The sequence below is a fragment of the Zosterops lateralis genome, assembly GCF_965231275.1.
Source record: "Zosterops lateralis genome assembly, chromosome: 14".
Classification (NCBI taxonomy): domain Eukaryota; kingdom Metazoa; phylum Chordata; class Aves; order Passeriformes; family Zosteropidae; genus Zosterops; species Zosterops lateralis.
This window is the reverse complement of record NC_139774.1, coordinates 3419159-3559024: the sequence shown is the minus strand read 5'-3', so window position 1 is coordinate 3559024 and position 139866 is coordinate 3419159. Positions and strand designations below refer to the sequence as shown.

Genomic DNA, 139866 nt, shown 5'->3' with positions numbered 1-139866 from the left:
CACTGTTTAGTAGTGTCAATAGTTGCTTTGTTGCTTCATGTGAAAGCATTCCCAGGGGGAGAAAATAACAAACTTCTTCCCAGTAGGTTTGCCAATTCCTAACACTTCCAGTTTGTAGCACTTTGCAGTAATCCTTACAACTCTTTCTTAAGGATTTTAGACAGAGCTGCCCTGGACCTGTGTGATTTTTTTTGCCTAAGTACCACACCTCTGGATCTGTGCTGCATGGCGCTATGAACCAAAAGCCTGCTGTACACTTGGAAGCTGTAGCTCTCCCTGCTTTAAGTGCTGACAGCTGCAAGGCTGTGTTGCTGTAGTCCTGGAGGTATTGCTGTTAAACACACCTCAGCTGGTGCTTGCCACGGGCTAGAAATCTGCAGGGCTGTCATGCCCTGGACAGAAAGACACTTTAGTTTTTCCTATTTCTGCTGTAAGTCTAGTTCTTAGGGGGTAAGGATTGTGATCTACCAAAACAACCCTTCCTAAGTGTACTTGCCCAATATCCAATATCCCTGCTCATATTCTGTGCAAATTCATTTTCAGAATACGTCTCTAAAATGAATTTTTACATATCTTGCATTGGCTGAATTGCAATACAAATTGTGCTTTACCTTGGCAATGGTTTTGATTCTTTTTAAATCCTAAAAGCATTCCTCTGCTAATGTCTTTGCACAAAGTGGTTTTACCCTTGTGCAGCATATGATATCCTTTGCTCTATAAGAAGGAAGATGCCAAGTTGAGGCAACTCTAAAAGTAGCCATTCCAGTCTTCTAAAAAGTGTTTTCACTGTGACAGCCAGCTGTATTCTTCATGTTAGGCATACTTTGATTCTGCAACTGCCCTGAACTGCTCCAACTCTTCTCACTCAATCTTTGCAGCTGTCCTGCTGCCTCCTCCTTACCAGTGTTGAGTTCCACTAATTATTTTCCCTTGCTTCTGTTCCTCTGGCAGATTCCACAAGGTAAGTAAGGTAGGCAGGCAGTAACAGGTGTTAACATCAAACTCTGCATGAGGAGCTGTCAGAAGCTCTGCTGTAACTCCATGACACATCAGGAGAGCTTTTTTCCGGGTTTGAAATTGTGTGTAGGTGACCTATGACAGCTGGATTAGTGACACACTTCATCCCTGCAGAGCCCCCAGCTGCAGGAGCAGCAACCTGCCCACAGTGTAATGCTGATGCTTTCATGGCAACACGACGCAGACAAACTAATTGTGCATTGCCCAGTATCTGAGTGATGGAAGCCTCTAGCCATCACATGGAAAACTGACTTCTATCATCAGGGAAACTTTTTTATACATTCTCCATACAGGTTCATCAGGGCCTCAGAAGTTCACTGGAGTCAGGGTGTCCCACAAAGCAGTAGAGACCATTTGGACTGCAGCACAATGACAAACACAAAGCTGCTCAGTTTATCCTTTCTGTTGCCTTTGCAGAGCTGCAGATTTGTGTGGAGAAGTCTCAGTAGCACAGCACAGCAGGGTAATAATACAGCTCAGCAGCCATTTGATGCTGTTGTTTGTACAATGAGTTCTGACATGAGCAGTTTATTGTTTGCTAGTTCATGACAAGAGTTTTGTGTATGCAAACTTGCATGCAAATCAGGCATAATTTATTATGTTTCTCTCCAATGAGAGTGGAAGGAAAAAAACCACTGTTTAACCTCAGCAATACATTTTCCTATGAATAGGGCAGGTATTAAATGATTTATTGAAGGAATGTTAAGAACGTAAGAAGTTCAAAGAAAGTGGAGGGATATATTTTTCCCTTGTCAGCTGGGAACCTGGCTGTTTAATGCTGATAAAGCCATCATCTATCTAACTTGACTCCAACTGTTGTGCCCATATGATGTACCTGCACTTTACTGCATCACAAGCAGGGAGATCTCTAATTAGTCTTACTGTTATTTAAAAAACCCAAATTACTTTAACACGATTCTTACACAGAAGAAGAAATTATGAGGGAGATTATATTTATTCACTTTTGTTGTCTGTTGCTTTGTAGGAGTCCTTCCCTACCCTGGGCCTGCCACAGCTGTGAACAGCCCTTTTTAGCTCAGGTGTGAGGAATTCTCCTGGACCTGCTCCTTAATTTTGCCAGACTGGAGCTACTCATTTGGCATGCTCATACTTCTTTAACTCCACAAACTTGCATGATGATTTCTCCTTCTGCAGTGAAATAGGTAATATTTTCACAGAGGTGAGAATCTTAGATTTTTTTAATGATATTACATATTTTAATAGGAAATATCTTAATGAAAAAAATCTACCCAGATGACTTAGCATTAATATTAATAAGCTGGCCTTATCACACATCTTTCTTTAATATAAATTGAGTAGATATACTTTAATGAGTGGTACAAATACCATAAAATGAATATTATTTTTCATTTAGTTTTATTGAATTCATTCCTATGCAGTCCATCAGGTGGACAATGCAAACATGCATGCTAAAGGAGATATATGTCTCCTCGTGTGGACTAAATACCACTTAGAACAAACATGCATTCTGCATGCAAAGGCAAGTATTGAAAACTCTTGGTTTCTGGGATGCCACATGATCCTTACTAATTCCTATTGAATATTTAATCTCTCTCCATAACAGGAAATTCTAGAGTGAAATTCACCTGACACTTTTCCTGCCACCTATAGAAAAGTTGCTGGGTTGTTACAGGGTGAGTCTTGTGTGCTGTAAAATCACAGGTTCTCAGAAGTTGCACACTCAGGTCATTGTTTTCCTCTTGGCACTGAAAGCCACCCCCATTCCTGCACCACAGCAGACACCACACAGAAGAGCTGTGCTTTGCACTGAGACTGTTTATCATTTGTGCCATCTGACAAATTACCTCCTTAGTGATCAGGTGGTGGTCACCTCTTATTTGGTCTAAGCATTAAATTTCATTCATCCCAGATTTGTTCTGAGGAAAAATGCAAAGCTGAACATTTTTCCAGGCACACAAAGTCATCTCCTGTTCTGTTTGGAAGGGGTACATTTGAGCTAACCCTGGTAGTTATGAAGCAGGATTGTTTTCACATTTGGATTTATCTAACCTTGTCTCCATGCACCCTAAGTAGACATGTGCAAAAAAAATGTGACATGCTCTGCCAGATATGTGCATGCAGAGCAGTCATTGTTTTCCTGTTATGTGTATCCTTCAAGATCTCTAGACCACTTTGATAGAAAATAGATGCAGCCAAACAACATATGATTGCCTGCCCTCAAGCAAGGATTAGACAATGTAAGTCACCTGCAGGTTTGCTTGCAATATGCTATTTCTGGTTTTCATCTAGTGTGTTGTTCAAAGCAAATATTGTCAATTTGATTCATTTTTTGATGTTAGCATTAAATCAAATACTGTAACTTTATGCAATTTCTGAAGACAGTATTTATGCAAATAAATATGCAAAGAGGCCAGGTCTTTTATCCCCTGGCAAGTTGGTAATGCAGCCCTTAAAGGGTGAAAGTCCTCAGACCACTGCCAATCAAGACTTTTTTTCCCCCTCTATCAAGGTATTTAACATTCCTAGCCCTGCACAGAAGGGGAAAAATAAGGTCATAGCTGTGGAAAAAACTTTTGATCATAACTGATAATATGAAAATGAAGCAGTCAAGCAGGCTGTGGATAGCACAGGTCAGGTCTACTTACAAAAAAGCCAAGTTAGAAATGCAGTGATAGAAACATGAAAATTCTGGGACATGAATGAAACAGAAGCCATTAGTTGTGGTCAGATTAATCCTTTAATACTGCTGGTATTTCCTTGTTGTCATGTGGGACAGGTGGTGGCTGTAGTATCCCAAATACAGGGGGAGTAACACCAACAAATGTGACAAAGGGCTGACCTGAACCCTGCAGTATAGAATTTTCCAAGTTTAGGGGGTTTTGACACAAGTGACAGCACAAGTATTAACTACTTCCTGCAAATGTTGGACTTAAGTGTCACAGTGGTTTCTGCACTACTTTGAGAGTTCCTGGGGTGGTTGGGGTATCATTGTTCTTATCTATGTGATCCAACATTGAAGCTGTCTGCTTTATTACACATTTTTACTATATATTTATTGAGATTATTCATCTGCTAACTAGTTTGAAGATTATATTTGTAAAAGAAAATTTCCCCTGAAATTTATTTTAATAAATTATATGTTAGATTTCAGTGAACAGTTGTATGGACAAAACCCACAGGTCTGTGTGTGTGTAAATAATTCTGGAGATATGTACAGGCTGGATTTGAATAATCAGGTGAATCAAGTGCTAACTTTTAAATACTCCTAAAGTTCTATGAAAATTAAATGTTAAGCCACACTCTATTGCTTCCAAATTGTGCTTGTTGAACTCAATGCTTTCCCAGTAAGGAAGAAACAACAACTCAAAACAAAAAGCAAAGGGTGGTATGTTTTTATCCTGAATCCACTGATTTCTTCACATATTCCTATAATAAGCTGGAGAATTTAATGGCAGGAGCAGTACATTGTGGAACAAGCATGAAACTGAACAGACAAGGACTGGGAAATAACTCCAGAACTACTTAAACTAAAATTGCCATCAAGGTTTCCGTCACAAAGCTTCATGCATGGTCTCACACACTTTCAGACTAATTCTGCATTTGGGTAACTGCTCTATGGGACACTTTCATCACATCTTCCAAGAGGAAAAAAAAAAAAGAAAATTTCAAGTAGTTTCCAATCATCAAAAGTTTTAAAAATAGGTGTGTGTTAGGAGAAAGGAGATGGGCTTTGTCATATAAATTTCAATAGTCCTTCTTGCTCACTATTTTTCCCCACAGCTGATGAACAGAGAAGTACAACTGACAGTGAACAGGATTCACACCTGAAATGAGAGCAGTGATCACTCAAGAGTCACTCTGTCCCCTGGGTCTTTGCAAGCTGTAACCACCTACTGCAGATGCACACTCCGGTTGGAAAGGGGACACAGGCACTTTGGACCTGACAGTTATTTTATGAGAATGGGATAATTACATTGATAGAACTGAGAAAATGAGCCATGCACAAATTAACAATGAAAATTAAATGCCTGTGTAATTAAATACAAACAAGGGAACAGCCAAGTTTTAAAGGTTGCTTATGAAACTGTATCAGACTTTGTGTAAAGGGCCAGAATTTACTGCTTTGGCCAATTGCTTAATTGGTAATTAACTCTCAGTGTAGCTAAAGCTGCTTTACAAATTTAAAGTGAAGTGAATGTATCTGCTTGTACCCACACAGTGAAATAATGACATCCACTGCTGCTGGTTAGAGTTTCTGCGGGATTCTAGAGCCTGGGGAGCTGTAGTATTTCACTAATTGTATTTGTTGTAGGTTAAACTCAGGTGGAGAATGTCTGCTCCTGCTGCAATCATTCAAATGGCATTCAGCTGTGTCTCCAGATGGAACCCATTGTCATAACTACAGCACCTAACTGAAATCACCCTCTGATCAATAACGTGATTCCTTTACTTCCACCCTTGAAAACAAAAGAATATCCTCCTTCTTTAAATTACTCCTTAAAAGAAAAATGCACCTGAAAACCAGGTCTTTATCACAGAGTTCTTGAACTACTTTTCCCGAATTTGTTCACACTTACACCATAGGAGTAATTTGTCTGATACTGCAAAGTGACCTCCTGAAAAACCTGCCAGAAGTTCCAGGTTTTTAGATGCTTTTTTCAGTTATTTAATTTTGAAACACTGAAAAAGCCACTATTCACTTTTGAAATCTATCATCAGCCTGTACTTTCCTGCCAGGAGAGAGTGGGAAAAGATACCATGAAAACATAACAGCCATTGCCTGTGCTCTTACAACGCCCTGACCACAAGAGAGGATTTATGCATCCTACATGTCTTGCCCAAGTTTAAAAGCTTATGGATTCAGTCTGAAACAATAAGCAAATAAATGCTAGTAACTCAGGAGAAGATTGAATCCATCTTCCACATAAATTAAAAAAACAAAACAAAAAACCCCCCCGCCATTTTAAAGAGCACAATAGTTGGAGATTTTGCCCATGCACACAAGCTTTTCCCTTAGTATCTTACTAAATTATTTGTTTGCTTGCTTTCTAGGGGAACCTGCCTGGCTGGGACTGAAGGGGACTGAAGCAAGAGATGTTCTGAACTTGGCAGCACAGCTCAACTGAGGTAAAGAAATGCACAGAAGTCCATTTGCCTGGTAATTCTGCAGTGGGGACAATTAATCTCTCAGCAACTACAGTTACAGGAATTGGCTCTACAAGCTTGGTGCTCTGTCTGCTTTATGTTTACTTGAACACTGTGCCAAATGTCACTGTGTGACATGTCACTTGCATTTGTCATGATGTGACAGAGAATAATTCTGTACGCATTAAATGCAGACTGATGTTTTCCTTTGTGTCCAGCATGTGTTTTGCTTCCAAAGGAAGGAAAATGCATTATAAAACTGTCTTCATTATGCTTCCCTGTAAATCATGCATTTATTTGCATTTTGTTAATTTGGAAACTGAGGTTTGGAATGAAGGGACATATCTGAGGTGAGGCAGTAAGTTGGTGTTACATACAGGCATGTTTAAAAAAATCCCTGGCAAGGGTATGAGCAAAAGTCAGATTTGTCCCTTTTAAGAGACTTTAAGATCCCTTCCCCTTTATCCTGCATAGCAGGGTTACCATGACAGCTGACAGTCACAGAGAGGACAAGGACACAGCACACCTGGGTTATTGTGAGCTTGGGTAAAAATTGTAACTCAGTGCAGATCCCTATCCTGCAGTCAAAGGTACTGGTGGAAACAGCACCATCCCTCTTTGCCCTGCACTCCATACCCTGTTCATGTCATTATATCTTACAGCTTGTAATTATCTCCTTGGTGCAGCCCCCTAAGAAACAATAAGCCCTCCTTACCTTTCTGCACAAAGGACTTAACACACACTCCCACTGAACAGACCTAGTTAAGCTGAATTCTGATGACTTTTTAAAGAATTACAATAACAGAATTTGATTATAAAAATATGTGTGTATATATATATTATCCTCATTATCCAGATTTTTGGACTCAGCAGGAGCTGTCTTCTCTTTAACTTTCTGCATCTGCCATTATTTGGGCAGAAAACACTCTCAGAATGGTCTAAAATTTTAAGAGCCCTGATCATTCGGCAGTTTCTTCTGATTAGTGCTGGTAAACAGGTGCACCCTGCACTTGCCATGGTATAAAAGGTGAGCTTTTCAAGAAATGTAGTTCTTAATTCAGCATGCATCACCTAGCAGTTGTAAGGTAAACCCAGAAGAGCTACCCTGCTGTTAGTAACACTTCTGTAACAGATGATCATGTGAGTACCAGCAAGTGATGACAATGTAAATACAAATAAAATAACTTCATATGCAACTACAAAGATAGCACATGCAACCTAAGAATCCAAGCATAAAAAGATAGGATCATGCATATTAATGGTCTTAGAATGTTGACAATTACAGTGAAGCATGCAGAACTCCACTGTATGCATTATTTTAATTTTGAAAACCTCTTTCTAAATCTGTAAAGTTGTGTTCTGGAATATTCTGTTTAGATTATTTTCATCAATTTAATATTGACTGAACTGGAAACCATTCTGAAGTTAGTATTTGTTTTATTTATTCAGTTTTACTTTGTTTCCTTTTATTCTTCAGAAGGCATATTTGAATTTAAATTATTATTAAAACTTCTGACCTACTCAGAACAGTGTGCAAAGATAACCCAATCCCATATATCCTGGTAATGGAATGGGAATGTGTATGGAAAGGGGTTTCATGGTGTCCATAGATATGAACAGAAGAGCAAACTCTTGCACTCCTATCACATATTTTAGATATTCTGTTTCAAGTGTGATGTGACAGTACTGAAATTACCTCATAAAATCCTGAGCATTTGAGACAATGTGGAACAGGAATAGTAGAATGCAGCAGTAGCTGTTCTCTGTGGTGGTAAATTCTGACTCTAGAAGGAAAAACAATGGGAAGAAATATGTGTTAATAGTAATGGAAAAAGACATGACCAAGTACTGTAAAGAATAGAGAAAATCAGATACAGTTATTTTTGTAAAACCACCAGAAAAATGACATGTTCATTAGGAATTAAATAGAAAATTATGGAAATAAATGTATTATTTTAATCATTTGCATTTACATCTTGAGGAAAAATAGCTGAAATGGCTTTTTTTTAAATTGCTCATATTATGTTAAACAGTACCCACAAGTAATGTCAGTGCTGTTGAAAAGCAACCCATAAAGTTTTACTCTAATGTCACGCATGGGTAAATGATTGGTAAATCAGTTAAAAAACTGGCAAAAGTGAGATCAGAATCCAACTCAAACCACAATTCTTGGGGGGAAAAAAATCATAGATCTATGTTTATAATATTTAGCAATAAAATTTACAGCCCTGTTATCTGCTAGTTATGCAAAAACAAACACTTGTGCAGGAGGAGTGTGCCATGTGTTTATATATAAACAAATGGCCTAATCCTGCCCTAGGGCACTGCAGTGCTGCAGCACACGGGGAGATAGCGTGGGCACGGGGAAAGCAGCCAGGCCAGAGAGAGCTGATTTGTCTCCACCACCTACAGGGAACGCAAGGTGAAGTTCCAGGCACAGCTCGAGTTCACATCCATGGGCAGACTGGTGGCTGGGCATGGATCAGAGCCCAGGAGCCAGGAAAGCAGAACTCTGAGCTTGCCCAAGCCAGGGGAGCTGTTTCAGGAGAGCTCCAGGACACCTGCATTGCCCACAGCCAGTGCAGCAGTGCAGGGCATTGCTCTGTGCACCCTCCTCTGCTGCCACTGCTGTGGCAGGGACTTCTTTGTGTCACATTCCAGCAGTGAGGGGAGCTCCCTCATCAGGCATGCTGCTCTAATCCAGGGAATACTGTCTCTGGGATCTCCCAAAAAACCAGAAAGAGGCATAGGGCATATAAGGTTCTCTGTTACTGATACTCCTCTGGAAAATTGTGTCATGTCATTCATTAAATGTGGAACATAATTTATACTCGGCATATTATACTCAAACTGCATTTTTCAACATAATAGATAATTCCTCCAGTTTCCATTTCTGAGTCTAATAATGAAATAAAAATTTAATATTTACTTGCTATCAGGCTGGTTTTCTTTTCTCATCTGGTACAGAGGAAACAGAGTCTGACAAATGTTACAATTCTGTGAAAGCTTGACAGAGCAGTCTGAGTTAGCCTTCATGAGAGAGGAAGCTGCCTCTGAGATGAATTTTGAGATTTTGGGTTGGTCTGGTGACAGTTTTGCTATACAAGGAGCTGTAAGGGGACAGGGCAACAGCAGAGAACTAGGAAGTTGCATCCTTCCTGCAGAGCACATCCACAGATTTGCTTCCTGTGCTGATCAAAGAGGCTGATGGCCTTACCCTGCACACAGGAAGAGGCAGCCAGTAATCCTCGTAAAGATTATATCAGGAGCTTTTTCTGCAGGGTGTTGAAAACTTGCATTAAAAGCCCATCTTTATTGTGAAAATTGGCCTTGGTAGAAGGGCCAATTATCAGACAGGCCAAGGTAATCTAGGCCTTAATCAAAACAGTAGTCCGTTGCATTAAGGCACGTCAAAGATTATTTTCACTGCTATAAAAAAATGACTCATTTGGGTCATTATGTATCTAAGATACGTTGTACCCATACAACAAGATACACTAGTTTGCTGTAAAAAGAGACACACTTTTATTATGTGGCAAAACTCAGTGCATTTTTTTGGTTGGGTTTAGGGTGAGGGTTTGGGAGAGCTTTTTAGTGGTGGTCTTTTCACCTCGTGTCCTTGACATCCTTGATGTGGCAACATTATGGATACACCATCTTTAGCTCTAAAAGGTTTTTTTTTTAGCTAGTACCAGAAGGGATCTTTACCTGAAATCAGGACTGAAGAGGAGAAATGGGTCATGAATTGTACTTGCAAACAAGTTTGTGAAGCTCAGTAGCTCTACTTTAAGTGAGGTCATGATGGCAGTTCCATATTGTGGAATTTAGTGAAAAGACAAAGTGCTTTTATTTACTGCGATTCTGTTTGGAGGATTGATTTTTCTGCTCTTGTTCAGCATGTATGATTTTTTAGTGGATTGACTTTTTCAAGGCAAATCAAAACTGGCCCAATGTATGTCCAATTTCCCAAATTATTGATGACTCCTCTCCAATTAGTTTTAACCCCATCAGTCTTTGGAACTCTGTCTCCTCCACCACCACTTACAGGAGGGCACAGAGGGACAGACCTAAGGCTACAGTCAATAAGAATTTTACTTAGAAAAATTCTAAGATAGAACATAGAAGTGGCAGACATATTCACAGTTGCTAAACAGTTGGGGTTTTTCTAATACATTGTTCAGTTTAGGTAGGACAGAAACAGCTCTGTGTCTCTCTGCAAATGCTTGACTTTTGTGGGGGAATGCTGAAGGAAGACATTAATTTAAAATATAAATAAATCAGTATTTCAGGAAAATATAGTGTGACTTCAAAATGTTTAGACCTAAACAACAGATGGTGAGGCTTCTGCAGATGAGGCATCACAAGAGAAATCACTGACTGATGACTTCCTCCTGCTCCTTTTCATTGATTTGCCTTAAGCCCAAGTGTCTTGCTCTTTTTATTTTAACTCTCATTTCTTTCAATCTTCTAGCCTTCAAACTTCAGTTTTTAACCCATGGTTACAATTCTATTACTGATATTATCATTCATTAAACAATACACAATTGTCTCCTGAACAAAGGAGATTCCCCACTTGCCATTCTGAAGATTTAAAAGTGAATTGCTTCCCACTGAAGCTGAGCAGATACTTGGAAGACAATTCTGCATCAAAAAACTGGAACTGAAAGGTAGAATTAATCTCTTTTTTGTCTTTTCCTAAATATCACTTTAGAAATATATCCAGAGAGTTATTATAGACAGATGCCACCTCTAATCTTCTTTTAGCCAGATTACAAAAATATAAACTTTTCTTCTTTCTGCTATGCATAGGAACAAGTTATGGGAGCTCAAACACTGACTTTGCCTCAATAATGAGCTTGGATAATTTACAAAGCAGTAGAGTAATGACAATAAAATATTAAAATAGTATTTCAACAAAAGGCTCTTAGGTTGGCATCAAGTTTTCAGTAAGTATGTTGTGCTCTGTAGTTTTAAAACAAGACAAAACATAAAATTAAATAAACTAGTGGTGAGATGGGAGCTAGATCATTGTTGAAAAGTAAGTGGTGACTGGGATAGCAAGCAAAGGATGCAGGATGAAGTGTATAACTTCAAGTGCTGCCTACTTAGGAAATAAAATAGGCAGTTAAACCTGTAAAATCCATCTAAGGATGTGTTCATTTGTACTGAGTGTGTCATGTAATGAAAAGCAATACTTTTATTAACCTTTCTTCATTATTAATATTTTTAATCTCTCATTCATACATACTGTACACTTAGTCGTTGTCTGCTAATTATTGTAAACAGCAAAACCCAAGCTGGCTTTAAATAAAAATTGCTTCCTAATTACTGTTTATTGCACAGGAACAAAATGTTACATTTTATGTTATTCTCAACAGGACCTCTAAAGCTCAGTTGGAGATAAGCAGTAAACACTGAAGTGTTCTCATAAATCACATTTCTGCATATAATTACTACATGCCTGTAAAAGTGAAATTTCAGCTATTCCCCTGTTACCCACCAGCTCTGGTCTAGGAATTGATTCAGCTTCCACTGCAGTGTCTTCACACACCATTTGTTCCAGCAGCTCAGATTTCCTTCATTTCCATACCCTGAACAATTCACACCATTTTACATATTAAGTCTGCCTATATTTTCCTGCATTTGACATTATGTGATGAAGAAAGTCCAGTCCCTCCCTTCCAGCCTAGAAAACACTTGCTGTCCTTCATGGTATCCTCTCTGGAAAACCTCACTTTTCCAGTAGGATCCCTGTATTCATTTTTAATCAGTTTGTTCTCCACTCAGTATTTCTACTCCAGCAAGCTGGATTATAGCTGCTGAGTTGATGAATTTTGTTTGCATGAAGCCAAAATTATGACATTGTGCTAAAGAATATGGTGGTATAACAAAACTAGTGGATGTTTATTTATGAAAAGGACATTCATGTACTTATGAAATGGACATGTATCTATTTATGAAACGGACAAGTGTGTGAAAAACACTATCTCCTTGAAGAAGGTTCTGCTTTTCAAAACTTACCAGTCTGGTCTGTGTTTTTGTGATCAAAAACTTAGGGTTTTGTTTTTTTTTTTTTTCCCTCAGGTCAAATATGAGAAACTAAAAAGAGCAACCCAGGTTGTACTAAGATGAATCATTAATTTTATGAAACCTGGCACAATTTGTTCAATTTGTTCTAGGTTATGACAGAAAAAGGATGAAGAATTGCAAAGGCTGGAAGGTACAGGTCTTTTACCTTTTTTCTTTTTTCTTTTTTTTTTTTTTTTTAAGAGAGAGGAAAATAAGAAATCTGTAAAAGTCAGCCAGCTACACTGAATTCCAAGAAAAACCCTTCAACCATGCTAGAAAATATGTATCTTTCAAACGGCAAGAAACTTTAGGGTGAAAGTCACAGTTAACCTGAATTTGTCCAGAAAAAAAGCCGTGCCAAATCAGTCTAACAGCCTTCTCCTTGGCAGGACACCATCACCAGAGCACCAGGACAGGAGTCACAGAGCCAGAACTGTTCGTGTCCCCAGAACAGGCTGTGGGCTGCAGGGCTGGGCAGGGACATCAAACCCGGAGTCTGCAGCTGGAAATGAGGGAGGACAGGTAAGGGCCCACTGCAACACTGCATCGGCCTTCAGGCCCTGCCCTGCACAGAGGGGCTCAACTCTCACAATAACTAACCTCTCATACATGTATATATGTGTATGCGTGTGTATGTGTGTAAAATAACAAGAGTAGCGAACACCTGGAAGAGATTCGCAGGAAGGTTCTGGTATGTGTCAGTGTAGCTTTGAAGCAAAGTCATACCGAGAGCCGGCCGTGACCTGAGCTGTGGCCCTTGCCTGGTGTGTACCCGGCCCAGTGCGGGCACTGGTGTCCCCTGCCATCGCAGGAGCTTGGAGACCCTCCAGGAGCCGGAGCCGAGACAGCCGGAGCCCCCAGAGCCGCCACCGGCCCTGCCCGGCCCTGCCCGGCCCACAGCGCTCCCGCCTTCCCGCCCGCCCGGGCCCCGAGCCAAGGCGGTGCCCTCAGGGTCCCCCGTGCCCTCAGGGTCCCCAGTGCCCTCAGGGTCCCCAGTGCCCTCAGCGTGCCTTCAGGGTGCCCAGTGCCCTCAGGGTCCCCCGTGCCCTCAGGGTGCCCAGTGCCCTCAGGGTCCCCCGTGCCCTCAGGGTGCCCAGTGCCCTCAGGGTCCCCAGTGCCCTCAGGTCCCCGGTGCCCTCAGGGTGCCCAGTGCCCTCAGGGTCCCCCGTGCCCTCAGGGTGCCCAGTGCCCTCAGGGTCCCCCGTGCCCTCAGGGTGCCCAGTGCCCTCAGGGTCCCCAGTGCCCTCAGGGTCCCCAGTGCCCTCAGGTCCCCGGTGCCCCGTGTTCCCCGTCCCGTGTGTGGCAGCAGGAGCGGAGCAGCCCCTGCGTGTGCCCAGGTACAGACCCAGCCGTGCCCCTCAGCAGGTCCTGCTCCCTTGCGCACAGTCAATGGTTCGCTCATGGGACGCAGCCGTTCCTGGCTGGAGGGGAGAAGAGCAGGTTGGGGACGGGGAAGGAAAGGAAGGGATGTCTGTGCCGCTGGGCAAGTGATGGGCAGCCCAACAGCGGGCACATTGTTGTGATATGCCCCAGCTGTCCCTGCCTTGCCCCGCTGCCCCCTCAGTGCCGGTATTTCCCGCAGGTGGGGAGTGCTGTCCTGGCTCCCCTCACAAACCCCAGGCCTGAATTCCCACCCCGGCCGAGCCCTCAGTTCTTCCCCTGCACCGGCCACTTCAGGCTATAGATTCATACTCTTAACATTATCCTGTTCCTACAAAATTAATGAAACGTTTGAATTATTCACTCTTCAATTTTATAGAACAAGAGTGAGCAAAACTGGAGCGTTACTCTGAGGGAGTTTACGTGGAGTTGAGTTGTGCTTTTCAGGTACAGAATTTAATGTTCTTTTTAAGCAAAAGTGTAGCTAATCTTGGCTTTTTAGAGCTTGACTGCATCTCTCTGCTTTCTAGAACCCCTGGTTTGAATTTAGGTCACAAATCTTGTAATGGTACAAAACAGCTTCATAGGCTGCAGAGACAGCTCTCAGACCTGAGAAACCAGAAATAATTGAAACTGAAGTTCATTATCCAAAGCTTTATTTTACAGTAATCTCAGTACTCTCAGTCTGCCAGAGCCAGATAGTTTGAAAACATGGTGACCCAAACCAAACAAGCAAAAAATCTAAATCAAAACAAGCAAAACACAAACCAACCAGAAACCAAAGCAAAAAAAAAAAAAAAAAAAAAAAAAAAAAAAAAAAAAACCTGACAAACAAACAACAAAAATTCAAAATTCCTTATATTTTCCACCTTGTCACCCTTGTGACACCCTTGTCACCACCTTGTCACTGTGGTAAGGGTAAAATAGCAGAGAGAGTTCTGCATTTTACAACATAGGAAAATGAATCCTAAGCTATATTTCCCTCCCTTGTATCTTGTGCTGTTTCAACATTAATTGCTAGCAAGCAAAGAAGTCATTATCTCAGCTATATTGTTAGATTTAATATACCTACTAAAAAGGCATAGCAATGCACTAGACATTTTTTTTCATTTTGATGCAAGAAAGCAAATGGACATATTTTGAAATGCCACACTCCCACAAGGTAAAGCAATTTGTTACATTGGAAGGGTCATGTCAGTGTCTGTGGAAGGGCAGTGCTGCAGACCATTTTCTGCTGAGGTGATGAGCAGCAAGTGTTCTCTGTCTTACCCTGCTCTGAGATATAGTATCTTACATAAAATAACTACTTCAGCCTCCTTTTTCATTACCAGGGCCAATCTCTGAGAGTCTGGAAGAACGATCCTCTGGATTAAAAAAAAAGAAACCAACCCAAACCCTAAAAAACCAGCTTAAATTCCATTAAGCTTTTGTAGAACTTTGCATTGCAAATGAGGAGATGATGTTGCAGCCCTGGAAGTCTGCTGTATTTCATTTAAGAAACTGTTAAATGAGAGCATTTCAAACATTTTTGAAATGAGATGCAGTTTCTGAGCTCCAGGCTTGGTTATTTCACAAGCTCTTTCCCTTCTGTGAAGTCTCAAAGCCAAACAAGCTTGGAGAAGCCTTGTGAATTGAAGCTGCTGTGGCAATCCACTCAAGAATTCTAATATGGCTGTATTTATCAATTTATTTTCCTCTACAGCCAGCCTTTGTATTCAGATAGGCATAAAATTCATGTATTGTGCCCATAAGCAGTGGCAGGTGCTTCAATACCAGACCGAGGGTACAAATGTAGTATTACATATAGTGATAAACAACTGTAAATGTGATTTAATTTCAGTCTTGATGGGCTATTCAGGGAAATTCGTTTGGTGGCTGTTTTCAGGGAAATGGGGTTTTATGATGTATTTAATAAGTTTTTCCCTGTAACATTAATAATGAGGCAAGGCTTAGATTTTTGAATTGAGGAGGCAGTTTCCTGAAATACTTATGTGTAGATGTTGTGCCCACATTTGTTTCTCAGCGTGATGCAGCAGCATTTTCACTGCTGGTATCCAAAAGGCTTTCTTGACTTCCTGCCTGTCCTGGGGTGCTAAACAGAATTCCAGATCAGAGTCTTTGTGTATGACAACTCCCAGAGAACAAATCTGAGCTTCAGTTTTCATCTGTCTGTCCAGAAAAATAGAAAATCGTGGAAAATATGTACATTTCAAGTAGGTGAAGTGTGTGGTAGCTATTCTTGATGGTTTTTCTCCATTTTTTCAGCCACTGACACATCTTCCTTGCCCTTAGATAACATAAATTCCAGCAATTCATTTCATCCACCACTCCCTTTATAATTTCTTCCTTTCTTCCCTTCTCATTTTCTCTCCCTTGTGATAAACACAGGTATAGCCACACTCTAAAAGCAACCCAGCAAGCAGAGAACAAACTCTTGAGACCAAAACTTGGGAATTGGGGTTTGTAAGTTATGAAGGAATAATAATACAGTTTACAGATTACAGATGGAGTAATTATTGGGAGTGATAAAAGAAAAAAAAAAATGGGCTGAGACATCACCTGGGAAACAAAAAGCTGTAATATTTTGGCTTGAAAAGGTGTTTCTGTCTGTAAGACTGGAGATTCGCTACAGAATTCTTTCAGAACAAGTTTTAATTATCAGGGTGGTATCTTGGATAATGGCATTCTTTGAATTCTTCAGTGGCTGTGAAATCCTGAGGCCTTATTAAGGGAGAACATAGAGAAAAAGGAGCCAGGGGGGATGAGCACGCTTTCCCAATTTCCCAAATTAAATGTTCCCAGTGCACACACTGATGGTGTTCAGCTCTGGGATGCCAATTGAAGGAGCACAATGGGTGTTTATGGAGATGCAGTGGCGCATTCAGGGGTGTAGCCCAGCCCTGGGCTTGTGGCTGTGCTGATCCCCCAGCCCTGAGCCTGGCTCCAGCTCCTTGTGCTCAACTCCTGCTGCTCTGGGAGTGCTTCTCATGGCATTGCCTTGCCTGCAACTGCTTTATGCTTTTGTAAGTTTAGCAAAAAAATACACAGAAGATATTTTTAAGCCTATATAAAAGTGCTGTGCTTGGAGAGGCAGCAGTGATTCACTTCATATTTTCAACTAATTTAGCTGTTTAACAATTCTTTTCTAACTACAGTCTTGGTTGGGAGAATGGAGGATATTCAGTGTGAAGCAGAGTCCTGCTAATACAGAGTGTAAATACCTTTTGTCTGCTGTTTCTACATAAAATACATGTGTAATGTCTGATAACCTCCATGGAGTCAGGCTGGGGCTCCATCCAGCTCAGGGTCCTGCCTCCAGCCGTGGCCAGAAGTGGCCAAGGGAAGAGCAGAAAGCCAGCAGCCTCCTTAGAGATGCCAAAGGAGTCTACATTCAATATGCAAAACTAAACCTCCTCTAATAACCCTCCATAAAACTGAACCAGCTACATGCTTAGCTGACTCCAGTTACTGGTAATGCAAATATTGATAGACTACAGTCTTCTGGAATTAGCAGATTCATCTGATTAAGTGAATAATAAATCATCTCGTGTTACTCCTAACAGTAACACATTTAGTATTTGCATATGGTGTGAATGAAAGTTGTCAAAGACATGCAAACTAGAGGTTGAGAAATTAGGTTTCTAAATAAATAAAGATCTTGAAATAGAAAAGCCGATATAGACTTGGTCTTTGCTGAACTGAAACTGCATTTACACATTTCTCTGTTTAGCTCCCCCCACAAAAAAACCTTTGGGCTTTTCAGACAGTTCATGGAGAACTTCCAACATCACATTTCCTCAGTCCTCGGAACAAAGTTGTATCACTCATGAGATCTACTCCTCATGCTATGTATACATTCAAAATACACACTGTAAACTGAATAAATAACTCTATAAAAATCGGTAAGAGGTCACAAATGCCACTATGGTCTTAAAAGGGGTCACATCTAATCTTTTTTTATTTTCATAGATAAATACTGTTTTCCATGGTTTATCATTTTGAGATGGTTCAAAAAAAATGTAGTCATCGTGAATTCCAGTGAGAGATAACAGCCTAAATGCTCAAAATCACCACTCTACATAACTAGATTTTTATTTCCTCCAGTGCTGTTTGTAATTTGGAAGTCTCTGTAATGTGTTCATATTGGAATCTAGTCCTAGGAACAGATTCTTTAAATTAATTTTGATACTTGAAAAATGCCTTGTGCTCTTCTCAGGGAGGAAAACAGAACAATGGAAAGATTTGGAAATTTCTGACAGTTGATAGTAGGGCTATAAAGAGAAGATAAAAAGAGGGAATCAAGTAGGGCTGGACTCTCCAATGACACGGTGTGTAGTCAGAGCAGCCCTGAGAAAGGAGCTGTGCTCTCGTGCTACCAGGTGAATGCATCTCTGCTTTTTCCTTCTATAAGTAGCAGGCTGCACTAGATCTTTATCAACGAGCCTGAACAGAACTCTGCAAGAAAACAGACTCTGTGGACTCTTCAGCTGCATAAAATTGTAACAGGGTTCTGATATTTTGCCAAGCAGCAGCTCGGCTAAAACCTGTGACTAGAGGGAGCCATGCGTGTTGGAGTGCATGCACCCAGCTTGGGGTGGGGTTGGCAACTGATTCTGTCACTCCTGGCACATTCCAACAGGTTGAGTGGGCTCTGGAGTCCTGGAGCACAGGAATAGGCATGAGCCAGTTCAGGTGATGGTCTCTTTTCATGTGTAATTCATGAAGTGCTTGCTAAGGTCCTTGTAGGAAAGGGAGAGATGCAGGGAGAGAAATAAGTCTTTGCTCAGAGCTCAGTAATTAAGACAAAATTGTCAGCTTTGCTTGTCTAAATTTTAAGGGTGCAGCGGGAAGAACTTGTAGAACATCAGGACACATTTGGGAGCCCAGAAGGGTCCAGTGGCTGGGACATTGGCAAAGTCTAAAACTTTGAATTCTGCTCCCTGACTTAGAGATGATTTTCTTTCAGTGAGTTACTTCATGCTTCTGTTTTCTCACATTAATGTGTTAGTGCTGGGGATTTTTTTCACTGTTTTCTTCTATCACAACAGTTTCCTGGTATTTTTAGTGGATTGTGGATTATACTACAATCCATACAAAATAAATTAATAGGTGCAGAACCAGGCCCAGCTTTTGGGCACCAAAGTGTAAAGTCAGATTGTTTGAACTTCTGGGTGCACATTCTTAGGAATTAGGTTTCAGGATGAATGAAGCTATTCATCTTTCACAGCCTTTAAGACTTTACTTACCTACGGAACTTTCCAATATCCTCTGAGACTTGCAGGCTGCTGTTGATTAAGATGAAGTATTTCTTTGTCAATACAGCATATGTTTTTTTAGTGCAGGCTAAATATTGCTATGAAATGAATAGAAATGAGGAACAGGCATGCTGCACCATATTGTTATTTGCTGTGAAGTGATTTAACAAATGTTTGAACAGCTGTGCTGAGTAGGTCCTGTTGATATAAGTAGTGGAATCATGAGAGCTGCTGTTTTGGCAGCTTTACAGTGGAAAAGGATCAATCAAATAATTGTCTGCTGGGGTAAAGGACTCTACATGAATATAATAGAAAGTTAAGGTAATTTATGATGAAGTCTGTCAAATCCAGCTCGGCATGTGGTGAGTTTTATTAAAGATGCACATTTCTGATCTTCCAGAAAAAGTGATAGAGTTTTGGCTACTTCAGCAATCAAGGAAAATTGCCTTGGAGAACAGTCAGGACAGTTGCTGGTCTTTATATTACTTAACAACACTCATTCAGCTTCAGAAATGAACCATCTCTGAGCCACAATTCTAGGTGGACCAGCAAAGTGACTGCTGCACAGGTTGATCATTCGTAGCAGAAAACCAACACTTCTGTGGGCAGCACCCCTTGCCTTGGAGAGGTTCTGCTCTGCACTACCCTTAGCTTGCCAGTTTTTCAGTAATGGGGTAGTGAAAGAAATATCGTCTCTCTACAGCCATGAGAGGAGTTAAATGAACAGCTGGCATTCCTGGCATACCACAAAGTCACCAAACAGGAAAAGAAAATCAGGGTAGAATATTTTAATGGGTTTTACTCCTAAAAATGGAAACCAGCTATCCAGATCACGAAGACCCCACTTGAACTTTCTGCCTGTGGTCTGACTTCTGATAAGAACTAATTTGTAAGGACAGATTTGACAGTGGGCAGCCACTGTGACTGTGGGCAGCCTCTCACATTGGAGCTTGGAATTTTACCTTCCAGCAAAATGCACCAAATGAAGACCCTTCATTTTAGCATGGTGGTAAAACTTTTTAGAAGTCTGAACATGAATTTTGGTGCCAGAATTGATCCTGAGTATCTGATTGCCAGGGCTCAGGTTTACTGGAAAAGGTTTAGTGGTGGAAAGCAGAGTGAATTGTTCAGAGGGCACACTTGCGGTCTGGGAGCCCCAAAGTCCTGGAGGCTGTGCAGGGACAGTGGCAATGAAGTGACTCCACCCTTGTCCCTCTAGTATGTTCCACCCTCCTGCTTGCCTTTTTTCTCTGCAGTGTATTGCACTGCCCAGGCCCCTGGGCACTTCCTTGAGCTTTTTATAAAGAAGAAAACATGTAAGAGAACATAAAAAGGACTTTCTTATACTAAGGGGAAAGGCAAACTGAGATATGCTTATTGCCAGCCTGACCTTACAGGAGAGCAGTCCTTTCCAGGAGCATTCACACTGAGATGCCTTTATTGCAGGGAATGTTGTGTGCCAATAAAACCTTCAGTAAAGTTTATATTGCTGCTGCCGTAACTGAGACATTATATTTGGATAAAATAGCACTCCTTTTATGAGTGCACACTGTAATATGAGTTCTCAACCAAAAGGAAGAGTTAAACTGGAATTTATTTTTTCTGAAGGATAAAAGCTGTCAGATTCTGTGCTGATAGCTGCAGGTAGCTGGGTACTGGAGAGTACCCTCAGTCCCTGGCTGTGGGTGCAGAGACATTGTGCTGCTGTAGCTCCATTATGTGCAATGTGTCTTCATAGTTATTCTGTTTGCAGGGAAGCCCATCAGAACTTCATTCTCTGCATGAATTGTGTTTATCATGGCAGCTGAGAGAGAGACATAACCAAGACATCCCCAAGTCTCCAAGGACTTGGTGCATCTCAGGGTGGGCTTGAACTCAGCCAGTGGGGAAGCTTGTGCTGCAAATCTCCTAACAGTATCCCACTTGGCTACTAAAAATGTCTATGAGTTCTTTTGTTCCTCTTTTCTTGTAGTCTAAGTAAATTCCAAAATGGAAACATAGTGAGATTTGACTTCATGGCTTTGACCACTGGTTTAACACATTTTCAATCTGAGTTAAAGATTTCTGTACTTTAAATTTTGCCAGTACAGCCTTTTCTATTTTAATTTTTTTTCTTTTCAATTAATACTTGGTCTTCCTAATAAGCCACAATTTTTTTCACCTAGACAATCAGGGTAGAAATCAGTAATATCAAGGTAAGTGGTGATGTGCACGTCTTGATGAACATTAATGGTACCAATTTCAATAATCCTTTCACTGTTAGATAAAAGCTGGCCCGAAGATAATGAATCTGCCTTCAGGAAAAGCTAAGACATAATAGACTGGAAAAAGCATTTGTCTTAATTACGGTAATTATGTTAATTTAGGCTTTAAATAATAAGAGGGTGGCACTTTATATATTTAATATTTCAGTTAACTGTGAGCATTAAGGAAAATGAGACATCTCAGAGATCCAGATTCACTCCAGCATTTCATATAAGCAATGCTAAGAAGCTTCCTGGGAAAGGCAGCAGTGTGAGGAAATAAGATGTTACTGGGCTATTCTATGTCCCTCTGACAAACACAGAGTGCCCAGCCAGGCCTCAGATCTGCAGGTGGGGAACTGCAGCCTGTTTGGAGTAGCTGAGGACCTGGCCCACAAATCCACTGGAGACTTTTACTTCCACTGCTTCTGTTGTCTTAGCTGCTTTCCTATCCAGTGGTGTGGTCTGAGATTTATTGTACTGAGTCTCCCTGGCAGGATTAGAGCAACCTCAAGGCTATTTCCTTCAAAATCAGTCTATGAAAAGAGCTTTCTTTGCAGTGAAATGTCACCTTTATGAATTCAGAAAAAGAAAGTCATAATCCCCTGTGACTCTCTATACCCACGTGGGCCTAAGTATCCTGGAAATTATTAGTTTTCCTTCTCTATATGTAGTAATTATATTTGCTTAGCTATTTCTGCATGTTTTCCAAAATTTTGTTCTCAAACCAAGCCAAAGAATCTTCACATCCATGCTGTTTTCCCATGCAGGGCATGTCCTGTCCTGGTGCCATTTGTGCCCATGTTTCCAGTTAGGCTCAGCCCTCCAGCAGACAGGCAGCAGCTTGCATTGCTTCTTCAGTGTCTTGTCTGCAAATGTGTTTTATGTCGCTCTTCTCTGGAGACAAATCAGTTTGGGTCAGGCTCTTTCCATAGTGGAGACAGGAGGAATTACACACTGCAGTGTGTGCAGGCTCTCAGCTGCCTTTGGGCTGGGTGGTTCAGCACTCTCAGCAGTGCAGCTGCACAGCAAACAGCTGGACCTGCCTTCAGATCCATCACCAGAGTGACTGTGATGACCGGGACTCTCCTAGACAAGCTGCAGTTCCTGTAACATGCATGCCCTCACAAAAAAATCTGGAAATGGAGTTGAAGCTCCTGCAAAGGAGGCTCAGATGCAGGATCAACTGTTGGAGGGCAGGAAGGAAGGTTTGTGCAGGGCCTGAGCAGCTGCCCAGCTTTGATGGTAGCAGAGAATGCCACTGCTTTAGTTCTGTACCTGTACTTCAACCTTCAGCTACCACTGTTGCCTGACAGCTCTGTGCACCGACTGTTGCCTGATTCTCTGGCACATTCCTCCCCCAGAGAGTCCTGCACTTCCCCTCAGAGGGCTTCTCCATCCCAGCCAGCTGCTCTCTATCTATCTGTCTATCTCAGTCTCTAATCTGGGCTATAAAGCAGGCCCATTTTGCAGGCAGTGTTTACTGAAAACACAGGAGCGTGCCTGGCTCCCTCGGCCATCCCTCCTCCTGCCCTCCCACTCCTGGCAGGCTGTGGAGGTCAGGCTGCTGCAGGACTCTCCTGCTGCCTTTGGGAGAGTGTGCAGTGAAATCAGCAGCCCGTGAGCCCATTATCCCTGACAGGCTTGCAGTGGCTTCCTCTGGGGTTAAGGGAGTTCATTATGCTCACAGCCGGGCAAGGTGGTTGACAGTAAAGCAAACAGTGATTGAAATCTTCATTAGAGAGAAAACTGGAGTGCCAAAGTAAAGATTTGGGATAGGAGAACACGGTGAAACATCAAGGCTTTCAGTGAGATCAGTAATTTTAAAATGAATTTTCTAAAGAAGCAGAGAAGAGATCATGAAAAGGGTCAACAAGAAATAATAAGGGATAATTATGAGGTTGGTGTCATTCACAATTGGCACTGGAGAGCTGGTAAGAAGAAATTGGAACTTGCTGTAGTGCTTAAATTAGGAAATAATCAAGTCTTTAATGAAAAAATACATTCGAAATGGTAACTTCCTTGAATTTAGTGCTGTAGATTAATTTTGACTAAGACCCATGTATTCTGTAGTTATGCTCCTATTTCTGTACGTATACACTAACTTTTGGGAAGCAGAAACCATCTGGAGCTGCATCTTTGCAGCTGGTTCCTGACAACTGGGACTGTGATGAGATAATTAAGGCCTTTGCTTGAATAAAGTATTTCTAGATTTCTTGGCAGCTTCTTCTGAAGAAATCTATCCATTCATATGCACCTTGAAAAGATCACTTGCCTCATTCTAGGAATGAGGGGAGCTGAATTCTTTGTCTTGCCCTTACTGCATCTTTTTTAATTTTTTTTTTCTTACCTTGGACTTAAAGGAATAGAAGGAAGTGAGGTGGGTGATTTTTTTCTTGATAACAGCTCCTTTTCTTGCCTGGTGTTGTCACTAAAGCTCCACAGGCTGTTGAAACACTGTTGTAACAGGGCAATATTGAGCCTGCAGGATGCAGACTGAGCACTGATGTTTTAATAGAGAGACTTTTAGGAGCCTTCCCCACTCTTGTTAAAGCCAGGACACATCCCTGCATGTCAATGGAAACGAGATAAGTTTTCAAGTCACATCTTGTGTCCTGCACATTTTCCGGTGTGTCCAGAAATTTCAGTTATCTCCACTCGTAGCTGGAGATCAGGGGAGCTGTTTGAATTTTTAGTCAAATAAGCCAAATCCATCTCTATCTTCTCTAGTTATATATTTATTCAGCAAATAACCCAACTTTCAAGCTCACAAACTAGTTGTCTATTTAAATATTTGTCCTAGGGGTTAGGAGTAGTGATCTCCAGGGAAGATGAAGAGTCCCAGGAGGGGTTGGTCTCTGAGGCAGAATGGTCAGGAGCTCCTCCATGGTCCCACACGAATGCCAAGGCTCTTCTGCACTACAGCCCCATCTAATGTCTGGGGTTTTAACATTCTTGGACAGTAGCAGGATATTTTTGCACATGGTAGCGTGTTTGTATTTTCTATCCCTTTTAGCTTCTAGGTAAACAACAAGGAGAGAACATATTTTCCTCTCAGCATTTACTTTTTTTTCCCTTTTTTTTTTTTTTTTTTTTTTTTTTTTTTTTTAGTAGTTTAGGACAAGAAAGAATTCTTGTTCAAAAAATAACCTTAAAAGGAAAAATCTGATTATCTGTTTTGTCATAGATGTTAACAAAAGGCTCAGAGGAATCCCAGCCACAGTGAAAGTTGGTATGAAACTCCAGAATATGGGCCCTTTTAGTAGAGAGTGACTAGAATAATTAAATATTGATGAAAAAATAGATCAGAAGAACTGAGAAGCCTGTTTTTATGTAATTATCTATTTAAAAAGAGATATTTCAAAGTAATATTGAGAAAAAAAGTATAATTTTAAAATGTAATTACCTACAAAACAAGATCAGTGATCTGGAAAGAAACCAGTTTTACTTAACTAGAAAACAGTTGCCAAGAGGTTTATTCCATGAATTAAATTTTATGGATTCTGTATTAAAAACTTCTGCAACGTAGCTGAACAATTTGTTCCTATCCTGACAGGAGCTATGATAATAAATGCCAAGAGGTTGGATGTGTAGGTTTTTCATCCTCACTAGGGGTCTTCATTAATTAAGAAGTTCTGGCAGCCATTCTTTCCTTTCTGTTTGAATTGTTTTTAGCATAATGAAAAGGTAACATTTCACTTGAAGAACAAAATGTCTGGAATTTATTTCACTCTTATTACTGAAATTATCTTAAGCAGAATGTTGGGAGAAATTTCATTTAACATTCCCATCAACTTTGGTGATGTTTGCTTCTCCTGCTGGTCTTTTCTATTTCCTCTTTCTCTGATTTACAGCATAATGAACTGAGTCAGAACTGTATCTTACTTTAGGCAGAAGAAACAATTGGGCAAGCAAAGCTACAAACTGCCTGACACCTCTGAAAGTCAATTAACTCATTAAATGGTCGAGAATTTGGTATTTTGATTTGCTACAACTGAGCATTTGCATGTAATGCCTGTGGAAGCCTTGGGAATGAAAACATATATACAATAAGTTATATTATTTGTGCCCAATCTAATATTTATAAAACATGGGAAAAGATGGTTTGTAGCTTGGCTTTCTGTTGCATTCAAGTTCAGGAATATTTATGGATTTGCTGTGCTCTTTAAGGCACTTCTCACTCTATTTCTCATTCAAGTGTAGCAGGAATCACAGGGTTTGCATGAGATGGAGGATGATGAAAATACTACAAGCTGCTGACAGAAATTGAATGCAAATTGGGAAATGAAGTGTTCTGAGGCATTGCTAACATTAAATATTTTGTTATTTTCTCTTTAGAGATCACTGCACGTTGTGAAACCTTCCTGACACACAAAGGCCTTTGGAAGCTGAGGTGCCCTGAGGGTTCCTGGCTCAGAGCAGGGCTGGCCAAGGGGCCTTCTCTGAAATCCCTTCTTCACACAGGAAGAGAATTCCTCATCTGATGGTGCACCTGAAACAAAGTTGCATGACCTCTTGATATTTATTAGTGCAGGTAAGTGAGGAAGAGTTTAAAGATTTTTTTCATTTCAACTTTTTTGAATTATGCATTAGGGTGAGGATGCTCAGAGCCTTTTGTATATGCATTTTATCGTTCAGTTTGTGTTTTCTCCGGAGATGCTCATTAGTTCAATTTCAGATAAACTCCAAGGAGAGGGTGGATTTATTTTAGAGGAATGAAAAAGACAGAAGAATTTGCTTTATATCTTTGCTGCCCAAAATCACACCTAAATATCCAACTGTGAAAAATGCAGGTAATAGACTCTCTGCGGTGTTAGTCAGAGGTAAAAGATAAAAAATAATCCTGCTGCCAACTAGAAAAGTATTTCAGCTGCTTCTGAAGTGTGCCACAGGCAAGTCTGCAAAGACATTTCATTGTATCACTGATAAAGATTGTGCTGCATTGAACTGATCTGTAAAGATGCAAACAGACTAAACCTGTGTGTGCATTGTGCATAGGTGTGCATCAGGATTTGTGGGCAAGGGGAAGGACAGCTTTTCAAGAGCTTTGTAGTAAAGTAAGAGAAGTCCATTGCTCATTAACTGCTTTCCAATTGTTCTTTAATTTGGAGTCTGTTTAGCATTTTTAGTGCATGGAAATTCTGACTCAGCAGTACAGCTGTGTCATGACAGAGTAGCAAAGAGCATTTCCAGCTTTACGGGCTAAGGCTTTAGAAAGGTAAGGGGATATAAGGCTTTAGAAAGGTAAGGGGATATAAGCCACAGTGCTTGACTTCCTTTTTACTGTCACTGCCTTCTGGAAGTTGTTTTGTTCTGGCTGCTGATTAACTTCTTCTGTGGTTATTTGAAAGCCAGCAAACAAGGATTGTTTCTGAAGCTGAAAACAATTATCAATAATATAGGACTGGAACATTTGAACAGCAGCTCCAGTCTCCCAGAGCACATATTTAATCCTCCTCAATGTTTTTAACATTAGAAACATGGTCAACTTTCCAGTTTTGTTCATATTACCTTGGATGTAAATCTCCTTCCCAAACTGTGGATGTACATGTTTTGACAATGTTTCTCTTTGGTAGGACAGAATAGAGTTTCACAGGGGAGAAAAGTAAGATCATAAAGTTTACAGCAGGGAAATAAATGAGTGGTTTGACAAGAAAATATACATAAAGTTTTAAAGCCTGAAAATAGCACATTCTACTTTTTCTCTTCCTGAGACCCTTGTGAAGGATCATATTCATGATGCCATTTAGTCTGTGACTGGTGGCAAAGTCTGTGCCATCATCCCCAAGAATAACCAAGACGTTGGTCTAGTTTAAATTAAATATATGTGGCAGGTAATGAAGTATAATTGGGATGCTGTTTGTCAGGCAGAATTGGCTAAATCTGACAACACCCAGCTAAGCTTTGTGTAGGAATGTGAATCCTGTTGTCTGCATGGGGTGGTGCTGTGATTTGTGGAAAGAGGGACCCTGGTACAGAATGAATATCTGGGTAGTGCCTTTATTGTGAGGTCAGGAGGGGTTGGTTTTACCAGCCTCTTGCAAAGGTCCCATCTCTTTCATCAGTCCTGGCACCAAATTTAACCACTAGGTCTTTATTCAAAAGTATTAGTGGGACAAATAATAGCTAATTTCCCCTCTTCAAGTCAAATCTGAGATGCTAAATATGTCTGTCAGAACCTTCCTGGAAGAATGGAAATTTACAGTAAATGCAGCACTGAAAGCAGAAGTATTATTCTCTATTACAGTTCTGCACAGCTCAGCAGATAAAGCAGATACTTTGTGCAAGCCTGGCAGCAGAGATAGGTTGTCTCAGAGGCATTTTATTAATTTTTCAAGAGTATAAATCAAGACAATTTCATGTTGAATAAAGAATTAAATACTTTTTGCTCTCATTTCCGGACTCTCAGTAATCATTAAGAAGATAGTAAAAGGACTGCAAGGGAATTAGCTTTTTGACCCAGTATTCACCAACAGTAGATTCTGCTAACAGTGGGAGTAGTCTTAATGAGCAGTTTGCAAGTGAAAGATTTATACACTTTCATTATAGGCAGATTTTGTGAGATTTTTAACTTTGTGGCCTGAATGGAAGCTTTGAGGCAATTAGTAAGAAAATAGTAAGAGTGACTATGGTGCATGAGGAGATATCCTGCCTTGGGAAAAAGGAGATGTGATTAACTTCCAGGTGCTGGTGCTGAGATTCTGCTGAATAGCACATGGTCTTGCACTTCCATTTCACAGGATTCCTTCTCCTCCTGTGAAGTCAGTGCAGAGGAGATGAGCAGCAGGCTTTCAGAGTTGAGACGGGAGGCAGATGGAAATGTAGGTTATTGCATATATTCAACACACTCTAACTCCTCTTCATAGTTCCTCAGTTCCAGACTACTGAGTCCTCATTTGCTGTACAATAGTTGGATTTCTTACCTTGCTGTGGGTGCCAGCAGGAAGTAATCTGTTTAGCTTGATCCCTGATCTGTCTTTGTGTGGGAAAAGTAGAGAAGGGAAGGTAAAAAGAGGATAATACTCTGCTGCTGTTCTGTAGTGTGCCTCTGGCAGGGGCCTAATCCCAAGGGTCAAAAGCTGAGAACATCAAGCAACTTTAAGCTAACAAAAGAAATGCTTGGCAATGCTCCATCAGGAGCCAGATGCCTCAAGATTTAACACATGGATGTGCCTCCTCTGCATAGTCTTGTCCTGTGGCCCAATCCACCACTGGGTGAAAATGTCCCATTCTGGAAAGAATTCTCTGTTCTGCTTCAGCAGGGGGTTCTCCTTGTCCTGGTTAGTGGGAGGAGTAACAGGGTTTATTTCCTTGAGCAGGTGCCCTTGGAGCCATCCCATGCCCCATTTGCTCAGTGTTACCTCAGTGTTGATCATGTTTCCTATGGGGCTATTCCTGTGAGAATTATGGTAAGGCCAGAGAAGTGCCACTTAAAAATGGATAAACTGATCTTCAATAAGGGATATTTTTAAAATTTAATACAATAATACTGGTCTGCAAAGGTAAAATATATTCTGTTGAAGAATCTTCAGTCCACTTCACTGAAATTCCAGGCTGTGCCCATTTTGCAAAACCTGCCTTATACCAGTGCTTTCTTTATCAGGATACTCTGTTAACATTGCCAACATGGGCTCAATAAGGTAATAGGAAATTGTTTCATTCAAATAAAAAAAGCTATGAAATCTAAAGGTAAGCTTTGTAAAGGCCATATTGCCACTGAGTCCTGAGAAGATGGCTGCATCTGCCTGACCTAATAGGAAATTGGAAATGTAGGATTTTCTCCTGAGACCTAGCACAGTGCATTGGGCTTCCTCAATTTGAAGGATACTGCAAGAGAAAATGCAGGAAATGATAGGAATTGAATCAATGACTTGACTAAATCACTTTGACCAACATTCCTCTTTCATGTTAGAGAAAACCAATGCTGCAGCCTGACTTAAAATAAATTGCTGCTTAATAAAGCCAAAAGTCATCTTTTTTTGGCTAATTCCTGTTCAGCTTCCTCAGCTATAAAACCCTTATTAAAGAAGTTTTAGCAGCTGTACTGTTCTATGAGGCATGAAAAAATCTTGATTAAAACCACTATACTGCAGTCAATGAAGCTTAAACCTTGATATACTGGGACACAGGGTGGGCCCAAGCCAGGTTTATGCTCCCCAGTGTCCTGCTGGCCAATCCACAGAGGAGTGCTTGTTTTTGAGTCTGGAAAGCAGCTCGCCAGACCTCCTGCCTGTCAGATAAGGATCGTGTTATCTGTGCCTATCTGCAAGGTTAAGAGCAGCAAGCAGAAAGCCGTGGTCACCAAAGAAAAGACATTTAAGCAACTTGGAGGCTTCTGACATTCCTGCTTTTGACAAAGAGAAGTGTTTCAAGGGAAAAGATCATGGCTTTTACACTTCAGGTGTTGGGTTTGAGGAGAACATTTGAGCTGGTAGTGTACCTTTCTTAATAGCTCTAAGGACAGCTGTGCCTCACAGTGTTATGTAAATCACCACGCGACTGTAACTTCACTAACAGCGTTAATACAAGGTGATTAATGATTGATACAAGTCAATTATGTTGATAAGTCAAGTTCTGCTCTGAATAACATCATGTGACTGCAAGGAATGAAACTTAGCACAGAATTGGAATGCTGGCTACAGATACAATGGTACTGCAGTCACAGAATTAACATTGAACCAATGAGTTTTGATTACTGCATTTTAAATTTTTTTTCCATTTATTCTGAGTATGATGTAAATTACTTTGAATTAGGTCTGAAAAGCATGGAAACAGCTTTATGCAGAATTTGATTTTTGTTTTTGTTCAGTTTTGTTTGCAACAAATGAAATATATTTAATTAGTTTTACATTAGTTTTCATTTTGTATTTACCCCAGAGAGTATTATAAAATATATTTCCACTGGTAATGAACTGCTGAAATATTCTGATGAAAAGTATATAAAAGATATTTTGATTTCTTAATTGGTAAATTGCAAAGATTAAAAAACTCCAGAAACATCGAGATTATACTGCAAGAGATTTCATCTGTAAACTAAGCCTGGAACCTCCAATTCATCAGTTGCTATTGCAAAATATCTTAGCAAGAAAAGGAGGGATAGTAGCTGGACCAAGGCCACCTGAGCAAAACACTGATTGGGAGATTGCAGTTATAGAATCAAGAATCATGTAAAAACATTTTTTATGATTAATGAAGATTGGTTAACGAGTAACTGGCAAAGAACAGATCACACCTCTCTGTGTGGTTATTTAGGTGTCATTGGCTTTAGTGATATCACAGAGCTATTGTGTTTTATTTGAATAACCTTGTCTGATACAGTAAAAATCACTGTTTTTACAAGTTTCTTTCTTTTTTAGCTAAAGCAGAAAGGCTGAGTCATTCCTCTTAACCCATTTGTACATGGGCAGCCTCTGAAGTCCATGCCAGCATCCATGTTTGGGGAAAGGTTCAGGAAAAGTGAGAATTCATGGTTCTGTGGGTGCAAATGGCAGAAATTCAGGCCTTTGGTATCATCCTATGTGTAAAAATAATTCTAGTCTATGTTCTAACTGCAAACTGAGAGTTGTTTGAATTTTTTTTTCTTGGGGTTATGGTATAGAAGGTTCAAGGCACTGTTGCTTTTAAATGTCACTCAGAAGTTGGGTGTTACTGCTGAGGCAACATCAAAGAGGGATATTACAGGAGTAAACACTGAGGATAAATTCTATTGGCTAGAATGGATTTGTTCCCTGTGTGTAAAATGTACCTTCTGTGCTCACAGGCTTACAAACCTTTGTCATGGAAGGTCATTAAATACATTATGGATCATCTTATTTTCCTTTTCCCATTCCATCTTCTTTCTTTATAGTCTATTGTTTCTTCTCTGTCAACAGTTTGTATCTATTTAGGTGAGAAAAACAGGTTATTGCTTAAAAAATGTTATTCTTAGTCCTTTTCCACTAGTATAGTTGAGGCCTTTAGGTAACAATTTAGACAAATTACAGATTTTTTGATTATCTGATTTGAAGGAATTTCTTTAATACACTAAACCAGGAACTTGCTTGAGCAAGAACCAGAAGCTTGGTTTCTGTGGGAATGAGGCAAAATTAGCTTAAAAATTGTTAAGGAATTGGTTTCTAGCTATTCTAACTATTTTCTTGTGCTAGAGACCACAGGAACTAAAAAGAAGGAGAATCATTATTATGTCAGTATTCATCTGGGATATTTTCTTTGCAGTCACACAGATTATAAAACATTAATGTCAAAAGGAGAAATAAAATGAAATCATTCTTATTCTAAGGGCTTGAACTGTCACTATCTTTCATATTATAAATACAGTTCACAATAAGCTTAAACCTTTAGGGTGAACCTACAGGACAGAGGAAAATGAAAAGATAACTTTAAGAATAATGAACTTGGAGATTGCACACAAATTCAGGGAAATACCAAGCTGGATTAGCCTAGTTCTTACTAGGAAACACCAGTTTCAGGCTGAAAAATGCAGTGTCTGCTGGAGAGATATAGACCAAGCACGTCATTAACAAGCACTGCATATTCCATCTGTCAGGAACTCTATTGCCAAGGTGTCTAAGCTGTTCACACTGAAATCTGTGCCTACTGCAGGTGCTGTGGGAACTGCAACTGTCCTGTGCTGTTCTGGGACAGACCACTGCCCTTCTTCAGCCCAGGATATTCTCTGCTATGTACTCGAGTGGGAAAAGACCAAATTGGGAATAAATGAGAATAAAACTGCTCCCAAGTGGGCCAGAGTAAAACTAATTTACCTGTTATAATTATAATTTGCATTGAATTCATTCCAGTGACTAATGAAGACATGCAAGCAAATGATTTCTCCTAAGACTGATTTAAGGAAGCAATTTGCAAGTGAGGCTTAGAGGGGCAAAAAAAGAAGTTATACCTAATTCAAGACACTAAAATATTCTGGTGGTACTTTGTTTTTTGTAGTCTAGCATGTGCAAACCCCCACCAAGGACTGCCCTTCCCCTCTTTTATTATGCTCAACTATTAAAAATAATTGTCCAGAATTCTGCAGCACAATTGATTTGGTCACCAAGCAGGTACATCCTTCTGTGTAAGCTGGAGTGTAAATAATAGAAATAAAAGGATGATTACAGTCATCATCAGTGTCTCCACTGCATTTAATCGACCTCAGGGAATTTTCCATCACAGGAGATAAAGTGAATAATGGGTTATTTGATCAGTGAAATATTTTTTAAGTAGCCTGTACTTGATTACTCCCTCAGCCTTGGATTGGTGCCTCCACAGGTGCATGAACTGCATCTCTGATTTACTCTTCACCCTTGGAAACCTGGTCAAAGCCTTGAATGCAGGGATATCACAATACAAGTGTTGTGATTATCATCTGCAATAATGCAGCTTTGCTGTAGAGTATCGATTGTTGGGAAAGATGGGGCAGGAAGGACTTATGAATATGACAGCATGGCAAAAAATACTGTAGATGTAAAACCTGAGTGAAATAGGAATGAAAGCCAGTTTCGAGATGTGTGCATGGCAGGCAGGAAGATGGTGATTAGCTGACAAAAAGACAAGAATGTTGCCTTTTCACCTTGGCAAAGACATCTGGGAGCAAGGGCATAAGAAAGAAGTCTATAGAGCTTAGAAAGTAAAATGACATGGTAATGTAGTAGTTCTTATAGGCTGCATGCAAAGTCTGTAGGTTTTGTATCTCACGCTGGTTGGTCAATGTAAATTAGAATATTCAACAGCAAAAAAAGATATAATGTATTGTAACAAGAGGATCACCCTCCTCTTCTCCGCTCTTCTCCGCTCTTCTCTGCTCTTCTCCTCTCTTCTCCCCTCTCTTGTCCTGGCTCTCCTACCTTTTGCCCTTACCTCTCTCCTCTGGCCCCCTCACCTTTCTTCCCTTACCTCTTTTGGCCCATCTCCTCTCCTCTCTCACCTCGCTTGCTCCTGTTTTCTCCCCACGTTTTTCCCCTGCTCCAGCCCCGTTTTTACCCCTTAGCTCTCTTCTATCTCTCTCTCTCCCCATTCTCTCTTTAGGGCTTTGCCCCAGCCGAGGCTGGTGGCTGGAAGCAGACCCTCTTTACCCACGACCCTTGTAATAATAAAGCCACGTGTTTCTAGAGCATCTCAGGCGTGCAGAGTTCCTTGTCCCTGCCATCCACAGAAAAAATTGCAACAATCGATGATTTGTTAACACCCATTACCTCAGTGAAATAGTGTCATCCTTCCTTCTGGAGAGGTCCCCACAAGTAGAGTGCCATGTGCTGCATGGCACAAATTAGTAGTGCAATGAAACTAAATTTTTGGAGTTTCAGGTCCAGTATTGAGCTGTCAGCAGTTTCTCTCAGGGCACTGTGTGCAGGGGAGCTTGTTCTCAATGGAGAAAGTTGCCTCGAGAGAACCATTAGTAGTGAAAATGCCATGAACTGGGGATGAGGGGAAGAAAAGGCCTGTTTGAGGGCTAATTCTATCTCTGATAGGCTCTGCTCTTAGACCCCTCTCATGTTACCCTGCAGCAAGATGAAAAGGGACTGTTCTGGAGCCTATGAAGGGCATCTGTGACACGAGGATTCCCTGGTGCCTTACAGGCACTGAGCACACACTGTGAGTGGTGTAGGGTAACTGTAAATGACGGAAATCAGTCGTGTTAAGCTGATGTTGCTCTTACTCTGTTCTGGGAAAATGAGCAGCTGCACCAGGACTGCATTCTTATTTCTTAAAAACATCCAAGCACCCAGCGTTTGTGCTTCTTGCCACAAGTGGAGCTCTGAATCGGGAGCCACATGGATGTTTTCAGATCTTAATTGGCTCCACACCAGGCACCCAGGCTGAGAGCAGAAATCCACCACTGCAAAGAAACCAAATGCTTTAGGGGATCCTACATTGTGTACAGAGTTAACAGGGAAGCAGGAGGCCTTATTTATGTGGAGCACAGGAATTGCCAAAGCTGAGGAAATACTGTTTTCGTTCAATGATTAATATGCTCAGTCGAAGTGTAGCATTTGCTGCCAGCTTTCATTAACAAATCAATGGAAAACAAACCCGCGTGGTTGGGAGTGTGTCTGGGAACAGCCTAAACAGGACTGAGCCGCTTTGGATTTCAGCTGTTTTCTTTAGCACAACAGTGTAGAGCACTTTCTTGTTTATAGGATAAACACAGGGGATTGAAGTGATCTGTGTAGCACACAGGAGAGGCTGCCAACCCATAACATTCTGGAGAATGCAAGAGTTCCATAGCTGCTCCCTTGGGAGTCATAGGTTACAAGCTTCTTGCATGTTGGTTTCAATGTAAATAACAGTTAAATCATCAGAACAGACAGACTGCCAGGAGAACTTTGAATAAAGTGTTAGTTCATTTTCCTTCCTTCATAACACAGGTTCAGCAGACTCAGAGCTCTGCCAGCTATTGGTTCAGAAGTGGCATTTCACACCAAATTAATACAAGTAATGCATAAAAGTAAGGCTGTAAATGTGTGCATTTTTAGCTCTCTCACAACAGAGAAGGCTGAAATACTACAGATAACTTAATTTTTCACCTTATTTTCACTTGAGAATGATCATACAAAGTGATCTCAGACTGACATGAGTTTGATCTGTGACAAGAGCTTCACTGAATCAGCCTCAGGATGTGCAGTAATTGGGGTATTGCTTTCAGCATTTCCAGCTGTTCAAGGGGTTTTTTTTTTTTTTTTTTTTTTTTTTTTTTTTTTTTTTTTTTTTTTTAATATAGAAATTATATTTTTCTAAACAAATGAACAGAGACTATTCCAAGCAGTAATGTGCCTGTTTTTCAGACACATTGAAGCCTAGCAATCTTCAGAGCCATCTGTTTGAAAACTTGCAAAATTATTTGTTCAGGGTGAAAATACCTCACAGAGTGGCAAAAATATTTCAGGAGTAAAAACAATAAATACAAACCCATCAAAACATTTAGGAGTAAAACCAATAGATACAAAACCCGAGGGAGGTAAGGCAGCCATCCCTGCAGGTTACAGATTTAGGACAAGGATGGCTTTGGGAACCTATGATATTTGTTCTAAAGCCAAGTACTCTAAGCTGAATGACAGTACAGAGAAATAAGCTGTACCTTCAACTGTACCTGTGAGCTGTGCTGAAACCAGGGAAACCTTCCCTATAAATGTTAGATAGGAGACCAGCCCGGCTGTTCCCATAAAATCAGCCTCTCCCAATTGTCTTCTCTGCAAAGTACAAAATCCCTCCAGACAGAAGAGAAGATAGATTTCAACAGCTTAGAATAGAATAAACTTGGGTTTCACAAAGGCTAAACTAACATGCATCAAAAAAATGTATATATCAAATAGATGGAATTAAATTTAAAGTTTTCCTGCACAGGATTTTGGTGTTCAATACAGACTTGGTGCTCATGTAACTGACATGGTCACACATGGAAGAGAATTTCATTTTTCTGAGAACAGAACCTGGTCTTCAGTCACAACATACTGTAACTATCTTCACCATGCAAATGTGGTTATTTGCTAATGAACACACATCCTTCTGTATGTAATTGCATCACACTCTTCAGTCTTGTGTTGTCTCTATAGTGATTATGTTCTCTCTGTCTTGTGTGACTCATCAGACTCCTCAGGTATACCCAGTGTGTGCTGAGCACAGTGATGCACTCAGCAGGTGTGGCAGAGGACAGGGCAGTTCAAGTAAAAGGAAATTGAAATGTATTTTTAAAGAGAATGTACAAATAGCTTGGTGTTTGATTTCCAGGGTGGTGATTAATTGCAAACTGTGAGATAAGAACATACAGGACAAATAACAGTGATAGCCGTTAGTTGTATCATGGAGTAGATTCACCTCTGGTTTGAGCTGGCTTTTGGTGGTATGAACTAGAAACAGGGACTCTGGCAGATTAAAGATAAGCAAAAGCCTGATTTCCCTCTCTGTGGTGAATTCTAGGGGCTGAAAAGCTGAACTCAGAGGACGCTGAACTGATGGGCTGAGATTTTCTGGCACTCTGTGAAGACTCCTATCAGATATGATGGTGAAAAGTTAAAAATGGCCTGTCCACACAATCACACAGCTCATGCCCATGCTCTTGATCCTACTCATGTATTTGTACTTTCTTCTGTTAGAAAGCTCATCTTGGCCTCCTTATACATTCAGTTCAGAGAATATGGAGTATTTAAACCCTGAACTCAAATACCATCAGTGTGACCTGCAGAGTCTGGAGGTGCAGTGTGTCATCAGAATGTGTCCAGCTTATACTTGAGTTAGGTGAAAGAGCAAAAGAAATTTGGAGCTTTTACCTCTTTCCCTTGTACTTATAAAATCATTGTATGCTTTGGTACAACTTGCAGTTCCAGCTAAAAGCTGTAAAAGTTGCTGTGTTCCAGATCATAAATTGGGGTGAGATGGCAGTGCTGTGTGATGAGGCTTGCACAATACCCATGCAGCTTATATCTGACTTAAGGCTTTGCTATTAATTCCTCACTTTCATGAACACAAAATTAACTTCCTGTTCTTTTTGTTTCTCTGAAGAACACATCCTGTTGCACATCCTGTTGCAGGAATCTTTTTCTAGACAGAATAAAATTCCTTGAGGTGTAATTCAATGAAGCAAGATCGTCTCTGACATGGCTGTGCATTTCCCCATTACCCAGTGCCTCACACCACTGGAAAATGAAATGAGTCTTGGCCTGAACGTTCCTGCTGTTATCTAACTCCCACTGTACTTCATGTCAATTATTAACATCAGGAATGATAGAAATCTTAACACATGTTAAGAAACAGGACTCCTACAGAATTTTTGTTAATCTGTATTATTTTGCCCTATGATCTTTCTTTCAGAGCCTACTTTTCTCCATCTCCTTTTCCAATATGCTCTCCCAATTGGAGTGTTTGGGCTGACATGTTCCATTCAGTATTTGGAGGACAGAGTGCAAAAACCATTTGTTATCTCTTTCACACTCCAGCCAGAGATCTTTTTCATTGTATATAACCCTTCTGTTTGAGTTATTTTTTTCCGATAATAATACCAAGAACACTTTAACAGAAATCAGGCAGCATCACTAAATTGCTTAGCTGAGCTCTCAGATCAGAACATATATTATATATATATATAAAGAAAGTCATTGTGTATCTGCCTTAAGTGTGGAAAGCTCCTTTTTCTTGCTATTGTTGCTCGCTTACTTACTTAATGTTTTTCAGTGAAGATCCTTTGATTTTTCTCAAGGTAATAAATAATGCAGTGTAAAACTAACTGCCAGGAAAGGGAAGAGTCCAATCATGTCGAACTTGGGGTTGGGAGTAGGAGAGGGCAGATGGATGTAGAGTCCAGGCACTTGGATTGAAGCATGAAAACAAGGAGCTGGTTTGGCTTTGCACTACTTCCAGTGCAGGTTTGGAACAGCACATACTGAGGAGAAGGAACTTTGTATTCTGGAGGAATAGGAGCTTTGTATTCTGGGAAGGCTGAGCACAGCACAGCACTTTTGTTGGGGATGGAGGAAACATGACTAGAGCCCTGTCTTTTTGCCATTTCTTTGCAGAGGATACAGTTTTAAGCTTTGCCCCCTGGCAAGTGGAAAAACAAAAAAGAAAGTGGTTACATGGTGAATCCGACTCAGGAGGAGTCTGGGAAGTGAGACAAGTGCAGGACTAAGCTCACGGTGTGCAGCTTCTCAACAGGATTAATTATGACAGTGCCTGGTGCTGAGTGATGCCACCCTCATGGTTTTTCACTCCCACAGTGTAACTGCACATATGCAAATGGCACAATTTGTGTCTCCTTTGTGTGACTGAATAATGTTGTGTACCTGGGACAGTGAAATACAGAGATCAGCTAGGAAAAAAAAGAACCTTTTCCAGCTGAAGTTACCCTTCCTGCACGGAGCCTTATCAGAAGAGCTGTTCTAGTGTTGCAGGTCTGAGTTAGGAATTTATTCTGAAGAGTCACAGTCTGTCACTTTTTCTCTTTTTCTTTCTCAACTAGATAAAAAAGCTATGAGAACTAATCCATGGATGGGAGTGTGCTCATCCTTCCCTGTAAGGAAACTGATCTCACAATCTGAGAGGAGTCAGCTAAATGTCAACAAGGCTGTGGGTTGTATCTCCACAGTCCATGCATTACCAGAAGCAGGAGCATTAAACAATACCGGGATGAATCAGTGATCCAGGCATGTAGAAGGGCTACCTATAAATTCCTAGAAATTATGTAATTGCAGAGCCCACTTGTATAGATCAGTCATGAAAATACTGTTCCTTTTTCAAGTCAGGTATCTATTGTCTTTTTTCATCTCTAAGGTGATTCATTCTAAAAGCTCTTTAGTGTTTACTTTATTTCTCATCAAATCACTTATTAAATGTGTAGAAACCTTATAAAATTAAGAGTATCTAATCTAATTGGATTATTTTTTGAAATGCACAGGTCTCACAACAGCCTCCCCCAATAAACTTCAGGAGAGTAGGACAAATTCCTACTCAGAGAAGAAGCAGTGATAGATTCTGAGAGATGAAAGGAGCCTGTAAACAGTCTGGTGAACAAGGAACAGGAGAAATGAGCTCGTTACTGCATTTTCCTTTGCATTAACTGTGTTAGCTGCTGAACTGCGCCACAGGCATGAGATAGAATGTCTTTCACCTTGAGTCCTTTCTCAAATTCTGTCTTTTCTGGAGCTTTCTCTGTGTCAAGATAGCTGGGATTGGTGTCCAGCCTCACCGAGCTCCTAGAGCAGGAACTGGATGAAATGTTCCCTGTTTAGGATGCTGTGCAATGCCAGATACTGAGGATGTTGTGTTGTTTCAGAGTGTTATTTCATGTTCTCGAGGAGAGAGAAAATTGATTGCTAGATGTGAGCACAAGGCCAATGAGTGTGGTGTCAGCTCCTCTTCCCTTGTAGCACTGCTTATCTCCCCCAAATCACACACACGTTGTCTGTACAGGATTCAGGCTGGCAGGGCACCAAACCCAGCTCACCCCGGAGCACACAGGAGCAGGGCACTGCTCTCTTGGAGGGGTTTAGCCCAGCTCCTACTGAGCCATCACTGCAGGGTTTGATGCCATCTCTGTCCCCTATCAGGGCTGGCTTGATCCAGCCATAGATAATTCCCTGCAGGGTCAAAACACACCGGGCTGAGCACAGATAGCCTGGGAAGATTTGATACATTTGGGATAGATATCATGTATAAGATCCTGACCATATGAGAAATGTTGCAGATTATTCCATTGTGCAAGCACTGGGCACTTGACTGATGACAGGAATAGTTCTTTAGTTCTTTGTGTTTCAGGTCAAATGCTTGGTCAGAAACAAACCCAAAAAAAAAAAAAAAAACACAAACAAACAAACAAAAAAACAAACAAACAAACAAAAAAACCAAAAAAAAAAAAAAAAAAAAAAAAAAAACAAAAAAAAAAAAAACCAAAAAACAAAACAAAACAAAAAAAACAAACAAAAAAAAACTGTAGAACATCAGGAAGAAATTAATTTTTATTTTGCAATGTACTACATTTGGATGGTAGAAAGGTGTTTAGTAGCAGTAATTGTTGAAGTGCTGTTAGAAAATTTCTCCTTAGTACACAGGATTTATGATTAAATTAATTACAGCAATTTAAGGAATAATTCAAGTAAGCATTCTTCTGGAAAATTCAAACTGGGTAAAGGAATTCTCCCAATACATGACATGCTATGGGTTATGCAGTGATATGCCAGTATCAAAGCACTTAGCTGACCTTGGACATTACTGAGGGAATTACAGCAGAGGCACTGCTTTAAGGAGCTGAAAATATCCAGTTAAATGTATGGTATTATATTTCTATCTAGTTTTATAGCTGTGATACCAGTAAGATAACAGCATGGTGGATATTATCACCACTCCAAAATGAGGTATGGGAGATACAATCTTGGCCTCTGCACAGTGATGGCAGAAGCTGAGCCTGTACCTGCAGCTTGTTCCCAAGTTTGTTCCTTCTCCAAGTCTTCCAAATACATGCTACCATTGCCATCCCTAGGTCATCAGTGCTCAAAAAAGCACATATGGTGACATGATGAATTTCCAATAGAAATACTTGAAGAATACTTGAAGAAGTCTTAAGGACAGTGACAAGAATTGTTCATCTGGAATGCAGTTGTTATCTTTGCTCAGGCAAGATTTACATGGGAACAGGCAGAGAGAATTTTTACTAAAATGATCAAAGAATTGGAAGATTTTTTTCATAGCATGAAAGACAGAAACATTTAATTAAACAAAACAGAAGCAGTGTAAGGGCTGATAATGTTGACACAAGAATCAGAAGATAGAAATTGGTGAAGGATAGATCCACACTGAATTTTTTATATAAGGGGAAAAAGAGCCTTCCATGTTGAAACAATACTTTTATGGAAGGACAAAATGATGCAGTGCCATGAAAGTCAACCATATTCAGTTAGTCCTGGGACCACCTTGTAGTCAGCATTCCTTTAATCCTCTCAGTACTGTTGGAAAGCATGAATGGAGTTATTACCACTCGCAGGCACAAATTTCATTATCACAGAGCTTAGCTGTTCTTTGCCCTACACACAGTGCCACCACAGTTTTGAATAGATTGCTCACAGTTGGTATTGGTTAAGCAAGAACTGGCATGGAAACTGCAGTCCTGCATCAGCTGCTTCTGTAATGCCTGTGGTGCTACATGAATGCATCACTGAAAAGGTGGGCAAATGGCCCTGCCATAGAATTACCTTCTTTTTTGCCTAATTTTTTTGTAATTAATGTTTACAGCAACATTAATTCCATGCTCTCATTAGAGCATGCTCTTATGCTAAGGCATTATTCCCTTTGTAAGGTGAATATTGAAATACCATGCTGCCCTCTTGAGGGTACATAACATTCTTGGGGGGTTTTATGCAGTTACTGGGAAGAAAATGACATTTTAATGAAAATTCATTTCTTATGGAAATAAAAGCTTAGACATGAACATTTCAAAGCCATCTTTGTGTTTTGGATGTTCCAAAAGGAATTGGCCATGCGAGTCCTTGCAAATGACTTATTTTCTCAGCCTTAACTCCACAAAAGATTTAGAGGATCATGTGTGGAAGAGCCAATGGCTGGGAGTAGAAATAGGGATGCTTTCTTACAAACATTATTCTATTTAGATTTGAGCAGTGATTTAATTTGCAGAATGGAAAGATCCTGTTTCCAGTGCTCTGGTATTGACCAGCTGTCTTGCATGACACAGTCATGGTCCTGCTGCTCCAGAGTGGTGAGTACACAGTGACTGATCCAACCTGTACTGCAGAGCTCTGGCTGCCTCGTGATTCCTCCCATCTGCAGTGTCTCGATTGAAATGTTTACTTTAACAGAACTCTATGTGTCTGTGTTGGCAAGACAGGAATGCAGGTGGTTAGAACAAGTGCCGTGAAGGACATGCAAAGTGTAAGCACAGAGGAGGGAGACACTGACAAAAATTGCCTCTGATAGTTGGGGAAGGAGGTGACACCAAAAAGGAAAGTTACTGGAGTGGCTGTGTACAAGAGTCCCTCTTCAATGAATTGTTTAGCATGAGACCAGATGGACAATAGTGGGAATAAGGTTAGGTGAAGTAGGTTGCCTAATTGCTCATTTTTTATTCATTGTTCTGGGAATCAGTTTAAAGCACAGTGTGTTCATCAGAAACGAACAGACTGGAACGAAAGAAGGAGCTGGTTAGGCCCCATGTGGTGTTGTGCCACTGTAAGGCTTGAATTGACAGGATATGAGAAGACATTTTAGCCATCTGTCCTCTCTCCTGCTCCTCCATGCCTGTGCTATTCCAAGGGGATCCTAGGGAAGCAGAGATGTGCTGGGAGTGATCTCTGGTGCTGGAAAGTTCAACAGAGATTCTACTGCCTGGATCAGAGCAAAGGTTTCCATGTTTTCATGTAGTTTTAGAATATTTGCTGCCTGTCCTCGAGGGTCCCTTTCAAGGCCCAGCTGTGCTGTCAGGAGTGGCTTCAGAGCCTGAAGCTGAAGCTTCTGTCCCGCTGGTGCCAAGGCTGGCAGAGAGATCCTGGCTGGCAGTGAGGAGGGGATGGCTGGCACCTGGTATGGCAATGCCACACTCAGTGCTCCCTTTGCACCAGAACTTTGCATTCCAGCTGCTCAAACAGGAATTGTGGGTACCTGGAGTGACCTCCAGTCTGCCTGCCTTGATTAGAAAGTGGGAATTGTACTCCACTGAGCAAATATCCATGGAGTGACTAATGCCAATGAACCTCAAAATGATCCCCATTGCAGGGAGTAGTGTTACTAAATATAGAAGAAATATGTATTCCTAATATCATATAAAAAGACAACCAATGTAATTTTCTGGTACCTTCTAAAATTCCTGAAAAATTGGCAGTGGACCATGTATTTATTTTTTTCGAGAGTAGATACAAATACTCTTTGGCCTGTCTTTTGGTATGCAAAATTTCCATGCCCCCCCATACTGTACTTCCTTATACAGATTTTCAAGTATTCTTGGATCCTTCTATAAAAATAGGCACATGGAATGAGTAAACCTCACTAAATATAAGCAAAAATCCAAGTAAAAAAATTACCTAGAAGTGTTTATGACTGACTGTGAAAAAGAACTCCCTTTTCCACTGGTTGTCTGATGGAAAGCTGAACATTTACTTTTAAATGATCAAATGCTTGTTTCCTATAGATCAGCCTATAAGACCTGATAAGGCCTTCAGCAAGGGAAAAGCCCCACAAAAAATACAAACCCAAAAGACCTCAAGAGCTTGACTGAGTTTGGTTTCAAATATGGAATAATGTATTTTAAAATAGTTTTAAAAGCAGATCTGCTAGAACAAAAAGCATAAGCTTCTTTTTGAAAATTAAGCCTGTTTACTGACACTGTTATTTTTCACAAACATAACTTTTTTTGCTTTGTGGCAAGAACTTAACTGAGTTTAACCTCTTTCCTTTCCCTAATGCAGAATAGCTTTGCTTTGTTCCTCAAGGCCAAAGGCTCTTCAGCAGCTTTCCTGCCTTTCAACTTTTGTTCACTAAGTTGGAAGGATCTTTTTACCTGTATTGTTCTAAACTTCTTAGAGACCTGCAAATTGAAAATATTAACATATATCCTTGTGCCTTAGGATATTTATAGTAAAATAAATTATAGTAAAATAAATACTGAATAGACAATTGTGTTCAGCTGCCACCCATCTCTCCTGTGGTGTTGGTCTCATATATTCCCTTTTTACAGGTCTGTTTACTAGAGAGGGGAGTAATAGATAAAAAAACCCATAGAATACTTTATGTTGGAAAAGACCTCCAAGATCACTGAGTCCAGCCATTAACCCAGCACTGCCAAGGCCACCACTAAATCATGTTCCCAAATGCCACATATCTGTTACATCCCTCCATTAAAGGGGACTCCTCTGCTGCCCTGGGCAGCCTGTGCCAGACTTCAACAGCACTTTCCATGAAGAAATAAGAAAAATTTCTGTGGGGACTTCCAGAACCAGGGATGGGATGACAACTGGTAACAAATGGGCATTTAAAAAAATATCTGTTCTATATTTTATATCTCAGTGGCAGCTCAGTTCTCCAGATTCCTTTCAGGCAATGTATACACAGACATGTTGATGTGTGACTTTGTAAGCCGAGTGTGCTCTTGCTGGAATTTTTCCTGTAACCTCTGGAGCAATGTAGAGCAGCACTTTGAAGATTTTCTGTGGACACCAAGTGAAAACTTGCTCAGACACCTCAAATACAAAGGCTGTTGTAGAGGTGCTGTTGGTATTCAGGCACTTTTCATACGACTTTATTGGTTTTCAGAAGTCCAGAGAAAGTTCCTGGTTTTCCTTTCTTGATAAATTAACATTAAATGGGGACATTGCTCATGCCATTGCATTTCAGTATCTGCTGATATCCTGGTGACACATGTCTGGTGTGAGCCTAAGCACAGATTTAGGAGGAGCTGTAGAGTATCTGTTTATTTGTGTGGTACATTTCAGCTCTTCCATTCTAACCTCCCCTGTATCTTATTTCCCTGAACCCAGTGTGTTGCAGTCTTAAGACAGGAAAGCTCAAATTTTTGTGTGCAGTAGGACTATGCATCAGTAAACAAAAGCAGCAACTGTGAACTCAGCATCTGCAAACTGGGCTGTTTTACTTATTATACTTCTTTTTAAATTGAAATTACACAAAAAATTCAGCTTAATGACTTGGTCCATTTATTTTGCTTGAAGTCATATGACCCTAAACTCTGATTTCAGGCTAAACAAGGTTGGTCTGGGTTGGTACGAAACTGTGAAGGAGCAGGAAATGACCTTCAGTAACAACACTTACTGCTGGTTCAGAGTGGGCACATGGTCATTGCCAGGACATTCTTTTTCCTGAGCTGACACGGAACATTGAAGGCAAAATGTTATTATTAAAAAAAAATTCTCACTTAAGTACAATTTAATCAAAAACTTGTATATTCACCCTTGTACTACAGAATGCAGATCTAAAATCTCTTTCTATGCTTGCATTTTTATATCCAAACTAAAGAAACCTATCAAAATAGGAAACAAATAATATGCAGTATTGTTGCATTATTAACTAGCAACCAGTCATTTCTGTCACAGAATTTGATAAGAGTAAACAAAAAGAGATTTGATTTTAACAGAGCCAAATATGTGTTTGCAGAAATGTTACATAGTGATTCTGTGAAAGCAAAATTCTAATTTTCAGTGCTAGTTCTGCAAGGATGTATGCAACTGAAAAGAAAATGTAATGTGACTTCAGCAGATTATCCGGGCTTGTCACATATTTGGGTGATCTAATTGGCAGAAATGTCTGTAGACATTGTAGGCTTGGAAGCAGCCAGTATTGCATTATTGAAACTTCTTATGCAACTGTTTTTATGGCTTTGTTTGAGATAAGGTATTTTATGCTGGTACAGTAGTAGTTAGGTAAGTGTAATTAATAATAGTAAGTTATACAATTTTTCATCTCCTTTTCTGTTCCTTGGAAATGGAACTTATTTTTTTTTACTTGGTTTCCTTCTCTTCCTGCATATTCAGTGCTTCTGAAGTGGCACAACTCAGACCCTTTCAGATATCAAACACAGAGCTAAGATCTGTTGGCTTAGACATAAACCTGGAAGCTCAACTTTTGAAGCAGCTGAGGCAAAAATGATAAAAGATGGTGTCTGTAGCAAATAAAAGGTGTTGGATGCTTTCCCTTGAGATCTCATGGGCACCTTCCTAATGAAGTATTGAAGGAAGTTCCTGAGGACCTTAATTACAGGCAAAAGGTCAGAAAAAAACAAAGACATTTGCACAATCCAAGAAAGTCTGTCTTGGAAAGAAGTTTCTGTCTATGGAGGTAATTAAAGAAGTTGCTGAGATCTTGAAGACAGAACTTGCCCTATGACTTCTTACTCATCCCTGCTGCACTAAGGCATGAGAGCAGTAGTGAGTTTCCTTATAATAAATATTGTGTTCATGTATAATGCTGAGAAACTTCCAAGTTTCTCAGATTTGGTTTGTTCTGAAAATTACTAGAAATTGTACTTCCCTATTCATCAGCTCTTCCTGATGTGCACATTCAGTTATAACTTCTCATTTGAGGTGAGGCAGGACTAAAGGAACGTTGCTACAAACAATACCCCCTGACATGGCTCAGCTAAGGACTGAGGAGCTCGGCTGATTCTCCATTGCAGCATTTCTGGTGAGGTCCCAGATGGTGCCACATGAGCAGAGACCCCTTGTCAGCGCAGAGGGGGTGGAATCACGGCAGCCTCGAGTGTCAGGATTACACTGAGTTCATTTAAACTGGTAGGCTACAAGCCTAGAAATTAAAGGGAGAAAAGTGTGTGTGACATGATCATGGTCACAATTAAGGCACTCTAAAGACAGTTTGAAATGGAGAATGTGTTGAGTGTGAGAAGAGTATTGACAAACCTGATGCCTTTTCAGAACCTTGACAACACAGGTTATCCAGGCTGCAGAATTTTTTCTCTTTCCTTCTCATTTGTTCATAAAGTTTTTCCTTTATGATTATGTCAGCCTTAGCTCGAGTGTCCTGAAGGACAGGTATTGATGCTTATTATAACAAATATAGATGCTCATCTAACCATAATGATAAGTAAACATTTGCATGTCATGTAGATAACCCACCATATCACTTGACATATTCATTATTTACACAAAATGGATTTTACTTACATACAGCTCAGATGATGAGTTAAAAGCTTTCTGCAGTATCAAGTTGTTCAAGCTTTATTATAAGTAAGAATTAAAGTTCTAAATTCAGGGAGGTGTATTGACAGCATGGGGAATTTCTCTTTAGAAGTGTGTTTCAAATATTAGATCATGATGAAACATCACCTGTAGTGACCTTCAGAAGGTTATGATGAAGAAAAGGCTTTTTAGGCTGTTTTGGTAACAAGGGTATCACCAACAATGGCAAAACAGGACAGACTGAACTTATAAACATTACATCAGCCCTGTGCTAGAGATAACGTGTTTACTAAACTTCTCAAAATGAGCTGAGACCACGAGTCATCTCATTGTGATCAGCACTAGGACTGTTTCCTGCTAAGACTGGCTAGCAGACTGGTATATTGCTGCTTGCCCAAAATATTGAACTTACCAAGTGAAGCTGTCTTTATTTTGTGTAAATAAGTACAAGTGTTCTCTCCTGGAAGGACAAAAAGGTTGCCAGAAAATACAAATACTGGAAAATACCAGCATGCTAAGGATGAGGACATTTGAAGTTCATCTGTTTTTAAGGAAATCTTATTATCACATTGATAAATGAAAAAAATACACCTTTTAGTCTTTCCAAACAACTATGTTTATGTTTTTAATTCAGCAAAACTGGTCTTTGATATTTAAATATGTTCTCCTATGCCACAGGAGTTTAACTTTTGGAAGGTCAAAATGCACTAGACTTAGCACTCTGAAATGGGATAGAAATATTCTCAGGTTTTGCTGTGCTCTTCATTGTCTTCTCAGAGATAGGTTCATATTTTGGCATTTGCCAAGTCCACTGAATTGGGAGGGCTGAGGTAAAAAAATACTGGAGAAATAAATGCAAAAAACTAGGTCAGAGCACTTGCCTGCACTTCCAGAAGGAAAAAAACTTGGATTGTTTAAGGGTATCTTCAGAAAAAAAATCTAAGTATTAAAATATCCCCCAGATATTTAGGCTCATTTTCAGAGGACACCTCTGTGGTAACACAAGTGACATTTCGAATGTGCCATTCCCTTGCTAAGCCTTCTTAGCAAAACCAAATGTCATTTGTTGTCTCAAAAGCTAAAGACATATTTCACATGTCAGATGCACAAAGATGCTACTGGGCAAAATTACAGGCGAGACATTTAAATTCTGCTGCTGCTGGAATTTCTGTCATCTCTCTGATGCAGTGCACAGCAGCTCTCTGTGGTGACAGCAGAACTGGTTCCATAATGCTGCAAAGTAAATTAATACTTTGTGTGAAGGCTCAGGTCAAAATAAAAAGAATTGATGGCTTGTTGTGTGCAGAAGTGACACTGTTATGTCATTAGGAAATACTGCAGCATGTAAGTGGAAACCTGAACACATTTATTTTCAAATTTCAATTGTGTCATTTTTGAAACTATTTCTTTTTAGGATCAGCATTATTAACATTTCTTGTGTTACCAGACAACCCCATCTACCCAAAGAGCAGATGACCTTTTCTAGTGGTGTATGCTGAATATGTTAAATATTATAATTAATTTCAAATAAAGAAATGGGTCATGCTATTTATCTGCAACATTAAAATTTTAATGACCTTCAAAGAAAATCATGTCTAGTATTGTATGACCTAATCCTTGACAGATATCACTATTTTGTCTATCTTAGGGGCTACAAATTTATCCAAAATTTCAGATAAATGTCTTGAAAGACAGATGAGCTAAAAGCAAGATAGTTACTTTTATATTCCACAGCAGAACTCTTCAGCACTTTTGGAAGTGTCACTGATATTTAGGAAAATTTCAAATTAATTTTAAAATGCTGTAAGCAGAATCTTGCCTTCTGTAGGACTCCGTGAGTCAATTTTGATTTCAGTATCTGTTGCTGCTTCAGAAGAATCATTAAAGAAAAGACATTTGCCAGAATTACTTAGAAGAAAGACAAGCTAAAGTCAAAGGTTTGAATTTTCACTTAAACCCAAGTGTGTGGCCCTCCTTGAGTTTAAATTAGAGGAGAGTAGTATTTAGTCATGACCTGTTGTTATGGATTCTGAAAATGTTGAGCAATTATATTTTTGTCCCAAATTTTCATATGGTTGAGGCAAATGGAGGGAGGTGCTGTTTGTGTGCAATCACAGCAACTCAAATCTGCCTGTACTCACTTCCCTTCATCAGCAGTGAAACAAAGGGATTCATACAGAAGAAACATTTCCCTCCTGTTCCCTTACTTCCTAGTTGCTACAAATACTTAGGAAAACTCAATAATTTGAATTGTGTAGCCTTATAAAATGCCTTTTAAAGCATTCTATTGCCAAAATTTTGTTCTGCAAATGTTGTCAAGTTGTTAAGAAAGTTGTTTGGCATAATGAAAATGGGACACTTGTTTCCTGAGGGGTGCATTTTCTGTATCTATGGGATTTATTTATTTGCAATGAGCAGAAATCACAATGGTCTTCCATGTTTCTAAACATCAATTAATTATTTGAATTCCCTTGTGTACGTACAAAGTAGCATTTCTCACAAAAAGCAAACAAAACAAAAGAAAAAGAAGAAAAAAACACGCAACAAAAAAAGCCCTTTCCCCATTAAAAGAATAGGAAAGTAGTAACATCTTTTTTTCCCCCCTGCAGCTAAGAATCATTCCTGAGCAGAAATGTAGGAATATTGTCCTTGGTTTGTAGCCCAACTCCTTTGTGTGTTACTCTGATCCACATATTATCACAAAGGACTATAGAGCCATAAAGCTTTAAAGTTGTTCCATATCGATATTACAATTAAGATTGTACTTATCTGGCTGCTGATATGATTTAAATCTGTTCTTCTGTTTTGAAGTTCAAAGAAGTAATGCAATAGTCCTGCAGTAAATCTGTTCAGGAGAAAGGCTTCACAATTTCAATCACGAAGTTAAATACTTGTGCTATCAAAACCAGCATTGCTGACCCTGAAAAAAGGACATCTTCTCTTCTGCAGAGGTTGACCATTTTTCCAAAATTGAGGAGAAATATATATTCCATGTTGCTTCCAAAGGCACCAGTGTGTGATCTCCATGCTGTTCTCACAGTGCACAGGTTTAATTAGTCACAGATAAGATGCTAGCTTAAATGGCAGACCTTAAAATATTTTATTTAATTAAACTTTATACTTAATGCAATATATTTATATTGTAAATCCTATCATACCACTAAATCCATTTTTCTGCTGGTAGATTTGCATTTAATTCAGGATTTGAATCATGCTCAACTTCATTGTTCCAAGTAACAGAATTTATTAGAATGGATCCACACAGTACTGCACATAATGAAAACAGAAGAATCAGAAAGCTGAATTGCAACACCAAAAATGGAGGAAAATAAGACCAGCAATTTTGGATGTCTCTTGTTTTGGAAGGCCAATGTGTTTCCAGGGCCTTCTTTTCAAAAATTGCCACTGACCTTTCCCACAGTGCTGAGCAGCTCTGTTGCAATTTCTTATTAATCAGAATAAGTCAAAAAACCACGCTCTGTACATTTACAGAACTGGTATCAAACTCCTTCAGTAATTGAAAAGAAAATTAAAATCTTCATTTCTCAGAACTGTTGTGGCTTCCTTTTCATATTTCCTACACTAAGACAAGGCAAACTGTTCTAGAATTTACATTTAGTTACACTCAACGCTTTCAAAAACCACTTTCACATAATTACAGCTCTAATAATCCTTCACCTGCCACCTCAGTTTCTTCATGTGAGAGATTTTTGCCATTTAATGTTACAAACAGCTTCATAAAGTAGGAAGAGGAAGAAAAAAAATCTTTAAAAATCATCTAGAAATCGATTCTTTCACTTAGTGAAAAAATAGACTAAAAATTAATTGAATGATCTTCTAAGATGTTCTTAAACCAAGAGGATGTAATTTAAGAACAAATTAAATAGCGAGCAGATATTTTCTTGTAACTTAAAAATGCGCTTCTTATTTCCAGGTATGTGATTTAAGGTTGAAGAGCATTCTCCAGCTACCTGTCTTGTGCATTACTGAAACATAAAAGTAAGTAAAAACAACTTAATTTGTATTTGTTCATACATTAGAAAATATTTATGAGATAGAACATGTGTGCATAACTTAAAAATAATAAATAATAGTAATTTCTTATTTACCTCTAAGTGCCATAGTGGCCTTGTTATATCCCGGAATTACTGATAAAATTATTTTCTTGCTCCCCCTTCCCATCTTTCCCACAATTATCTAATAGTTTAATGCACTAGTTGGACCAAATTATATTGAGATTACTTTGCATTATGGATATTTACCCTTGAAAATCATTCAAATGAAACCATTCCATTTTAAAAGCCACTTAAAATAAACCTTCCTGACTTGTTCTCCGAACTCATATCCACGATTCTGGTTGAAATAAGGTCCCCACAGATGCAGCCAGTAACCCCCAGTGAGATCCCACCTGATCACCTGGGCCACTGCGTGATGCTATCCCAAGAAACGAGGCTTTCTCCGAGTGAGCTTTGTGGGTCTTTGCTCTGGGATTTATAAAATGCAATAAAAAATGACAAAAAACACAAATGCAAATATATTTTAAAATATAATATTAGCATTGTCAACATGAAATACCTTTATTTACTGCACAGAGAAGAAAATACTCAGAATAGTGTAGTTTGTTTCGGGGAATGCATGAAAAAGTTTCAACAACTAACACACAGTGTTTCTTTGCAAAATAGCCTCGTGCATGATGCTGAAGTGAAATGGGTTTTGCTCATTCTTGTAAAAGAAGGTCATTACCTGCTATTGGGACTGCTCCTTTTGGATTACCTGTCTGTCTGCACAAGTCAAACAATAAATAAAGGCAGTCTGTTAATATAGATTAGAGGTTAAAGTGTTATTTATTATCACCTTTTATGGGGAGATTCTGTAAAGGTTGTTATTGACCTTCCCTGCCTACAAACTAAGTGTCAGGTATTTATTCCAGGCAATCCATTTGCAATGAAAAAAAAATTACAGTCTTCCAGAGGAGGCACAGGCTGAAACTGAGCTGCAATGATAAATCCTGATGAGTAAGAGTTCCCAAATTGAAATGCGTCTCCAATCCACATCAGGTTATGTCTCTGAGCATATGAGATGAGGAAATAGTTGAGAAACAACAGATCTCCTCTTGCAATTTTTGAAGTCTTCTTTTAAACGTCCTTTGGGATTTGGATAGAGTTGAGCATGAGAAAAGTACACAGCACATTTTCATTCCTTTGAGTTTATGTAGTACAGAGAGCTATAAAAGTAAACAACAGCAATAACAAAATTAGCATTCTCTTTCATGTGTTCCTTGAAATTGAAATGGTTGAAGAAAAATCAATGTACCAGTCACCCAATTACTGTGCCTTAATCACATTACCAGCATCCCCTTACACTGGTTTGTGATGGTACTTCTGCAGTGCCCCGGGACCAGAACACACCTCAGAAATCAGCCTGCAAAGGTTGCTGTAACCTTGAAGCCATGGAAGAACTTCATGAGTGCAGAGCATGGAAGGTTCCTGCTACAGTGAATAGAAGCTCCTTGTCTGAACGTCTCAGATTGTGAGGGTGTCAGAAATCCAGACTAAGCCTCCCATGATGCTGAGAATGGAGAAGAGAGAAAGAAAAATAAGATCTCATAAATAGTTTATTATCTCTTTTATAAAGCAGCCACAGTCTTCTGCTTCCTCACTCAGTCTGTCTTACAGGCTGAAGCCTATGAAATTGTAACTATTTGAAAAGATTTAAAAGCTTCTTTCTCCTGCAGTCCTCCAATTCTGCCCTGTTGTCACTTCACCTGTGACCACACCACAAGGTTACAGCAGAAGGAAATGATCAATAATGACATTTGAAGAAGAAATTATATCCATCCAAGACATGGCTTTTTTCCTAACCCAGCTTGTCAAAGTGTTGGCAAAGTAGGCAGCAAAGAAATCTTATGGGATCCAGCTGGATAAGTCCTGGTGGTATTTCACCATCATAGCAAAGTCAGAGTGGGGAAGGGAGAGCTCTGCAGCCAGGCACGAGATGTGTTAGAAGCTGTGGCAAAGAAACAGTCTAACACTGCTTCTGCATTGTCATTGCACAGGGTCACACAACTGCCTGTCCCCTCATCACCGAGCCCTGAACAATCTGCTCAGGCTGACACAGGTAAGAGGGCAGTTGTTGAATTATTGCATCTTCTTCATTTCAAAAGCAAAATGGTTAGAAAAAATCAAATATTTTAAATGCTTGAAGAAGGAAGGTTATTATTTGTTTTCCAGCTGAGGTCTGGACAAATATCTCTGAATTCTGCTGTAACTACTGAAGTTCCACTCTGATTAGTTTAAAATTTATTCTTCAGAGCAAACCCTGAATTCTCAAATTCATTAAATAAAACAAACAGAGAGGTAAGTCCTTATCAAGTACTTTCATACAAATGTCATTACAGAAACCATAGGAAACCAGCCAGGAAATATCATAAGGAAAAGAAGAAATTATAGCAGAAAAATAAAATAACCACATTTTCCAGAAACTTCTGAATTTTGAGGAATAAATTTTTCTCTGTGAGGGTGGGGAGGCCCTGGCACAGGGTGCCCAGAGAAGCTGTGGCTGCCCCATCCCTGGAAGTGCCCAAGGCCAGGCTGGATGGGGCTTGGAGCAGCCTGGGATCATGGAAGGTGTCCCTGCCATGGCAGGGGAGTGGAACAAGATGGTCTTTAAGGTCCCTTCCAACCCAAACTATTCTGTGATTCATTCTTGAGTTTTCAGGAGGATGTAAATCTGGAAAAAATACAGTAGCCTAGGTCTGACTGTACTAGCCACAACCCTGGAGATAATACAAGGTGGGGAAAATGTGAGATAAGACTTCAACTCCTCAACAGCCTTTTACTGGTATGTTCCTGCTAACAACCTTGCTCCACCTCAAAGTTTCTTAAGGTCAATGGTGTTGCTCTCCTTGCAGCACACGCTCCAATTCGGGAAAAACGTCCACACATTGGTTTTAGGAGTCACCAATTTTTGAGACAAAGCATTTAATTTGCAAATGCGTTGTTACAAAATGTGCCTTGCTTTTCATTGTTCTAACTGCATGCTTGGGAAATCTGTCATTTTAATGGCCAAAGCTTTTCTTTTTCCCTTCCTAGTCTTGAGAAAGACCAAAATCTCCCTGCTTGCACAGCTATCCTCATGAAAGTGTTGGAGTGAATGCAGTCCAGTGAACACCTAAACAATCTGGTCCAAAGTGCTTCCATTTACTGGTGACAGCATTAAGGCTCAGACAAACAAATAGGAGCACTGGAATTGCTAATTGTTAGTAATCATTTGTAACTCAGATTTAATTCCTTCTGAAAACAATTGAGTGGGCTTGTTCCTAGGCCTATTAACCAGATTGCCCTTCACATCTGAACTGTTTCCACTGTCCAAAAATTTTAACTATCTGACAGGTGTACAGAGCTTTATTTAAAGTGACTTTATGTCACTTCCCAGCTGCTGTATCCTGTAGCCCCTGGGTTACCTGTGACAGACCCATTAATCGGGCAGCTCTACAGAGACGAGGTGGGAATGCTCCAGTGACTCACAACTGAGCTTCCCCTTAGACTGAAGTGCGTTGGTAGGTGGAAATTTAAATTTTTTCTGCATCAGCTGTAATATTTTACTTGCTCATTTTCAGGTTGCCTATTTGCAGCCAAGTAAAATCAAATTTAGGGAGCTTTTAAACCAAAATTTGAACTTATTTATATTCAAAGACCTCTAGAGGTGCGCTACACAGAATATTAAAGATGTTCTGTTGCTGCCAATTCTGCTTCCAAGCAGCAAGGAAAAAGGGATTTAATCAAACAAGAGTGCCTGGGCTAAGTGCTAAATCATACAACACTTTTCAAAAGTGGGCAACGCCATCCTGGTTAGGCACAGCAGACTCTACACCCAAAGCACTTAAAATGTATTTTATTGCACCAGCAGATGCCAACAAGTCCTTGCTAATGTGATCAAAGTGTTAATGAAGAATGACATGAAAGTTGCTTCTGTGAATCTTTTTGTGGTACTTTTATTTTTCAGTGGGACAGTTATCAAAACCAAACTTGTAACAGTTAAAAGATGGCCTTCCTGAGAGTAAACCAAATGAGTAGCTTATAAAATACTGAGTATCAGAGAGCTGATGAATTTTTGCTTCACCAAAGGTTGATTTTCCAGAGAGGCTAGGATTTGCTATTTGTACACAATGCACATTCCCCTGATGAGATATGAAGATCAAAGTCAGTCAGAGTAGGATTTTACACCTCCAGATTCCTCTCTTTGTGATTCTTTATAAACATTTCTTACGCATTTACGCTGCAAGTTCTTGCTAGAGGAGAAAGCTATAAAAAGCAGGCACTGAAGCAATATAACCTAGGTGTCGTAAAAAGCTTGGGCAGTAAAATGTCATCATTTTTCCAGAAAATAAATGCTCTCATGGCTTTCAGTGGAGATCCATTGCTTCCTTTAAATGCTAAGGTGGTGTCAGGATGAGAACAGAGCAGCAACACCAAAATGATTCTGAAGTTCAGTAATTCATTGTTGGTATCTACTAAGATACCAAAGACCCCAAGTTATGATCAGATGCTAAGGTGTAAAAGTCATTTGTGTAAATTACTGGGGGATACCTACCAGACCAAAGTCATTATCAAAGCAGAGCCCTTTTATTCTGTGATCTTATTCTCTCTACTTTCTCCCTTGATATTAGAGCCACACACAGATTTTTACTGTTCAATTGCTGAAATAATACTGTACTTGAACCATTCAAGGCCAAACTTTTGGCAGTATTCAAATCTTCACTAAGAAACATTTTGTACTTCTGATTGAATAACATTTTTGTGCTTTCATGGATTTAGGTCAGATCCTCCTCAGGATCCCTCTAGGTGTCTTTCTAAGGCACAGTAACCTCTGCAGTTCTGTAACAAAAACCTGCAGTTTCATTACAACCGTGAACAAGGAGCCTGACCAGCAGTGAACAGTTTATTTTCTGCTGTTTTCTGCTATTTATTTTCATGAGCATGTAGTTGCTCATTTTTCTTATCATCTCCATTGCAAGAGTGTAAATTCAAAGTAAATATCTTTAAGGAATATTCATTCAAATGAAAATTATAGGAGGGGTTGTGTGAATAAAATATTGAGATAATGCACTCAGAAAAGGTGAATGTACATGTAAAGAAGTTTTCAATTTCATTTTTCAATTTCAATTTCAACATTTCAATTTCAATTTCAGGTTCCTTATTTAGAGCTATCTCTTACAATTGCCAGCAACAAAAAGCCCGCACTATTCTGCATAAATTGGCAATTGATGTTAGAACATTTTTACCATTTCCACTTTACTTAATTCCAGTATATCTCATTTAATTTTGGAAAGAAATTCATAGTGATTTACATGTCCCAGACATGTCAAAAGAGATATTAAGCAGTATTAAGCTTTAAGAAATAATCCTACTTTATTTCCTTCCTTCTGAGGACTGTGCAGAGGAATAATGTGAATGGATTAGGAAATTGGTGTAATACCTGTCAAGCAATGTTATCTGTGAATGTGCATGAATTCTCCAAAGTTAAACCAACTGTTCTACATCAAACTCCTCAGGTTCTTGAGGAAGGTAGGAACAAAAACAACGTATTAAATTAGCTTGTAAAGCTCTGCTTTCAATGGGCCATTTTTATTTTCTTGGTGTGTACAGAGCCTAATCCAGTGCTTTGTAAACACGTTGTTCTGGCTGAACCCACAGCTCTTTGCTGCAAGGATCTTTCTGCACCTTCAGTGGGAGCCAAGCAGGAAAGGGGATAACTTTGGCCAGGTAATTTCAGTCCCTGCAGCCACATCAGAGTTCCTGGATCTGCAAGTGTTTGGGGTGCACAGCTCCACATCCAGTGTTTTGGGATGTGCTCTCAGCAAAGCTGACTGACCCTGTCAGGGAGTTCACTCCTGCTGCTGCTCCGAGTTAGAAGCGAGTGAACTGATTTTGAGGAGCAACTCTTCCCAGGCTGCAAAGTACAGCAAACAGAGCACTCTTTTATTTGAATGTTTTGCCACATTTTCAGAAGGTACACCTGGGATGTCAAGGGAGAAAGCCTCACAATGTAAGTTTATAAAAGTCCAGGAAATTATCTTGTCTGCTGCTGAGGGGCAACTAAAGCATCTGCTGGGCTGGAATAGGATATTTGGATTGCAAGCACTTATATAATATGCAATTCTGCACAGGATCCAGACAGTCTGGATTGTAGACTATCTGTGATGATGGTAGAAGGTACAATGTGTAAGTATTAATTAGCTCTGGATTTGAAACTGAAAAAAAGCTTTTATTGAACCACTTATTGATGTTAGCTTCATAGTGCCTCCAGCAAAAAACATGTTTTGTGAGTTTACTGATGTCAGCACAGAGCTGACATAGGCACAGAAAGCAGAGAGGCAGCTGGCATGGCAAATGTGCCTTACCTTGTACCTGGTGATGTCTGGAATCTGTTTCTTACCCTGCTGGAGGGATCACAGGTTCCATCGTGTGCAGGGAAACAGGGAGGGGAGGGCACTGAAAAGGTGCCTGGATTTATACAGTAAGTACACTCTCAGCTGGTATTAACTCTTGACAGCCACATTCCACTTCATGAAATTTACACATGGTGCTATTTCTCCTCCAGGCAGTTTGAAAATGTTAGGACTGACTTCCTTCATTTACCACTAAATCCAGCTCCTGTGTTATTTGTGGGAACTGGAAAGCACCTCCCATTTCTTTGTGCTGTGTCTGCAGCATCAGTCTGAGAACCAAATCACCCAGACCCTTTCCATGATTTATCTGGCTTCCAATCTTGTTGAAAAATGAGCACAATAAAAAAGGCTTGTGAAATATTTCTCTGGTTAAATGTCACTGTTAATATATCAGAATGCACAGAAATGGGGATTATGTACAACTATAGACATTTTGCTGCATTTAAATGTGCCTAATTTGTCATAAAATTATTCCTCTGTGGTTCCAAAGAAACCTAGTAATGTCCTAAGAGATTTCACCCATTTAGAGTTTACAAGAGAAATTATCAACTGTCAGACCTGTTCCTGTAATTGTCTTCCAAATTCTATTTTTTTGTCTTTTTGAGGCGTTTTGGGTTACTTTTTCTCATGCAGTTTCATTGCACATTTTAAATTGCTTTTATTAGATAAAAAATGAAAGCAATGATATATATGTAAAATTTGTCTGAATAGGACAGACCCTGAAAAGTAGCATAGTTTTGGCATTAATTTTTATTGACTTTCTTAGCTATTAACCAAGTTTGGTGAAGCAATGGGGAGAAGGGCCTGATTCCCAGTTTTGAAAACATAGAATTGTTAAGGAAAGAAAAATTTATAAGACCATCAAGTCAAATCATCCCCCAGCACTGCCAAGGCCACCACTAAACAATGTCCCCAAGTGCCACATCTTTATGTCTGTTAAATCCCTCCAGGGACAGTGACAGCTCTTAGCTTTGAGGCTAAGTAGCTGCCACAAAATGATCACAGCTAATAACTGATTAACTTCTGTCACAGCTATTTCAGAGCAGTCTTGCTCCTAGTTGGAAAATTTAAATTCCAGTTGAAATAACTGATTTCCCACATTCTCCCCTCTGCTAAAAGAATCTGAACATACTCCAGTATCTCAGTTTGCCTTTTTGATTCAGAACATAATGCAGCTTTTCCATGGCTGCATGTGCAGCATGGCAGCTCAGCCAGGTACACACCGGGGGGGGTTGTGCAGACACAGCCAGGACATGCCAACATGAGGTTTTCCACAAGATAAATGCACAGACCAGAGTTGAAGACCTGTGAACTTCAGTAAGATGAGGTCCAGCTCTCTCAGCTGTCACTGTCATCAGCAGAAAGAAAAACCTTCATTTTGAGTTGTTTGAATATGCCAGAATTCCCTACTGTGGGTGCCACTGGGAGGGATAATCAGTGACAGTACAGAATGTGAGCAGCCTCTGTGTGTGTTTGCATTTCTTCCCTCTGCTACCGCCTTCCCCCGGGATCACAGGATCCCTGACTGGGAACTAACACAATGTGCTTTTAAAGCAGAGGCATTAATTATCTGACATCTTTTAGATACTTGTCATTCTCACATTTGGGCTGAATCACCAGCCTCTTCAGGCAAGTGTGTTCTGCCTTCTGCTTCCATTCCCCAACAGGCTTTGATTGTGAGAACGAGGGCCTCTAGTGGCTTCTCTCTTGTTGCTCTCCAGTTCCGCCTTTCCATCTCTCAGAGACTGTAATACTGAGAGTGTGTTGGGTGGAATTCGTGGCACAGTTGTATTTATAGAGTATAAAAAGTGTTGAAAGAGTGAAGTCTTTATTTATGAAACAAAGAATTGGCAAGAAACGCCTTAGTTACAGGGAAATGCCCATTCAAACAGCCGAGACAGGAATTGGTTCAGGATGTTTTGTTGTGCCTCCTCCTGGCCATGTCATGAGTTAATCAAAAAGAAGTCTTCTGATAAAGCAACAAAAGTAATCAAGCCTGTAATTTCAAAAGGATAATACAATTTCCCTGAGCAGAATTCTTTTGTTCAGTTCTCATTTCTGTACCTCTAATGTTTATGGGGCATTTCATGTAGTAATGTATGCAAGCTGGCAAATGAAAAATAACGTGGATAATTACAATAGAAGCAGCTAATAGAAGCTGTAATATCTACATCATGTCTCTAACCATTACAGTTTGTGGTATTGAATTCATTTAAATGAAGAAGGGCTAATTTGCAGTGTAGCAAATTATACACTTGACTTACTGATATTAGCACACTCCCTTAAGTCTCTCTGCAGGATTTCAGGCATTATGTTGTTACTGCTATAAAATCTAGGAAGATAGAATAGCAGTGGTGAAATATCTGTATCTGAAAGAGCTGTTAAGCAATGACATTTCAGTCAAAAGAGCTCAGTGCTTTCTGAAGGATAAACTGGATTCACTGGTTTCTTAGGATCTGGAGACAATTTCACAATTCCTTGTTTTATAAACTTACTTTCCCTGAGTGGATGAATGACATCTGGTGTGGAAGGTGGTAGAGAAGCAGATGTGAGTGTCCCTGAGAGCTGAGGCAGACACAGTGCTGTGGCTCTAGACAGCTGCTTGTGAAAAACTAAAGGTTCACAAGTGCTGTCAAGCCCTGTGTCATTTCAATGGTTTTATGATAAGCTGCAAAAAGATTTGATAGCATCAGAAATCACTTCTCTTGTGAAACCCAGAAAGCATGAGGAATTTCTAAATCCTTGAAAATCTTCCTCTCAGCTCATGAATGTATCTGAATTTCACTTTAAAAACCACTGCAAGATCAGTTGTGCGTCCAAATTCCAGTGGCTCAGACCTTGCAAGCCAAGCTTACATCAGTAGCTCTCCCTTTCCATGATATTTGGACTATGAAGAAAGCAAAAATATTTGTGAACGTCCCCCAAGTTCCACTAAAAATAACATTTATGATTAATTGTCCAAATTATCCCACCAGAACCTAACTGATATTTACTGTTTACCTTTTAAGAAACTCCACACCTGACTTTACTAAAAATTAGGCAGCACAAGTGTTATTTATATATGTATGAGCTGCAGGAAACATACCACTGTTTTTGCATAAAAGATATTTATACCAACTAAGCAGCTTCAGCTCACAATTCCATCTGTATTAGCATTAGATGTGCACTTGTCTTCAGTTATTGAATATTCTAGTCTTTAACAGGCCATATAATTACCTTAAATATTACATTTGAGACCCACTTTAAAGCTATAGTTCAGAAGCTATTACACATATTTTATATACAGGTTACTACACATAAAAAATTTCCAGATCACCAAGTGGACACTTTCCAGACTATCTACAAAGCATAAGCTTATGCTATTTATTGTTTAAAAATAATTACATTTCTTCTGTGAAAGGCTGCGATGGTTTTTATTCTGTAGGTGCAATACTAATGGTTTTAATATTTTCTGAATCAGGTATTATTAAAACTGTCTCAGATAAATGTATTATGTGTTACATAATGTACCATTGTGTGCTACAGAATTTTTTGAGGCTTTCTGGCTGAAAACTCAAGCAAATGGTTTTCACCTATTATACTATAACATTATACTTCATATATACTATAACATTATACTTCACCTATTAACTATAACAGGTTTCACCTATTATACTACGCCACAAACATATTTTTTAACTCAGGGTTTATTCTTCCTATTTCATGAGCATGTTTTAAGGCAAGGCCATTTTCTTAGCACTCTTTTCCACCTGCCACTCTTTGCCTCAGCTACTTGGACTGTAACTTGTAAAGACAAAGCTGGCTTTTGCTTTATTGTCTTTGTACCATGATCTGGTCAGGCTTTTCTTGGTATTTACCAGTTTTCATCACTTAAATTTTAACATTGCTCCAGAATTTATAAAATACATTATTTTATCAGAAATTGCTGTCATTTGTCAAGGTTGCATGGTATTTTGTGTGTGTTGGTTTGGTTTCTATTTGACTTTCCTTGCAATCTGGATTAAAAACTTTTATCCTCAGGCGACGGTAAAAAATCAGTTTCTCTTCTGTCAAAGCTTTTCATGTGAAAGTTTACATGCATTGAAACTTTAAACTCTCCTATTAGACCCACTAGGGAACTTTTTATGAAAGCTGAAGGCTCCACAGTTACAGCAAATGGTAATGTTTTCAGTAAAACTTTATAAGGCACTTGGAGATATGATTTAAGGATGATTATGGTGGTAGGCGGCAGGATTAGATAAACCTGAAGATCTCTTTCAACCTTGGTGATTCTGTGATTTCCTTATGTCTCATCTATTACTGCAGTGGCATAAATATGACTTCCTTAAAAGGCAGACTGTCTAAATGTTTATTAAGTTGCTCACTAAAATATTGTTTTGAAGTCAACACATTTTTTTCTACTTCCCACTTGAACAATTTCTTTAAAATATCTTTGTAACCATAAGATACAATACAAGATCATGGTTTCTCTCTTTCTGCCTCATCTCTTACTACACAGGAAAATAATTTTGTCTGTCCTCTATTTTCAAGCTCTCCTGTCCAGTGGTTATGTATTTAACTGCTTTATTTTGTCTGAAGTTCTACCTAAGGTAATTTTACTGCAGAGGTGAGGAAGGCAGTGCTGTAGAATGATCTGTCTGTTTTAGCTGCCTGCAGAGCTTGCTCATCCTCATCATAACCCTAATTCTGCATCCTGAAATATATTTCTAGTCTTCTTTTCTCCTCCTTAGGGTACTGATTTGGCTTTAATTCTGTTTTTATCAGGCATACATAAATGTCTGAACAGCTCCACCTGCCACAACCAAATGTGTTCTCTGAAAGCTCCTGGGGACAGGGGGGTTTTGTGTGTAAAGTACCACACACGGCCAGACCAGCCCGTGGTTAAAGAGCTTCAGCTCTGGGTGTCTTTGCACATAAACCTGTGGGTTTACTTCAGGCAAAGAGCAAACTGCAGCTCATAAACCGAAATGCTGATGTGAAACTGCCAGCAGCACCTACGAGAATGCTCCTCATAGAGGTGCAACTTAATAATTTAAACCTGTAATTTCAGTGTTTCAGTTTGAAATATTGCCTTATAAAGAAAATCCAGAAAGTGTTTCTGTTCCAAGTAAGTCTGAGTGTAGAAATTAAATACCTCCTTCTCTCTTTATTTTAAAAAATGCCATGTACAGTCAATCTCCTGCCCTGTCGGTCATCTCGCTGGTTAATATCTCACATTATTGAAGATTATTTTTAGAAAGGGCCTGCTTTTAAGAACCACTCTATTTGGTTTGTCCAATTGGTTCTGGCAACTAAACTTATTGTACATATTTTGAATCTAAATTTTCTGGTCATTACAATATCCTGGTTTTCCATCTACTGTTAGTTTACAGAATTTGAGTACAATGTGAATGATTATTTATAGGATGTGGAAAAAGCATTCAAATGTGGAAAGTAAACTGACAGAAACAGGTTTATCAGTTGAAGCATTCTTCTTTACAGGTTAGTGGAGCAAATAACTGCATCTTCTACTGACACAAATATTTTCAGGACCTTGCTAGGATGCCATTTTGCTTTTTTGTATCTATATTTATATAAACTTCTGTAGGCTCTTTTGTATTTAGAAGATATATAAAACCACCTTGTATGTTCTTTTTTACACAGCTCTATTTTTTATTCTACCAGCAAAACCAGCAGCTTCAGCTGGAATTTTTCCTTGGAGGCCACAGAAAGGGCACAGTTAACTTGTTTGCACTGGGGTGCTGGCAAGAGGCTGTAAACCAAAAGGCTGTAGTACAGGAATTAGTGCTTGTGGGAAGGGTTTCCTGCTCTGCGTTTCTCATCTCCAGAAAGCCCCACAATGCAAGCAGCATATCATGTTTTCTCTTTGAATCACAGTTTAATTGTGCCATGCCAGAAAATGCTGTTCTGAGTTGCAATTCAGTCACAAACCAATACATTTAGAATGCTTTGTTTTAAAGAAGGAATATCATGAAAGCACACCCCAAGCACACCCTGTCCATCTGTTCTCTACTGCACATCCAAGTAATTCCACTCTCCTCTGAGGTGCTGGTTATTCCTTCTCCACTGGTGCCAAACAGCAAGTTCAAAATACAGATCAATGCTGAGAAGCAGGAAAAGTGGTTCCAGTAAATTAAAGAGAAGTGCTGATAGTCATTCCCCTGCTTGGTGTCCCTGGCTTTAAGCACTACAGCACAGACTGGGGAAGAAATGAGCAGTTCCCAAGCCCAGATCATTAGTTAGCAGGTTCTGTTGATTCCATCTCAAGTCAGATATGTGAGGGCAGAGATCATTGCTAAATTAACACTGAGCAGGGTCTAAATGGATAAATCTGTCCAGCAAAGTGCTTCTCTTGGCTTTCTTAAATTCAGGTTCATTATTAAGCTTTGCTCAAATAGAATAACTTATATACTCCCTGTGAATTTGAATTGATGACAAAAAGGAACTGACTGTTTATAAATTAGTTGCTGCACATACAATAAGCTCTCCACAGGCCGAGCCTCAAAGGCCAGCAGGAAATTCGTTTGCCCTTCACTACCCCCTGCTGACACCTCACTCCTCTCTTCTCCATTTCTTCTTCAGTTCTTGGAGCATTGGCAGGTACTTTTTACCACCCACTCCTAAAATCGTGATTCCCCTGGACTCTTGCAACCCACTGGCCTCTCATGTGCTGGAGGAGGAACACACTACAGGGCTTTCCTTGCTCAGAGAAGCCCTGGGGCTGCCCGTGGGGGGATCTGCACCTCCTCCTGCTGCAGGGGCTGCTGCAGGAACCAGCCCGTCCTGCCTGTGTTAGCAGCAGAGTCCTCACTGTGCTCCTGCTGCCTACACCCCCCTCCAGCACCTGCTTGGACAGGGCTTGGAGCAACCTGGGACAATGAAAGGGGTCCCTGCCCATGGCAGGGGGGCAGACCCAGATTTCCTCTATGATGCTTTCCAACATAAACCCTGGTTCAGCTCATTTTGGAGAAGTTTTGGAGGACTGGCTCCTGTGCAAGGGCTTCACCCTGTGCAGAGCAGTGACCCACAGGAGCTGTGCCCTCCCTGAGGCCTTTTGGAAGGACACTCCACGGGGGACACTCTGTCTGCCCCAGAGCTGAGCACCCTCTGCCTCATGTCACTGCACCCCTTCTGAAAACACACCCCAGGGTGAAATAACCCTTCTCCTCTTTTTTCTCTCCCCATTTTTAGTGTTGAAACAGCTTTCCAGTGGGTGTCACACACTTCAGCTTGCCCAAAGTTGTCCTGACATTTAAGGAGAGACGAGCAGGAAGAATGGGGGAAGAACAAGCCCAGGGATCTGGTATTTAATCTCAGCTCTGTTACTGACCAGCAGACAGTGTCAAAAGAGTGTTTTAAAGTCTCTTAAAGAAGCTCGAATCATGGTGTGGCTGGGGGAAGATGCACCACCATAGACAGTCAACACTTTTTTGTGTGTGCTTTAGATTTTTCTTCCATAAATTGATGTTAGAAACCAATTGCAATGGCTTTTTAGATCTCTCAGAAAGTTTTCAATTAAAAAAAGTACAGGAATATTTGAGGAATTCTTCATCACCATCACACATACACTTATTCACTGTTAGTAATTCCACCTTGAACTCCTAAAAGACTTCTAAAACACTGTCCCTAGAAGAAAGTAAAATAAATAAAATCCAAGCTTTTGATTCTTCCTCAAGAAGAATTAAAACTGTTTGACCTCTTAGACTCTACTTTCAAATAATACAAGTTAAAATAATGTCTAGTCGTTATATTTTAAATTTTATTATATATTTTATGTGAAAAATACATATTTATGAATTTTATACTTACTAATCCTTAATAATTTGGGGGTTGTCTTTTAGAAGCCTCAGCCATGACTGATGAACTCACCATAAAGCCACTGACTGAAAGGAAAAGAGACTCGGACAAAGAATCTATGTTAAATGTATGTTAATCTTTTTGATCATGCTTCTTAGTGTGCTGAGATTTTCTACATAAGGAACATTATTTATGAATCACCCAGAGTTAATTCTTAGAATTTCTGAATGATAAGTAGAGAGCTTTTAACTAGGCCAGAAATTGTGCTATGTGCACTTCTCTTTGAAATTGTTCATAAGGAAAAAATTCCTAAAGAGGAGTGTAGTACACATTTGAAATTTCAAATTATACTTCATTTCAAATGGTCAATAGTCTTAATTGTGTCTTGATTTTGATTAAATGTTAAAGTCAGGGATTTTGATTTCTAAAATAGACGAGAAGATATTGATTATGAACTAATTGCAAATGTTTCAGGGCCCGTTTTGGCAGGCTCATTAACACTCAGTGTTAATAGTGACCAGGTGTGTTCATCCCGTTAATGTCACTGCAGCTCCACCTTGTGGCTGAATGATTATTCTCGGTTAATTTTCCATTCTGTAGGAAAAGGTTGGTCGGAAACAAACATGAAAAATGAGGAGGATCGGAATCCATAGACATGATTAATTTCACTGCGGTTATTTGTATTAAAAAAAAAAAAAAAAGTGGCAGGAAAAAACTCTAGCCCTGAGTGTTTAGAACTCGCTTTCCATAGTTGTAATTGGTCATGTTGAAGTGGATAATTGTAAAATGGGGGAAGTTTTAGTAAAATATTACTTAAGAAAATGAAAGAAAAAAATGTCCTGAGTATTATGATTATCTGTATCAATGAGTTTATGAATCATATATGCCCCACCAGTCATGTTTTTTTCCTGTTTCATACAGGTGATGAAAAATTCTGACGGACACTTTAACCTTGAGGCTGCGATTAAAAATGTTGACACAATGTGCAATGAGTTGAAGAAAATGAATGGTAATTCTGACTTCACCATCCAGTTAAACACAAAACTGTGTAAGATATCCTTCTAAGAGTGTGCAGTGGTGAATGGCCTAGTTTTCTGTGTCAGACAATTGGGTTTTAATGTAATGAAACAACAGCTTTGCTCTTGTGTTTTGAAAAATTAATGGAACAGTAGTTAGAGAGCAATAGAATGGTGTTAGTTAACACTGGGAAACACCTGCTGGGTGATCAGTCAGTCCTTTCTAGGAACACTGAGAGCCTTCTAATGCAAATATTGCTAACGTGCTAACACCAACTGAATTTAACTGTCTTGAAGCAAGCGAAACAAAGCAACCCTTCAACTTTTTGAGTGAATTGATAGGTGAACACAAAAACAATGCTGTCTGTAGATTATTATTCACTGTCAGTCAATAAATACCATGCTGATGGCTCTTTGTCTTTCAGTGGAAAGCCAGCTACTGCTTTGTGACCTGATTTTGAATTTCAACCATCCTATGCAGGCCAAAGATTTAAGAGAAGCTGAAGAAAAGACTTGGAGTTTGACAGATTAAGTAACATCCATTTTTATGTATTGTCTTCTGTTAATACTGCTAAAGCTGCTGCTTCTTCTTTCTTCTTTTTCTTCTTCTCCTTTCTTTTTATTAAGTTTGAACTGTGCAATGATAACATGGTTTCCTGCAGTTAGACTATTTTTATTTTAAGCTAAACATGTGGAATGGAAAAAAAAAAGTAGGTTATTGGTTCTGAGAGGGGATTTTCAACCCACGTTTCCCAAATTAGGCCCACTAGAGCTGGAAAGACTGATGTAATTAATTAAAAACGTCAGGAAACTGGGCATGAAGCTTTTCATGTGGTTTGTTCATTTTAAACAAAGATGTGTTGGAACAGTAACAAAAGATTTAAAATTTACTTCAAGTTACTGCTCTCTTACCTCAGATGTCCTCAGGGAAAAAGGATAAGAAACTGTCAGTGAAGGAGGAACTGGAATTTGTGTTTTGAGCTGCCTTCCTCATCTTAAAAAAATTGCTGAGGAAGGAGTCAAAGAGCAGATTAATTCTGAAAAAACAAAAGTACTTTTCATTCCAGTTTCTGTAGTGACTCTCTAATGCAACTGGCTACAAAAATAGGGAAGAGTTTGTGGTTTCAATGGTCTATCCTGAAATCTTCTTGGCCCAACATTTGCACAGCCACTTTTTCATGTAGTTCATTACAATTAATATTCAATCATCCTTTACTCGTGGACATGTTTGAATGTTAAAATGTATTTTTATTTTTACACCAAATATATTTCTCTGAATAATCAAATAGAAATTTATTCTACTTTTTTTTAAAAATGCAGCGTTAGAATTTGTTATGCAGGTTTATATTTTATTTCTCTTTCACTGGTGAGATGGTTTAAAATTAATAAAGCACAGTTCCATAGGAGGTGTTTTTGGATTGTCAGATTTTTCAAGGCAGGGCAATGGAATAGAATTACAGTTCAAGTACAAGAGCCAGTGGTGGTCTGGGGGATGTTGTTCTTAATTTTAACAGTTTTTGAAAAAGACAGATTAGAACTGACTTTTCTTTCACCACGTTAGGAGTCAATTTTTAAAAATATTGGTCTAGAAGCAGCTTTGTCAGTGGAAGAATTTTTAAAATTCTATTTTTCACTTTTATTTTTGGACTCATAGTTGCATGGAAATGAACTTTGCTAACTTTGAATTCCAGCTCTTACCTTAGCATCTTAGAAATGAACATTTACAAAACATATCTCAATAAGTAAAACTGTTCATGAAATCTGATTGGGTTGTCTGGGAAGCTTTAGAGATTGTGTGGAAGTTACTTTCTACCTTGAATTTTGGTTCCAATGTTTTAACTGATATAGACACAATGGCTTTAAAGGAGAAAAAGTGTGACAAAGTCATAGTTATCGAACCAGGGTCTTGTCAGAACACAAAGGAAATTGAAACCCAAGGCAAAGGGTTGGATAAAATCCCACTTAACAAAGGTGGGAAAACTCTTGATGCAGGATGCTTTGGTGTTCCTCAGCTGCAACTTGTATTTTTGAACTATGTCCCTTTTTTTCTTTAAAAAATGCAATAAAACAGAAAGGAGTTGTGCAAGAGGAACTAAGTTTGGCCTGACTGTGTGTGCTTCCAAAGAGATTTGGGAGAGTTCTGCCACTTAAGGATCACACGAGGATGATTTTGTTGATGTGCTCCCTGTAAAAATGCAGTCTTGATTCAGTCACAAAGACACAGCTGAAGAGAGACCTGTGCAGAGAAAATCTTTTTTCTGAGTGAGGTTAGAGAACTCGAGGAAATACAAAGTTCCAATTGCAGGATGAGGCGTGGAGTCCCCAGTGCTGTGGCACAGAGGATGTGCTGTGTGTGAGTGTGGTGGTTTCCTGGAAAAGTGGGAACCAACAGTTTCACAGCTGAATAGCCCAGACACGGATCCTGACAGGCACCTGCATTCCCAGGCTTGGAGGATTTTTAGTGTCACTGAAACCTTTGTGTCATTCAGATCTGAAGCGATCTTTTCATAGAAGTAAGCAGAGTTAGATTTATTGAGGATAAAAAAATGGCTTTTGTTTTGTCTACTCCTCAGATTTGACAATGTTTGGGTCTACTCTGTATCACTTCACTAACAAAATTGCTGCTGCAATTCTGATCCAAAAAAAGAGCTCCTGTGAAATCAGAGACTTGTACTGATATTTATTTATGGTTCATCAAATTTGGTGTAGAAATAATTTCAAGAAGATATACATACTTTGGAAGATAAAAATTTATCATGTGCTGTATGATTAATGGACAGTAATAAACACTTAGTAGGAAAATTTTATTTATAAAGTACTGTATTTAAGGTGTAATTTAAAAATAACATAGTCCTTTTTCTTTGAAACTGTGAATTTTAATGGGTTCATGATTTTAGTTTGCTGAAAGGGGAAATACCTTGAAGTTTAGAAACTGCAGTAGGCTTCAGTACCATGTGATCTTCTCTAAAGTTTCATTTAAATATGTCCTGCAGCGTATTTTAACATGCACTGGTTTCTTGAACCTCTGTCTTTTCCATCAATCAGAAGAAGGGGTGTTCTTTGGAAGTGGTCAATGATATCTGCTACAGAAGAAAATTCCTGTGGGATGGAAAAAAAATGAGAAGGCTAAGGCCAAAATGTCAGAATTATTAGTGACCAGTAGAAACAAAAGGTTTTTTTAAATTCTAAATATTTATCAATATTATAAATACATATATAAGGTCAACTGTTCTCATTCCTGCCGTATCTGTAGCTCAGTAACCCTGTGCACAAGCTGCTGCAATGTTGCATAATTAATTTATATAGCCTTGGTCTGTTTAATACATGATGTTGTCACTGTGCTTGATGAGAACTTGAGAGTTCAGAGGTGGCTGATCAGTTCAGGGGCTCTGTCTCAATCAGAACTGCCAGGAATGTGCTGATCAGTCTGTCAGCTGCCAGGAAATCCACACAGTCCTGGGGCTGAGCCACCAAGGTGCAAAGCTGTAACTTGGCAGGTATGGATTAGCTCTCAGCCCTGCATTTCCCTTATCTGGTATCTCAGTGGTAAACAAACATTCCCTAAGCAGGCACGTGGATTTCTAATGGCTGTAGTAGTTCTAAGGCCACCCCTTCATTCCCTGAGTGCAAACAGCACAACCTGATTCTGCTTCCAGCAATAACAATATTCTCCCGTGAGTAACTCTGAGCCAATAAGCAGAAGCCCAGGAGAACAGTCACCTGAGGAATGAGGCAGGAGGTACCTTACAATGAAGAGAAGTAGTGTGAAAAACACACAATACCTCTTTTCCTTTTAAGCTGGTTCCTAACAAATATAAGTGGTCCTGCTCCTGGTACCGGATCTGGATGTTGTACACTTTATCTCTGTACAGCACCATCAGTACATAAGGGTGAGAAGCAGTTTTTCGTGAGCTGTCTCTCACCAGGAATGTTCCATCCTGAAACATGAAAAAGTGAAAGATGACAAATAGCAGACACTTCTGGGTTTGATCAGTGTAACAACTTTCACTAGAGCACTTGTGTTTTTAAGTGTTTCTTCTTTCTGAAATATTTTTCCTTTCTGATAAGAGAAAATGCACTATTAAAGCATTTAGGTCTTTCAACAAATGTGTTGTCTTTCAGTTTGCTACTTCAAAAAGCAGATTCTAAGGGAAGGTAGGAATGCTGTTGCATGAGGGATAGATTCCATTAAAAGAGGAAGTAAAGTATCAAAGAGCAAACCTCACACCATTTTAACCAGAAGAGAAGTTCATTTCCTCTGGGTACCAATCACGTTTCCTACATGATGTATTTATAGACAGCCTAAAATAATGACACTCTCTGTGTGATTTAGGTAAAGGCAGTGATACTGCATCACTCTCTCTGCTTTTCTTAATTTCAGATCTATTTTGACAAGTGTTCCATTGAAATCCCTTTCTTAAAGGCACTGAATGGAACCTCATAAGCTGGACTTTAATACAAGTTACTGGAGTAGTGCCCACACATCTTTAGCTCAGGGTGAGTGCTGTAAAGCAGCACAGGGTAACCACAACTCCCACAGCAATAGTTCTATTTAGCTTCACGATTTTAATTTATTTCCACATGTACAAATAAGCCTTTTTTTGAAGCTATACTTCATTTTGCTGGTTTCTGTGGGCTAGCAGAGGGTGGGCTGGCCAGCCCTTTGTAGGTACCTTGTTTATCCTGCGGAGCGCTGCCTCTGCCTCGGGCCGGGTGACAAAAGCCACGTACCACTCATCCTTCAGAGAGCCCTGGGGCTGGGGGACAGGACAAGGACAAAGTCAGCTGCCAAGGAATGGCAACATGCAAATAAGAGAGAGAAATCTCAGTGTGAGGGATATGTGTGCAGATATGTGAGGGTTTGTGTGCAGAATCTCTGAGGGTATGTGTGTCACAGATCACACTATTTATTATGGTATAGAAAGTGCTGCTAAGTTGGTTTAAATCACCTGCTCACTTTGATAAATTTGAAGATATTACAGATCTAGCTATAATGCCCCTGCCGGTGAGCAAAGAAAACAGATATTTCCAAATAACTTTTAAGTAAAGTGGCGTGTTCTCTTTTGTCTGCCTGAACATTCGTCACCAAGGCATCCTTTGCCTTCATTTGTCTGTTTGTTTTTTAACTATCATCTGAGATAATAATGCAGACTTCCTGTGAATGTACTATTTATGGTTGCCCAGCGGTGTAATCACCACGAGTGGTTTGCTCTAAACTTGTTTTATTTAAGGAAATGTGAAGGAAAAATGCACTTAAAAGAAGGAGTCCTTTACTCATCCAAGTTTTGTGGAAGGAGAACTGAAAGTCCGATGCTGCTCGAAGGCAGATGTGCAAAACAAGTAATCCAGCAAACAAGTATTTTCCTTATTTTGTTCTGCTAGGGTTCAGCTACTGTTGTTTTTCTTGGTGAGGACAAAATAAGCCTCTACAGTTTGACACAGAAAAGGAAACTGAAAGCACTCAGTAGTGTCCTGACAGTGACTCCTGACTAGAAAAACAACTTTGAAAGATGTTCTCTCTCAAGACCAGAAAACTTGCTGTCTTTATAGTTATGGTTCATGTTTTGTACCTCATCTTCCTCCGTGTTTGTCTGGTGAACAGTCTGTCTGCTAGGAATAGGCAATGGGGGTCTCATGTCAGCTGGGCCTCTTGAAGGAGATCTGCTGTTGCTGCCTTCAGAGATACAAAAGTAGAAAAGCAATGTTAAAACCAGGAAAATAATTGCATCACCTGTGCACCCAGGGTGTAGGATCTTGATTTTATGAAGCATGAAGTATTTGTATCACCCTGGTACTGAGACATCTAGAAATTATTTGAAATTAGATTTAGGCTTATCTTTGAGAACCAAGTTCTTCACATAATTCCATCCTTGGTGCACAGGGACTTTAACTGAGCTCTTGCAGTTCAGATTTCCATAAGAACAGATGAACTTGAAATAGGGGTGACATTTTATCAGCTTCTCCACCACAGTTACTCATTTAAGAGCATCTTGGTTTCTTTAGAGGCAGAAGTAATATTGTCTCTTTGCAATCCTTGCCCTCTCAGCAATTAGAAAGTAAAAAATGTCACTGTAGGTCATTAATAGCTGTTACCATGTGCAAAAAAATTACTTGTAAAACAATCGATGTCTAAGTTTTCTTTTTGTTTTTTTTTTCTTACAAGACAAATAGGGAGCATATTTCACATGAAAAGCATTTGCTAGCCTTTTTGGGGACTATTAGCATACCACAGTGATTTGCATAGCTCAGCTCGCAGTACTGTACAGAAAAAGATGGTTATATGAAGTTTTGGCACTGGTTTAACTAGGCAAGAAGCCCAAACTTCATGGGGAAAAAAACCCCAAAATCTTTGATTCAGACTAAGTAAGGTACACAAGATGCCTTTCAGGAACTTGATAGTTTTCTGTTCTCAGTCCAAGCAGAAACATCCATAGGGAAAAAAAAAAATTTAATAATAATAATAATAATAATAATAAGTAAGAATTAGGATACAAACCTGGATGGAAGCGTGCTGGTAGGGAGGCAGTTGAAGACAGATTTCTAGCACTGTAAAAAAAAAAAAAAAAAAAAAAAAAAAAAAAAAAAAAAAGTAGACAGTATAAATACATTTCTCTACAACATTTCTGTGCTCTGATTGCCTGATCTGAACTTTGTGTCTGTTTTACAGACTGTGAGAGCCCTCTGAGACCTGTGCAGGGTGAGGAGAGCCTTCTCTTTTCTTCTTTTTTGTTTTTCTTTCCTTCTTTTTTTGTGTAAGTGGATCCACCTTTAAGTTTATCTGGAGCTCAGTATCTGGTAATAAGGTAATCAGTAAAGGCCACTGAGACTTCTGTACCAGGATCAATGCAAGAAAGTCCTTCAGCTCGTGGAGTTTTCACAGGGAATGACTCTGTCCTTCCCCCAGAGCTGGAAGCACAGGGAGCAGCTCACCAGCCCTTTCTTGCTGCAGGGTTCCACTTACAGAGTTATTTTTCTTGCGGTTTCTGTAACATTGTTGATAAAAATGCGGCTTCACATTGTTGCAAGCTGGGAAGGGACAGCAACATCTGGGGCTTTTCCCACCTGAGGAAAGGCTGAGGGAGCTGGAGGCTGAGAAGGCTCAGGAGGGGTCTTTTAAAGCACAAAAATATCTGAAGGGAGAACCAGGTAACCCTTCAGGTTGCCCAGTGACAAGACCAGAGGTTCCCTCTGAACATCAGGAAACATTTTTTAATGTGAGGGCAACCAAGGAGTGGAGCAGGTTGCCACAAACGTTGTGGAATCTCTCTCTTTCCTTGGAGATTTTCAAATGCCATCTGGACCAGGCAGCCTGCTCAAGGTGACCTTGCTTGGGGAGGGAGTTGGACTAGAAGACATCCAGAGATCTCTGCCAACCTCAACTCACATACAAACTGTTCAAAATGGAGTCCTGTTCTTCAATTTTTGTTATTAATTCTTTGTTTCTTCACCTAATTGAGAACAAATGGCCTGCATTCCTTTCCTTTACTGTTCATATTTCTCTTCTGCTTAAATGAGCTGTTGAAAAGGCTTTGAGATAAATATGCTAATTTTGTTTGCACAACAAAAACACCCTCTCATGACTTGATTTATGGGAGAGAATCAGTCAAACTGGGGGCCTCTGCTACAGTAATATTTGGCAATGCTCTTTGAATCTAAGCAGAAGTGTTCATCATAGGAATAGTTCAATTTGCATATGCCCTTGCTATTGCTATTGCAGTATTTGTTTTGTTTGGGTGTCAGCAGTTCCAGAGAATGATGGTAAGTGTGAGGAATTCATCAAAGAGCCATTAAAAAAATACAGAGATTAGAAAATGGTAATCAGAAATGGACTCAAGGAGCCCACTCTAAGTTATCGAAGTCTAAGTCTGTTGCATGGTACATCAGAAGTCAAAATTTGTTTAAGGGCTCTAGCAAAAGAAGGCATTCTCCTGGATAGTAGGAACAGCCCTAATTAGCATTTTGTAGAAGCAAGGAGGACACAGTCTCAGTAATGAACTACCAAGAGATTGAGATTCAAAAGGAAAGACCAATAATGGTGAAACAAACCTTTCTGCAGCAGGAAGGCTGTTGGATACTGGCTTGGGTGGAGGCTTGACAGATTTGGGTGGGAATGCATTGGAGCTGTATGGGGGCAAAGACAGCTGTGGCACTGGTCTTTGGAGGGCAGCTGTGGAGAGGAAGAGAAGGAAACTTAAATCCTACATGAGATATTCTTAAATGAAGTAGAATGAAGAAATTATGCTACCTTACTGCTGTTTAATTAGATAAACAGAATGCAATAAACAGTCCTTGATGTGTTAGTTACACATTGGAAACTCTTATGGTCAACTGAGAACTTAAAAGTAGGTATTAAAATTAAAAATAAACTGGAACTGGCTTGAGCAACATTTACATTTTCTAACTTCTGTTTTGGATAAGCCACAATTCAGGTACCTTAACTGCAGCAGAGCTGAAGGTGGTGCATGTTTTCTGTCATGTTACTTCTAAATAGGAGATTTGATATCAGCTTTTTGAACATCATTCTGAGATTTCTCCTAGCATGAAATAAAACATTTTTTTTCTGCTGTGCCCTCAGACCTAAACTAGCAGTAAGAGTGGAACAGGTTAACTGTGCTCTGCACAGCTTAAATAACCTTATTCTTTATGGAGGCTTACAGGCAGTGATAATTCATAGAGACTTGGCCAAATGTCCTGCTTCTGTTATGGAGTCACTTTACCAATTTAATTTCAGAAATCAGCATTCTGCAGTAATTTAGAAAACTGTTGGTACATGGAGGAAGTTCTGCTTCTATTCATAAAAGTGACTAACATTGCACAGGGCCTGGTGCCAGCAGGGTTTGCTGAGGACTGGGAGACACCAGATTTCTGTTCCCAGCTGTTTGTGTGCAGAACACAAATCTCTCTAACGCAATGTATTTCAAAATAAGAAATCCTGCTGGCTGGTAACTGGCTGACTGAAGGAAGCTATTAGCTATTGATTTCCTGGGGTTTGTGGCTTTGATATATAAATCTGCATGAGGCACTTTAGAAGAATTTTACAGCCTATCAAGGAACCACCTGACTTTAGAAATGGCTCTAAGCAACCAACTCTGAAATAATTTCCTTTTTACTTTATTATTTTAGAACTAAGACAAAGAAAAATTTTAAGTTTGAAAAATCACTGTAGAAATACTTACTGTCTTCTTCTTCCTGAAGAGAAAAAAAAAAAAAAATTAGCAACATATTATAGTAAAGTTCTTAGGAATGTTTTACTAAACAAAATCTAGATATTGAATTTTGAGTAGACAAGGACTCCTAATATCTACACTGTCACTTCCCTCTAGAATGTTGGGCGTTTTGTCTTCATCCAACACCAAATAATTTTTAAAGTTTTCACATTAGAGTGCAGCCATTATTTACAAACAAGATGTGTGCTGGATGTCCCATAACACATCTTGATCTAAAATAGCCAGAAACTCTCAGGAGATATAAACTTTCCTTATTCCTTCAAGTAAGTGTGGGCTCCCAGAGTTATCTGAAAGTGAAACTTTTAGGTCAGCTTAAGCTGAAAAAATACCCAGAAACGCAAATCTTTAAGCAAAACCACTTCTCCCATATTGTAGAAGAAATTCTGGCTTTATTCTTGATGTTATCCAAGATAAACAGGGAACAAACTGAGCTTGACACAGCAGAACTGTTTGAAAACACCCCAGGTGCTATGAAAAATCCATGAGTATTCCTTATAATTCATAAAAGAAACAAGGTTATCTTCCCAGCACTATTAGTTTATACAGACACTTAATTTTACTGTAACCCCTATAGTTTAAAATACTTGCTTTGAGACTATACTTACTTCATTTTTCTTGTGTGGTGGCCAACTCTGCCTGAAATGAAAACAAAACACTCATCATAGGTGAAATAGTACTCATTCACTTCATGTGCATTAGACCATATTATCAACTAGAACATGAATTTATAGTAAGTTTTAAAGACTGATGAATGCAGAAACATTTTTTCCTCATAAAAACATCTAAGATTCTAATTTTCAGCCATAATTTAAGGCATTATTCTAGTCCTTAGTTAGCCTATCTTGATTTTATCAATAAGGAAAATGTCAGATGAATTGATTGTAAGACTAGAACTTAAAACAAGTTTGTACAATGATGAAACATTAGTCTTCAAGCCTTGAACTCATTTATAATATTTGACAACACTGCTGGAGCACATCCTAAGGATATCAGGCTTTGTTCAGGATAAATTATCCTGGCTGATTAGCAGATCTCAACTATTTCTTCTCTTGTTTTAAGTAAGTTTAGTCAGTGTTCAGCCCCCAGGTTGTCTAGAAAATGCTGGGGGATGATCCAGTTCTGCTGCTGGCTGTTAAGGAGGAGTTTTGCAGGCTAATAAAATCAATGGGATGAAAGCAAAGCTTTCCTTTTCCAACACCTTGAAACAACAGCAATAGAATTCAAGTAAGAATGTTCCCTAGAGCAAGAACTTGCTCTGGTGGAAAAACCATGGATCATGTATATCTTTGTATGACTTGGAAGTGAGTCATACCCCACGTAAAGGCTCTTTCAGATATGACTGGGGAGAGTTTTTCTGCAATCACACCTTTCTGCAGCTTCAAGCACATCCTGTGCTTATTAATAAACCAAAACTTTGATATCCACAGACCCTGCTGTCACACAGTACCAGTAAATCAGACCATCCTGTGTTGCTTGTCCATATTTCTGTTAAATTTCATTTCTCCTTTATTGAATTTCAATTAAATGAGCACTTACTTTCCAGGGCTTTGCTTCCTTAGAGGAGGCGGGTTGCCTCTTTCATATCTGTCACTTGGTGGGACAGGAGGTTTTGGCATCATTGCCAACTGTTCTCCCAGGGATCTAAAGCAGGAGCAAGACAATGAAATAAAGGCAAAAACTGCTTATTAAGAAATAACTGGGGAATACTGGCAATGAGAGGCTTATTTGCAGAGGGCAAACTCTTACCTTAGTTGTGAAACCAGAGGCTGTAAAACAACAAAGAATAGTTAAAAGAATGTGTAAGTGTATCAAAATAGGCAAAAACTATCAATAATCAACAAAAAAAATTACCTTTTCGGGAATGCCTGGCTTCTTCCCTGAAAACAGCAAAAGTTTACATTTAGAAAAAATGTAAGTTAATTAATTAAACTTCCTATGAAATAAATGAGTTATGAATAAAATTGACGCTTAATCCTGTGGGTCGAAGAGCTCTCATCCTGAGACGTAAGCCTGAAAAATATTGTGGCTTTGCAAGTGATGGTAAAATTGCAGTCTCTCTTGTTAAAGAGAAATTTAAACATTTTCGACATGGCATGTGTCACAATCGCATTATCTAAAGTTCAATGTTGAACTACTGGATACTTTTTTGCCATTATATAACAGATAAGAGTTTAGATAATAAAATTATAGAGTCATATCTGTAGATACTTCGTATAATGTGGTTTTCAAGTCTGAAGGAAATGCCATTTTTTTCAAGGTCTTATTAATTCTCAGCCTTCTTTTAAGTCTGTTGCCACATTATCTATAGCAGTGTATGCTGAGTTTCGTTACCTTTGTATTCAAAGGTGATTTCCTTCTTTAATCTACTAAATATTTCAATCACTTAACTGTACATCGAACCTTTATTGCACGGAGTTCTCATCATGTTGTTCTGTTCACCTGTTGGACCCATGGTTGCTGTTTTCTAGATGAAATTTCTCTCCCACTTTGTAAGTTCTGCTCACACGATTTATTCATAAACAGATTACTTTGATTACATTTGGTTGAGCCTTGTTCTTTTGCATTAATTGTACACAAACTGATGATTTTCAGTAATTAAAGCAACCCCAGTGATATTAATGTAAGCAAATACTGACCTGATCCTGGGCTTTCTCTTTCATATGGGGGAGCAAGGCGATCCAGAGAGGGTTTTGTGCTTCTGTCTATAGAAGGAGCTGGGGCTAAACACAACAACAGTGTAAGATCATTTGCTGGTATAGGTCAGTATATCTTTATTTTGCAAAGATTAGAACTGGTGTTACTCCTTAAAATAACAATTCAGACTCCTGTATGAGTAGCAGAAGAGAGTGGAACTGAGGGAAAAGAGGAAGAAGTGAAGTGCTGCACAGTCTGTGGGAAAAGCTTTACAAAGAGAACACCAGCTGTACTCACGTTTCAAGGGCTTCATGTTTCTACTCAAGTCGTTGTTGCTCGGTGGAGGAGGGAAAGCTGGCAGCTAAAACAAGGATTTAACAATGGTTAAAATGTGTCTTCACCTTTCTGTTTGAGTGTATTAACCCCACCACACACATCTGCCAGTCTTGTGTGGGACAGCACAAGGAGTAGGTCTCTTCTCACTGCAGGAAGGGCAGGAGCCAGGGACCCTCCTGAGGCATCACCTACACCCACTGGGTTTGGTTGGATGTAGAATTGCCTCCATCTGCTGTGTCTCCCAACACTCCAGTGAGATGTCTCCTCAGGAAGCAGGGGGGTATATCGTCAAAGGAAAGGGACAGGAGCTTCAACAATGCTGTTGTGTCTCTGTGACACTGCATCAGACCAAACGTCCCTCCATGACATCCTAAACCTTTACTCGTGTGTACATTCATAGGTTTAGTGTACATCTGTTCTGGCAAACACTGAACCTATAGTGCCAACAGCACAAGAGCTTTCAGTTTTGAAGTATTCATGGCAGGAAAAAGAAAGGAATCAAATCTTGGTCACCAATATTCACATGGTCCTAATTCAATTAGGTAACTGCTAGAAGTATAGCTTGGAAAAACATAACCTTTTTCTCAAAGCAGAGGCATCTCTAACAAATATATAATTTATGTGGGAGAGGCATTCACAAATGGTGTATATTTCCAGTGTAAGAATCAATGAAGTAATATGAAATAATTAAATGTATTTCACCATGAAATTTAATTGTTCCTTGAACAATGGCCACCTTGTAACAGAGTTCAAATCTGTTTTGATGGCTTCCTCTTCATACACTAGGTGGATAAAAACGGCCCTGCTCTTGGACTCCTAAGAAGGTCCTGGGATAGGAAATAGATGAGATATTTAGAAAGGAACATACAGTAGCACTTCTTCCCCCAAATGAGGTTGGTCCTGGGGCTGGGCCAGGTCGCTGGGGTGGTACTGGAGGATGATGTGGAGGCTGATGTGGTGTTCTGGTTGTTGAAGGTCTGTCTAAAGAAAACAAAAATCTTAAACTAAACAACTACACAGGGTTTGGTTATTTAATACCATTCAATCTCTATGACAAAGAGCTTTTACAAGAACCTGACTACTGAAGTTAATAAATCATAAAGACATTGCTGTAAGATTTGACTGGCAGTTGCTTTAGGATCAGTATGTTGTGTTGGGTGTTCCAGGCTGGTCTGTCCCTGTGGGGCTGACTCCCCTGCCAGGCTCTTGGCCACAGGATTAATTTCATTCCCTGCAGCACAGTGTGTGAAACACCAGCCAGTCTGAATGGCAGCTTTGTGCTCCTGAATGGACTCCACACCTCCAGGCTGCTGAGGAATCAGACATAAAACAAAAATGACAGGCAGGGACAGCTGATTGTTCTTTTCCCAAGTTTCACTCGAGTTTTTTTGCCATGGCTCTGGCAACTTGCTCTGTCCAAGGTTGCACTGCTAAAGCTACTGCAGTATGTACATGTGTGTAACTTCACACAGGTTCAAATCAAAGGCCAAATAATGCACACATCACACAAAACTAATCTTTATTCCAACAGAGTTTGCCCAAAGTAGAAAACGTAACTTTAAAAGTCACAAACCCACAGAGTTTGTGTCACTAGATCTTGCTCATGAACTACACTGTTACCTTCAAGGAAAAACCTTTTATATTCCATTATCAGCCACCTAAAATGTGGCTGATAACATCAGAAAATTTAATTTTATGAATAGCATTTAATAATTATCAATAGCATTTAATTTTTAGTAATTACCTATATAATCTGTGCTGCTTGGAAGTGACTTGGCAGGAAATATGACATTGTGATGTGCTTCATCATTATTAGATGGAGGTGGCTCGTAGCCATCACTGTCGTGTTCTGCTTCCTCAGGCTCCTCTGTTGGTGATTCATAGTCAGCCTCATCATCCTTCTCCTGGTCTTCATCAGGGCTTTCATAGTCATCATCATCATCCTGGCAAACGAGCATAAAAAGTGGATGCTGGAAGAGAACACTAAACCCTTCAGAGCAGTTTCATTGTGGCCTTTCACTGTGGTGTTTTTCACTCTGGAAAATACCAAATTTTTACAAGCAGTTTGAGGGGGAAAAAATCGGTTGAAATAATATAGGGAAAGAAGGCAACGTTCCACTAATGCATGGAGCACTCAAGAGCTTAAGAAAGGAAACAAATATCATTTGATGACAGTGAGTGCAGAGAGAGGTCAAGATAAGGTGCAAGTTTACTGAAATGCATGAAGTGTTTTAGGGAAGAGACAAGACACCAGCAGACAAGCCAGTGTTCCTAGGAGCACAATGCAGTAGCAGTTGATAGTGCTGATATTCATTCTTGCTTTCTAACATGTCCTCCACAGCATGCAACACAAGTTTTGAAAATTATTCATAAAAATGGAGGTCTTTGATTTAGGTCTTGGTGTCCTCCTGACCCAAACCATCCTCGTTTGCAGGACCTCACAAGGTGACAGTGTCAATATGGTCACTGCACATCTGTGCAATGTGCCAAGGCTCGAGAGAAATAGAACACTCCATCTGTCATTGGTACCACAGCTGGAATTTCCAGAGTCCTCTGCACTGGCACAGCCCCGAGTGCTCTGTAGGTGGTTACTCTTATCTCTTGTGCTCCCAGAATAGCAGCAAATCTCCTGTGAACTTCGTAACAAGTGTCATCTAAAACCACCTCTTCCTTTTGTTTTTGAAGAAAAGCCATTAGCACTGGTCAGCTTCAGAGATCTTTAAACACAGGCTGTGCATCAGCAGCTGAGGTGAGTGTGTTTCACCCAATGACCTTGTCAAGGCATCTCTTATGCCAAAAGGCAGAAGGAACTTCTGCAGCCTAAAGGGCTTAAAAAAAAATCTACTGTTCAACAAATTGGCCCTAGAGGATAACATGGCAAGAATTTGCCATTGAAGAACACAGCAATTTGCATCTACTAGACACCTCTTTTAAGAGCTTGAGACAGGCATGTAAAACTCAGCTGTGGTTCTGTGGAAGGCAATTCTGTATATCTGGGGCAGACCCTTTTCTCAGTGAGGCAACTTGTGTGCAGCCACTCCCATCATTCCTGCTCCTGCTTTTCCTGCCCCAGCTGCCCCGAGCCGTGCAGGGGGAGACAGCCCCCCCCCCCCCCCCCCCCCGAGCCACGGAGTTTTCTTAACCCAAATACTCACAAATGAAGACCAGCCACCGTCATCCTGAGCGTACCCTGGGGAAAGAAACACAACCACACATTTCTCAGCATGAGCAGCTTTGCCAAAGACGTTGTAACTTGACGGAAAGAACCCGACAAATCCCAGGTGAGCTCTGAACCCCAGCCTTGTGCCACAGGAACGAGCTGTTCTTTCAGAGGCAGGCTGGCAGTCATCTGAATAACATCCTGATCCAAAACTAAGATAAAGCTGCCCATTCTGACACGATCTAGGTGATGGCACTTCAGGTTTGTCCCACTTCCAATTTAAATTATATAATTTGAAACAAAATGCTTTCAGAATGAGTCCAGACTTCTTATGTCCTTGTTTAAGATTATTTTAGCTTTCATAACAGAAGGCTTTGGGGTTTTTTAATGTCAGCTTCCCTGTCTAATACAGTGCTGCTACGAGGAAGGGCAGGGGTGGAGATGCTGGAACAGAAATATATAAGCACTGATACAATTCATTGGGTTAAAGAAAGACATTTTGATGATTGTCAGGTAAAAGTCTCTGCTCTTCCCTTCACCATCTTTTCTCTTTAAAAACATTTTTTCTTACCTATTGTCCTGCATCTATGCCTTTCTTTTTTGAACTTTCTTTATACTCCCATATTTTCATTTATTGTTTTGGATTTTTGGTTCCTAACCCTGGTCCCCTCTGTTTACTCTGCTCTGCGAGTATTAATTTAATATTTTAGTATTTTTAAACACCTTTTGTTTTTTGGGTCTGCCAATATACACTTACCTGTGTGTTCTGGAGATTTTTGTGTTTGGACCCTGCAACAAAGATACAAAAAATAAATTCTTTCTATTAAATGCTTGACACTTCTATTGCAAATAAAGGCAATAGTTAACTGTTACAGTAGAAAGAAGTTTACATAGATGAGTTTAACTCTGTCCAAAATGCCAAAAAAAATTAGTTGGTATTTACATAGAGGATCCTAATAAAATCTGAACTGTTCCAAGAAGAAATGAAGTCAGAGAATTCAAGTGGTTTGAAGCAAGGAGACTCAGTAAATACATTTACCAGTACTGAAAACAGAGACTTCAAAGTCAAGTTCATAAATGTAAGGTTAAGCAAGGTTTTTATGGTTTTCAGTTCTAGTTTTGGATTCTAGTGAATGGAAGTGTGTAAAATCATGTTATCAGATGATGCAAAACCATGTCATGTAGACTGGACTTGGTTTTCATTGTGTAGGGTCATAATTTGTTCTTTTCTCATAGAATGTTCTTGCAATTTTTGCTCTTGTTCTCTTGCAAGTATTATATTCAGTGACAAATATTAAAAATTGAAGAGTATCATGATGTATAGATCTGTGGATTGCATTAATGATGATTTATTATAATAAATGCCCAGGCTTCATGGCCTTCTTAAAGGCTGCGTGCTCAGGTGGAAAATTGTATGAATCATGCAAACGTTACTTTGTCCTGGACATGGCAGAAGTATCTGGGGTGTTCATGGGCTCAGGATTTGATATTTGATACCAGATGACATTAATGAAACAGAGCTTTATTTTATAGAATTTCCAGGTTGCACTTCTGATCCAGGCATTATTGATCAAATGAAAACCAGTCCAGAAAAGATCTATCTGAAAGCTTTAAACAAGGAAGCTGAGTTGTCTTACTCACCATTTCGGAAGGAAAGAGAGCCTCCCTTCATTTTTGTTTATTTCTTGGCTTAATTTACTTACAATTCTATTGGAAAAAAAAGAACAAAATAGTTTTAAAAAAAACCCTTGAAACCCATCACTTGTAAAAGCAGCTGAATAACTTTCTTTGTCATTATCCCTCAGCATTTGCTAAATTTAATCTGGTAACTCATTATTATTATTCACTATGTGATAAAACCACTAAATTTACCATCTTACTGCTGAGTTGTGCTCCAGCACATGCAACTACAAACTAGACTGTTTTTACCTTGGTAAAACCCCATGTTTTTGGATTGTGTTTAAAAATAAACATTAAACCCAGCAAGCCTTAGGATTTTGGGTGTTGCAGACATCACACTGCTTCAAATAATGGCCATGGCATTTGTATGACTTTGCATGGAAAAAGCAAATAAAAGTTCAGGAAAACACAGCTTATGGCTGCAAAAGCAGGGATTAAATTTCCTGAGACTCTTCTCTATTGTTTTTGTGTTCCTTCCTCTGCAGCCAAGCCATCCCGCATCCAGAATCTCTCCAGCACAGAAGGGGGAAACGCTGATCTAATTCCATGTTTTAGGATGGAAATGACCATTTTCAGGGCATGGCAGAAATATTCGTGGAATATCAAAAGACTCTAATTGTATGCCTGGAGAGATCTTTCCAAGTGGAGGACAGTTAGTACTGGGATTAACAGGGTTAATTCTACTAAGAGACCAGTATTCTGCTCTGCTACTAATGAAGTTTGCCTCTATGATTATTTTGTTTCAAAGAAAACTTAGGATGAGCAATGATATGACTCTGAATTGTCATTATTTCTTATTGAGGAACATCCAACTGAGAAAGTCCTGTGGCAAACAAAGCAAATTATTTACATGCATCGAGTTAAAAATAACCCATTTTACTTCCAGCTTGTATTGTTTAGATCTATCAGAGCCAATAATTGTGGAAGTATAACTATTATGTAAAAAATCAGGAACTTAACATGTCTGTTTGTCTCAGATTCTGAATCCTGTAAAGTCTTGTTTGTTAATGTAGAATTTTTCCCCACACATGTTAGACTGGGTCAGTCAAAGTTGATAACAATTTTGTAAAATATCTGTTTATGGCCAGGCAATTACCACTCTACTTTGTTTTTCTTCTCCTTTCATGTCTTTTTCTGCTACTCAGCAATAACAATCCCCTAATGTTTTTCCAAATGACCTATTTAGTGCCTCTTTTATGTCTAACTGCTCTTCTGAGCCAGGACCGGAGGAAGACAGGTTTTCAAGACATCTAATATGAAAAACAAGCCAACAAAATGAAGTTATTTTGGATCAGGGTGATAGTGCTGCCTGAAAAGGATGAAGATGAGTGGTGTGAAGTTAAGGATATGCACTCAAGGATCCAAGTATGGAAAGAGAAATCCAGAGAAAGAATATTGTTTATGTTTTCTTGTTTAAGGCAGTATTTTGCAATTTTCTGGTTTGAAGTCAATATTATCACGTTTTCCCCTTTTTGAAATAAGCACATGCACAAGTGTTAACAATTTCTGAAGGACTACAGCTGTCTAAATCTGACATTGTTACCCAAGCAAGTTGGATAAAGCAAGAGAAACACCAAGTTATATGCACAGGAGTGCCCTTGCTCTTCTTCCCTGTGGAACCAACACTGTTCTGCACAAGATACGTCCTTTCGCTGCAGGGGATAAGGAAGTTGCTGTGTGAATAACAAATTCCATGTGAGACATGAGGAAGTGTCTTGGGGTGAGCAGTGCCCTGCAGACATCAGTGATTTGGTCAAGAAGTGGATTATGGAATTTGTCTGTGGCTGTCTGCCTGCTGTAGAAGAGGCAGGGGATCTTTCAGAATGTCTGGTGGTTTTTTGGGGTTTTTTTCAGCTTAAGAAGTAAAATCAAGCTCTCTGGTTTTGGAGCTAATAATTCTTAGAGTTCAGACTTCCCTGGTTGTGAATGAGACCTGAGTGTTTGGAAGTTTTCTTGACTAAACCTGGGCTTGCTATGAGGATTCACACCAACTGGTTTTTGAGGGAAAACTGATGGGAAGAAGTTGATCACCTTACCTTTGTGCCAAAAAATTAATCACATAATGCTTAAAATACAGTGTCTAATCTTTACTTGTAGTTTATTTGAAATGCTTCAAACCAATGGCTCAGAGAGTTTATCAAAAGAAAGCAAATTTTAGGAGGGTCACACTTAACAAGCAATGTTCTCAGGGAAGACTGGTGCACTGAGCAGCTGAGCCTGTCACCATGTGAGGAAGGAAGTACCAAAACCACACTGCTCTCTGAGCTGTGGGAGTGGATGATGGGAGAGGATAAGGCAACAGCACTTGCAGAAAATGTTACTCAGACTTCTCATTCTCTTTCTACCTCCTCCACCAGTTGCTAAACTTAAAATTGGCAGGAAGTTGAAATTTTTAAAAAAACCACAAAACCAGCCCCCAAAGCAGGACTCCAGAACTGGCTTTTGTTCACTTAACTGCAGATACTGTTGACATGAGGAGAATCCACTCTGCATGTATTGGGACAAAGGGCTTCAGATGGGTAAGAGAGGTGGAATACAAGTTTCTCTATGGGCAGGAGGCTGCACAGTTGCACACTGAGCACTGTCAAGAGCATAGTTGGTGATTCAAGTCTTTGGTTTGGCCTTTGAGAAGACTGCTGGGCAGATGCAATGCTGTTTGATTGACTTCAAAACAGACTGAATACCAGTTATGTTCCAAACCTTGCAACAGCCTTTAGACCCCAGCTGAGAGTGTGTGTGCACATGCACTGACATCTGCCCAAGGCTTACATTTGTAACAGAGAAAGCGCAGATTTCTCAATTTTTATGTTTGCACTTTTACTGTTCTGTAAGTAGAATGACTTTCAGACTGTGCCATGTTTGTCTCACACTGAGCTGGCAGATGCCATGAGTGCAATGATAAGTTTCTGCTACTGGAAATTTCTGCCATTGCTATGGGAGACACTTTGGAGTGCTGTGGGATATGCCTTAAGATTTTTCCACATGTCTGGAAATTCCAAATCTCAGGTTTGCCATGAACCTGCTGCTGGAATAGCCAGAAGGGTCAACAGAGTCCTGGCACCTTGGAACCCTTTTCTCTCCAGTTACTAAACAATAGCAGTGACAGACTAACTCCAGTGTTTATGACATGGTGTCAACCAACCACCAGAGTTATTTTTTGATTAAATCTTTACTTTTTCTGTTTCTGAATTCTGGCCACAGTAAGTAAGGCACATTCTGTTGAATGTGCTTTAAAATATTTTGCAAGACTCAGATTTGTTCTCCACAAGTATAAAACTTCATGGCCTTCTCTGACTGGCAGTAGTGCTAATGAACAATAGGAAAACTGTTTTTCTCTTAAGCTGTAAATTAGCCTCTTGCTTCATAAGATTTATTATCAAAATGTTAGTAACCCCCTCATGATTAGGTCTGAGTCTCATTTAGCACTTAAGACTGATGGTCAGTGTCTGCTCTGTGTAAAATACACCAAATCCCTTCCCAGTCTCACCAGTGTATCTCTTTCAGGACAGTGTGTTGTTTGTGAGGATTCAGGTGTGTATTTAAACATAGTGGTATTAATAATAACTTTTAAAGCAAAAGTTTGAACCAGAAAGAGTTCAGCCCTTTCAATGGAAAGTGCTAAAGATTTTAAGAAGTATCTTAATTTTCAAAACAGTGCTTAAACCTGGTGGGGTTCTTTTGGTTTTTATAAAGAAGCCAAAAGTTTTATGAAGACATGCACCTGTAACAGGGCTGGTGGAGATTAATTTTCAAAACAATAATCCATTAGTAATAACAGAAGGTTGTAGAGTTTTATAATTAGATTCAGGAAATGACCTGTCATACCTTGTAATGACAACCATGACCTACTTTTGATTCTTGAAAAGTCACAGAATCACCCTCAGATAACGACACAGTTCCATTCAAAGCCTGAGCAGCAGGTTTGCTCAGAGATTCATGGTCAGCAAGGCCTGTACAGATGCAGCCTGTACTTTGCAAACCTTGTGTGATTCCAGGTACTGGCTCCATGTAGGTCAGAATATTCCTGCTATATTTACAGAGGAACAATCTCTCTTGTTAATGCATCTTTTATACATTTTCTCACTGCCCAATGCTGGAAGTGTAATGCCTGCTATTTATATTAAGCATTTTACAGAATATGCTCAGGTTTTAGCACTGCTATTAAGTATCAGGTAGTGTAAGTATAATATGTTAATGCCTCTTTGAGCTTGTAGAAGAACTCTTGCCACAACCAGTTGAGGTTTGCATTATGATACAAACGAAGAGGGTGAATGTGTTCTAGCAGAAGCCACCAACCAGCACTTTGTGTTTCAATAAGGGTGGGGAGATTCTCAAGTAAAGAAATTAATATTTTTTAAAACGGCATATTTTCTACCCATTAACTCTATCCAGGAGGGTTGTTTTGGGGTTGAGTGGATTTTTGGTTTACTGTTGTTGTGGGGAGTTTTTTTTGGTTGGTTGGTTGGTTGGTTGGTTGATTGGTTGTTTTTAGCAAGAACCAGTTCTCTTCCCTATTAAAGCTCTAAATTCTTGTTTTAAACAGTGGCAATACATGGAGGACCTTTCTGCATGTATAATCACCATATTCCAGTGAATATTTTGCTTGTTTGTAAGTATGAAAAATTCTGAGAATAGAGGCCTTAGTTCCAGAGCTTTCCTTCAGATTTAAATATCTACTTATTTATTCAGTTCCTCAAGCTGTGCACCAAGCTTCATTCTTCTTTTAAAGCTCTTGATTTCAAATTCTCTTCTTGTTGAGAAATCCAAAAGATCTGAGTGAAAATGCTGTTCAGTTTCTGCTAGGGTGTAACAAGTGAGAAACCCAAAAGACCTGTCTAAAAAAAGGCTGTTCACTTTTTCTAGGGCGTGAAAATCAAATTTGGAGATATCAATAGTTTCAATTAGGAGGTAGGAGAAACTCCACATGGTAAAATTTCATTTTAATGATTCACCTATGGCATTAATATCTCTGGTATGTCTGAGTTTATTAGACAATCCACTGACTACTTTTCTCTGACAAATTTGAAAGTAAATCACCAGAAGTTCTCAAAATTAAAAGCTCAGACAATGAGAACAAGAGGTAAAGGACTGCTAAGGTGGGACAAATTATCAGAGAATTACAAGTTCTACAGTGTGGTAAGATGAGTCTGTCACAGACGATTTGGTCTATCATTAACATTGTTAAATATTTCTTTTAATTGAAAGAGACTTCAGAAATTCTGAGACATCAGAGCATCTTTTTAAAATAATATCTGGACCTCCTTACTAACACATGGTACATACACCACCAACCCCTATTATCAGGATATTTATTGTGTGAAAGTATAGATGTGATTGTAAAAAGTATGTCACATCCAAGGTTTTCAAATTGAGCCCTTCCTATCTGATCTGAACAAGGGTGTCCTGCTGGGCTCAGCTCTTCCCACCAGCTCACCCATGAGCACAAAGCTCTTCAATATTCTTGTCTGTAACAGTGTCTTATTCTGAGTGCAGCTACAGCCTTTCTAGATCCCAGACACCCTCTCCAGTAGAGAAACTGCTCAAGAAGAATTCAGGCAGCAAATCCAGCTCACACATCCACAAACATTACCAGGCTGGCTCAGCAGAGAGGCAGAGGGCTCCCAGCCCCAGAGCAATTCCAGCAGGTGTTTATTCCACGTGCAGAAGGTGAATCCGGAGGCCAAAAGAGGGGGATCAGGTGGTTTCCCTCAGTTATACAGGCTCTCATGTTCATGGGTGGTACAGGGGGCAGAGCAGGGGGCAAGTGACCATAGAGAAGAGAGGAACAGGACACCAGGCCCCATAACCAATGGGGAAACAGGGAAAGGGGATACCATGGGGAAATGAGGGACTTGTGAAACCCAGGGAAACAGATTGCACAATGTCTGCAAGGATCCATGGGGGGAGGCCTCTGTTACACCTGGGAAAGGTATATATCATTGCTTTTCCAGGGCAAGGCATTTGGAAATTCCTTTAAGGGCACAAGGGACTTCACACTTGTCTTCCCCAAAACACCTTCCACAAGCTCTGATGCACCAGAAAAGGCAAAGCAATTTGTATCTTGTGTAGCAAAATCAAGATATGCATGAAGGGAGGGAGTCTGGAACTGGGAAATGAACAACAAAGACACAGCCATGCTGGAACAGCTTGAATTCCATTTTTTTTCCTCCCTCCTTTGTCTGGAAGACCATGAAGAGCTCCAAGTATCTCATAGTTGGAAACCTTCCAACCTTCATCTTAAATATGTAGCAGAGAACTCATAGCAAAATAAAATCCTTCATTTTTCACCATGAACTATTAGAAGAAGCCAATTTCTCTTACTCAGTATTGACTTAATGGGATTATTGTTCTTCATTAAGTAACTTCTATGAAATTTTGGAAGCTATTCAGATGAACTGGAAACTTTTTCAAGGCCTAATCCACAGGAGCTGAGGAAAGCTGTTGAACATTGAATCACATGGCCCAGACTGATTTCTCTTGAACACCCACCCAAAGCAAAAGCACATGAAAACAATTTCAAACCCTCAGCTGTTGTGGACCTAACTGACTTTTTTTTTTCCTTTAAGTTAAAGTCAACAGTTAAACAGTGAGCAGTTAAGTCATACTTCAAAGGTAATACTTGCATGAAAGTTTAACCTTTGTGTAGCTGCTGTCAATCAAAGAATTTATGCACGAGTTCTTTTGAACATCCCCCAGACAATCTTCTTGTATCATTTTGCTTGAGCAGTCATGACAACACCCATTTTATTTTGGAATATTCTTCTTTTTCTCTCAGTATGCTCCAATGAACAAGCCTCTAACCAATCACTCACAAATCATTTGCCTGATATTTCCTATGAGACTTCACTGCAAAACAGCTAAAATAATTTTTAACATTAAAATAGTTTGACTTTACTTACGGCACTCTTAGCTTTGGAAATTTCTGAATATCATTTTCAGACATGTTCTGGAAAGGAAACATACAGGATATGTGACAAAATTGTCCATGGAACACCCTGTGACTTATCCAAGTAAGTCATACACATCTATTAAAAAACATGGCATGAATACATGTGATATTTACATGAGCCTGAGTCAGGTATATTGAATTCCTTTGTATCTGCACAGTGAAAACAGGCAAGATGGTGCATGATGGCAAAATTTCAGGGCAGAATTGTAGATTTTAAAATACAGAACCTTTGGCTGGAGTTTTGTTCTAAGAACCTTATCTGTAACAGAGTACATAAAAAATCCCATGTTTTAGGGGACACATAGCTGGAAAATTCCTTGGACTTAAAAGCAGCCTGGGGTAGCCTAAAAAACTCTTTCTAGAAACAGGGATGGGGGAGGATGTTTGTTCCCCCCTCAACCATAACACAGCCACTGGACTGAGACTCCTCCTGACTGAGATGTGCTCTCTGGAAACCTTTCCTGATGCTCATGCAGAGTCATCTCTTCTCTTCCTCCAGCATGTGCAAAGCCACAGTTAGGACAGATTCAGGCAGTCTGAAAACTTTGGAATTCATAGATTTAGTGTTTTGTTGGGTTAATCACAAACTTCATGAATTCTCTTTGGAACAGGGATGATAGTCTGGTTCTTTTTGTCTTTTTTACTGGTAACAATAATAGGTTTCTAATTACACATTGGTTCACAAAGCTGTCAATGTCAATGATCAGGACAGAACAAATTCTGTGGTTTTCCACACTATTTTGCCTGTGGGAGGAGTGAAACACAGGAAAAACTTTTTGCTTTTATGGAAATGTCCTGCAGTACTTCCTGAAGCATCATATTTTTTCTAAAGGCTTTTTAAGCTTCTCTCTGGAGTTCTGGTGATAAACCTGACAAATACTAGAGGTATAAACTCTTTTACAAGGGCCACATTTCTGTTTGAAATAATAGAGATTTTAATAGAGATTTTTATTAGAATAAGTTACATGGAACCCCTTTGGTTTTATTCCTGCTGCAGCTCAATAGGGCTTTCCTTGTGGTAGCCAGTAGACACACCAAGGTGACTCTGAAATCAGGATTTATTCTGATTAATTTTAGAGCAACATTTTTATGCCAGGTTTTATCATGTACATCTGACAACAGCTACAAATCCAGCAAACACTGAGCCTGAGCAGCTGTTTCTGTGCAAATGTAATTTGGCAGTTTCCAGTCACTCACAAAAGATGTTTCTTAGGAAAACCATTCATAGAGAGAAGCAATTTTTTTCCAGATTGCTTTGTACTCTGGAATATTTTACTGGACATTTTCTTCTGTGGTTCTGTTTAACAAGTGAATCTTTTCCTTTTTTTTTTTCATTATACAACTGCCAAGTAATTCAAAAGCTTAAAAAGAGTTTGAGAAGAGGTGAGCAGCTGAAAACATCCTTCGAATCTGCTGGGATGCCTCTGAAGAGCTGCTGCACTCTGAGCTAATTACAGAAACACTCTGGAAATAATAGAAAATCCCAAAAATCACTTAGAAATCACACAGTTATTGCACTTTCTATTTGCACTTCACAAACTCCCAGAATGTCATTATGTTTCCATAGCCAGAACTCCCACTCCAGCCACAGATCCTCAATGCTTGAGCTGAGGAGGATCTCCTGGGGGCTGGGAGGATAAATTCCATGAATAATGCCGACTGCACCCTCCAGCAGGAGGGAGGGGTCAAATCCTTGGGGCTCGAAAATCTTTACGTTTTGTTTCAATTAAATGTCAAAAAACGTAATATTAGGACAAGAAATTGAAAAATACAAAACTTTAGGAGAGGTATGTAGAGATCTCCCCATTATGACTAATTAAACAGAAGACCAAAATTACTACTTCTGGAGAAATAAAAATAATATTTGAAAATAAAAGTAAAAAGCAGTAATACTAAAAGCTCCTACACACCTTCATGGATGTGTATTTAAGACATGGAAACAGCTGTTACGTTGGTGGAAGTTATCAGCTTTTTTCTAAAATTAAGCCAAGCCTGGAACAATGTTGATTTAAAGCCACTGGGACTTTGCTTACTAGTTTTGATGCTCTTAAAATTTGTTGATTTTGTGTATTGCTACAGAAGAAATCTAATTTTATCTATAGAGGAATGAAGGAGTTATTCTAATGAAAGGCCACTCATCCTGAGCAGGGCTGTGTCTTGTTTAGTATGAGAGGATAATTAATAAATGTGGTTTTCTGTAGTTAATATTTGAAAACAAGAACTTCCTATAAAGGAAGAGAGGAATTCAAGACAGGATTATTGGCTTAGAACTTCCCTGTCAGTTTACAAAGTACTAAAAATATTAATAATATTGAACAACATGCTTGGGTTCCCAGCATTCTATATTTAAAGCAAGTTGTCTGGCTGATTTTAGCAAAAGCATTTACCTCCCATATTTATACCTCAGTAACCCCCTGGAATGTGGCTCTTCATCTGCCAGTGCAAAATAAGGAGGAGTCAAAAACATCACTTGGTTGGAATTTTACAGGAAGAAATTTTACCACTCCACTTACCAAAAACCTTTGTCCATTTATGCTGTGCTTCCTCACGACTTTCTCACAGTCCTTATACTTTAGCTGTCAATGAGAAGAAGAGGATTATTGCACTCTTAATTATAAGAATCAATAAAGATACTCAAACTCTGGCTGGCTTTGAGTAGATGCTTCCAAGATACCTTTTTGTATTCTATGGCCTGCCTTAATGGCTCGTTTTGTTCCATAAACATGGATTTTTATGATATTCTTTAGTAAACTTAAGGGTTTTCATCCATTTAGGAATACGTTATTCCTCACATTTGCAAGCCACCTCACAGTTGCCTAGCCCAAAGAAGTATTTGAAAAACTGGATTATTGTGGTACTGACTGGGATGAGCAGCTGCTGAAGTAGAGCAAAAGCCCAAAAATCCAGGAATACTAAAGCCGACTGATCCCAGTCACAGAATTCATTGTTGGGATCCAAAAGCTTTCCTTTCTGGATGGAAATCTCACTTGTTAATCCTGGAAATTATCTATAATGTTTGTAAAGTTTTTCCACAGTATTATCTTTTCCAGTAGCATTTAGGACACAGATATGCTCTTTAGAAGTTGCTCATGTATAGGTTGACCACAAAGCATGACTTTTAAATATTTCCAACAGTTGTCCTAATTTTTTTATTATTATTATTTGAACAGTAATGGCATAATGTAAGAACACAATTTATATTTTTGATCTGGAGTTCTTCTGTTTCAAGTTGGTGAGGTCCATGTCAGAAGGAACCCAAAGAGCAGACAGACAAAGTGGCTTTTGGAGGCTTCGAGATGAAAAAATTACTCTTATTCTGTCTGAAACTTTAGTCAGTGAAAGTTATGCAGACAAAGCACCTTGTGCTGCTGGAATAGCTCCCCTAAAGCAGAGAAGCTCTTACAGGGAGCTTTATGTCCTTTGTGGTTATATCCCATTTTTTCACATAACATCATAACTTGGTGTACGTGATAACTGATCCAGGAAACAACTGAACAGTAGAGAGGATATTTTTAGGAGCCACCTTCAGTCATTCAAACGAGGAAACAGACCTAACTCTGGTAAATATTTTAGGATACAGATTAAAACTTTTGTGCTGACTGAGGATTTAAATCTGTAAATAATTTATTTCATAGTGAGTGTTATTGTGATGTTACCAGCACAAGTCTGTATGCAGAGGGAAGCAACACATCACTGTGATTTAGACCTAATCTAAATCTTGATGTAATTGATTTAAAAAGCTGTTTAGCTATTAAAAATAAACCTTGGAATGTCACAAATATGAACATCTTTGCTTTTTCTAAACAAAACAAAACAAAACAGAAGATCAGAAATTATTTGAAAATTTGGTTCTTCATCGGTTCATTCATTCTCTGAATTTATCTGGGGACAAGATCTGGTTACAGGTGCCCAGAGCTGGCTGACTTGGGCTGACATTCTTGTCTTACCCAGATTTTTTAGATTACTTAAACAGCTTTTGCCCTGATTTAGCTCCCCAAGAGTGGAATGCCATAATCTCTATTCTGGAGAGCATCTTGGTCACTAGAAGGGAGGCACTATGGATAAATGTGCATTCAGTTATGGTAGAACTTACAGTTGATCCTTTTACAATATTGTTATCAGATCTTTCAGAAAGCCGTTTTTCCTTTCCTAATTTCTTGGAAATGGTGGTCCAACTTCCCCTGCACCGTTGTTGTAATGTTTTTCGTACTTGTCTGAAGTTACGTGTTGATAATGATCTCATCTATTCCATCTCCAGTTTTTGGTTTCACTTTCCTGTGCCACTAACTCCTGCACCCTAAAATTAGGGGCATATACGTAGTTGGCAGTGTCACTTCTCTGGAGATTTGGTATATACAGAGACTCTGTGTTTGATCAGCTCATCTTTATTAAGTAGTTCTGCATTCTATTATCAAACTTGCCTTGACTCGCCAGATAAGACTCTTACAGAGTTATAAGAGCCATCGAAAAAAAATAAACTCCAGGTTATTTCAAAATTAAGCTCAAGGTGTTCCAAGTTTTACAAGTCTAGCCATGGATGTGATTAACAAAGACATTCTGAGACTCATTTGTTACACCAATCAATTTGGAAAAAAATACTACTTATGAAAATCATTGAAGATGAAACAGAAAACTTGTAATCTTCACACCTTAGTGCCTTCCGCAGCTGTTACTGTGTGTTACACCAACAAGCATTGTAGTAACATTTATTTTCTCTAACTAAACCATGAATTTCTCTTATGCCCAATTTAAAAATGCTTTTCAAGATGCATTTTCACTGACCAGTTGAGCTCAGCTTCTCATTTGAAAGCGGTTTTGCTTTTAGTTCTGCAGCGAGCTTTGCCCATTATAAAATATCTGAATTTAGCCCAACCCAATGTTACAGCAGTTTGCTCCTCCATCAGACAAAGACAAAACATGGCCAAACTCACCGTCCTGAAATATTCTGCCAAGTCATCTGGGTCCCAGGTGAGCACGTCGGAGCGGTAGGGGACGTTCCGCAGGTCCATGGCTGGTTTGTCCCCAAGGCAGTCAGAGAATGTTCATAGCTGTGCTGCCCATGACACAGCCGTGGATCCCCTCTGTATGGCCACCTCCAAGGAATTCCTTACCCAAACTCCACCTGCTTCTGTCAAGGAACTGTTCTGGTTAATTCAAATTGTGCTGTGAGTTCGTTCCAGAGAGACACTGCTTCCTCTGGCACAAAATGGTCTCTTCTCAGAAAGGTTTCAGCTAGTCAGCCTTACCACTTCCTTTCTCTGAGTATAAATAAGTAAACAAGGAAGCACAGCAGAGGGTTGAAAATGCTCTGCCTGTTACATAGAAGTAAGCACCCATGGACCCTAATTCCATGTAATTGAACACATTTATGTGTTTACTCACATTATACATGCATAAAAATATTGTCATATTATCTGCATAGGTGTGGGCTACTCTTCTGTGCAAGTCTAGCTCAGTAAGCCCACCCAAAGAAGAAAATGTTCACTTAAGAGAAACTTCTTTAATTTACCTCAGTACCTGAAACATCCTTCTTTGTAGAATTAAAGATTATTGTCAGAACTGTACATAATGAGGAACTAATGAATTAACGATGGAATTACAGTTAGCATCCCTTCAAATAAAGAATCGCTCAGCGAAACTAAAAATATACAAGTTTTGATGAAAAGTTATTATGTTGCCATTATATCAGTACTTTATTTTTTGGCTACTTCTTACAAAGATTTTTGTATCTCAAAAAGAATCCACAAAACCATATTATTACCACAGGGACATGATAGACTTTTATCTGTCCTGCACAACCAATTCAGGCACCCTCCTATCAGCAGGTCCCTTTGCTGAGATTACATTGAGTAATTCCAAGTGTGTCTGTTTTTTAAAAACAGCCAGCACGTCCATTCTCACTTTTTTTGTTGTGGAACCTCTTCCCAAAGCTGTGCTGGTATTAATCCTTGGGCTCAGTCCTCCCTTAGACTGTACAAAAGGTGGTAATTTCTGACCTTCCTGGACTAGTAAAAATAGGTGTATAGTTCTGAAGCACTGGGAAGGATGTTCCTCTTCTTTTTATGGAGAAATGAAATGCCTCTTGTCTCCAGTCATTGACGACCTCCTAACCTTGTGTCTGCAATCTGCAGGTCTGTTGCATATGAGTGCATGTATTTGAGATCAAACCTACAAGTCTTCACAGTAAGAGCTTTCCTTTAGAAATCCTGAGTCTGATTTAGAATGGCTTACTGTTTTCTGGAGAAGTTCTGGTAAATGATGGCAGCATGGTATTTAAAACTCTGAAATTAAATTGCTGTCACAGCTGTTCTAAGCAGAGTAAGCATTTATCAAATACATGCTACAGCTGTGTTTTCTGGGTTCTTACTTGAAATTACCTGTGTGAATCATCTGAGGCATGTCCTGACATTATCACAGAAATATTATCACCCTATTTCAGCTGGGGATGAAATAGGACTAAAAGAACTGGTGACAAAGAATCCCCAAAGGAAAAGTTGCTTTGCTGGTGCATTGTCAGCAGGGGTAAAGGGGAAGTTACATAACTACACCTCAGACATCCCATCACACCCCTGAATTTTACAGGGAGACAGGAAGAAGCCTGTGTTAAATTTCTAATTGCTTTTTCTAAGATGTGTTTCATTGCCTTCTAATCTGGTTTCTATCCCAAACCCAGTGTAGCAGATCTAATTGCAATTGTGTTACTTCTTATTTGTGCTAATATGAAACTAATTAGTCTGGTCAAAATTTATACTGGTGGTGTCATAGGAGAATTACAGTATCATTTATTCTGATGCTAAGAGGAAATCAGTCACCTCTAAAGCAGCTCTCCCAGTCCCAAGAGCAGCTAACACAGAGATTCTGACACATATATCTATTATTGTTTGCTTGCATCCTGTCTGTGGCACAGAGTACATCATAGCTACGTGCAGATTTCATGCATTTTTTGCAAAACCCAGCTGCACATGAACTTGAGCTCTGTCTTTCTCTACAACTTCTTTTGTGACATTATAAACACATTGGATATGGTGCCCCAGTGAGGCTTTCTGAGGAAACACCACTTTCTGTTTTCTATATTTGAATTTTCAGATATATTCCTACAGCAGCTGGCATGAGTATATTCATGAGATGAATTTTAAGCTCTTAGATTTTCAAAAGCTGAGGAACACTGATTTTACTGCTATTATCAGGTGCATATCTTTCCATTGAGACTTTTTAAAAAAAGTCTAAAAAAACTTTAAAGAACTAAGTGTTTCATAGGTGCTTTATAGCCTGCAGTGACACAACCTTCACACAAAAGAAGTGTCTCCTCAGTAACAGCTGCCAATGGTGCATTCATTCTGATTCAGTGATGGTCTGGTGACTGATGTTTGAAAATGTGAGATTCAAACCATTTTAGGTTATACAGGGAGGAAATTCACACTGCTGACGTTCTGCTGCCTTCAAAGAGCAGCAACGTTTTCCATTTTCTCTCACCTCTCTGGTGATCTTCTGTCCCTGTTTTAAGTGGAGTCAAGGCCTTACTTTGAACTACTTTCAGAAGGCTTTATTCTTCTAGAGTAACTCAGGTTACGTGTCCATATCCCTAGAGCCAAACAAAAAAAAAGTTCAAACCGTGTAAGAATTTCATCTTCATGTTCACCTCACTCCCAAAGTGAAGTGGATTTTTATGAAGCAGTTTATGTTAGTCCTGCCCAACTTTGTTTTTAAAAGACCAGGGTAGGCTCTTCCTTTTTACCCTGAAGTTTTTACCCTAGACAGCCTATAGTTCCCCTTTTAACATGACCTGCCCCATTCCCAGGCTGTATTACCGACCTGTGACTGTGAGACTGAGATGTCAGCATTAATTTGGTGCTTTGCGGAGCCAGACTGAGGGGAAGGAGAGGTTTTGGATGTGTGGTGGACATACCTCTGGTCATAAGAACAGCCCTGGTGCTGAGGGGGTTCAGATATTTTCTGAAATTTCAGATATTGTCATCACCCGCCTTGGGAGGACGAGCACAACAAACTCACCTTTGCTTAGCAATGAGCTGGGTTTAGAGCCAGACAAGGGAGATAAGGGAAGCAGACCCTGTGAGGTGGGATAATGCTTTTTTACCATGTCAATATCCTCCCTTCCACACCTGGCTCAGGTGTAAATCTCCCCCCCTGGGGAAAGTACCAGGATATCCACATTAACATCTAGGCCAATTTGAAAAAACAATTTGCAGGGATGGAACCTCGAGGCTTGCTCCCCACCCAGCCCCACACTGGTGACTGCCAGGTACAAGAGCAGGGAGGGTTGGACCCTGAATACGACACTTTAATGGGAACAGCAGCAGCTGAGGTAAATACTAACCAACTGTTATAAATGCAATGGCAAATATCGGATTAATAAAAGACAATTTATTAATAACACAATATCGAACACCAGCAAAATGAGAAAGCCACAAAATAGGAAAATATCAGCGCTGCGCCAGGTGGATAGGGGTCTGCACACCAGGGTACAAGACGCCCAAATCCACGCCGGTGCAGCTTTCAGTCCACCATTTTATAGGATTTTTCTACCCTTAGGCAGTCCAGGTGTCCAGGATGGGCTGAATAGTCCGAATTTATTTTCGATGACCTTCCCGGATCTTGTCAGCCAGGGAGTTGATGAAATCTGCATCATCGTCAAGAAGGAATTTCTCCTTGCAGTGGCGAGGAAGTGATTCTTATCGAGGCTGGCTAGAGTCTTTGTCTAATCTGATGATTATTGTCCTGTCTTTGCAACTGAAGCCGGCCGGCTGAGGGGGGGAACGGTTTGCTTCCTACTGGATTTTACATTTTATTAACATTGTTCTTATTATACATTGGATTATTATTTCATAAACGAATTTTTACCCCAAATTTATCACACCAACCTACCTGCCTCTGGACTGTATGGCTTGAATAAAACTGTGTCTGAGACACTGGCTTCAAATCCAATTTCACACAAAGCAAACAACAACAAAAAAGTTTCTCTATAGGAACTCAACCCTCAGCAAAGATTTTCCTGGATGGAAAAAAAATATATGTACTTGAAGAAGCATTTTTTCCATTGCCAGTGAATTGTGTTACTCTGAGCAGGTGGCAAGATGGAGTTTAGGCAATTCCAAAAGGCCTTGTGATAAATTTAGGGTAAAAATTCGTGTATAAAATAATAATCCGATGTGTAATGGGAATAATGTTAATAAAAATTGTGAAATCCAGTAGAAGGCTAATCGTTTCCCCCCCAGCCTGCCAATCTCAGTTGCAAAGACAGGACGAAAATCATCAGACTAGACAAAGACACTGGCCAACCTTGATAAGAATCACTTCCTCGCCAATGCAAGGAGAAATTCCTTCTTGACGACGATGCCGATCTCATCAACTCTCTGGAGCAACAAGCAAAATGAAATCAGCATAAGACTGACCCGTGAAATTGACATAAGAAAAGAGCTTTCCCGGAATGAAACAATGGGACTTGACAAGATCTGGGAAGGCCATCAAAAAGAAATTCGGACTATTCAGCCCATCCTGGACACCTGGACTGCCTAAGGGCAGAAAAACCCTATAAAACGTTGGACTGAAAGCTGCACCGGCGTGGATTTGGGAGTCTTGTACACCGGTGCGGAGCCCTATCCACCCAGCGCGGCGCTGACATTTTCCTATTTTTGTGGTTTTCTCATTTTTCTGGTGTTCGATATTGTGTTATTAATAAATTGTCTTTTATTTATCTGATATTTTGCCATTGCATTTATAACAGCCTGAAATCCTGAAACACAGCCACTGTAGAGTGCAGCTGGACTCTACTCAGAAACCAAAGACAATCAAATACCTACTAAAGTTCTGTAAAAAATGGGGAAAGTACTTAGAGATATTCTAACAAGAGCAGTTTGCTCAGGTACATATTTTATTCCACTCTGTTTGGGTCATAAGTGACATAATGTGTCTGGTTTGTCCAGAAATGCTGCAAACAAATGCAGAGAACACTTAGGAGATTTCATGAGAGCCATCTACAGAGGAAAGACTGAAAAAAATATTTGCTGAGTCTGAGAAAGAGAAGTTGGAGATGAGGGAAGGAAAAAAGGAGATAAACTTTGTGAGTTTGGGGGATAGCAGTCCTGTGAAGGGCTCTGCTAGCAAGAAAAGCTGCTGCAAGCTTGAGAAGGAGGAATTGGGGACTGAAGAACTCTCCTCCAGTATTTGGGCTGCTCAGTGCAGTTCAGCAGCTCAGCTCAGGAGCTGCCAAACAGGATCAGCTGTACTGTGACACAGAAGGGGCCAAAAGGACACCTGGAAGTGATGTTCTGTTTTGGACATGACCCTTCTATACTAACAGTGTCTTCCAGGTACTTCCAGAACTCTGCCAGTGAACATGCTTGTTTTGTACCTCAGGTCGCCAGTTTGACAGAGCCATTGGAGCTTAAGGGAAAGATGAAGCGAGTTAAAACCACACCCTTTAGTCTGGGCTAACTGCTCAAACCCTTTCCACCTGTGCTGTCAAAAAGCAGATTTCCTCCCCCAGCTCCAGGCCAGCCTGCTGCCCAGGAGGAGCTGCCAAGGCCTTGGCTTTGGCAAGGAGCTGCCAAGGCCTTGGCAAGGCTCAAGGGACCCCCAAAGGTTTTTTCCAGCAGCCCAGCTTCCTCTGGCTGTTACAGCTCCTGCTCTGGCTCCCACCCCATCCCTGCCCCTCCTGTCCCCTCTGCACCACTGCAGGACTGGGCTGTGCTGGGGAACCTCCCAGCTCCACTGCAAACTACGGCCTGTGGGAGCTGCTGTCCCTGGATGGAGCTGAAGCCTGAGGTATTCCCATTCAGTGCTTCCACAGCAGGCTTTCCATTTGCTTTGTCCTCTTTTGGGTTTTGTTTTGTTTTGTTTTGGGGTTTTTTTTTTGTTTGTTTGTTTGTTTGTTTTTGGTTTTTTTTGTTTTGTTTTGTTTTTTCTGGTTTATTAAAAAAAATCAGAATTGTTCTCTATCAGTAATAATGCCGGAACAAAAAATATTATTTTTGTTTCATTTGCATTTTTTAAACAGCAGTATTCCAAGTCTATCCAACTATTCTGACAGCTAAAGATATGATGATTATTTTAATTCAACCTATTTTGCTATTTTAATCAAATTAACTGTTGACACCCATGAGCAGCTTATTGGCTCTGACATTGTTTCTCAGTGATCTTTTAATCAGTCAGGCAGTTGTTTTTTAATGTAAACAAAGCTACTTTGTATCTTTACAGTAACTTGCAGAGTTTGTACTGTAAACTGGTTGCCAACATGAGATTTTGGTCATTGTTGCAGTTGCAGTGTTCCTGTCTATACACCAACTCAGAACTGGATTCTGATCCTAAAAGATTTCCAATTCTCTAAATATTTCAGCTTGCCCACCAGTAAGAAAAGCACTTGTGATTTGGCAATGCTGTGAAAAATAAAAAAGCTTCTACAGCTTTTTGACTGACATGTACTCATTTCAGACCTTCTCAGGAAAAGACTTTGTCAGTCCTGAAAGTTTCCAAGAGTGTATTTCACAGACCAGAAAATACACAGGTGACTCGGAGAAAACTGCTGCTAGTCAACATCATCTTGGGTATAGTTTTGCTTTTAATGTTAGTTTTGTTTTCAATCTTTATGTTCCTCTCTATGACTGGCTTAGAGTTTCCAAGGAGCTGAATTGTTGAACACCCCATGCTTTTCAACTTTTCATTGTCATGCTCAAATTATAGTGTATTCATAAGAGGCACTTTTTCTTATAAAGAAGCATTTTGCACATATTTAAAATTGTACACATGTATTGTACTATGAGTGGACTTAAGACAATTCTTTTTAGCCCCTAGTTCATAATGAAGGAGGGCCAGCAGAGGCCAAACGTACTTGTCCATTGGAGCAGTCCTGATCTGTCAGGGCTTTTCTCTGAGATGTGGATTAAAGTAACAGCAGAGTAGCATCTTCATCATACCTTTCCATTCACATAATAGAATATCTGCAACTACTGTTTTCTAGATGAATGCCAGAGGATTAAAATGGATAAAAATATATTAACGTTTTTCTCTAATATCTCTATCCAGCAAATAAAATTTGAGATTTTGTAGGAGAGAAGATTCAGTCTCATTTTGCCATCTAGTGGCAACACTTTGGCTTGCTGAGATGCATTTCGGAAAAGCAAGCTGACGTTAGCTAGAGGTGGGTATGAGTTACTAATTCTTTGGAATAAATCAGTCATTTTTCTACTTAAAATATTAGGAAGCCTATTTACATTTTATAGCACCACTGCACAATTAAGCACATTGCTAAAAAGGATTTTCATTTGCAGGTACTTGAGTGAGCAGAGACGAGTTCAGTAGTGTTCTGTTGTGTCTTTATGAATTTGGATCACTAGTGGATTTTTTTCCTTGTGGATGTCTTGGTTTGAAAAGACAGGTGTCTGCTAAGGAAGTCAGGAGCCTCCCTTGGAATGGGAAATGTAAACCCCTTCCCTCCAAATTATTATAATTTTGAAATTAAGTGGGCTCTGAGGCAAAGATATGAGAATAGGAATGACAGTTCTGTACAAGTGTGTATAACAAAGCAAAGAAACAACAACCACTCCAGCACTGACAGTGAACAGACACAAAGCAGTGCCCCCCTGGCCCTGGGCAGCTCCCCCGGCGCAGTTCCGCTCCCGGCCAGCGGGGGCGCTGGTGGCTCCGGGCGGGGCGGGGCACGGGGCGCTGTGGCGCAGGCTCAGGGGACACACAGCAATGGCGGCTCGGCAGGCAGGAGGGCTGGGGGAAAACCTCCACACACCCTGGGGCAGCCGAGCCCCCTGCCCCAGCACCACTGTGAGAACACCGAGCTGGAATGGCAGGAATGAGCAGAAATCCCCGGCTGGTGGGTGAGGTGTATCAGGAGCTCTGGAGCTGTGGCTGGAGGTCTCGGCAGGCCGGGGGTGCAAGGATACAAAAGGTCAGAGCAGGGCTGAAGGAGCAGCAGGGACAGGACAGCGTGACCTGGCTCCCAGCAGGGCAGGGAGAGGTGAGCTCAGGACCCCAGGCACTCCAGCAGGCGGTCATGAGTCCCTCTTTAGTGAGGTAGGTGTTAATAAGGCCCCAGTTCAGTGGCTGCTCTCAGGAGCAGAGGCTCACCCCACAGGAGCAGCAGCTCTGGGCTGGGCTCCAGAAGCAGCAGCGAATTCCCTTCCTGGAGCAGCAGGGACAGCTGTTCTCCTCCTCAGGGACAGAGAGAGTGAGCCTGCAGCTGCCCCAGCCCCGGCCTTGACCTGCCCAATCCTCGTGGTATCTCTGTCCCCTGGGAGAGGAGCCCCCAGATCAGAGAAGTGCACCCCATGCCCTCCTCCTGAGCTCGATAACTTCTTTGGTTTCTTAAGTACCCATTGCGTTTCTTAGCTACTTATGGGAAAAAAGTTCTGTAAGTAAAAAGGAACAAAAAGAAAGAACCCTAACCCCCCAACAGTGGATATGAATCATTAACTTCCCTTTCTACTTGCTCTTGGATTTTTAGGGAGACAGTGGTACAGCCAAGCAGTTCATCTTTAGAAATGGAAAGTACAGCTCGAGGCAGACTGGCTGGACAAGCTATTTCTTCTTTCCTAAGCAGAAAAACCAAAACTGTTAAAACTTTTTTTCAATAATTATAATTTTGTGTTCAATTTCTATTTCTTTGATATGATTTTTTGTGTGTGTCTGTATTTCAAGGTTTATAGTTTGTTGGGTTTTTTTTCCTCTTCCCACAGTTTTGTGAGATACTGGTCATTATCTGGACCTGCAAGATCTTATGGTGCTGCTTTGGGACCTTATGGAATAAGTGAGTATAGCCTGGCAAGTGACAGTGCTATGGAGGGTTTGGAATTGTTCTTTGGAACAGAGGGGCTGCATTCCTGTGCCAGAAGTGCTGAGCTGCCACAGCAGGAGTAACTAGAGTTCTTGTTAATAGATCCACTGGGGAGCATTAGAGGTAAAATGGCACTGAATGAGTGGTGTTTGTAAATAAAAATATGTAAGGCCTATTTTAGAACTATTTAGAAGCAGTGGAAAGCAGAGCTGAAGCTCTCACCACCTGTGGATCCAGTAACTAGACTTGATTGATGTAATTTTGATGGCTGCTGGTCTGTGATGGCCATAATCTTGATCTATCAGGGGTAGGGGAAAGATCCCCTACCAAGGAACACTGGGATCCGTGGGTTAATACACGTTTAGGTTTAGATGGAACAGGTTGGTTCCTCGTGGGGAGGCAGTTTTGCACTGTCTGAAGGGTCTTGGATGGTTTGTGACCCCTTTAAGTCATGACCCTTGTCTCTCCTTGAGCAGAGCTGAGCCAGTGATGCCCCATCAGAAGGGACAAAAGCTTTCAGCCCCGAGTGGGTGAATGCCCGGTGTGAATGTCACCCTTCCTTGGGGCAGGGGGAGGACACTGCCATGAAAACAAGCACCGCGGTCTGTCTGGCCTTCCCTGCATCAAACCCCGGAGCCTCTGGCGCTGTGTGGACCCCGTCTGTCTCCTGCAGGTCAGATTTCGCCACCACGCCCTCAAAAAGTCCGCTCCTGACCCTGAACCGGCGCCAGCAGAGCCCCAGGTGCCTCCACAAAATGGAGAGTCGTTGACTCCATGACCATTTCAGTCTCTGACACAGGTGCACTGGGTCACACAGTGGAGATTTAGGCCAGGGCACTCTCCTGTGCATCAGACACTGTTTGAAGGATTTCTTTCTTTCAGTAGATGTTTCTGAACCGCCCCCCCCCAAAAAAAAAAAAAAAATCGCCTTTGTTAGCAGGTATTAGAAAAAGCAGCACAAAGCCTTCCAGCTCTGCAAGTATGAATAGTTTCAGACCCGGCGTATCTTTTCGGGACGTCCGTATCTGAGGTCTAATTGCACTGATGACTGGACTAGACGGTCTTGAGGGTCCCTTCCAACCTTGACGCTTCTGTTAACGAGAGTTTGGTGGTGCTGCTGTACGTCTTCGAGCAACTCCTTGCCCTCCCTGCGCCTGCCCTGCCTTGCACCAGCGGGCAAGGTCAAGCAGGGGCACAGCCGGGCCGGAGCCCGACGGGGCGGGCGGTGCTGCCGCGGGGTCGGGCGGGGTGGAGCGGCGCGGGGGGCGGTGCCGGGGCTTTTCCTCCCCCGGCCCGCACAGCGAGAACGTCTGGCAGGCGAGGAGGGCACGGACGGCAGGAGCGGGGGCAACGGGGGCGATGGACGAGAAGGTGGGCGCTGTCGGGGCGGCGGGGGAGCGGCGCTGCGGGCACGGCCCGGCTCGGGGAGCCCCGGAACGCGGGCAGGGATGCTCCCGGTGCCGGTCCCAGCGCCGCTCCCCCGGGGTGAGCCGGGGACCCCCGTTAGCGCCGAGGGCTGTGCGAGGAGAGCCGAGTCCTGCTCTCCACGCAGCCCAGGCAGCCCTCGGGCCGGTTCCCTGGGCTGGGAGCCCCGCGAGAGCCCGGGCCACGAGGGCCACGAGGCGCTGAGGAGGGAGTGGGGCTGGGCTTTATCCCGCTTGGAGCGCGTGCTTCCCCGGCGAGGGTCCCGCCTCGTGCTAACTGGGTTTTAAGTCTTGATGAAGGAAGAAATCCCTCGGGGGTGGAGGGGTGCTCGCACCTGCTGGCACTCACTATCGGCTGGTGAGCTTTTACCTCGATCCTTTCCCGCGGAGGTGTCCGATAAGGGTCTTTAGATAGGTCCTCATGCTGATAAGGAAGCTCGTCGTGGATCTTTTAATTGGCATAGATCACTTGTTACTGGGTTTATTTGGTTTGCTACGAGTCCAGCATCCACGGTACTCCCAGTTGTGTCCCGGGATAGCTCTCACTCTCCCCCTGATGGTTTTGGAGGAGTCGGGGTCCGGCCGCGCAGTCCTGTCCACGCCGTGCGCAGGGACAGTTTGTGCAGATAAGATTTCACCGATCTTATCAGGAGCCTGGGAGGTAGTGGAATGCATTGTGAAGTTTAATTTTTTTTTTTATTCTGCCAGTATGTATTACCCATTTACAGTTGTTGATACATTATATCTCCACTAAAACTTCCCTTTCGTGTTTTGTGTCAATATTGGAAGCTGACTAAAAAAAATTCCCCCTTTTTGGCTGAAAGTTGTTTCGCATATTACGGTTATGTTTCCCTCTGCCAAATTCATGTTATTAGGCTGAGCTTGTAAATTTGTGCAATTGCGGCTTATTCATTAGGAATGATCATTGAAATGCATTCAGGCTTAAGCATGGCTACAGCCATTACCAGTGACCATTACAGATGGAAAAGTGAAGGTTTCCATCCAGCGACTCAGGTTTGGTGATTTATGTGCTCAGTCTGGTTCATTTTGATGCTGATTCCTTCTGTGAGGAGAATAAGCAGTCCTTCAATGGATAACTTGTTTTTCAGTAGAGACGTGCTGGCATCATTTCCAGTATAATTTTCTGAAAAAGTAAAATAATATGAGTCTCGGCGGGGTTTGCCTGGACGGATTATATCCCATTAAAAACCTGGAAAAGCCAGTGTGCACTAATTCTGTGTTTTGTGCCACTGCTATCCGTAGTTTCCCAAGTAACTGTGCCCGGAGGTTTAGTCAGTCACAGGCAGTTTTAATTTGCATTACTTTTGCCGAAACAGGTTGTCCTGATTGTGAAGCTGTCAGGTGTTCCCCTTGAATGGAAGGTGGAGCACCTTATTCTTTGGATGAGCTTCTCATTCATAAAAGGAGTTGCATAAAATGCTCAGCGCTTCAGCGGTTATCCCCCTGTCAATCTTATGTACCTTCGGGCTCTTTCCCAATCGGCCCATTCTTTTCCATTAGCCCACTCTGTGCCAGTTTGACTGGGGCAATATGGGGTGTGGAAAACCCGTTAAATTCTGCCTTTTTGGCCCATTTGTAGCCACTTATACGGAAAATGTGAACTGGTTTTACTGCTGGACTAGAGAAAAAAACTCCCTTTTCCCATTCAGAACGTCTCTGTTCTGTCTCCAGAATTGCAGTCGAACTAAATAGTGAAGGTACCTTTGATCAGGGCCGGTTTGAAGCAAGTTACATTTAGTTGCCATGCTCGATAAAACCCCGTCCTTCTGTAACAGGATCGTGACCCCGGACTGCTCCTGTTGGAAATTACACAGCTTTTAATTTTTTTTTACTAACTTTAGTCAGGGGTTTCTTTTGCCCCCGAGGAGGAGAATGGCTATTTTTGGAATTCTTGAAAATAATGCTTGATTATATCATTCTTTCCACCTTTGTTTTCTCGGTGGGCAACCTGTAAATCCTGGTTCTTGGGAATGGTCAATTAGTCTGACATTACACGTAGAATTCTTGGTGTCACCATGAAAATTACTCCATCCCACATCTCACCCATATTAATGAGATGTGGGATGGAGTGAATTTCGTGGTGATACCAAAAATGCATGCAATTAGTGTTGCACAGGTGGGGATTTCCCTGTTTTAAAATTTTAGTAACACTCCTGGCCAATTGTTCATTAAAGGCTGGGTCTTTTCAAATTTCATCTCGTTTTATAACAAGGCCAAGGGTTTGGCCAGTCTGCAGGAGATGCAGTTAATTTTCTAATCTGCACAATGTCAGGAGCACCTGGAGCCTGCATAAGCATTAGCTAAACTTTTTCCTCCAACTTTTGTTTTCCTTTCTGTCCTCCTGTAACTGTCTCTTCAGCTGTGCTGTTTTCAAGGACAGTAATAACTGAGCTGCTTTCCTGCTTTCCAGTTCAATTGTCAGTTCTTGTTTCTCTTTAATATTAATCTTTTCTGTACGGGCAGGCAACCTTACCCTATCCCAGAGTGCTCCAAGCCCCATCCAATCTGGTTTTGAACACTTGCAGGGATGGGGCAGCCACAGCTGCTCTGGGCAACCTCTGCCTGTGCCTCGCCAGCCTCACAAGGATATTTCTTGAATTTTCTTACCAATATTCAATGTAACCCACTGTCTTTCAGTTTAAAGCTGTCATGATGCAATGGGTCACCTTGACTCTGAGCTCCAGCTCCCTCCTGCAGCACCATGCAGCTGCTGCCTGTGTTGTGGCTTTCCAAGCCCTTGTAGAAAACTGTTGTTGATTTTGGGCTCTGACAGAGTTACCGAGCTTTGTGTCCTGTGGAGCAGGCTTGGACAGTCCTTGTGATGGGAGTGTTGGGAGATTCCCTGAGAGCAGAGGGGTCGTTTGCCCCTCCACAGGCTGGCCAGCAGTGGATCTTACAGTTCCCTCATGGGGATGGGATGCTCCCAGCTGGGAGGCTGAAAGCTCTTTGCTCACACAATCACCACCATCATCTCCTCCTTCAGTCGTGGAGCAACGGGATCAACGAGGCCGGTAAGATGGCCCTGCTGGCCTGGGAGAAGGAGACAGGCATCGAGCTGGTGCAGATCAACGGGCAGAGGCACTATGGAGGGCCCCCCCCAGGTACGGCAGGGGAGCAGCCGGGCTGTGGGCCCTGGCAGGGTGGTGGCACCCACCGCTGGCACTGTGTCACCGTGTCACCATGTCCCCACAGGCTGGGAGGGCGGCCCCCCGCCGCCCGGCACCGAGGTGTACATCGCTCGGCTGCCGCAGGACATCTACGAGAACACGCTGATCCCGCTGTTCCAGAGCGTGGGGACGCTCTACGAGTTCCGCCTGATGATGACCTTCAGCGGCCTCAACCGCGGCTTCGCCTACGCCAGGTACGCGTCGCTGCAGGACGCGCAGAGGGCCATCGCCACCTTCCACCGCTTCCCGCTGCGCCGCGGCTGCGCCCTCGTGGTCTGCTGGAGCACGCAGAAGCACGAGCTGGTCCTCAGCGGCCTGCCCGCCTCGGTGGGCCGGCAGGAGCTGGAGGCCAGGCTGTGCATGGTCACCGAGGGGATCCGCAGCGTCACCCTGCACACCAGCCCCTGCCACAGACAGGCCAAGCTCGCTGTGATAAAGTACAGCTCGCACAAGGCTGCTGCCCTGGCCAAGAAAGCCCTGATGGAAGGTGAGTGGTGCTGAGGGATGCTGCTTGGGCTGCTCTTCCTGGGGTATAGCACCTCCAGGCTTGGCTGCAAGGTGACTTCAGCCTTGAGATGCCCCGTGCTCTCCCTGTGTCCTGTGGGATGCCAGCTGCCCTTGGTGTAGTTGATTTCCAGCAGTCCTACTGGGCTTGGGATGAAGGGGCTGCTGGAGGTCTCCAGGAAGCTGCCTGCTCAGAGCAGGAACATCACCACTAACAGTTCAGGGCATCCAGAACATTAACTAGGTAATTAAACCTTTCCAGTGGAGCTGCCCAACCCCTCAGTGTTCCTTAAACACTCCTGATGGAGTTACTCAATCCCCCTAAGCCCCATCCCAAGATTGCAATGCCCTGATGGGACACACTTCCCAGACATCCAACCAGGACCTCCAAAGTCCTGGTTTGTACCCAGTTCTGCCACAGCTGAGGAGAATTTGGCTTTAGTATCTGTTCACCTTGGCCCTAAATCCAAGCTGCCCCTAAAATCCCAGAGGTCACTTTAACAGATGGGATGGAGCCGGAGGGTGGGTGAGCATCTCCTGTCTCCTAGGGAACCTGAGGCTCAGGAAGGAAGGGGTGAGGGTGGACTGGCTGGACCCCCAGCTGAAGAAGAAGCTGCAGCTCTGTGAGGAAGAGCCATCATCCAGCTGTGTACAGGAGGGCAAGAGCCTGGCAGTGCCCAGGCCGGCGGCCATGCCTCTGTTGCTGCAGAATGTGCTGGAGTGCCTGAACGCTGTGTGCTGGAAGCATCACCTGAGGACCCCCCTGTTCATCACCAAGTGCGTCCAGGTGAACCCCAACGGGTGGCAGAAATTCTGGTACCAGGTGGTGATCCCAGGGTACCATGTGCCTGTCAGTGGCTTCACGTGGGTCTCGCCGGACAGGCAGGGCCAGAGCAAGCAGGAGAAGGCCAAGGTGGTGGCAGCCCTGCACTTTCTCCGGGTGTTAGGTGAGTCCTTGCACAGCCAACTCCCCGCCTTTCCCAAACTCTTGAGTCTTCTGGGAGTATGGAGCTGGGGCACTTCTGGGGCAGGGAGGGATGGGGCAGGGAGGGACCCAGGGTGGCTGAAACACTGTCACCTCTGAGGTGGGTGTCACCTGTGGGTGGGATTTGTTTGGAAGCAAGAGGAGGAGGTTTGGGGGGTGAGGGCAGGGCCTGACGCTTCCCTCTCCACAGCAGGGTACCAGCTGACATAGGCAGCCGCTGTTGGAGCCATGATTGAGCCTGAGCCCTGCTGGGCTCCCAGCACAGTTCCAGCTTTCCTTCAGCATGTTGGCATCGGTTTTGAGAGCTGGCTCTGGAGGATAAGGGCTGCTGTCCTTGTCCATGGCAGCCACCCTGCCCCCAGGCAGCACTTGAGTTGGTTCTAGTTTTGAGTTGTTGGTTTTCCTGCCACGTTTGGCTTCTGTTAAGCTGATTTCTATTGTGTTAGATCCTGGAGAAGCTGCAGCTCTTGGGAGGGGCTACCAGCACTGGATGCCAGTGTGACGGAGGGAATTCCTCCGCTGGCAAGCCTGGTTCCTGAGGAACAGCCTCCAGGGAGGACAAGGCCACACGTAAGGAGTGTCCCAGTGGTCACAGTGCTGCGGGCTGGTGGAGCTGCTGTCTGTGAAGAGGAGTGCCTGTAACGTGTTTGTACAGGGAGAAAGCAGCTGTGGGATTCCCAGCTGTCCATAAATGATTCCTTGTGAGTGGAAGTCTTCACGAGTGGGAAATATTTGGACATGTGGAGTTGAGTGTCCCAGGGGAAAATGAGTGGGAAATCTTGGGGACATGTGCAATTTGCAGTTGAGAGTGTCCCAGGGGAAAATGAGTGGGAAATGTTGGGGACATGTGCAGTTGAGTGTCCCAGGGGTTACAGTTGTGTGGGCTGATGGAGCTGCTGTGTGGAGAGAGCAGTGCCTGTAACTTGTTTTTACAGTGAGGAAGCAGCTGTGGGGTTCCCAGCTGTCCATAAATTATTCCTCACGAGTGAGAAGTCTGGCTTCATGTTGTTCTTTTGGGATCAAGGAGTTTTGAAAGCACCAGCTGTGTCATGTCATTTTTTTTCTCCTGCATCCTCAGCTCCCTGCCTGTCCAGGGCATCTCGGTGCTCTCCCCACACACCAGGAAAAGCAAGGGAAGGGACAGGGTGGCATTTGGAGCCCTCAGAGCCTGATGGGCCCATTGTGTGGGAAGCAACATGCCCTGCCACCCCAATCTTTGTTGTCTTCTGCTCACTGGGCTCTTTCTGACCAGCTTTTGATACCCCTCAGGCTCCTCTGAGCACCTCCTGATGTCCTCCCCAGTGTCTTTTGGTGGACCTCTGGGACATCTGGTAGCACCCTGTTGGAGGTTAAGGTTTTTCCTTTCGTTTTTCTCTGTCTTGGGGAATTCCCCCCCCATTTGTGTTGCTAAGGAACAATAACCATTCTGAGGGAGGCTCCTGCCTTCCTTAGCAGACACCTGTCTTTCAAACCAAGACAGCCCTTTATGATCTCCAGGGACTCCAGGTATCTGTTTTGTAGATGGGCCAGCTCCAGCTCCAGGAATGCCTCTGGCCATGTCCAGTCCCACCCCAGCAGGGGCAACACAAACTCCTGGGCCAGCAGCACCTGGGATCTGCAGTGAATGGTCCAAGGGGTCCCAGGCAGTGCTGGGAATTGGCCTGGGGATGTGAGCCACAGCCAGGAGCAGAAATCCTGGCAGAACTGCACCAGCTCCTCCCCATTCCCCAGCAGGTGCAGCGTGTCCTCCAGGGGCCTTGGCTGCAGTGTCTGGCCATGTCTGATGCTGTTCCAGGCCCTGCAGCTGCTGCCCCACTCTGCTCATCCGCAGGGAATGGCCCATCCCAGGAGGGATCCCTGTCCCTCTCCCCCTCCCCACTCATGGCACACTGTCATGCACATCTGGACCTGCAAAGTCCCTTGGGCAGCACCCAAATCCCATCCGTCTTCCTTTTAGAGATCCCCAGGGTCATCAAAGAGCCTTTTGGTGCACTCTTTAATTCTTGCACTCCCTGGAAGTCTGTCTGTCCCTCCTGGGGCACACCAGGAGTCCTTGCCTCATGATGAGCCAAACCACTAGCACAATGCGCTTGGAACTGAAAGGCACTGGGTTTATTTCTAATACAGCTAAAGTCTTAATTAACAAAGGGTAATTGACCTGCTGGGACAGCAGGGCAGGACAGTGATGAACTTGTGTGCCCTGGCCAGGCACCCCAGGACCCCATGTCACCCCCTCACCCCTCCTGAGGAAAGCTCAGCCTCCCCCAAATACCCCAGCAAACCGCAGCACTACCCCCTCCCCTCCCAGCACTACATCCCCCACCTGAGACCCCCATATCGGAGCCCTCTTTCACCAGGGATGTTCACTCACAACCCCCTCCCCATCACCCCTCCCCCAGGGGCCCTCAGCTCTGTCCCCTCACCCTATCAGTGCCCACACCAGGGGCCCTCAGTGGTAACCCCTGCCCAGAGCCCCCAGCCCCGTCCCCCCCCTCCCGTCTCAGAGCCACTCCCCATCCATCACGGATCCCAGTCACGGACCCCTCCCAGTATCCCTCACCCCAGCCATATTCCCCCACCCCTAAGGACCTCCCTCGCTGACCCCCACTTCAGGCCCCTCCGGCAGGACCCTCAGTCTCACCATTCCCAGCCTGTCCCCCCGTCCCGGGGCCACCCCCGGCTCCTCCCACGGGGCCTCCGACCCCCGTTACCACCGCCCCCTACGGGCCCCCACTCCTCCGACACGCGCTGCCCCTTTAAGGCCGCGCCAACAGCCCAGCTTGACTGGCAGCCCTGGGAGCCAATCAGAACGCCAGCGCTCTGCCCACCCCGACAGCGGTAGCATTGCGCGATGCCACGCCCCTTGGGCGGGCACTCCCAGGGGCTGCGGCTCTGATTGGCTGCGCCCCGGGAGAGGACGCGCAGAGCCCCGGGGCGGGGGGGTGGAGCTCCCGGCCCCGCTCAGTCGCTGTCGCTCTCGCTGTCGCCGCCCTCCTCCGCCGCCTCCGCCTCGGCCTCGTCCCGCAGGTCGGCGAAGAAATCCTCCCCGCTGCCCAGCGCCTTGCTGCTGAGGGCGCGCAGCGGCCCGCCCTTCTTCTTCTTCCGGCGGTAATCATCGACCACCATCGTCCCGAGCGACGACACGTCCCAGAACTTCACCTTCTGGTCGTGGCCGCTGCTGGCCAGGAGCTTCCCGTCCGCGGCCACGGCCAGCTGCTCGATGGGCTCGCCCAGGTGCTGCCCCACGCAGCCCAGCACGCGGTTCGGCAGCACGTTCACGGCCCTGGGTACGGCACGGGGCACTGAGGGCCTGCAGCGCCCGGGGACCGTGTGCCCTCCTGCCCTGTGTCCTGGGCAAGGCTCATCCCGTCCCGCACCCGCCTCATTCCACCCCTTCCCCATCCCATCTAACCCCCCACAGCTGCTCTGATCCCAGGCCCTTCCATCCCTCTCCGTTCCCCCTCACGCCATGGCTCCCCCCGCAGCCCCTGACCTGATGACTCCGTCCAGGGAGCCCACGCAGACGATGCTGTCCGTGATGGGCACCATGCAGTCAATGGTCTCTGCCCTGAGCGCAAAGCGGTCGCTGGCAGCCCCGAAGCCGTCCCAGTTGAAGAGGTAGATGGTGCCTTCGCTGGAGCCACAAGCCACCTTCCTCCCCCTCTAGGCACGAGGGAGGGCAGGGAAACAGAAAACTCAGAGCAAGAACGGGGCAATGGGATCCTGCTCCATGCTGGGGAGCAGTGCCAACCTTCATCAGCACCACAGACGTCAGGTCCCCGTTCTGCGGCTCCGAGACCAGATCAAAGCGCCGTCTCTTCACGTTGAAGACGCCCAGGGTGCCATCACCACTGTGGCAGGTGGAAGGGACACGTTGTGAGCACGGGACATGGCACGGGGCACTCCAGCCATGAATGGACGGACATAGGGAGCATGACCTCAAAACCCTGAAACCCCTTCAGTACCTGGCTGTCAGTAGGATCTTCCCGTTGCCATCCACAGCCATGGCACTGATGTATTCCTCCTGCTGCCGTGCCTCCAGGATGGCACTGCCCCTGCGCAGGTCCCACACCTTCACTGCCCCGCCGTCATCACCCGTGGCAAAGATGTGGTTGTCGATGGGCAGGACGCAGTTGAGGGCCGATCTGCAGAGAACCCCCCCCCCCACGTTCCCCCGGTCACGGCTCTCCCTGCCCGGCCCAGGGCTGTGTGCCCTGCCGTGGGAGGGGAGGGGACAATGCCCAGCCGTTCTGCCCGGAATGAGCCGCTGTGTGCACTTACTCGTGGGCCTTGGGGAAACGCGTTTCCAGCCGTCCCTCCTCCGCTGTCAGAATGTGGATGGACTTATCCTTGGACACAGTGAAAAGCTCTGGAGAGCCGCGTTAGTGCCCCCCGCCCGCCCGGCGTCCCCCGCTGCCGCCCCACGTCCCCCGCACTCACTCTGCCCGTCCTGGGAGAACGCCACGTCCCGGCACGACTTGAGGTGATGTCCCGAGGACCAGAGCTGCCGGTTCTCCCCCTCGGTGCAGGAGTACGAGTACCTGCCGGCACCGGGAGTGCTCGCCGGGACCCGCGGGCGGCCAGGAACCCCGCCGGCGGTCCCCAGCGGGTCCCAGAGCCGGGACCCCTCCCCAGCCCGGCCCCACTCACAGGTACACGTCGCCGTCCACGTCCCCCGCGGCCAGCAGCGGCCGCGCCGGGTGCAGCGCGATGGCGTTGGCCGTGGCCTCCAGACAAATGTCCTCGGGGGTGTCCCGCACTCGCGGCTGCCGCGCCGCCGGCTCCGGCGAGTCCTGGGGCTCCGGCGAGTCCTGGGGCGCCTGGGGAGAGCGGGGCCGTGGGACCGGGGCCGGGGGCGCCGGGGTCCCGCAGCCCCACGCGTGCTCACCTCCTCCATGGCGGCCGCCATGTTGCCCTGTGATTTGCATGGCCACGCCCATTCGCATAAACCCCGCCCCTTTGTTTACATGGGGCCGCCCGCCCGGCCCGGCCCGGGGTGGCACCGCCTCGGGGCTGCACCAGCTCGCTCCCCATCGTCTCGTGTTTTCCTCTTCTTTAGTCCTTCACCACTGGGAGCTCCATACGCTCCTTAGTTCGCACCACGGGCTCCCTAATTCACCCCCATCACCTCCTCTCTTTGCTCCCAGGGGTGGGGGCAGCCAGGGACCAGGCGGCACCTCGGCCCCTTGCAGGGTCTGGGGCCTGCAGGCTCCCCCAGAGACCCCAGCCCAGCCAGGGACCACCAGCAGCGCCCCTCCCCCAGGGGCCATCCCAGCCCCCTGCTGGCCCTGCCCGGAGGGAACAAGCTGTGCCTGGTGCTGGCCCCATCACACACAGCCAGAGCAGCTCTGCCAGCGCTCAGAGCAGCTTGCACATCCTCTGCTCTCTGCTTCACGTCATTGCACCATCTGTACCCGAACTCAGGGTCCCATTTCTTCCCCCTGCCCTGAGGCACAGAATGTTCAGATGGCATTATTACCCCCAAACAGAATTGTTAATTTTATGCAGGAATGCTGCCCCCAGCCCAAAAGGCTCCCACAATAAATACAGTAAGCCACGGTTTGCCTGGAAAGTAGAAGAGTCCTAGCACCCCTGCTGCTCCAAAGGAGGCCAGAATGTCCCCAGGCGCCTCCTCTCTGCACAAAGAGATGTCCACACACAAATTTAATGTGATTTTATTAAGGCTACAACATTTACACAGCACAGGGTCTACAGCAAAGAACAGAGGGAGGGAAGAGCCCCCAGCCCTGAGCAGAGAGTGGACGGTGTGTGGGGCAAGGAGAGCACACCAGCAGACTCCAGGAAGGCAGCTCCCAGCAGGCCAGGCTTCCAGGAGAGGGAGGAAGAAACAGGGGAGGCATCAGTACTTGGGACGTTTCACCTCAACCCTGGAAGAGAAAGAGGGACAGGAGAGTGGTGAGGAGGCAGGGCAGGCAGCTCCACCATCCTCCCATCCAGAGCTCAGCACTGACATCCACACTTTCACACCACAGAAGGTGGGAGGCCCCAACAGAGCCCCTGCAGCTAAGCCACAAGCAGAGACTACTGTACTTACCCATCAGCCTCCAACTTCTTCCTCTTCTCGATGATCTGCAGAGAAACCACAAAGTCCTGTTACCCTCAGGGAAATCTGGCTGCTCACAACTAGCAGAGAGGCTGGAGGGTGCCAGATACACCTGAGGAGAGCTGCAGCCACGCCAGAGTGAGCTGAGGGGAGCTACAGTTGGAGAAGTGGGGCCTGTCTGCCCTTTGCTCCTTTCTGGCCACCACAGACTATTTGTTCTCACCTTCTCCAGCACAGCCCATACTGCTCACCTTGCCAGGACAACCCCCTGCTCTGCCAGCTGACAAATGGAGCCACTGAACATGTCCTGTCCCCTCCAATCCCCTTTGGATGGCTCCAAACTAATGGTTTTGGACACATTCATCTGCTGCACAGCCCAGAGCAAAAAGCCCTTGACTGGGGCTGCTCCCAGGACAACAGTTCCAAATAGAGCTTCAGACTCCTCTGCAATACTGATGCCCCAAGGATTTGGCTGATGCTCTTGCAAGGAGCAAATCCAGCAGGGAGAGCCAGCTCTGGTGCTCACACACACACTGGGCATGGCTGGGACAGCAAGGGCAGGAGTGGGTGGGAGCTGTCCTGGGCCAGGCTGGCAGCTCCAGGCTGAGCCCAGCTCGGGCACTCACAGCACTGATCTTCTTCCACTGCCGGTCCAGCTCCGCCTTGTCGTTGGTCTCCTTGAAGCGGCGCGTCTTGCGCCCCTCTGACATCTTGATGCCGTACTGGAAGGCTGCCCTGGAGAGGGAGCAAGACATGGCTCAGCACTCACAGGGAACCCACAGCCTGCCACAGGAAGGGACACATCCCCCCAGCCCCAGAGTTGGCCTGAGCCCCTGAAAGCAGTGTCTGGGCTGGAGTCCTCAAGAGTGACACTAAGAGCAAAACAAACCACCAGGCCCAGGCTCACAGCTCCTCCCCAGGTTCTCACAAGGGAGTCCCCAGCTTGCTTTAAGCTGCCCCAGCACCCAGGGCTAGGCCAGCATGGCGATCCCACCCAGAACCCTTGCTCGGCCCTTCCTCAAGGCTGCACTCACTTGGGCAGAGCCTCTTTGTTGTTCATATACTCGCTGTACTCCTCCTGTGTGTCAAAGTCCCAGCGGCCCAGAGGCCCCTTCTTGTTACCCTGCAGGGAGAGAACGACTCAGAGCAGCTCCTCAGCTGCTGCTAGGAAGGCTTCTCACACAGCCCTGCACACCCAGCCACAAGGCTCCATCTCCCACCAGCCCCAGGTCAGCAGCCTTGGCTCCAGCTCCCCTCTCCAGGAAGCTCCACACAGCAGCTTTCATGGAAAAGAGAGTGGGAACAGTTGCACACCTACTAACACCTCTGGGTCAAGTGCCAGTGCCAGCTGTTTGCTCCCTGACACAGCAGGGAGCTGATGAGCAAAACCCAAAGCTCCCCCAGCACCCAGCTCCAGTGCTCCTTCTTTCCATGGGCTCCTCTCAGCTGCCACTGGTGCCTACTTTGCTGGCTGCCCCTAAAGGCTGGTGCCAACATACCTGATCCATTTTGCTGTAGTCCACCTCCTCATCGCTGTCCACAGCCATATCATCCATTCTGGGAAGAAAAACACAAGGAAAGGGTTCAGAGTGGGTCCACGAGATGGATCAGGACCTTGGAGTTAGTGGGAGACATGTCTCATGGCCTCAGACCAAACACACTCAGTTTCTAGACCAGACGGAAGTGGCCCCACCCACAAGCCCTGCAGGGGACCTGTACCACAAGGCATCCAAGGTTGGAAATGCTTCTAGGATAACTGCAGGCTGAAAGATGTTTCTCTTCCACTGAAGGAAACCAGAGCTTCACAATCACATGGATTAACACGGAATGCAACAGATTCCCAGCCATCTCAGCCTCCCCCTGGCTCTGAGGGGCAGCAGGCTCCAGGCAGCCACTTACAGCAGAGAGCAGCTAAGAAGAGCCTGAACCAAGGGCTTGGGATGGTTTTACCAGTCAGCTGTTGCCACAAACAAGGCCAGGCCTGTTCCCCCAACAAGCAGTAGGGCTGATGTTCAAGTTCTTGCTGCCCTCAGCATACCCTGCTCCCACCCCACAGCTTCCCACTGTTCCTTACGTGGCAGGGTAGCACTCAGCATAGCTGTTGGACATGCCAAAGAAATCTCCCAGCTGCTTCTTGTCTTCTGGCTTCTTCAAAGTGGCAACAGTTAAGGAAAGCACCCCATGAGCTGAGCCTTACAGCTGCAGGATGGGCACAGCCAGCTGGAAAACCCCCTCCTGCCCCAACACAATCAAACTGGGGGGGTGAAGCTTTCATTTGGTGTGGGAGAAGCAAAGCTTGGGCAGCATTTCCCTGCTACCAGGTGAGGCAGGACAGCCCCCAAGACATGCTGGTGCCTGCAAGGGCAGCCCAGCCCCACAGCCAGCCAGGCTGGCACTGACAGTAAAGGATATGCCTCTGTTCCCTCCCAGCCAGCAGCTCCAGCAAACTTCTCATTGATGGACTTGATGAGCTCCTTGGCTGAGCCGGGTCCTGGGGTAGGGAAAGCAGCAGGTTAAATTTGGGGGGAAGAACAGCTCCCTGCAGAACACTGGGGCTGGGCAGACTCTCTCTGGGACACAGTAACAGGATAAGCTGAGGTGAGGTATGAAAGGAGGAGGAAACCAGTTTGGCGCTGATGGGGTCAGCTGATCCCAGGAGACCTGGAATCTTTTAACAGTTTGTGTTGGAAGGGATCTTGAAGCCTGCCTTGTTCCAACTCCCTGCCATAGCCATGGACACCTTCCACTATCCTGGGTTCCTCCAAGCCGTGTCCAACCTGGCCTTGAACACTTCCAGGGATGGGGCAGTCACAATTTCTCTGGGCAACCTCTAGCAGGGCCTCCCCACCTTCACAGGGAAGAATTTCTTCCTAATATAAAATCTACATCGCTCCTCTTTTAGCTTAAAACCATTCCCCCTTGTCCTATCCCTCTCAGGTACCCACATTTGACTCACCTTTGTCGATGTCTGTGGGCTGCAAAGAAGAGGGAGAGACAGTGTCAACCACAGAGCTGAACCACAAACACAGGAGGCTGGTGCTGGTGCTGCCTCACTTGCTGAGGGATAGTACAAGCTCCCAGCTACCCAGCAAGCCCTGGGGACAGGCAGAGCTCAGCAAGAGCTGACACTGGGATACAACCAGAGATACCCAAAGCCCCCCAACCCCACAATGGGCAGAGCTCAGGTGGGACAATCCTTCATGAGTAAAAACTCACCTCATCATCAGAACTCACCTCATCATCAGCCTTGGGCTTCTCAAAGTAGCTGTGCCTTTTCTTCTCCTCCTCCCGCTCCCGGTCCCGCTCCCTGTCCCTCTCGCGCTCCCGGTCCCTGTCCCGTTCTCGGTCCCGTTCTCGGTCCCGGTCCCGCTCTCTCTCTCGGTACCTCTCCCGTTCCTTGTCCCGGGGCATCTTGGCAGTGGAGGGCACATAATCCCCAATGTCTTCAAAGATGCTGTAAGTGGAAGAGTCTGGAGTTAGGTGTGCTGCAGGAAGAGAGGCCATAACCACCTCCTTGTGACCTGGAGCACACAGGACCAGCACCGAGAGCTAAGGACACCAGATATGGAAGTGGTTTCCACATCTGTCAGAGGCATCACTGCACTTCTGTCCCCTTCTGCTGCACGATCTGAGTCTTGTGGTCCAGCGCAACAGTAACCCCTCACCTGCCTCAAGCCTGAAATCCAAACCAGATCTTGCCCCTAGACTTATCCTACAAACCACAGGTCCAGCAGCTCCTAACTCAGCCCTCTCTAAAGGTGGTGGGCCAAAAAGCCATTCCCTAAGAGACAGAGGTGTGACCCCACAGCCTGAGAGCAGGGAGGCACTTACTTCATATCAGCTTCAGGAGGCTTCTTCTCATCCAGCTTCCCTGCAAGGAGACAGCAGCAGTGAGAGGCACATCATCCACTCTGCCTCCTGTGCTGCTGCCCTGTCCCTGTCTGGGTTCCAAGCTCCACGAGTGGCAAGCCTGGAGGATGTCACATTGTATCCAGCCCCCCCAGGAAGCCACTATGTCCCTGCCCAAGAGGGGGTATTTCCCCAAGGAACCGGGCCTTCCATCAGGAAGAGCAGAGCACCACAAGGTACCCTCACAGCTCTAATTTCCAGTAGCCTGTCCCAGGTGCTCCTGCCTTCAGGACATAGAGCTCAGGAAATCACAGTTCTCCAAGCCCGCTGTCTCATGGTACAAGGGAATACCACAAACCCAAACACATCCCATTCCTTTGGGATATGCTCCAAGCATAAAATACCATTACTTGGTTCCTTTCACTTCCTACCTTTGTCTTTCTTCTTGAGCTTCTTATTGCGAGTGCCCTGCCTGAGATAGGAGAGGATCTGCGTGAGCTTGCTGATGACAATGTCGTTGGTGGTCAGCGTGGTCTGTGCCTGAAAGGGAAATCCACAAGGAAGCATCCCACTCCCTGGCCAGGGAACCCCTCCCAGAAAAATCTGCTCTGGCCCATTCAGAGCAGTGAGGGGAAGCAGGCTGGACACCAGCTGGGTACCTCCATGGTGGGGCAGTCAGCCTTGCTGCGGATCAGCGTGGTGGGGATGTCGGTGTCGGCGTATTCATCGTCCAGATCGACCACGTAGGCCATCCTGCCTGGCAGGAACAGCTCGTTCCGCTCGTACGTCTTGTTCTTGAACAGGATGCGGTAAATGTTGCGGCCTGGACAGGAGGAAAAGTGTGGGAAAGCAGAGGACAAGGCCAAAGTGAAGCATGTTTAGTTTATCAGCAACACGAGAATCCCCTCCTAAAGACACACTTCCTCCAGTCCTCAAATTCAGGACTCTCCCCCTCCAATGGTTTTCATTTCTCCATTCACCCTCCAGGATTTCTCCCACATTCACAGCACAGACAAGGTCGGGAACAGCCGCATCTACGTAGTCTTACCCAGGCGGGTCTTAAATTCAATTTTGTTCTCAGGATCTTCATCTTTCCTAAACAGAAACAGAAATCAGAAGTATTAGAGCCAAGTGAACAGATCCTCTGCATCCTCCTGTGTGGCAAGCAGCTGCACTCAGGAATGCAAAATACTCAAGTCACTCACTTAGTTTCTTTCTGGGGCTTCTCCATCATTTCCTCCTCTTCCTTCTCCTTGCTGGCAATCTCAGCCCGTACCTGGATGCAGAGTAAACCCACACATTACAGCCCAAGCCACGCCATTGCTGCCCATCTGTGAGCCCCATCAGATCCCCAGCCCTGCATCAACCCTTCCCAGGAAGGGAAATCCACACTGCCAAGACCAAGCAGTGACACCCACCCTGTGTGTCTGTGGGAGAGGACAGGGCAAGAGCAGCACAGTGATATCTGCACTCACCTTCTGCAACAGCGCAAAGTCCAGACCCTTCACCAAGTGAGTGTGCTCCATGTCACCACCCAAGAACTTGGACTCCTGGATCAACTGTCTCCTCTTCTCCGCAGCAGATTTATCCCTGTGCAGTGAGAGCAGAGCCAGGTAAGGGCCAGCCCCCCCAGATCAGCCCTGAGCCGAGGCCCCAGCACCGCCCACGTACGCCTCAGCTGTGGGTCCCACAGCCCTGTAGTTGGCAGTGGTGCTGATCAGCTCTGTCTCCTCATAGTCCTTGTTGACTCCATCTCTCCTCTCCTTGGCTCGGTCCCGGTACTTCTCGGCCAGTTCCCTCTCGCGCTCGATCTCCTGCTGCCGCAGCTTCGCATAGTAACTGGGGGGGAAACAGAGCAGGGTTAACAGTGACCTGTTCATGGTGCTGGGGTCAGGCAACAGCCCCTGAGGCCTCACACACACCATTCTGCTCCCAATCCCTTCCCCAGCTAGAGCACCACTGGACACAACAGGCCTGGAGGAAATGCTGTACTGAGGCCAACTAAGGAGGAGCTCTGTCCTCCCTTCCAAAGGGAAGGGTCCAGTGCAGTCCTGCTGTGCAGGAATGCAAAAAAAAGTCCCACCATTGCCCTGCTCTCCCACACATCCACAGGGCCTCTCCTGCTTCTTCTGGAGGTGAAACTTCACCCCCATCCTACTGCTGCCCTCCCACAGCTGTTCCCACAAGCAGTGACAGTTTCTCAGCCTGTGCTCTTCTCCAGAGCTCTTAAATAATCCACTCAAGGCCCTATTTGGGAGCCCAAGAGATCAGAACTGTTTCCATGGGCAGGACACGATGTATAATGCCAAGTCCTGCTGCATCTCTTTTCCCAGTTACCTTTTCTTCTTCCTCCTGCGAGCAGCTGGATCTTCATCCTCATTGTACTCCCGGGGCATCCTGGAAAAGGGTGAGAAAACACACGTACAGTCTGCAGAGCCACATGGGTGACAGGTGGACAGAACAGTCCCTCAAACACAGCAGAGCACTGAGGTGCTCAGAGATGGAACAGAACAGTCTCTCATCCTTAATTTCCCACAAATTCCACACCACCAGCAGGGTGTCAGACTGATTTTCACCAAATCAAATATGCCTCCTGCACAAAGTGTCTTAACAGCCAGGAAGCCTCACTCTTATTTACAGCAGCCCCAATCCACCTGCTTCTCCCCTTTTCACACTCATTGTCAAAAGCCCCTGTAGATATTCCCCTGCAGAGTGCAGGGGAGAGGGTCAGCTGGGCACAGAGCCCCAGAGGGATGGGGGACATGGACTGCCCCATGGACCTGTGAATCAGAGCCCTACTCACTCATGGTGGCGAGATTTGGAGGGTGGTGCAGATGTTGGCGCAGCCCGCGGGGTCATAAGAAGCTTCCTGAAGTCTTCATTGGTCAGCTTGGACCTACAAGGGAGGGAAGGAACACAAATCATCATTCCCAAAGAGCTCTGGAGGAGGAGCAGGTCCTGTGTGACCGAGATGGGCACCAGGTGCCCGTGGAGGGGGCCCAAAGGCTGGAGGGCACCGGTGACTTCCAGTTTCTCGGTGGGAACCAGCCTGGGATCCCACAGCGCTGGCCCTGCCTCACCCCGGGCCCCGTGCTGTACTCACTGGTGGAAGGAGTGTGAGTCGTCCACATCGTGCCCATCGGGGGCCAGGGGGTTGGAGAACGGCTCATCTAGGGGACAGGAGAGAGACCTCAGACCCTGCCGGCACAGCTTCACACCCTCCCGGAACCACGAAGGAAACAGTGTCCGCCTGCAGCCCCAGGTGGATCACAGCCCGCTGCCACCCGGGCCGGCCTCGCACAGGACACGGGGGTCCCGGTCACTGCGAGACCCACCGGCCCCCAAGCCCCGCGGCTCTGCACCTTCCGGGGGGTGTCCCAAGGGCCTCCCCGGGGGCGTCCCGTCCCCACACCCCGGCACTGCCCCTGCATCCTCCCAGCGGCCCCAGACACCCCCCGGCCGCACTCCCGGTGTCAGTCCCCGCGCTGAGGCTCAGCCCCACCGCACCCCCGGGTAGCTCCTCGCCCCTGGGCTGCCGCGGGGCCCAACCCGCCAGGTCGGACCTTTCCCGGCTCCTCGGGCTGTGGCCGCACCCGTCCCCCCGCAGCGCTGTCCCCGGCACCGGGCCTGGGCTCCCGGGGGTCCCCCCGCTCCCCAGCGAAGGTTGGGCCTACACCGCCCCCATCCCGCACCGGGCCGCTGCCACCCGCCCAAGCGCCGCGACAGCCCCGCGCGGGCAAGTGCCGCGGCCCCGGGGGTGTCCGGGAACGCCTCGTGTCCCCCGTCCCGTGTCCCCTGTCCCCCGTCCCCAAACTCACTGTCGCGGTCCGGCATCGCTGCGCCCCCAGCTCCGCTACGCGGCCCTTCCGCTCAGCACCGCCTTCCCAGCGCACCCCGCGGCCGCCGCTCCCATTGGCGGCTGCGATCATGGCGAGAGCTCCCTTTGGCGGGTGTGATTACAGCGAGCCTTCCCATTGGCAGGTGAGATCATGGCGAGCGCTCCCATTGGTGAGAGCGGGCACGGCAGGCGCTCCCATTGGCGGAGGCGCGGCGGTCCCGCCCCCGCGGTGTTGTCCGGGGAGGGAAGATGGCGGCGGCCGCTGTGAAGAGCATCGGGGCGGGCTGGGCAACGGGCTGAGGGAGCTCCGCATCCACCTGTGCCAGCGCTCCGGCCGGCAGCCGCGGGGTCAGGTCAGCGCGGGGACGGGTCGGGGTCGGGGCCGGGGCCGGACCGGGGGTGCTCCTCCAGGGAAGCGAGACATCCCCGGGCTGACCCGCAGGGACCCGCCGCTCCTCCTTCCCTCCGCAGGGAGTTTATCGAGAACCACTATGTGACTCTGAAGAAGGCAAATCCCAACTTCCCCATCCTGATCCGCGAGTGCTCCGGTATCCAGCCCAAGCTCTGGGCTCGGTACGGTAAGTAAGGGGTGCCCGCCGGGAAACACCATGGAATTATGGAATGGTTTGGGCTGAAAGGGACGTCAGGGACCGTCGGCATTCCTGGGAAGAAGCAGAGGGGGGGGGGGGGGGGGGGGGGCGGTGGGGAAGGACAGGCAAGGGCAAACGAGGATGGGGAGAATGACCGCCTGTTTGGGTTAGAAGCGCTGTTAAAGCCCCTGCCGTGGGCAGGGGACCTTCCCCGGAGCCCGAGAGCTCCAGCCCGGCCCGGCCCGGCCCGGCCTTGCACTGCCGGGGCTGCGGCTGCCCCTCTGCAAAACCCCTGCCACGGCCTCAGCACCGCCCGGGGGGAACTGCAGCACCGGCTCTGCAGGGGTCACAGAGCGGTGGTGGCGGAGAGGGAGCAGCTGCCCTCGGGGCAGGGTGAGGGGTCACCTCAGGGGCTTCCCAGCCTCTGTCATCTCCCACCCCATTCACTACACAAAAATGGGGTTGTTTTCCTTTATTTTCACCGCGTTCTCAGTGAAACAAAGGAGGGAGCAGAAAAGCCCCTCTGGAAAGGATGTATTTTCCTCAAAGGGCATCTGGGCGGGAAAAAAATAATTTAGAAACTTTTGAAGAGATGCAATGACTCTTTAAGCAGAAGTTTCCCAATGTGAGCACACGGAGCAGGGGAGTCTGAGTGTCTGGGTGGAAGTGGCAGGGAAATGGAGCCCCGGTTAGCCCAGGGTGGGCAAGGTGGGATCAGAGTTTTTTGCTGGGATGAGGCTGAAGGCCACAGGGTTGCTCTTGGACGTGTCTCCTGCCAGCCAGAGCTAACAAAAGGGGACTGGGAAAGGAGTTGAGCAGCTCTGAGTTCTTTCCAAGGGTCTTTCCAAGGGAAAGGAGGGGAATAAGAAGGTGGAAGTGGTAACTCAGGCACATGGAGGGACACTGGGATGTGCTGATGGGAGCCTGGGCTGTGACATCAGTGTCCCTGCACCTGGAAAGGACCCACACACCTGCCCCTCTCACCCTGTCTGTTTTTCCCACAGAGTTTGGGAAGGAGAAGAGTGTCCCACTGAACAATCTCAGCGTGGATGAAGTGGGGAAGGCCCTGGAGAGTGTTGTGAAACGCCGTATGTGACACAGACAGGAGATACACACGTGCTGGAGACTTGACTGATTATCCTTAATGTCAAAGATGTATCTTTAATTTATCAATTCATAAACACAATGTGCTTACCTTGAGCTTGGTGGTGCTGAGAGCCCAAGGAATGGCTGATGCAGCCACTGGCCCCTCTCTAGCACAGGTGAGTCTGCCCAGGCTGCAGCTCAGCCCTGCCCCTGCTCCAGGCTCTGGGGGCACTGGGCTGGTGGGGACAAGGACCAGCCCCCTGTGCAGCCAGTACTGGGCACATCAGAGCCCTGAGCAGCCCTGGGGAAGCCAGGCACAGGGGGAACAGTTTATTCCTCCCCTGGCAGCTCAGGGGAGGGCAGGGATGGGGCCAGGCCTAGGAGAAGACAGCTAGTGAGGCCTGGCAGGCACTGGGGGCTCCTGAGGGCTGCCTGACCATGTCCAGCAGTGCCTGTGCCCGCTCCTGCAGATCTGGGGTGCTCTGGTGCTGCTCCAGGGCCTGGTGCCCTCCTTGCCTGGTGAAATCAGCAGCAGCCTGTGAGAGAGGAGAGGGTGAGAGCTGGCTGGGGGCTACAGCTGATCATATCATCTCAAGCCACCACATCCCAGAGAACGGGGCTGAAGGAATTCCCCAGAGCCATCCCAGACACTGAATTCCCATCCATGTCCATCCCACCATGCTGGTGGGTTGGTTGGGAACGACTTTAAAGCCCATCTCATTGCAACCCCGTGCCATGGGCAGGGACAGCTTCCACCAGAGCAGCTCCAAGCCCCATCCAGCCTGGTCCTGAACATCCCAGAGCTGGGGCAGCCAGAGCTGCTCTGGGCACCCTGTGCCAGGGCCTCACTCATCACCCTCACAGAGAATTCATTCCTGTCATCTGCAGCAAGTGAAGCAACATCAACAGGACCAAAAGAAAACCTGGGGTAGAAACAACATGCCCAAACACCAGTCCTTGCCAATAAGAAAGGAACTCTCTGCAGACACAAGAAGGGCTGCCACCCTCTGCCTCAGTGTCCCCCTGGGCAGGGGCCTGGGTGCTGAGGGGTGGAGGGTAGTGTGGCAGTCACAGAGGGGCACTGTTATTCAAATTGCAATAATCATCCCCTCTCCCCAATAACAATAACCCCCATATAATCATTCCCCATCCCCTTTACAATCCTGAGCTCTCCCAGCTCTCACCTCTGGGCAGTGCAGGAAGAGGAGGTGCAGCAGCTCCAGGCACTGCCCCACGGCCTCGGGGTCAGGCAGTGTGAGGAGGGGCAGGAGCTGGGCCAGGAGGGGCTGCTGGAGCAGCTGCTGGCACTGCACTGCTCCCTTCTCTGCCACATTGCACAGCACAGTCAGGACCTGTGGGAGGGACAGGGGGAGAGCAGTGAATGCTCCATGGGCACATTCCTGACAGGCTTGGAAGGGCTCCCAACCACTCCCCATCTCATGGAATTGTGGAATGGCTTGGGTTGGAAGGGACCTTAAAGCTCATCCAGTCCATGGCCAGGGACACCTTCCACTATCCCAGGGTGCTCCAAGCCCTGTCCCTTCTCTGAGCAACCTGTGCCAGGGCCCCACCACTCTTAACAGGGAGGTATGTTCCCAATATCCCCTCTAACCCTGCCCTCTGTCAATGTGAAACCATTCCCTGTTGTCTTGTCACTCGTGCCCTTGCCCAAAGTCCCTCTCCAACTATTTTTCCTGTCCTGCCAGGTGGAGTGCCCACCAAACCACAGGATTTGGAATGCCTTCTCCACACCTACCCCGGGGCACTGTTCATCCCTGTGCCAGGCAGACCCAGCCTTGCCACAGACCCCTGGCAGCATCCCCAGTCTCCTAAAGTTTTAGGGTCTTTCAGAGCAAAGTGGCAGGAGCCTTCCCAGACCTGCTCCAGGGGTGGCCCCCAGTTAACATCTCCCTTGGGATCACCACTCCTGTGCTGGGACAAGGCTCTGCCAAGGGCAAATACAGCTGGAGTGGCTTCAGGGAAGGTGGCTGGTGACTGCCACCACATGAGACTTCCTGCCAAGCTGTCACTGCTGCCCCATCCACCCTCCAACTCCAGCACTGTCAGTGTGGGATTCATGTTCCTGAAGCTCCAGCACTTCCCCACCATTCCCAAGGCATGGGGCAAGGTTTACCAGCACAGTGGCCATCTGGGAACACGTCAGGAGCTGCAGCAGGGCTGGGAGCAGGTCCAGGGACAGCAGAGCAGAGCAGAAGAAGGGATCATCCGCTGGGGTGGGCAGAGAAGGAACACATGAATAAAAGCAGGGCAGGTCCCAGCAGTGTCCAGCTGTGCCCCCAGCCCCAGGGGACACTCACCAGTGAGGTTGTTGAGCAGCCACAGGCACTCCTGGAGCAGGAAGGGGTGCTGCTGCAGGAAGCACTGCAGGATGAGGAAGAGGGCGATGAGCAGGCGCCCGTCCTGGCCCTGGCAGCCTGTCTGTGCCAGCAGGTTACTGAGACACCGCAGCACGGGGCACACCAGCTGTGACAGAAGGACACAACAACCCTTCAGCTGAGCACTGTCCCCACAGCAATCCTGGGAACAGCCAGCACCCTGCCCACCTCTCACCAGCTCCAGGCCCTCGGGAGCACCCTGGGGGATTTGGGAAGCCAGGTCAATCAGGAGTGTGCTGAGGGCAGGCACGGCCCCCAGCGCCAGCAGTACTGAGTTGTCTTCGTGCCTGCAAAGGGAGGGACAGTGCAGTGCCTTGGAGCTTGGAGAGGGGAAACTGCCCCATCCCCTCACCAAACAACAGGGCCTGGAAATTTAGAGTGCTCTCCTGAACCCCCACAGGGCTTATTTCATGTTGGAACAGTGCCTTCTTTCACACTGGAATAGCAGATTTTTTTTCTGAGCTTATGAGAAAATTTAAAAGCCCATGAAAAACAGATTCCCTGGAATTATCTGCGTGGGTCTGGAAACGACAGCCCTGACCCTAACACGTTCCTTGGCTCCAGTGGCAGGCAGGGATTGCTGGCACTGTCCAGATGGGTGGCCCTGAGCCAACCCCGTAAGTGTGAGGATTCAGGGACCTTGCCCAGGGAAGCATGGGGGGCAACTCCAGGCATGGGGAAGCAATTTGGGGGCATTTCAGAGGACCAGAAACAGCCTCCTCAGGCTTATCACCCATTACCACCCTGTAAAAGAGCTCAGTGATCCTGCAAACAGCACACATCCTCAGACAAGAGAGCTGGGATACCCAGGATGGCTGGGAAATTGCTTTCCCAAGGGAAAAGGGGAGGCAATCCAGATCCCCTTGCAGGACCATGATCCTTCCTGCCTCTGTTTGGCTGCTCCCAGGGAACTCAAAAAGAGGAGAAAAATGCATTTACCTACAAATGATGTAGTGGAGACACCACGCAAACTCCACAGCCGCTCCCATCCCAGCCTTGAGGCCAGAGCACACCAGTGGGAGCATGTGCTGGGGGAGAACAGAGCCCAGGACCAAGCTGGGGTCAGAGAGCAGAGTCAATGCAGGCACAGGCTGCAGCACAGGCAGGACACCAACAGGGAGACACAAATCCTGGCCACAGGGTCCAAACACACACCTGGAAGGGACACTGAACCAAGGGCTGCGAGCTTGGGCTCTCCCTGTCCAGGGCACTTTGTCTGGGGTCACATTTTTGGCACTGGGGGCTGTCAAGTCAATCTTTTCCTTTGCAAGAGGAACACAGCCAGAATTCCCTGCTCCATGCTGGCCTTTACTGAAATACCAGAGCTGTCTGCTCCGATAAGGCCGAGGGAAAGGAGCCAAGCCCTGCTCCCTGATCTGCAGCAAAACTTCCCCAGTTGTGGCAGGATTCTGCCCTGAGCTATTAATGTCACTGGGATGGGGATCCACACAAATACCACTGGAGGCCCTGGGGCCCATCTTGGGCAGGACTCAGAGGCTCAGACTCACGGGATGATCTCTGTAGGTGCTTCCTTGGCTTGCAGGAGCTGTGAGAGGACGTAGCCCACACCTTCCAGCACTGCCTCGTGTGGGGACTGCAATCAGAGAGAGCACAGCTGACCCCTCAGACACAGCCAGGGCTGCAGGGTGCCAGCCAAACCCAGCTGTGCCTGGAGAACAGGGGTCACAGAGGGGACCAGGAGGGACACAGGAGCCTGTGGCTACACCAGAGATGAGCTGCCCCCCTCCTCACATCCACTGGGCTTAGCCCAAACACAGTAAAAGTGCTGGTTTGAGCATTTGGACCTGCAAACTCCAGCTCTGCTGGACCCAGGCCAGGCAGAGGGGACAGGGGTCCCTGTGCTACAGACTGTACTAAGCAGCCACTGGATGGGGGAGATTGAGCTGGAGACGAGCACAAGGTGGTGAGCTGAGCCCTGAAAATGAGCACAGGGAGCCCACAGGTGACCCTCACTCTCGTGGGAACAGCTCCCTGCAGAGCTTCCCCACAGCTGGAAGGAGGGCTGGTGACTCAGGGCTGTCAGCCAGAAAAGTCTCTCTAGGGCACAGCAGAAATGTGGCTGAGCTGTTTCACCCACCTGGATGCAGGATGCCAGCACTGGAATAATGCCCTGAGGCAGCAGCTGCTTCCTCACAGCCTCACTTTCTACCACGAGGTTCCCCAGTGTGTACAGACACAGCTCCTGCAACAACACAGCAGAGCAGGAGGTGACCCCGTGGGCAGCCAGCAAAGCCCCAGGTCCCACACACTACCCTGAGCAGGGCAGGAGCTGCCCTTGGAGGGTAAACACAGATGGATCTGCTGGACCCCCCAGCCACCCCATTCCCAGCTCAATCAGCTTCAGTTCATTCTTTTTCTATCTGGCTGAAGCTGGGATCTGATCACTCCCACCTTGGAGGTTTTTCAGACTTCTAATTTTCAGGATGACATTTCCCTGAGCCCCCTCTGGTTCTCCTGGAGCCTGCATTCACATGGGATCAGCACCTGGGGTCACCGCCCATCCTGCTCCTTAGCTCTGAGCCTGTCTGCTTCCCAATGGAGCAGCTGGAAAACATGTGAGCATCCCAGAGCTGCTCCAAATGTTTGCTCCTTTCCCAGATCAAGTTGCACAGCATGAAGCCACAGGCACTCTACTATCTTGTCTTACTCTTTCTTTTCCTTATATATTTTCTTTTATATATTTATTTTATAGATATTATTTTATTATTTATAACTTTCTTTTTAAAAATATATTTTCTTAATATCTCTGTACTTTTACATTGTTTCATTTCTATAGATAACAATCAAAATACCTCCTTTCTATTGCTACGTACCTCCTTTCCATTGCAACCAAACTGTTCTAAAGTAAACCTACCATATATATATATATGTATGGTAGGCTTATGTATATATATATGTGTGTGTATATACATATACACACACACATATATATACAGGGATCATGTGTATATATATGTATATATATTAAAATATATATATTCCCATAAACATGGGTCATTTAGTGTGGTTCCACTCTAATCCAACCCAAGGGATCTGTGATTAACAAGAACTCCACTGTTAGGGGCAGGTCATTACACCTGTGCACTGGGAACAGTCCTGCTCCAAGAGCAAGGCTGTGATGCCAAAAGATTTTTGCTTCCAGAGGGCCCCTTCTCACCAGCCCTCCCATGTAAATGTGCTCAGAAGAGTCAATACCAACCACACCATGAGATTCCCAGGTGGCAGAGCCCCAGTAAAGGTGCACACGGATCTCACCGTGAGCTCCAGGCTGTGTCCCGACAGGTAGGTGAGCAGGTAGGAGGTGACAGGCAGACAGGCCTCGGCCACTGCGGGGACACTGGAGTGGGACAGCTCGTGCAGACAGCGTGCAGCCTCCAGCTGCAGCCCGGCCAGGCTGCTGGTGAAGAGCCCCGTGAGCGTCCGGACGCTGCCCTCCAGCCTGGGGGAGACACAGGTGGTGTCACCTCCCACCGAGGGCCACATGCCAGCTCACCCACAGGGACACAGAGACACAGGGCCCCTGGGGACAGGAGAACAGCCACAGCAGGCCTGGGCTGACCTGACAAACTTCTGCTGAGTCTCCTCGTTCTGCAGAGCCCAGCGGAGGCGGCCGAGCCATCGCTTCCTGTCCTCTGAGCCCCTCTGCACACCCCTGAGCAGCTCCAGAACCTGGCCAGGGAATGAAAAGCTGGATGAGCTTCCAGCACTGCCAGCATTAAGATTTCACCCCGTCAATCCTCGAAGCAAAGGAACCCAGGGCATAAAGATGGGCACAGGGAACCTTAACTGTGTCTGGCAGTGAATCAGAACCATTCCTAGACCCACCCCCGCCCAGCCTCCTTCATATGCTGAGTCTGGGGAGGACCCCTCATTGCCACGGAGAACATCCGGTTCTTCACCTCATCCTGGGAGAGTGGCTCTGGCACGACGTCGGCTCCATCCTGTGCCCCGTCCTGGGCCGCGCCGTCCCCCCGCAGGAGGCGTTTGCTGACCAGCTGCTCCTCCCGCCGCGCCCTCCGGAGCGCTGCACGGACGGGACACGGACACGGACACGTCACCCCTGCCGGGGCAGGACACCCCACCCCACCCCACCCACGGGCCTCAACCCTCCCTTAATCCAGGGAGGAACTGCCCGTGCCCCCTCGGACAGGGACTGCACTTGGAGCTGGGGCTGAGGGGAGGGTCGGGCACACAAATTGTGAAGCCACTGCTGGGATAATGGACAGGAGGAACACAGGGCCTGAGGAGCAGCTGGAGGGACCTGAAGCTGGATTTCACACAGAATCATCAAATCATTAAAGTTGGAAAAGACCTGCAAGATCATCAACTCCAGCCTTTAACTAAACATCACCACGGCCACTAACCGTGCCCCATCTACTTGTTTTTAGAAAACACCTCCACCACTTCCCAGGGCCGCCTGTTCCAATGCCTGACCACTCTTTTGATGAAGAAATTTTCCTTAATATCCACCCCGAGCCTCCCATGGCCCAGCCTGAGGCCGTTCTCTCCTCCTGTCCCTGTTCCCTGGAGCAGAGCCCGACCCCCCCGGCCTGTCCCCTCCTGGCAGGGACTCGTGCAGAGCCACAAGGTCGCCCCTGAGCCTCCTTTTCTCCAGGCTAAGACGCAGGCGAGGCCTTGGAACACCCAGACAGCGGGGGGCTGTTGAAGGAACGGGGAATTCACGGCAGGAACCCAGAGAGCGGGTGAAACCCTAAAACGCTTCCCCGAGCGGCAGCAGCGCCCCCGCCCCGCGATGTGAGACCGGGCCGGGCAGGGCAGGGCAGGGCAGGGCTGGGCTGGGCTGGGCGTCCCTCCCACCCCTGGGGCACCCTCAAACCCCGTCCGGACCTGCCTCCCGCTCCCGCCGCCGCCCCCGCAGCTCCTCCGCGCTGTGCCCGCCGCGCCGGGGCCGCCGCCCGCCCCTCATGGCGGAGCCCGAGCGGGGAAAGGGCCGGGCCTGGGGCGGGCCCGGGGCGGGGAAAGCACAGTCCGGCCTCTCCGAGCGAGCGGCGCGCCGGGGCCGCGGTGGGCGGGGGCGGGTGTGCACCGCAGGGATGGGTGATGGTTGTGCTGAGGCTAAAAACTCCCACAGATTCACCAGAAATATGAAACAAGGCGGCTCGGTGCCCCGGGACCTTCCTCCGTGGTGATGGGGACCGAGGGGTAGAGGAGTTGGTGCTCCCCCAGGGAGGCGTTTGGGGAATTGGCAGCTGGAGGGCAGAAATTAAAGGCACCAGCCCCGGGCAGAGCTGCCGGGCCCGTCTGCAGGGGCCGGAGGAGGCTCAGGGGGCAGGTGACACTCTTCCATCATCCATTCAGCAGCAGTTTCACGGAATTCCAGACCCATTTGGATGGGAAGAGACCTTAAAGCTCATCCCATTCCAACCCCTCCATGGCAGGGAGGGACACCTTCCACTACCCCAGGCTGCTCCAAGCCCCGTCCAACCTGGCCTTGGACACTTCCAGGGATGGGGCAGCCACAGCTTCTCTGGGCACCCTGTGCCAGGGCCTGCCCACCCTCAGGGAGGAATTTCTTCCCAATATCCCATCTAACTCGTGGGAAGCCATTCCCTGTGTCCTGTCACTCCAGGCCCTTATCCAAAGTCTCTCTCCTGGACTCCCTTTAGGCCCTGGAAGGGGCTCTGAGGTTTTCTCCAGGCTGAACAGCCCCATCTCCCAGCCTGTCTGCACAGCAGAGGGGCTCCAGCCCTTGGAGCATTTCTGTGGCCTCTTCTGGACTTGCACCAGCAGCTCCATGTCCTTCTTGTGCTGAGGAACTTCATGTAACCCGAGGATGTGGAAGAGGAACCATGGAATTGCTGAGCACCTCTGCACAAGAGTCCTAGAGAGCAAGAGACCCCACCCAGCTGTTGTGGCACCAACTGTAGTGCCACAGTAACAACAGCAAACTGGGAGCTGCGTTGTCCAGCCAGGCACATTCATTACCTTTCTGAAGCCCCTTCTGAATCCAACATAGCCAGAGAAATCTCTGGGAAAGAAAAAGAAAATCCCTGAGAGATCATACAATCACAGAACCATTTAGGCTGGAAGAGGTGTCCAAGATCATCAAGTCCAACCTTTGATCATCACCTCATCAGCCAGGCCAGAGCACTCAGTGCCATATCCAGCTGTTTCTGGGACACTTCTGGCTCCTTCTGGTGCCTTGTGCAGCCTCAGGCTGCCTGGCCAATGGATGGGAATGGTGCCATCCCCATCCTACATGGAACACAGGCACCTGGGCATGGTCTGGGTGACACTCCTGTGCCCTTCTGCATTGCCTTGCAATGAGCCTTCAGGCACAGCAACACCAGAGGGTCTGGAGGGCTGATCCCGAAAGTGCATTTGGGGAATCTCGCCCGTGCCCTGTTCCCTCACCCTTCCTAGGAAAGTGAGCAGTGCTGCCACTCCGGCCACAGCCTTTCCCAGCCCGCAGCCACAGGGAAGCCAAGCAGAAGTGACTTGGGTGGCTCCGTGCCGTTCAGGAAGTCACAGTGGGAGCGAGGGCTGTGCCCGGGACTCGGGGACGAGGAGTGTGCCCAGCCGCGGGAGCGCGGGCACAGCTGGAGCACACCTGAAACACACCTGGAGCGCCGGGGGCTCCTCCGGCGGGAGGGAGGCCGGGCAGGAGCGGGTGCCGGACGGAGCTGAGCACTCGGAGCCTTTGGCGCCTCTGCCCGGGATTTGGCAGCAGCTGGAGGAAGCAGGAATGGCCAAGGAAATGTGTCGGTGCGAGCTGGCGGGTGAGTCACGGCACAAAGCCCGCGGCCAGGGGCGCTCGGGGCAGGTGCCGGGGCAGAGCTGCTCCTCGGGAGGGGCTGCAGCCCCCCAGGGCAAGGACAGGCAGGGAGGGCTCCGTCCTCGGTGGGCTTTGGGATGTGGCCAAGGAAAGCCGTGGCTGATCAGGGCTGCTGCCAGCGACAGAACTGCTCAGAGCAGGAGGCTGGGCTGGGGACCCCCCAAAGACCCCCTTTGAGCTGAGTCAGCACTTATTTAGGAGCCTTTAATCTTTCCTTGCTCCTTCTTTTGTGTTCTGAGATGAGACTCAGCTGACCAGCTTCTGGTGCTGACAGGGATGTGTTCACACCTTCAGGGGTCATTTTCTACCACCCCTCTGGGAATCAAATCGCTGAGGAAGGAGAAAACACGAAGCTCTCTGTTGCAATTTCCTGCCCCAGATTAGAGAGGAACAAACAGAGCTGACACTCTCCCTGGTCTGACTGATCCCTCTGCCTCCACTGTCTGTAAGTCCACGTGTGTAGTTTCTCCAGGCGTTTCCTGGTCCTTTAGGAGTGGGAGCCTGCAGCAAGGCAGCCCAGGCAGGCAGTGCAGGGCCTCGGGAGATTCTCTGCTGAGGGAAGGGTGGCACAGGTGCAGCCCCGGGGTGTTTGGCTGCTGGCCCGAGCCTTGCCCCAGTCCTGGCTCAGTGGCTGGGTGGGTGCAGGAGGGATGAGAGCAGTGCCCTGTCCCTGAGGGGTGCTCTGCAGGGCTGAACTTGCCCAAACCATCCTCCAGTCTGGGTCACAGTTGTCCTCTCAGCTGCCATTCACCTTTTCTCCTCCAGTTTTTAGATTGTTCACCATGAGTGTGGCTGTGCTCTTGTTCCTGGGGCTGGGGCTGTGGGCAGCAGCAGAAGGCAGAAGAAACAGGTGTTACTTGAACCGCACTGAGGAGTACTGTGTGTGCTACAACCTGTCCGAGGAAACCATCGGCAGCCTCATCCAGTGCCTGCCAGCAACCGTGGTGAAGTTCCAGGGTGGAGATGTGGAGAGATTCATAGCCTTCCCCATCGGGGAGCTGGACCCCTCTGCCATTGAAATGCTGGGCTCCCTTATCGTCCAGAAGATAATTATTGGAAATGTCCTGGTGCCTGAGATACTCCTCGCCCGTGTGCTGAGGTTCTTCTCCTACACCCACGTGCGGGAGCTGGCCTATGAGAGCTGCATCTTCCAGGGGACGGGTGACTGGAGCGACATGGATGGCCAGGACTTGCCCATCCGCTCCCTGAGCTTCCACAACGTGAGCTCTGCCCCGCTGACAGGCCGTGAACAGGCCTTCTCCAGCCTGAGCAGGTGGCTGGAGAGCCTGGAGGAGCTGGCGGTCACCGGCTCCCGTGTCACCAGCCTGCCCTGTGCCATCGGGAGGGTGTTCAGAGCTCTGCGCTCCCTGAACCTGGCACAGAACAGCCTCAGCGATGGCAGCCTCACCTCTGCCTTCTGCCAGGGAGCTTTCCCCCAGCTCCAGGAGCTGAGCCTGCGCCACAACAACCTGAGCTCCTACCACGGTGTGTGCGAGGGCCTGGGGCTGCTGCAGGAGCTCTGGCACCTCGACCTCAGCCAAAACGAGCTCATGGCAGACCCATCCTCCTCCTGCCAGTGGCCAGCGTCCCTCCGGCATTTTAACCTGTCCAACACTGGCTTGGATGAAGTGCCAACGCCGCTGCCTCCCAACCTCGAGGTGCTGGACATGAGCCACAACCACCTCCGTGCTGTAGACGTCTCCCTCAGCTCCCTGAAGAAGCTCTTCCTGAACCAAAACCTGCTGCAGGCCGTCCCGTCCCTCAGGAATTACCCCATGCTGGACACCCTTCACCTGGACAACAACTCCATTGGGGAGCTGCCGAGGGATGAGGTGAAGCTGCTAGGGCGGCTGCAGGACGTGGCCGTGGCTCACAACCCCTTCAGCTGCTCGTGCTCAGGGGCTGGGGGGCTGCAGGCCCTGGCGGCCACAGGGCACCTGGGGCAGGGCTGGCCCGGGGGCTACAGGTGCCACTCCCCAGCCCAGTACCAGGGCTGGCTGGTGGCTCAGGTGCCGGTGTCGGTGCCACACTGTGACCTGGCCGCCCTGGTGGCCCCGCTCTGTGTTGCCCTGGCCCTGCTCGGGGTGGCCGGGGCTGTGTTTGTGGTCAGGGCCAGGCCCTGCCGCAGAGCCTGAGGGGCTCCGGGACCCTCCCCGTGGTGTTTCCCCACTGGGGCTCCCTGGGAAGGCTCCCGGGTCCCTGTTCTGGGGAGGGGCTCCTGCTGGCCCCAGTCTGGGCTCCCGGTGGAGCAGGGCTGTCCACAGGGTTATCCCACTCTGGCTGTGCCCAGCCAGGTTTTGGGGCACCGCTCGAGCCCTGTGCCCTGCTCTGACCCAGGGCATTTCCCTGTGGCCAACTCCCCAAGCCTCAATACGTCCCCGCTGTCCCTGCCTTGTCACCTGCCCTGGACAAGAGCAGTTCAGCCCCATCATGTTCCCATTGGTAGCACTCAAGTGCCCCAAGCCTTGCTGGAGTTTGACACCCTGCCCAGAGCAGATGTGATCCTGCCTGTGCTGATCCTCCCTCTCCTCAGCTTAGGCCAGGATGTCAGGTTTGGCAGGATGCTGCTCGGCTGCTCCTCAGTTTGAGAGAGAAACCAAAAAACCACAAAAGAGGAAATTGATTAAATTAAACACCCCTGCACACAAATGCTAATGAGCTGCAGCAGCTCCTTACACCTCGACCTGAGGCACTGGTGGGTGAGTCCAAGTGGGACCCTGAGGAGGTCCAACCAGGAACTTTTTAAGTGATAAGAGGAAAATGGGTTTGTTCTGGGTTATTCAGAGGCTATCTTATAGTAAGGAGAAAATGGATTATGGGATGCTGAGGGAGAGCCCGGGAATGCAGGGCTGGGGAATATTCAGGGGAAAGGGGTGGGTGGGAAAAGGACAGGCATGGGAAATGGGGATGGGGGAGAATCATAGGATCACAGGGCAGTTTCAGTTGGAAGGTACCTTAAAGCTCATCTCATTCCACCCCCTGCCATGGGCAGAGACACCTTCCACTATCCCAGGGTGCTCCAAGCTCCATCCAAGCTGGCCTTGGATACTGCCAGGGATGGAGCAGCCACAGCTGCTCTGGGCAGCCTGTGCCAGGGCCTCACCACCCTCACAGGGAAGAATTTCTTTCCAATATCCCATCTAACCCTGTCCTCTGGCAGTGGGAAGCCATTCCCTTGTCCTCTCACTCCATATCCTTGCACAAAGAAGGGGCTGGTGTCAGGCAGGCAGTGCTCATCTGGCCCAGCCCTGCTCTCTTTCCCCAAGGTTTGTCCTGTCTCTGCATTAAAGTCTGTGCCTGGGTGTTCCTGTGTCCCTCCCTGTCTCTGTTTGGGCACAAACACATGACCTATGGGCAAACACAGCCTGGGCTTGGGGAAAAACAAGTGTGGGAAGGACCAAGGCTGGGGCTGGAGAGCAGCTGAACAGGGTCCAGCCATGGATCCTGATGGACTCGGGGTCTGCTGCATGTCCAGGGTGTGTCCCTGCCCAGGGTGGAGGGGCTGTGGGGCTGTGCCACCAGCCCTGAGCAGCCCCAGGGGAGGGTGGGGCTGTGCCCTGGGTTAGGGGCTGTGGGAGGGTGGTTGGTGGCTGAGGGTGTTGGGGAAGGCTCTGCTTTGCTGGTGTTAACCAGGGTGTACAACACCCTGCACCCTGGGAATGCTGGGCTGCGTGGACATGGAACAGGGAGCAGCAGCTGCTGGCTAATGGATGAAGAAGGAGAAATCCCTGTCTCCTGGATCCTGGGCTTTGCCATCCCTGGGAGCACCCACACGGGGACGTGTGCCTGGTCAGTGCTGGCCCTACCACAGAGAGTGACCATTCCCACAGGGGCTCCCTGGGAAGGCTGACAGGACCTCCAGGTGCTGCTGAGGGGCTCCTGGAGTGCCCAGTCTGGGCTCCCCTGTGGAGCAGGGCTTTCCCCCAGCATTATCCCACCGTGGCTTTGCCCAGCCATGTGCTGGGGAACCCCTCAAACCCCGTGCTCTGCTCTGCTCTGTCCCAGGGCTCCACCCTCCCAAGGGGTTTTCCTTCTGGCCGCCTCCAACTCCCCAAGCCCCACCATGCCCCTGTTGTCCCTGCCATGTTATCCGTGCCCTGCTCCTGATAGAGCCCCCAGTGCTTCCTGTTCCATCTGTGTCCAGGTGGCATCAGCCTCACACCTGAGGCACAGGTAAGGGAGGTTTGGGTGGGCAGGGGTCCCATTCTGTACAGGGAACAGACAGTCAGAGGGCCCTGTGTGCATCTGCTCCTCCTGGTCCTGTCCACAGCAGGGCAGGGGTTGTCCTGGGCCCTCTCTCCTGGCCCCCACCATCTGCATTTCCACAGACAATGGGGACCCTCAGCACTGGCATTTCCTTCTGTGCTCTCTGGCTGATCTCCAGTGATTCTGTGGTTTGTGGTCACTTCATGGCAGTCCAAGGTCCCTCATCTCCCTCATCTGACAGAGGTGTCCCTCTTGGAACTGGGAGCACCCCAGTGGTGTGAGTGGCTCCAGGCACCCACCTGCCCTCTGTGGTGCCACCGATTCCTTGGCCAGCCCCTGACAGTGCCTCCAGGCTGGCGCTGGCCCTGCCCACACCCATCAATAATGCAGCAGAACTGGATCCCCCAGGTAACCCCATCCCTGCCCTCAAACAGCAGCTCAGGGGCACTGTTGTCACACAGCCCATGGATGAGGTGAGTGCTGTGGTGGGGGGTAGCCCAGGTGGGCTTGGAGGGACCTGTCAGGAGCTGCCCAGCACCCTGGGGTCTGATCCAGCTCCTGGTGGTGCTGAGTGTGTGGCTCCTTGCCCTCTATCCCGGCAGGCTGAGCAGGATGTCAGCGTGCGGGCAGCTCTGGGACTCCACCAGGCACCAGGTAGAGCTCAGGACATGCCACAGCCTCCACCTGAACCCCCACACCAGGGAACAAGGGGACAGGGTGGCAGCCACAGCTGTGGTGGCACTGGCACCAGTGGCCAAGCTGGTCTGGGCAGTGCTGGCAGGGACAGAGTGTCCTCACCAGCCTGGTGGCTCTGAGTCAGAGCAGGAGGGCTCAGGAATGATGTGAATCCCTGGGATGTGGCTCCAGGCTGGAAGGGGGGCAGGATAGGGCTGAGACAGGTGGGGGTGACCCCCCACACCATCCCACACTTGGTGTTTCCAGGGCCAGGAGAAAGCTGGGTGGATGGCAGCAAGGACCCCCTACAGCTCCTGTTTGCTGGGAAGGAGCCCCAGGTGAGAGCTGCAGGGCAGGGACATCCAGGGTATGAGGGTCCCTGGGGAACCAGGAGGGAGCAGGGGCTCTGTCCCACCACCTGCCACCCCGGGGACCCTGATAGGAGCTGAGGTCCTGGGCTGATCCTGCCCTACATCCCTATGGACCCTGCCCTTGTAGGGGACTGCTGGGGGTTCCCAGAGAGCAGGGGGAGGGGGTCTCTCCTCACCCCTGCCCATGCCAGGCCCTCTGTGCCATCCCTGCCATCTCCATCCCAGTGTGCCCACTCCCTCCTTTGGCCTGCCCTGGTCATGCTGGGATAGGGGAAAGATGAACATTATCTCCCTCCCTCACACCAGGGGAGCTCCCTGACTGTTGATGGTGTTTTCCACTTGGATGCAGGACAGGTACCAAGAGCCCCAAGTCCTTCTCTGTAGCCTGTCCCCAGCCACATGAGCCAGGGCCATCTGCTCCATGATGGCTGTGTCCTGCTGTGGCTGCCATGGCTGTGCCAGGCTGCCCCTGCCCTGCTGGATTTGTCTCTCCTACCAGGAGAAGGTCCTGGAGTTGGCAAGACCCCAGCTGGCCCTGGTTCCCCTTGGCTACAGCGTGTCCCTGCTGCTGTGGGACCCCCGTGGCCCTGGGACACAGCTGC

General features: G+C 44.6%; 6 protein-coding genes and 2 long non-coding RNA genes across 14 annotated transcripts; 3 read left to right on the top strand and 5 right to left on the bottom strand.

Moving 5' to 3' along the window:
• The first annotated feature begins 50152 nt into the window (after positions 1–50152).
• Positions 50153–68143, top strand: LOC310915019. 5 transcript variants are annotated; one of them, XR_014591136.1, is made up of 5 exons: positions 50153–50220; positions 63863–63974; positions 64513–64595; positions 65390–65477; positions 65910–67536. It is a non-coding gene; the product is annotated as an uncharacterized lncRNA (long non-coding RNA). The 5 variants fall into 5 exon arrangements; XR_014591133.1 differs by lacking the exon at positions 50153–50220 and adding an exon at positions 53701–53779 and having other exon boundaries at positions 65390–65516; positions 65910–68143; XR_014591137.1 differs by lacking the exon at positions 50153–50220 and adding an exon at positions 53701–53779 and having other exon boundaries at positions 65910–67531.
• Positions 50803–56821, bottom strand: LOC310915020. The gene is made up of 3 exons (XR_014591138.1): positions 56624–56821; positions 51550–51789; positions 50803–51445 (listed from the first exon to the last, which is right to left on the bottom strand). It is a non-coding gene; the product is annotated as an uncharacterized lncRNA (long non-coding RNA).
• An 84-nt stretch (positions 68144–68227) lies between the features above and the next one.
• LCP2 (lymphocyte cytosolic protein 2) lies at positions 68228–94831 on the bottom strand. The gene is made up of 21 exons (XM_083871542.1): positions 94402–94831; positions 91984–92046; positions 89421–89467; positions 82483–82548; positions 81599–81630; positions 80837–80871; positions 79426–79624; positions 78550–78662; positions 77643–77706; positions 77348–77431; positions 76563–76588; positions 76458–76477; positions 76248–76352; positions 75317–75347; positions 74661–74673; positions 73531–73651; positions 71981–72030; positions 71055–71158; positions 70158–70241; positions 69267–69422; positions 68228–68583 (listed from the first exon to the last, which is right to left on the bottom strand). The coding sequence occupies exons 1-21, from the start codon at positions 94477–94479 to the stop codon at positions 68461–68463; spliced, it is 1614 nt and encodes a 537-aa protein (XP_083727668.1). The 5' UTR covers positions 94480–94831; the 3' UTR covers positions 68228–68460.
• Positions 94832–102193: 7362 nt separating this feature from the next.
• DND1 (DND microRNA-mediated repression inhibitor 1) lies at positions 102194–110306 on the top strand. Of its 3 annotated transcripts, XR_014591129.1 has the most exons (8): positions 102194–102455; positions 103174–103244; positions 103748–103944; positions 107700–107817; positions 107909–108370; positions 108936–109334; positions 109563–110124; positions 110182–110306. XR_014591129.1 is itself a non-coding variant. In XM_083871442.1 (7 exons), exons 3-7 carry the CDS (start codon positions 103819–103821, stop codon positions 109580–109582), a joined length of 1122 nt encoding a protein of 373 aa, XP_083727568.1. In that variant the 5' UTR covers positions 102194–102455; positions 103174–103244; positions 103748–103818; the 3' UTR covers positions 109583–110306. The 3 variants fall into 3 exon arrangements, 2 of the variants coding, with proteins under 2 accessions (XP_083727568.1, XP_083727567.1); XM_083871442.1 differs by having other exon boundaries at positions 109566–110306; XM_083871441.1 differs by having other exon boundaries at positions 109563–110306.
• A 1175-nt stretch (positions 110307–111481) lies between these two features.
• Positions 111482–114312, bottom strand: WDR55 (WD repeat domain 55; the record flags this gene model as incomplete). Its single annotated transcript, XM_083871512.1, has 7 exons — positions 111482–112655; positions 112866–113035; positions 113124–113223; positions 113338–113517; positions 113654–113741; positions 113813–113913; positions 114023–114312. The coding sequence occupies 7 exons, from the start codon at positions 114310–114312 to the stop codon at positions 112334–112336; spliced, it is 1251 nt and encodes a 416-aa protein (XP_083727638.1). The 3' UTR covers positions 111482–112333.
• Positions 114313–115031: 719 nt separating this feature from the next.
• IK (IK cytokine) lies at positions 115032–123189 on the bottom strand. Its single transcript, XM_083871850.1, has 20 exons — positions 123104–123189; positions 122389–122455; positions 122089–122181; positions 121623–121682; positions 120957–121124; positions 120761–120875; positions 120491–120561; positions 120334–120380; positions 119945–120108; positions 119717–119825; positions 119268–119307; positions 118671–118890; positions 118393–118411; positions 117850–117927; positions 117511–117592; positions 116936–116993; positions 116471–116559; positions 116063–116171; positions 115428–115462; positions 115032–115260 (listed from the first exon to the last, which is right to left on the bottom strand). Exons 1-20 carry the CDS (start codon positions 123117–123119, stop codon positions 115233–115235), a joined length of 1668 nt encoding a protein of 555 aa, XP_083727976.1. The 5' UTR covers positions 123120–123189; the 3' UTR covers positions 115032–115232.
• A 183-nt stretch (positions 123190–123372) lies between these two features.
• NDUFA2 (NADH:ubiquinone oxidoreductase subunit A2) lies at positions 123373–124913 on the top strand (the record flags this gene model as incomplete). The annotated part of the gene is given in 5 exon segments (XM_083871786.1): positions 123373–123397; positions 123400–123455; positions 123457–123476; positions 123595–123701; positions 124718–124913. Coding segments are annotated over 5 exon segments (300 nt in total). The 3' UTR covers positions 124810–124913.
• Positions 124914–125031: 118 nt separating this feature from the next.
• On the bottom strand, positions 125032–132143 carry TMCO6 (transmembrane and coiled-coil domains 6; the record flags this gene model as incomplete). The annotated part of the gene is made up of 12 exons (XM_083871511.1): positions 125032–125335; positions 125984–126151; positions 126934–127028; positions 127118–127283; positions 127371–127482; positions 128135–128251; positions 128704–128789; positions 129294–129398; positions 130472–130655; positions 130776–130885; positions 131116–131327; positions 132065–132143. The coding sequence occupies 12 exons, from the start codon at positions 132141–132143 to the stop codon at positions 125177–125179; spliced, it is 1593 nt and encodes a 530-aa protein (XP_083727637.1). The 3' UTR covers positions 125032–125176.
• Positions 132144–139866: the final 7723 nt, after the last annotated feature.

What these genes read in the sequence shown, in the direction of transcription:
- LCP2 (XM_083871542.1), bottom strand. Translation starts at nt 94,479, where the DNA reads ATGGACCTGCGGAACGTCCCCTACCGCTCCGACGTGCTCACCTGGGAC. An exon ending in TGGCAGAATATTTCAGGACG is followed by an intron (nt 92,047 to 94,401) that starts GTGAGTTTGGCC and finishes TCTCATTGACAG; the next exon opens with CTAAAGTATAAGGACTGTGA. An exon ending in CGCTCCGCAGGATAAACAAG is followed by an intron (nt 69,423 to 70,157) that starts GTACCTACAAAG and finishes TTCATGTTTCAG; the next exon opens with GATGGAACATTCCTGGTGAG.
- DND1 (XM_083871441.1), top strand. Translation starts at nt 103,819, where the DNA reads ATGTCACCCTTCCTTGGGGCAGGGGGAGGACACTGCCATGAAAACAAG. An exon ending in ACCCCGTCTGTCTCCTGCAG is followed by an intron (nt 103,945 to 107,699) that starts GTCAGATTTCGC and finishes CTCCTCCTTCAG; the next exon opens with TCGTGGAGCAACGGGATCAA. An exon ending in GCACTTTCTCCGGGTGTTAG is followed by an intron (nt 109,335 to 109,562) that starts GTGAGTCCTTGC and finishes CCCTCTCCACAG; the next exon opens with CAGGGTACCAGCTGACATAG.
- IK (XM_083871850.1), bottom strand. An exon ending in ACTTTGCGCTGTTGCAGAAG is followed by an intron (nt 120,562 to 120,760) that starts GTGAGTGCAGAT and finishes CTCTGCATCCAG; the next exon opens with GTACGGGCTGAGATTGCCAG. An exon ending in CTGACTGCCCCACCATGGAG is followed by an intron (nt 119,826 to 119,944) that starts GTACCCAGCTGG and finishes TTTCCCTTTCAG; the next exon opens with GCACAGACCACGCTGACCAC.